Genomic DNA, 144,179 nt, shown 5'->3' with positions numbered 1-144,179 from the left:
CTGTTTTCATCGCGTGAAACGAAATTTTTTTGGGGGAAAAAATGTTCTATTTTTTGTAAGCGTGTTTATTATAAAATAACATACATGTATTTGTCCTATTGATTACGTATATCATCCATCAATTGATTATTATCATTGACTATTAGTACAAATCAACGACTGCTAGTGCTATTTCCAAACAGTACATTTCATACCAAATATATGAACCCTCTTAACTCGAACACTCGGATAACTCCCAAGTTTTCCTACGACCTTGTCGACTTCGAGATAACGAGGTTCGACTGTAATTCAATTTTTCAGCTACCAGAGCTTTCTGTCCTTATCTGGTGTTGTGCATTAGCTGTTCAGATTTTTTCCTTTTAAAGTATTCAACTACAAATTTGATAAATCTTGTATTTAATTGAAATTCAAGAATAATCAGCACGGTAAAGAGAACAAAACTTGACATGCCCTTGTTTTAGATAAGTGTTATTGGATGTACCAGACGTTAATCTGTCTTTATAGTCCAGGAGATACAGTTTTCTCAGTCCATTTGTTGTACACTTATGTTACGTGTGGTTGGGTTGCTTACCGACACATCATTGAAGTGTATTACGTACAAGTTGAAGGTTAATATGTACACATAGGTAAATATCTTAAGATTTTTATCTAGTATAAAATATTGCAAAATTTGATCAGTAAGCTAAGTAATAGAGTACAAGTTGTGACCCTAGTCCAAAAGCAACACTTAATAATTTTTTAACAACAGTAACTATAATGGAAGTACACCAGATAGATTACATTTTGTATGTGTATACTATAAACACGGTATTTCAGTTATTGTATTACTGTTTCATGGTAGCAGCACTTTAAAAAGATACTATGATTACAAAATGTGTACATTAAACCCTATTTAGAACTTTTCATACAAATGTTTTGGCGGTTAATCTTAGAATATGAGCAAACCAGTACTTGTATCCAGTATATTTTACCTTGTAGCCCGTTCAGATGCTTCTCTCTCCAAGACACCAACTGGTCCTCCCAGTAAAAAGAAAACAGCCAAGTCTACAGGCAGGAAGTCAAAAGCTCAACAGGCCATCTTAGCTGCTGCAGATGACAGGTACTTTAGTTTGGCTTCCTCATATCAAAATGAACCTGATATGATAATGATATTTGAACTGACACTTCTGTTGTGATTGGATCCTTTTTATACCCCACTAAGTGAGGAGGGTATATTTTACTATATAATAACTGCTGTCTGTCTGTATGTATGTATGATCCTTTTTATACCCCACTAAGTGAGGAGGGTGTATTTTACTATATAATAACTGCTGTCTGTCTGTATGTATGTATGATCCTTTTTATACCCCACTAAGTGAGGAGGGTGTATTTTACTATATAATAACTGCTGTCTGTCTGTATGTATGTATGATCCTTTTTATACCCCACTAAGTGAGGAGGGTGTATTTTACTATATAATAACTGCTGTCTGTCTGTATGTATGTATGATCCTTTTTATACCCCACTAAGTGAGGAGGGTGTATTTTACTATATAATAACTGCTGTCTGTCTGTATGTATGTATGATCCTTTTTATACCCCACTAAGTGAGGAGGGTGTATTTTACTATATAATAACTGCTGTCTGTCTGTATGTATGTATGATCCTTTTTATACCCCACTAAGTGAGGAGGGTGTATTTTACTATATAATAACTGCTGTCTGTCTGTATGTATGTATGATCCTTTTTATACCCCACTAAGTGAGGAGGGTGTATTTTACTATATAATAACTGCTGTCTGTCTGTATGTATGTATGATCCTTTTTATACCCCACTAAGTGAGGAGGGTGTATTTTACTATATAATAACTGCTGTCTGTCTGTATGTATGTATGATCCTTTTTATACCCCACTAAGTGAGGAGGGTGTATTTTACTATATAATAACTGCTGTCTGTCTGTATGTATGTATGATCCTTTTTATACCCCACTAAGTGAGGAGGGTGTATTTTACTATATAATAACTGCTGTCTGTCTGTATGTATGTATGATCCTTTTTATACCCCACTAAGTGAGGAGGGTGTATTTTACTATATAATAACTGCTGTCTGTCTGTATGTATGTATGATCCTTTTTATACCCCACTAAGTGAGGAGGGTGTATTTTACTATATAATAACTGCTGTCTGTCTGTATGTATGTATGATCCTTTTTATACCCCACTAAGTGAGGAGGGTGTATTTTACTATATAATAACTGCTGTCTGTCTGTATGTATGTATGATCCTTTTTATACCCCACTAAGTGAGGAGGGTGTATTTTACTATATAATAACTGCTGTCTGTCTGTATGTATGTATGATCCTTTTTATACCCCACTAAGTGAGGAGGGTGTATTTTACTATATAATAACTGCTGTCTGTCTGTATGTATGTATGATCCTTTTTATACCCCACTAAGTGAGGAGGGTGTATTTTACTATATAATAACTGCTGTCTGTCTGTATGTATGTATGATCCTTTTTATACCCCACTAAGTGAGGAGGGTGTATTTTACTATATAATAACTGCTGTCTGTCTGTATGTATGTATGATCCTTTTTATACCCCACTAAGTGAGGAGGGTGTATTTTACTATATAATAACTGCTGTCTGTCTGTATGTATGTATGATCCTTTTTATACCCCACTAAGTGAGGAGGGTGTATTTTACTATATAATAACTGCTGTCTGTCTGTATGTATGTATGATCCTTTTTATACCCCACTAAGTGAGGAGGGTGTATTTTACTATATAATAACTGCTGTCTGTCTGTATGTATGTATGATCCTTTTTATACCCCACTAAGTGAGGAGGGTGTATTTTACTATATAATAACTGCTGTCTGTCTGTATGTATGTATGATCCTTTTTATACCCCACTAAGTGAGGAGGGTGTATTTTACTATATAATAACTGCTGTCTGTCTGTATGTATGTATGATCCTTTTTATACCCCACTAAGTGAGGAGGGTGTATTTTACTATATAATAACTGCTGTCTGTCTGTATGTATGTATGATCCTTTTTATACCCCACTAAGTGAGGAGGGTGTATTTTACTATATAATAACTGCTGTCTGTCTGTATGTATGTATGATCCTTTTTATACCCCACTAAGTGAGGAGGGTGTATTTTACTATATAATAACTGCTGTCTGTCTGTATGTATGTATGATCCTTTTTATACCCCACTAAGTGAGGAGGGTGTATTTTACTATATAATAACTGCTGTCTGTCTGTATGTATGTATGATCCTTTTTATACCCCACTAAGTGAGGAGGGTGTATTTTACTATATAATAACTGCTGTCTGTCTGTATGTATGTATGATCCTTTTTATACCCCACTAAGTGAGGAGGGTGTATTTTACTATATAATAACTGCTGTCTGTCTGTATGTATGTATGATCCTTTTTATACCCCACTAAGTGAGGAGGGTGTATTTTACTATATAATAACTGCTGTCTGTCTGTATGTATGTATGATCCTTTTTATACCCCACTAAGTGAGGAGGGTGTATTTTACTATATAATAACTGCTGTCTGTCTGTATGTATGTATGATCCTTTTTATACCCCACTAAGTGAGGAGGGTGTATTTTACTATATAATAACTGCTGTCTGTCTGTATGTATGTATGATCCTTTTTATACCCCACTAAGTGAGGAGGGTGTATTTTACTATATAATAACTGCTGTCTGTCTGTATGTATGTATGATCCTTTTTATACCCCACTAAGTGAGGAGGGTGTATTTTACTATATAATAACTGCTGTCTGTCTGTATGTATGTATGATCCTTTTTATACCCCACTAAGTGAGGAGGGTGTATTTTACTATATAATAACTGCTGTCTGTCTGTATGTATGTATGATCCTTTTTATACCCCACTAAGTGAGGAGGGTGTATTTTACTATATAATAACTGCTGTCTGTCTGTATGTATGTATGATCCTTTTTATACCCCACTAAGTGAGGAGGGTGTATTTTACTATATAATAACTGCTGTCTGTCTGTATGTATGTATGATCCTTTTTATACCCCACTAAGTGAGGAGGGTGTATTTTACTATATAATAACTGCTGTCTGTCTGTATGTATGTATGATCCTTTTTATACCCCACTAAGTGAGGAGGGTGTATTTTACTATATAATAACTGCTGTCTGTCTGTATGTATGTATGATCCTTTTTATACCCCACTAAGTGAGGAGGGTGTATTTTACTATATAATAACTGCTGTCTGTCTGTATGTATGTATGATCCTTTTTATACCCCACTAAGTGAGGAGGGTGTATTTTACTATATAATAACTGCTGTCTGTCTGTATGTATGTATGATCCTTTTTATACCCCACTAAGTGAGGAGGGTGTATTTTACTATATAATAACTGCTGTCTGTCTGTATGTCTGTCTGTCCACACCGCCCTAATTAATAAGCATACTTCTACTTCTACTTCTAAATGGTACTGACCAACTTCAACAATTTGAAGATAAAATGTCAGACGAGGAGTGAAACATGGAAAGAGATTGTTTTTAAAAGATACGAGATGGTCTAATTTGCGTTTGAAAAGTGACGGTAGAGGGCTGATTTGAATAATTCCGTTGTGGGGCACAAAATAATGTCAGGTGGGAGTTTATTCCACTCAGGTATAGTTCGAGGGAAGAATGATGCCTTTCTGGTCTGGGTTTTTGAGTGGGGAATTTGATACGAAAACTGGTGGTTTGTTCGGGATTTTCTAACTGTAGGGATTAATCTGTCTGATTTTACTTTCTGGTTTACAATGTTATGAAGCATGGTAAGACGAACATCTTACTGTGCTATGATTAGTCAATTTCCAAACTTGAGTGTTTCTGCCAGTTAACTTTCTTAAATATTGTTTGATTTTGATGAAACTTGGCAGGTATGTCCATTATACAAAAACTGAGACTAAGTTCGAAGTGGAGCATACTGGGCTCTTATTGGTTGACGGTTTTTGCACAGTATTATCAGATTCTGATGAAACTTGGTCAATATTTATATTATACAATAAGAAAGGCTAAGCTTAAAGCCGGTGAGTAAAATTTGTGCATAATTTATTGTTGGTCAAGTACAGTATGCTTTCGCCTTTCACTACATTCAAGGAATTGCTCAACGTTACTGAGTACTGAGCAACGAATAATGTTTCCTCTCCTTACATTTCCATATTTTTATACATTTATATACAATAGTGGATTAGAAGGATTGGTGTGGGACAGGTCAGGTGTATATTCCTACGATACTTGTTTTATTCTTTAAGTTACTCAATGAATGTTTTATGAAGTTTTCAACTTTCAATCTTTTAAATACTATTATGAAACAAAAGAGCTCTGAGATGAAAAATAAGGTTTGATAGAGAGGTGCTAAAATGGCTTCAGATATGATGTCAACTAAAAGAGCATAGCATGGAAGCTAGAATTAAGCTATTGGTTTCAAGAAACTGTTGTAAAATCAATGTTTTAACTCTTCTATTTGTCATCACCAACTTTTTCTTACAGTGATTTAGAAAACCATGTGTTTGCCTCCCCTACACCAACCCGTGCCAGCACTAGGACAGCTACAAAGGGTGTCAGTGATGCTGAAAACAAGAAGGTTTCATCACCTGCTCCAGTCCGTACAAGTACACGAAGTGGCAAGGCTAAGGCCAATGGCAAAGACCCAATGCGCAAAAACCTCAGTGAGGTTATCACTGCCAGTGTGAGCTCAGAGGATGCAGGCCCTGGGACTCGTACAAGACGTAGAAGGTAGGTTCTTTGATACTCGGGCAATTTCTGGTCTTCACTGTTTGTCATCTCTGATAATATTGTAAAAGAGAAGTGTTTGATTTATTATTAAAATAGATCATGTTTCAGGAGACAGATTAAATCAAGTGACCATATCCTCAAATTTTATAAATTGCAATTCAAGTGTTGAATATATTCGACTGTCTTGTAAATAATAGATGTTCACAAATTAGCATCTGAAGCATGTCTAAACATGTGATTTCAAGCATTGTAAGTGTCAAATTTTCATAGCTGCCATTGCATATGTAAATGTTTTTCTAAGGGTGACTTTTGATAGAAAGACTGCTTGCCCTCATTCTAAGTTAAAAAAACAAACAAAGTAGAGGTACAATGTAGGCTTTGACATGTACTATTGAAGTTTATGCCATTTTGGTTTGATATTTGCTGATGTGTTGGGCATTAGGCATTCATATTTGGGAAATAAACATTGATTACCATTACCTTAAAGTGCTATTTAAGCCGCTCTTGGCAAGAGCCGAGCAGCTTATCGATCCTGTTCAGAGAACAAAATGACAGACCCACTTCCGTTCGGTGTGCGTGCCCATAATTCAGTCTTGCATGCTTCCGCTATAAAGTATCGTTATCGTAAATAGAAAGTAGAATCTCTGACACTCACCTGTGGGTTACATAAAGTCTTCTGATACTCTTCTCCAAATAAAAATTCATACTTTAAATAATTGCTGAAAACAAAATGTTTATCTCCGATGCATTCTACGAGTGTTGTGGTGGTGAAAACTGAATACAAATAGGAATGTTTCATTCGTGCACTGGGTTTGAGCGTTTTAGCAACTCGGATTGAGGTCTGAGGAGTGTTTGTTTCACACTCGTAAGGATTCAAGTGTTTTTCGTGACCTTGATTCGAGAAAGCACCTGTACGGTCTAGATTTTAATATTTTGTAAGTACATAAACCGTATGAGTGATGAAGTATAACCTTTATTTTGATGTTTCAAACGGGAACGTAATATGACATATCGTGCTTAGGTTGATAGCGGTAATAAACAATCGTTTCTACCACGTGGCTCCGAGACGATATGTGAACTGTGTATGCTTATCAAACATTTCTGAAACACAGCATGCTATTTCTGGTGTATTTATTTATGAAAAGGTAACAATTTAAGAACATGACACAACTGCCGCTGCTGTTTGACAAGAATTCGCGCTGTGTCAAAATATTTTCCAATCCAGTGTTGGGGAAATAACTCTTACGTTGGTTAAGTCGCATTAAGAAATATAATTCAAATATATTCCAAGAATATTTGTGAGATTTTGTGATGAATTGTATATTCAATGACAGTAAATAAAGACACTACATATATTAATAATTGTTATTAATATGAATAAAAAATAAATAAAAATAAAAGGAGTACAATGTCTCGTTTCTCCATGCATGTTTCCCACTACATGTACTGCTAATTATCCTTCATTTCACAAGCACACAATGCACCTATCTTTATAACCCATTCACCGATTGCCATTCTGCACATAAATGCTCATGTCACATCATTGGAGGATGCTAATTAATGAAAATTACAACCATGCGTCACAAAAGAGGGTGAAAAAAGAGGAGAGGGAGAAATGTTATCATTTAAGAGGTGATTGATTTTGGAAATTCCAAAGGCAACATCATCACATGACCTGATTTTCAATTAGAAAAATACAGAACACATATCTGAGGTATCATAGTAGATATTGATGTTGAACGTGTTACTGAAGCAATTAAATTTAAAAGTAGTGAGAGGCTTTAATGTCACACTGACATAATTCTATTTTTTTGTTTTTTTTCCAGCCAAAGAACACTTAGGAGTGTACAGTCTGGGGACCAGGATGGAGAATAGAAATAGTGTCCACTGTTCTACTCCGACTTAGGAATCAAAACAAACTATGGCCCAAAGCCAGCCTCAGAAGTCTATCAAATACTGAGTACTGTTCAGAATGAAAGCTTCATAGTATCTGTGGAAGTTCTGGTAGAACAATAGGATATACACCTTAAAAAAGAATGCGTATGACTTATTGAACACGCTGGAAGGTCAGTTCTTATTAAGAAGTCGCAAATACATCTGAACAACAATGTGCAATAACCTGATACTTCAAATACACAGGAGACACATACTGCTTGTTATTGTTTTGTTGCTATTAAGAAATGAATTTAAAGTATGGGCACATTTTGATGTGTGGATCTGAAACATTTTGAGTAGAAGTAGATCTCTCCTGTAACAGTTCTCTCTAATCTATAAAGCTCTTCACTGTTGTATCTTAATATATTTTTCTACACTTTCTATCATGAAATAAAATTTTATTCAAATTCTTATCATTTGTTGTTTTCTTATTTACTACGGGTAAAGCTGTAAGCTTGTAAACTGATTGAAAATGTTGTTCTGAATTGTTGGCCAATGTACCCCTAAATTTTTTATTTGTCCTTGCTATTCAGTATTGTCTGTCAACATTTTTGTATCTACTTTATATCACCTCCAAACTTACTGAGTTTGTAGATATTTTTATTACATACTTACTAATAAATACGGGTTTTTTGTATATGCTATACGACACAATTGCTCTAACCCATATCAGCCCTCGCCGTATCACACCCCAAAACCTGTATCAGCCCCCACCTTATCACACCCCAAAACCTGTATCAGCCCGCAAAACCCATATCACACCCCTTTTGGGGGAAAAAATCATTTTTCAATATTTCAAAAATAAAAATAAATCATAAGATGGTAGTTTTTATTAGTAAGTATGTAATAAACAGAATAAAACACGCCTTTTTCCATATCAATTATTTTTTTTAAATTCAATTTTAGTACATGTAAGTGTCTTGGGCTGATATTGCAGTCTCAGGTTGATACTGGGTGTGATATGGAAAAAGGCATGTATTATTCTCTATATACCAGACAGACACTTATACTTTTCAAGGTAACACACTTACATGTACTAAAATTGAATTTTAAAAAAGTTACTGATTTATAATACACTGTTTGTGGTACTACAGGTCTAAAGGACTTTTTGGCCCCATAAAAAGTAAAACTTTAACTTGAATATATTTACCAACTTCTGTTATAGTTGGTTAATTGGGGCTATCCTTCTTGGTGCTGATTTTTTCCAAAATGCATGCAGAAATGCAAGCCTATGCATGTGACATACAAATATTCCTTTCTGCGAATGAACACTGGTATGACAATGTTGAAGCATGTCAAATATTGATCGGTTTGGTGCATGTAGAGGCTTTCAAAATGGGTTTAATTAATTTCCTTCAAAATGACCAATTCACGCATTGTATTACAAAAATGTGAGTTTATGTCTGTCTTTGTACTGCCATATCTCCTAAACCAGTTGTAAAATTGATTTGAAATTTCATATTTGCGTAATTCATTTATCCCAGATTACGAATATAACCCTGAACGCCCCTAGTCCTTTAATGGGGTCATTTTCATTTAATGCTCGATAATTCCTTGTAAAACCTTTGGTTTTTTTTTCTCCATTTGAGTTAGATTGATTGCGAAACTCTAGAGATAATACATGAAGATCCAAATCTCTGATTATTTAATAGTGAATACTTGAACTAAACTAAAAAAAAATCACATCATCTATGAATATGATTTCAATCATCAGCTGTGATTTGGTCCTTATAACTGAAATGTTTGTAGCAGTTCACCTTGCTTTTGTCCAGAGATTTTTTTAAGTTATATGTGGGTAATGGAGCAAATTGCAAGATCACTGTCATTTTCAATCTTGAATATTTGTAAAAATATTGTAGTTATCTCCCTTACAACAGAAAAGTCTAGATGGATTTGTAATGTGAAAAGTTTTCATTGTGAGAAGGAGGGTGATTTTTTTATTTCTTCATATATAGTAGAAGATTCCATCATTTTCAATCTTGAATATTTGTAAAAATATTGTAGTTATCTTTCTTACAACAGAAAAGTCTAGATGGATTTGTAATGTGAAAAGTTTTCATTGTGAGAAGGAGTGTGATTTTTTTATTTCTTCATGAATAGTAGAAGATTCCATCACAACTCTTCTCATAAATCCTCTATAATAATTAGCTGTCAGATTTTCCATTAATGTTTTGCTAATCACCATCATTGATAAGTTTATGTGGGCCACATAATGCTTACTTTTTGAAAGCTTTGGCTCCAAGGGTAATAGTCATACAAGGTTTAGCTTGAATAACATACTGCTGAAGACTTAATACCTTGATGAATCTCATAGACCTTTTGTATTCCAAGCTTCTTAACACTTAGATTTTTTTTATCTAAGACTAAATAACGTCTTTTCTTTGAATGAAATGGGAGATTTATTGTATTAGCACAGGTCCAGGTTCTTCTCCTAATATTGTACAGGCCATAACTTTTATCTGTATGAGATTTTGTGACAAACCTCCACCCACAAAAGTTGTGTTTTGCACTGTGACTGGCCTTCACAGTTTTTTTTCCAGACAGTGTTGGATCATCACACTCAATATACAGTTGTCTATTATGAGTTTTAAGTCATTTATATCATGTGTAAGCAATGTGCTGGACCATATTTTCATATTTTAGGGGCCAAAAACAGATTAATTGGACTTAGTTAAATTTGAGGTTAAAGTTTTTGGGCAAGTTTTTTTGTGAAGTATTGGACTACCACCATCAATAGGCTGTTGTCTATTATAAAGTTGAAGTATTTATATGGAGTGTTAGCAATGTTCTGGACAATATTTTCATATTTTAGGGGCAAAAAACAGCTTCATTGGACTTGATTAAAAGCTTTGGGTAGTGTTGGGCAACCACTATCATTAGGCTGTTGTCTTTTTTTCCGTCTTTGCGTATTGCAGAGTTATCTTCTCTTGTGAGCAGGTATTGATTGTTGCGTCATTGGTTTGTGTGAGAAAATTACGTTGTTTTCTCAAAAATTGATGATGTTACTCTCACAAACCAATGACGTAACAATCAATACCTGCTCACAAGAGAAGATAACTCTGCAATACGCAAAGACGGAATAAGGTTGAAGTATTTGTATTGAGTGTAAGCAATGTGTTGAATCATATTTTCATATTTCAGGGGCCAAAAACAGCTCCATTGGTACTTTGTTAATTTATTTCTTAACAATCACTTCACATAGATGTTTCTACACAATGACAGTCCTTGAAATATGCTGGTGGTAAATGAGGTGGCAAATAAAATGACAGGCACTATATCAACGTTTTACTATACATGTGTTTCTATTGATAGTTGCAGTATTTTAATAACATACATAGGCCAGCTATGCTGTTCTCCAACAGCTCTTGTTTAATATTGCTCTGTTCTTTGGCAGTTTAGCAAACTAATTCTAAATTGTAGTTGTTATAATGTCTACCTAACCAAACAGACATTTAACAGCTGACACCAGCTATATCGGGCTTCGTTAGCACACACTAATAATTCTTTATCTTAAAAATATGCCCTGGAGCTGAACTATTTTCTAATGTCTGTCAATTGAGAGTTATTATTTCACATATAAGGACATTGTACTTTTAATATAAGGACATTGTACTTTTAGTTTTAATGAAATGGTAGCTATCACACATTCAACATTTACCATTGAGTTATTAAGCTGAGGAGACCCAATAACTAGACCGAGAGCCTTGATAATGCTAGTAGATTATTGTGAAACGCCATGAAGCAGCTGAAAATAGTGCTATTGATAAAGAATTACTCTGTGTGGTTCCAGTAAAAAGCATTTCTCATCACAAATATGCATGCTGTATTCTCAAAACAATCTATAAAACACCTCCTTTTCTTAACTCACAAAAGTATTCTAAAGTTAATTCAATTGTTTATTATTACCTCCAATACTGTGAGGAATATATGCATTTCTTATTTAAGAGAGGTTCTCTTTGTTTAGATTTTTCCATACAAGTTTTAAGGCTGTAAACACATATCTCTGTTTCAACATTTCCTGGTATCCATATCCAGTGCTATTTCTTTCTAGTTTACACACAAATGTCAAAAGACCATGATCTGATGTCCTTTTAAGCCATGTAAATGACATTAACATCAACAAGGGTTACAAAGAATCGTGACTAAAGGCGTCAGTGCTGAAGAGACATTTGTAGTTTGAGTTCACTTCACTACTGTTACCTTTGAAGAGGTCATGGTCACATGTTAGCACTCCACAACCAAGCTACAGCCCAAACATGACTAGCTCTATTGCTTCTGAAGAAGACATTGTTTAAAATGTTTAGCACATTTTGCCTTGCCCTTGTGAGCGTCACTGACCTTTCTTTGAATTTACTTGATACTGCACTCCATCTCAGCAAGAAACATGACAATATATCATGACTGCGCTTAATATTTTTGAAAAAGTTGTTTGCATTTTGAACATACTTGACATCTGCAACCTTGGAAGTTGTGAAAATAAATAGCTGTCACCCAACCAAATGTCATAAATAGAGAATTGGGTTAGACTGTATGTAGATCAGAAGAGCTTAAAGCTTTTTTACACATTTGACACACGACATTGAAAGCAAATTATTATTCATTTGAACAAACTTGATAGTCCTCTATCACATCAAGTTGAAGTCCAGGATAAATTTGGATTACTCAATGCCTTGTGATTCTGTGAAAGAAAGTTGTTTTCTTTATAAATCCACTGTTCTGATCTTGATTAAAATTACACAATTGCCTTTTCACTATATTGACTTGAAATGACCAAGTCTTATTTTCTTGACCTCGAGTGAGTGACCATTGTTATCTTGAACTTATATAAATAACCCCTATTGCTTTTTAGGTCACCTGAGACAAAGTCTCAAGTGACCTATTGCGCTCGCCTTTTGTCCGTCGTCGTCCGTCGTGCGTCCGTAAACAATTTACATTTTCGACTTCTTCTCCAAAACAAGTTTATTCAAATGAATGACCTTGACCAACTTTCGAAGTTACAGGGGTCAAATGTTGTAAAATCTTCAAGCGACTTCTTCTCAATGAGTAAAAGGGCCAGGGTACTGATATTGGGCCTGTAGCATGCTGGGATGAAGGATTACCAAGTTAGTTCAAATGAATGACCTTGACCAACTTTCAAAGGTCAAAGGGGTCAGATGTCATAAAATCTTTAAACGACTTCTTCTCAATAACCAAAAGGCCCAGGAGCATGCTGGGATGAAGGACTATCAAGTTTGTTCAACTGAATGACCTTGACCAACTTTCAAGCTCACAGGGGTAAAATGTCGAAAAATCTTCAAACGACTTCTTTTCAATAAGCAAAAGGGCCAGGGTACTGAAATTGGGCCTGTAGCATGCTGGGATGAAGGACTACCATGTAAGTTCAAATGAATGACCTTGATCCACTTTCAACCTAATGTCCTTGTTTGACAATCAAGGTCAGAGGCGTCATATGTTTAAATCTTTTAAAAGGTTCTTATGAAATCTTAAGATTACAAGTGTTAGATTAATAACAGGTGAGCGATGCAGGCCCATTGGGCCTCTTGTTGTTTAATTGCCATTGGAGGTAATTCAATTTAGGTTAGCATTATCAGTATTGGGTAGCAGTTTGATGGTATGCACAAATGAGCCCCGACTGACCCCCCGGAGCTATTGGGTGGGGCCAAAAAGGGTCGAATTGACTGAAATTTCAAAAATCTTCTCAAGACCAAGATATGGTAGAATCAAATACTCTTCATAGATGGAAGGGTCTTAAGGTGCTTTACCAAAATTGTGAATTTCATGGTCCTGAGGTCTCACGTTTACCCCTGGGGAGGGGTAAACTTTACTATAGTTTATATAGGGAAATCACATTTTGGACCAACATTTGTTTAATTGAAATGGGGGGGGGATCAAAATTTATTATGGTTTATAATGGCAAATGATACTTTGAATATAACATGTTAATAACTTGATTGGAATTATAACCCTGAGTTGACAGTTTGATACTTTGAAAATTTTGAGCCAGCCCTACCCCAAGGGCTGTAGGGTGGGGCCCAAAGGAGTCAGTGTGCTAAAATTTCTTCATTTTCCTTGTTTAGAATCAGAGGTGCTAGTTTCAAATACTTTTTAGTCTTAAATCTGTATGCTAGATATTGAATAAGGTGGTTTTATTGTTTTTTTTCACTGAATAATATTTCTGTTCGTGGTAAAAACAAAATCAACTCTATGTATAAATATATCAGGTGACCGTTAAGGCCCATGGGCCTCTTGTTTTGATTGATAGTGTTTCCATTACCTTGACCTTGGTTAAAAGACATCTTATTGACAATGACTGACCTTAGCATCTTGAGTTTAACTGAACAACCTCCATTAACTTGACTTTGGCTGAAGGACATCTCATTGACCACGACTGACTTTCATATCCTGTGCTTGGCAACCTCCATTACCTTGACCTTGGTTGAAGGACATCTTATTGATCATGACTGAATTATCTTTATCTGTATCTTGAGTTTAAATGGACAACCTCCAATATATATTGGTCTTGGTTAAACGACATTTTATTCACCACAACTGATCTTTGTATCCCACGACTGATCTTTGTATCCCGAGCTTGGCTGAAGGACATATTATTGACCATGACTGATCTTTGTATCTTGTATGACCTTAATTTATATCTAGTCTGGCTTGATGGCCTCTTATTACACTGATCTTAAACAAGTACATTTTAATGATTTTTAGTTTTTACATAAAAGTTCTAAAATGAATATTTACCCGACAGCTTTGAAGTCGTGTATGTGTGTACAGAATCACCTGTTAGCAGTATGGTAATTTCAGTGTAGGTTACCATGGTGACACCTAAAATTAATAATGAAGTAATGTAACAGATGTTGTGTGCACCACATGTTTTGATGTTTTTTTAAAACATCCATCTTTACATTGATTTCTGAAACGTTTCAAAGTCATGAAGCTTCACATTCCCATTACCGATTCATGAAACAAGGAGTAAACTGGTGTTATCCCTGATCTTCATTTTACTGTCACACGAGGCTTCCTGCCTTAACCATGCCAAGGAATTCTTCTCATGTACTACTACCCTTATACCATTACATCACATCATATGCAAATAGGACATTATTTCCTTCACAATTCACATGCAAGCTCTATAGAACTTGTGCCAATGTTAGTGGTTATACAAGATGAGGGAACTCCTTCAGATGAAAAGAAGCTGTCGCCTACCCTGCGGGTCGTTGAATAGCAGCAGGGCGGATAACACAGGGGTCCCTCCTCTGGTATATGGTAATTGCATTCTCTTGTAAATATAAGTTTAGGGAAACAAAGTATTTCAAATTGCGTAACTACAATACCAACATTATGTCAGATTCTCCATTGAAATTGGAAAGCGTTACAATGTATTCAGAACAGTAATTACCAGTGACATTTCTTCAGAGGGATATGAACAGTGGAAGCAACAATTTTCTACAAAGGTCAAAAGGATTGAGCAGCAGTTTCAGACCCCAGTACATTTAACACAATGAGAAACCAACAAAACCTTGGTTCTGAGAATCCTCTTGTTATCGGTCTGCTGTTGATTACCAGACACGTTAGGCTTAGAACTCTAGTAATACCTCACGTAGGAGAAAAAATGTACAGCTAATGAAAACCTTTCTCATCTATCGTTCTTTAAAGAGTTTGAAATTAACAGCAAAAGAAGTTACCATTTGCTGATAAAATGTCAGTGTATTCTGGTCTCTGTACTTTACAATGCAGAAAATTGACAGGAATTCTGGCACTTTGAAAGGAAAATGTTACAGTAATCAGCTGAAGACAGATCTTGCCGAGAGTATGCGAGGAGCATATCATCACAATTGATTACTAACCGTTACTAGCGACAATCCAGCAGTCACCATTAGACATTGTCATGCCTTGTGACATGGTTTAACAAACAGGATAAAACATGCCATGATGCTGCAATGATTAGTGCCAGACCGATCTCACTATATGTGTGTATTATGTATCACACTTGATGAGCATCTACTCATCTGAACTTTTACTACAAAATCATAACTTGACATGGAATATTGGAATAAGCACTTGCATATTTCCCAGGAGTATTTGGATTCCTTTCATTTTTTTCATTTTCTTTTTCAATGTTTTTTCACCCTTTAACCTAAATCGTGGTTTTAGAATCAATACATCTGAGTAATACACTGCAATGAAGACACATTCTCACAGTGAAGATATTGGCTTGACTTCACAAAGTTGTTTATGTCCTTTAATATACAGGCTTGGCTGTTTGTAAACCTCAACTTAGTTCTTTTATTTACAATAGTATGTTAGTTGTATAAAAGGATTAAAAATTTTACTCTGAAATACAGGTGCAAGCTTCCAAACCAAATCTGATCGTTTAGAATCTGAAAGAAGTGTTTGTTTTCAAAGCAAAACTGCAAATAGGCGATAACAGTTTTCTGGCAGTTTATTCTCAAAACAAACTAGTGAAAAATAAACAGACATATATGTTATGTGAATATGTGCATCTGTATTATATGATAAAATGTGAATCTGTATTATATGATAAAATAAGTACCTACAGTATTTCGGTTTGAAAATCAGTTCCCTGCTGCGATTCAAATGTCTTTATCAAGCTTTGTAAAAATGACTGGTTTTCATTAAAATATTTTTTTCAATGGGGCTACCCATATCTATAGTAGTTAAGTGAAAATGCCGACACATGCTAGTTCATTGTTCTGTTACAAGCCCGCCCACCTTTGACAAGGATTTTCTGATGTTATTCCCCTGGGATAATTGCAGGATAAATATTTATGTCCATCCTACAAGACCTCCTTTACAAGGATTTAATTACTACATGCAAGATATAACTAGGCTTTGTTGGTAAATGCATCGACTCCTGTTGCAAAATCAATAAAACACGCATCTAATAAAATTTTAAGAGATTTACATTAATTTGTTAGTTGTGAGTGTACCAGCTGTATATTCCAGACTTAATTGGACTAGGATTGACAGACCAGCCTCCTAACATTCTGGTATGGTTTGTTTATACACCATCCTCCAATATCTATTCTGTCCACAAATAATCCACGCAACTGTCGAGATATCGTTGTCATGACAACAATATGTCAGCTTTGTTTCATCATAATACCACACCGCAACAGATGGAAGAGGAGAGAAATTATATCAATAATTACCACTATAAATTTAATTCATTGCTTGTTCACAATTAGGTGTGAATTTTACCACCAAACACTTAAGACCTCCAATAATCTAGACTAAAGAATGATCATGTAACCATGTTTGCTGTCAAAAGTCTGCCAGAGAATTTAATTAATATCAGCTTGTACCGATGAATTAAAGGGGCTAGCATGTATATATGTCATTACATGCTTCTATATAAAAACAAGTCACACAAGGGAATAGTATTTGCTGGGATAAATTTAATTTGATGTTTCATCTTTCGCCTATACATTGGACCACTTTTCTGCATAATATACAATGTTATGCACATGAACCAAAATGCCACGAAAGCTTATAAAGGAAACACTGAACGTTATTTTTTTTCCATTTAATGACAATTCAATCAATTCCTGTCATACTGGTTTACAATATCAATATGACTGACTATGTTAGAACAGAAACAATGTTGCAAAAATGAACAAGCATCAATAAATTTTAACTCCAAATACAAAACAACTAATAATTCCAACTCCCTTATAATTACGTTAATTTGATTTCTAGAATAACTAACTGAACGTTTAATTAATTTACTCTTGATCTGGAAATATTGCATTGATCTGATGTGTGTACATGATCCTTTCTAGTTTACATAATACACACATATGCACTGCAACTTTAAAAGCACATTACTGACTTTTAAACACATTACATGATGAGTTCCAGGAAAACAGATATATATTTGGTTTAAAAGACACAAGGAATTAGAAACAAACACCAGCCTCAAGTGATGTCAATTTAATCTAACATGTAACTGAATGTGAAAATAGCTCAATTAGAAGACTATAAAAACCAATCCATCACATCTAAACCATGTCCATAGCCTCATCCTCCTGAAGGGCTGTAAAACTGATCACTTCTGGTCCATTAGCCAGGGTGAGAACACTCCCTTGACTGACTTGGGGCACAACCCGGTCAACACCAACACTTGTGCCACTGTCCAACACTGAGGGTAGAAGTCTGATAACTTTGGAGGGGGAGACACCCTCATCAACATTCACCTCAAGTCCATTTGGAGAGAGAGGCTCGTCCCCATCCGAATCTATTTGAAGGTTTTTCTGTTGGCTTTTGCGTGAAAAACTGTAGTTCTCAATAGGATATAGCTGTTTCTGTTTGCGTTTTCTAGCACTAATTCTGACATTGCCATTGCTAAGTGTCACAGGAGCCTGAATGGCAGGAACACTAGTGTGCCTTAGGCTGACCTTTGCCAATTTCTCACTAACCACTTTTTTTCTCTGTTCTACTTTTTTACTCGGCACAGATAATATTTCCTCCGGCGCTTTTTCCACACTTTCCACAGCACTGTTCTTAGAGCGATCACTGTTGTTAGAATGTAATCGTCGCCTCTTTTGGAAATTCTCCCAAAGTCTTTTCTGTGTTTCTGATGGGTAAGAGTCTCGAAGAGATATGACCTGGGGTTGACTGACTGACAACAGTTTACCACTGCCCCCAATCTCATGCAGATGTATGAGGAACATGTCAACAGACAGCAGCTTTTTACACGTGCAGCATCTGACACAGGTCGAGTCCTTTCTATTGTATTGGTCCAGGAACACATTGCCTGCCTGCAATCTATGTTTGTGTCCATTTTTTGGCACCATGTCTTTATGAATGACAGCAAGAATTTCTGATCTCAACTCAGTTTTGTTATTACCTTTATTGAACATAGCCCTTTTTGCACTATTTGACTTTCCAAAAATCTTCCATTTCACTTTTAAAGCGCCAGGTTTTCGATTTTTCATGATTTTTAATTTTTTTGCCATCTGTTCACGGTCATTATTTTTAGCTCCTCGTTCGCCCATGAAGAATGGGAGTTTATCACTGAGCCCTTCCACTACTTCCTCTTCTTCCTCCTCCTCCTCTGTACGGTTCTCGCACTCGCTTTCCCCCATGCTCTGTTCTTCGGCAGGCACAGGGTCCTTGCCCTTTTTTACCTTGACCCTGTCTCTATTGACAATCTTATCCTTTATCTTACCAGATGATGTTCTCACATTTTTCACATTAACGTTCCTTTTCACGAATTTTTCCTTGGATATACTGTCCTCGGGTGCTGTAGGCATACTGGGTATAGTATCCTCGCACACACTTTCCTCTGCAACAGGGACAGAGCCTTGGGGGGTTACGTTATCCACTAAACTAGTGTTATTATTGGCATCCCCTTTCAACATTTCCAGGAAATTTATTTTCTTATGCCTTGTCCTGTGTGATACACGTCCTGGTTGCGAAGTTGACTGTGACACTGAAACTGCTGTCGGAGATACTGGGGCAGAAACTGCAGTCCTGGTTACGGTGACATCCTGGAGGGGCAAAGGTCGAACAAGGATCTCGTCCTCCTCAGGCTGCGACACAGGGAGCACTGGAGGTACTTCTAGGATGGCTCTGTAATCATATAAATGACATTGAAATTTAGAAATGGGAACCTAGCTCAAAACAAATTCAATTTGCATCTTGTTTTTCTAAAATGTTAAATCTTTATATTACATTTATCGAAGCATTTAAGATTTTTCCCAAATAGATACGCTGGTACTTTTCCTATTTTCTTAATTAGACCTAACATCGAAAGACTTATAGCAATTTATTTTCATTATGGGAATGTTGTATTAATGAAAATGGACATTAATTAAGTATTGTCAGGCTGAGCATGCCCATATAATGTAACAGAGACCTACTTAACAGCATCCCATCAATGTCTGATACAAATAATGGGAGATAAAGAGACCATGAATATTCATATCCATCCTTTAGTCTGTCACAAGAAACCACACGATCCACAAATTATTCATAATGCAGACCTCTTTTCCTCAGGTCAGTATACATATATATAGTATACCAGACATTGCACAGCGAGCAAGTTCAGCATTCAAGTGACTGCTGCCTGATTGTGACAAATTAAATCTAGCTATCACAAACAAAAGGCTTACCCACGATATATACCTATGTGTTATCAATATGGTGCAAGCCTAGGTGTCTAATACAAACAAAACATCTCTCAATTTATGCTCTGAAGCAAACATAATTCTTCATCAACAAAATCTGGGCTCTGGGGAATGGACAAAATATACAAAAAAAAAGCAAACATCTGAAAGATTCCCAACATTACAAACTTAATCTACTGAACACCACAACAGGTTAAGCTTTTTTCAGTACATATCTTATAGTTAATTTGTGTTGGTACATAACTAAGTTGGTTTAAGGCCCTCCGCCCAAAATTTCAGTCTATTTTTTTTCCATTCTATGTATAGTTTGACATATCATGAGTGCCATAGTTATGCCTATAATTTACTAGTAAGCAGACATGACCCACTTTACACAAACCCCCTGCTATAATGAAGAATCTGTTCATGACACAGCCTTATTGAGTACAGGAAATTACAACATCCTGTTTGAATGAATATCAATTTCTTCTTTATTTAATTTATACGCAGCTTATTATTAGATGATCTGACAAACATGTCATGTAAATCTATTTGGATCTTAGCTGCAAGCGAGCACTAATATAAATGTCAGTTTCAATATCTTGTTGTGTAGAGCAGTTTGAACAATAGAATCGGAAAGTGAAGGAGTCACAAGCACTTAAGGACATCAACCACTTTCATCTCCAAAAATGCACAACACTTTCTTGAGACTTTCTGAAATTACTATGTAGTGAAAAACAAATGAATTTTCAATGTACTACTTCTTAGAATTTTGTCCAACCAAATCATTTGTTAGATGGGAATATTGCTGTTTAAGCTATATTAAGCGTCTGATATTTTTGTAATATGGGGAATCAGATAAGCGATACATATTCTATCATTTTTCTAAATCTATATACAGATCAAGGACTGAAGCAAATGTCTTTCACCTTAATCCCAAATCCATTATTAACCAATTACTAAAGGTATCAACTTCAATATTAGTTATGAAAAGTTACTCTAATCATTAACAACGAATGTAATAACTCCATGCTTTACTGAATTTAATTATATCACTTTTTGTTCACAGCCAGCCAACCGGTGCTTCCTTATAGAAAGTCTTGGTTATACACACATGCATACAGTGAATGTATACTGTGTCAGATTTCCACACATATATTAATCTGACTATATACAGTAGGAGTACTACATGACTGTATACAGTGAGTGTACAGTAGAGCTAGCCAGTGTTAGCCCCTGGGTAAAACAAGCTAACAGGAAATGTGTAGACACTCTGTACCTAAAGCTGACCCACTTTACGATCAGCCATATGGCACTACTATACCACTGTAATCGCCTCTCTTTTATCCAGCCAACGGATTCATTGATATTCCTAGAATATACACATCTTTATTCAACAATATTTTTCCAGTTGGAAATGGAAACACATTTAACAAAGTTTGATAAATCAAAAATTTCGTTGCTCACAAATTGTATATTTCAAAACACGTGCTTATGTAAATGTGAATGATAAATAAAGGTTCCTTAACAAATGGTGGTTCACCATTGGTTTATAATGTTTATTTAAACTTGAGTTTATTTCTAATTAGTATAACTTCACCAAGTGTAATTTGAAAATAAACCCTTTCACCACTGTAAATCATAATGGACTCATCCCTATCAATGCATGGTAGAGTCTACTAAAGTTACATAGGGGGGGGTTAACTAATGAAAGTAAGCTAAATAGGATAACCAGCCATCACAAGTCGGGAGACTTTCTTCTCCCACAACATTGATGCTCTTGTTTTCTTTTTGGAAATAAATTACCATGAAGTCACAACGGAAAATGCCAATGCAAAGTATTGTTTGTGACATCATAATTAAACTAACCAATGAAATAAAGTCCAGGGTGCTACGAAGTGAGTAAACAAAAATGTTTAGATATACCTATACCAATTCCTAGCAGGTATATCTAACGAGTCGGGAGTGAAAAAACTACTAGTGCTTGAGAAGGAATGTGTAAGGAGACCTATACAAGCTTAAAAAAGATCTACCTAGCCCCGGGCACAGATCAAGCAATTCTGACTCGTGTAAATTTTAGTTTGCAATAGTACATGTATCTTAGATGTCATCACTGTCAACTACCCAACTGATAGGCTAATACATTTAAAGTGTCTTCTATTCTAGACTAGTATACACAGTGTCTACTGTCCAGGGCAAGTACATCTATTGCTATCTATTAACAGTGGGCTAGTACATCCAACACACAGTTTATTGATATCTTGGATCGATTCTCAGATAACAAAAGTTTGAATGAGGTTCAATCTACACAGATTATAGAATTTACCCCCATACGAGTATCATATAAACATATTCTGCTGTTATCTACCGGAGCAAGTTAAGTAAGGGCATGCTGGTAAAATTGGACTGGCATTATAGGTTACCTTGGTTCTGTGTTGTGGTGTTTGACCTTGGCTCCTCCTCTGACCTTGGAGAACCTGGATGTCCCCACACGATGTTCCTCCAGACTACGGCCCACCAGTGATTCCTCTCCTCGAGCAGTTTTGGGAACTGGGTTAACATAGTATCCTATCAACATCTTGGCATCATTCTTCCCCACAATCAAGGTACTTTTGGAGTTAAAAGCCTTGCCGTACTGAACAAGGAAATAACGCTGCATTTCTGAGCAATTGCCTACATTAATTCCAAGTAACTGACATCTCTTTTTCAGAATTCCTGTATCTTTTGCTGGTAAGATTTGTTTATGAATATCTACCAGACGAACAAACGGTAAATTGTTGATCATGATTGCAGGTAAATCATTCCAAAACATACTAACGGTGACAATCCAGGGGGCACTGTAGTCTGTTGGAGGGGGTGCTCGGGACACTGTGGGAGGAATGGTAGCAGGACTAGAGCTTTCAGGGACTGTCGCATCTGGAAACAACTTGAGGTCATTTTCAAAGAGATCTAATGATGATTTTTCAAGGGAGGTAAAAGGGAGGTCCTGTGTTGAAGATTTATCCAAGGAGGTAAAAGGAAGGTCCTGAATACTACTGACAGCACTGGGACCTGGAATGTCTGATGTTAGGAGAGATTTGGACTGATCAGTTTTCAGCAGGGACTTTACAATGGTGGCTGGACCCACCACTCCATTTGTCAGAGCTGACTGTTGTCCCATTTGTACACCCGCCACAGTACTGCCTGGCTGTAGGAGAGATTTGGCAGCTCCATTTGCCTGCAGTAGTGACTTTACTGTAAGAGGCTTGTCCTCACATTTCATTAAATCCTGGTTTGATGGCTCACTTACAGGGCTTGGGAAAACTACTTTCTCTTTGCTTTCACTCAATGACTCCAGCGATTCTGGAAAGTAAAAAAAAAAATATAATAGTTAAACGATTAGAAAGTGACCTAATGTAATGTCTTTATATTCTTCTGTCAGAAAATATTGATGATGTGGTTTTAATTTCATGCTTCACTGTTTATGTAAAATACATCATTGTTTCAAGTGCACAGTGGGTATTGATTTTCTTAGTTGTGAATCCTTTAATTGCTGACAGATCAATTTTAATTTCAGTTTTCTGTTCAATTAAAGAACAACCGAAGTCTTCACAATAATATCATTTGCATGGATTTCCCTTGTAGATTTATAACTTGCCACATAAAAGCAAGTCCTTTTAGATAACATAATTTTTTCTTATTTCTGGAGTAACAGAAAAATGTGTGTGTAGTTGTATACAGGAGTAACAGTCGATATATAATCAAGCAAATGTCAAGTTGAATGTTTCCCTCCCTTTCTTTGCCTCAAAGAATAAACATAGGCTTCGATTTCAAGAAAAGATACGATTTTCATATGTAGCCAAATGAAGTGGGCCATTTACGAATATGTACATAGTCAATATCTTGGTACCTGTGAACTAAATATGGTGGAATGATAGGGAAGGCAGGCGACTGATACTGACGTAGAAATAGTAGAGGACATATCTGCTGACTACCACCAGTATCTTTAATTCTATTTTGTCAGGAAAGAGTTACAGTGATATATGCAGCCTTTATGAAAGCAAATGGTAGATTTTTCTTTTCTTGCTACAGGAGGTAATATTTTATGAGAAGGTAACTTATTTCACTTTTGTCTATTGATCTAAATTTAAGTAGGCTGAATGCAACCCATCTTCGGTAAGAAAAAGGATCACACTGATCACAAGTAAGAAACTACAAAAACAAAGCAGTTCTGATCAGGAGAGAATTTGAACACAAAGCGGGTTTTCTTTCCCTTCTCGGAAGTGGTGGCCTTTAGACAACCTCTAGCTGGCAATCAATGTCCTGTTACCACAAAGGATATAGGCTAGCCAGTACCACCAATACTGTGTATTGATTGCTTCAGCCTTTATTGCTCCTGTTTATATGTCTGTACCATCTTGATCACTCCCCATGCTGACAACTTCCACTACACATCCCTGATACAGCCACAATGGTACTTACACTGAAAACTTACATCTACTAACAATTTAACAGAATGGCTTCATAGGAGAGAAAAAAAAGCTGTTATCCAAGAAAACAACCTTTTTGATTATTTTTTTTAATGTTTTTGGAATTGGGAACCCACTGAAGTTTCCTTCACTTAACATGGAAATGTTACCGAACTCTTCAATCAAAACTCTAGCAACTAACAATGCAACTCATAAGATATTTGTTTCCATCTTTACTTTACCATAGAGGATTATACAAAGACTCTCTGTACAGCTTTAGCTACTATCACTGTCTCTATGGATTTCTACACAGAATATCACATTATTGAAGGCAAGATGCACTGGAAGCTTAAAGATTTTGGATCATGATGAATGTAGATTTTTTATTCATAAAACATTGTTTGAAGGTAATGTAATTATAAGAACTGTTGAAGGCTGATATAGTTCGATTGTATCCTGTCAGTGACTGAACCCATGTAAACACGAAGACCCTGTAGCCATGACAAATCATTGGAAATCTATAGCATAGCATAGCTATAGGACGGGCATAGTTATATTTAGAGCCAATTACAGTCACGAAATATACCTGGGAACGGGTAGAGACAGACTAATCATCACATTTTTAAAACCCTTTTTAGCCTGACCTTACCTTGTATCTAGGGTACTTGATTGAACGGCTATATTATATACCATCTAGTGTGCGATAATAGCCTAGCTTGTACTATGACGACCAATCCTGTATTGTGCATGCTAACAAGCTCTCATACTATTATTACATGTATATATCCCAATTATTCATCCTTGAGTTAATCTCTCTCATTCATTTTAAGTTGTTTTTTGTGTTTTCCTTATAGATATGTATCAGCTAATCAACATCTGTGAATTGATCAGATTGTCTTTATTCTCAGTTATTAACCTCATTATGATCTGCCTATATCTGATTCTTTGGTCAATCTTCATAAATATACATTTACCATATCAAAACATTTGAATCCCGTCTGGATAAGTATTGGGGACAACCTGATTGTTTCTATAACCATGAGATAGACAATAATGAACTTATTCATTGCCCCGACGTCAGCATAGTGTCTGACTATATTCCAGATCTGGATATATAGGCATATTGCCTGCGTCCAGTATTATTATTATTATTATTATTATATTCACTGTAATTAGCACCAAGGATGCCAAAAATTTTGGTGACGGAATCCAGACCATCTATTAGGTAAACAACACATAAGTTTTGGCAGATGCTGGGAAGACCACTGAACTGGCGGACACATTTCCAGCAAGAATTCAAAAATTAATCTTTTTCTTTTTTCTAAACACTGAAAAACTGTCTTGTCAGGTTGCTAGACTGTAGAATGATATCTGATATAAACTTGACAGGGCCAGAATGGCCAGAAAAAGGGACAGTTCTATCATTCAATAAGTGCTGAAAAATGGGAGGGTCACTTATAAAGGAAGGGGCACGTACTATTTATGGCAAATATGGTACCTTGAATCACTAGTTTTGTTTATTATGTTCCTGACAGCTGGTACTTTCTTAAATCTTGGTAGTACATTTTTATTTCAGTTTTTGTTTTGCCTCATTTACATTTTTATAAAACAACCTTTTATCAACGGAAGTAAGGGGATTTTTAATCAAGATTAAATTCTGGTTCATATGTATGTAGGACGAAACACCAGATTTGTATTACTTAGCCGGGACAACCAAATCCTTTGAAAACTATGTAAAGTATTGAAAACCATATTTATATATTCTAGAAAACATAAAAATCAAATCAAGTTTCTTTTTTTTAAGGTTTTCCCAAATTTGTTTTATACCAGACAGTCATCCAATATTTCGTTTCCTCACACGAGAACGTCTAGCATTACAAAAACAGCTTCAAAATGAAAATCTTGTAACCAAATTCCCCATATAGTGTACACGTATACAGATTTAATCCACCAGTCCACAAAGACTATTTCTATGAAATCTATACAATGTACATCAATATTCAGATGGTCTCTATAGCCAAAGGCATGCATATTGAAGTGTTAATGTGACCTCATGACTGGCTTGCACTTTATATACAGCGCTTCAATCCCTACTTCTCTCCCCTTGTTCACGGCCGACAGGCTAACACAATATACTGTCCCAGCACACTGTACTACATAATACAAAGGCTAGTGCTGTTACACTATATGTGCTTATTAAATTATTTTTTAAATACATCTATCAAAATTATTTAATTTTCCTATTCTTCACCCTTCAGATCCATACATACTTTTCAATATACCCTCCAAAAAATATTTTGTTAAAATTCTATTGATTGAAATGTTGGTGTTTACAAGTAACACATTAACATTATTTCAAATGTTAAATTTTACCAAAATTTCTGTCTGTGATAGGGAATCACTACCTGTACACCATGTGTGACCACCATATGTATCTCTAAGCACTGTATTTTTCTGACCACCTCTTCAGTGTACTATATATATATATAGATACCACTATCTGACCACTGTGTACAGTACTTATGATCAGTACTGCTATACCTGTACACATATACCTGTACCTATAATCACGCCACTAATAAATCACACCTGTGTTATACATCAACCTGACAGGGGATACACCAGCTAAACAACAATCCAGTCAGCATACAGCCACTCAACCGTTACAACTATCATCATAACAAAGCATTATTTGCCAACTTTAACAGTATATCTAGTCATAATCAAAAACAGTGACATTGCATTTTAATTTAGTGAATGAGATTTTGCTCAAAAGGGTTCAACTTTGTTGACATTATTCCTAATTTTTTCTTATTGGCTTATTTATTTTTATAAACCTGCATGAAATTACAAGGTAAATATATATATCCTGATTTTTTTTATCAACAACAGCTAGAGCGAATTAAACAGATTCACTGACAATTGAGCTCCAAAAAAAGCACAGAAATAAGATTAAAATCCTCTGAACTTTACTGTAGACCTGTCTGATTTGATTTATTCTATGCAGGTAGGCAATGCAAAGTGATTTTGATTGAAACATATAGCCAGAAATCAACTTCTCTTTTCCTAAGTGGTTAATGTAGATAGTTTATGTTGGTGCCAACGTTAGTCAAGGTCAATGGAATTTCATGTTTGTTTTCAGTGTTAATGTACACATATCTACTCGCATAATAAAATTGACTAAAATTGACAGTATTTGCCATAATTAGCACCCAGGGCACTTGAAAATGGGCAGATGCTATTGATGTGACAGTGATGTAACTGTCAAATTTCCAGCGATAATTCCAAAATTGTCTGTTCCTTTTCTAACACACAGAAAAACACTCCTGCTAGATAATGACAAGTGCATAGTACTATATTTTTTATAAGCACTGACAGCCAGAAACGGGGACGAATTTGCGAAATTGGGCACTCGAAGGGGAGGGGCATCAATTACAGCAAGTACAGTACTCTCTACATATCTGTAGTGTAGGACTCGGTCAACCTAGGATAACAGTGCAAACAAGTTTTATAAATTGGCAGAAAACCAGTTACGTATACAGTTCAACCCATCAAAATATACTGTAACTGCCCTCTCTTTCCTGTTAAGAAAGCAGAACAAAACTGTTTGTCATCTAGTTGTGACATGTAACTTGAGACTAGCTTTATCCCATCCTTCATACAAAACTACTGATTATCAACTTCCTTGAATAATATTAAATACGTCAAGATACACTTAGATAGGCTTGGTTTCAGTTAAAACAGATACTGTCCAGATTAAAATTGAAATGAACCAACAATGTTGGCTTGGTTACAAATTCCCCACCTTCAAAACTATTTGTAAGGGTATGTTTTGGTCAGTTGAGTTTCCACAGAAAGGAAATTAAAAATACTCTAAACTTTAGTCAATGAATCTTCTTGATTTGATTTTATCTATATATATGCGAGTATGTCCATAAAATGTTAGGTACCTCAGTAATTTTGTCTACAACACAAAGTTATACAGCAGATGGCAAGTTTCAGATTTACCGTACTTAATCTAATTAGTGGTTAAATAAGTTTGAACTCTTCTTTATTTTCGACAGAGAATATCATATACATCTATTCAGTGCTAAAATGGAATAATCATTTAAGTTAATAGGATAATGTTAAGGCAACATTAGACACTGAACATACTAATTTAACATAATGAACACTTAAAAATGAACAAAATAACAGATAGAACACATACACATGTACTCAGTGACAAACTATTGTCCAGCTTTCTTGACAACATTAGAGCTCAGCCACCTCAATTACAATATAATCTTGCCATCTTCCATCAAGATAAACAATATCTCTACAATATGATCTGTTTATATGAACTGTCTAGAATATGATGGTCATGAACCTGATTTTCAAATGCTCTCAACTTCATTAACTCATTCACCCCTAAAAAAACCTAAACTATACCAACCTTTGAATTGGAGGAGTTAAAACGTGAGTTAAAATACTGATGTGTAAGGTAACAGTAAATCTGTATTTATCAAAAGTATATCATTCGACAAACTGGATTAAGCAGACTTTTTACACGTGATTTAATGTCACAATGTATTTCTATGTATACCTACAGTTGTAACACACAAACTTGTCTAATCTGAATGGCTGTGTATAGATCATGGTGTTGTTTGGTTTAGACAGGTTTAAATGCTTGCCACTAAAATTATTTTGAATTCTTTCATTGCCATTTAAACTGAATCCTGTTTAAACTAAGCTAAATTGTAGGAGCTGATTTCCTTTTAAATAATGTTAAAATTAATGGGTTATTTCATTTTTTTAGGAAACAGATCCCAGACCCACAGCTAGGTTAGCTAGCAAATCAAACCTTTTTTAATTTATGTTTTATGTTAGTGAAAAGGTGTAGATGTGTATACGTATCAACAGAATTAAGTCAATATCATAAACCAGCCCTTAAAGTCCAACCTAACTGTAAATGTCCTATTTATTATAAACCTGGCTTAATTTGTTTCTGCTAAAAATGATAACACCAGTGTGTGACAGAACCTGACTAGAGAAAATTGAATAAATCTTCTGAAACCCCAGTATACACAGCCAATCACACAACATTGATCTGGAATACCATACTAAACTCAACAACAACACCTATGACCTAGTAACCACAGATCTGCATACACCAAATCAATTTCCAACAGCTGCAGGTGCCCCTTTCTCCACAGTCACAGGAGGCCATGGAATCTCATCATGCCACAACTATATTTGGGCCATTTCACATGGAAAAATTCTTTACAGATTTCTGAATTAAGTCTTATTAGCAATAGAACATGTTCGATATTTCTGATAAAAATGTATGAAATTTTGTCTTGAAACCAAACTTTTCTGATCAGGTCTTGCCTAGAAACTGCCATTTTAATTGAGGTAGCTAGCTATAAGGGTACTTAAAAGGTATGTTACAGTGTGTAATTACATGCTGTTATGTTCAGGCGTTATCATAGCAGCTTTAAATCATTCGACACATTGAACATCTTGGCTTCAGTTAAACTGGGATTATTTCTTTGCTTAACCGATTCTTTGTCATGAAATGTTTTGTCATTGATACTACACTGTACACATATAATACCTGTGTGCGAGTGAGTGAGTGAGTGAGTGTGTGTGTGTGTGTGTGTGTGTGATCAAGATTGAGGACAACTACAGCCCACCAGGACTTATCCAAACACAATGCTTCACCTTTTAAGTTTTACTTTCTAAACCTAACAGCTAATACCTAGAGTAATGGGCATAGTGTGTTTACACCAAGCTACTCCAGAGGAGCTTACACAGGGCTCAGGGCTAATCTTGTCTGCTTAGCACATGACCAACGTTTTATTTCCATCATGTGTATAGATAGATGACTACACGTGTTTCCAGATAAAAATAGCCTCCAGACACATAGATACATAAGTTCTGACTTGGCCAGCAAACATTTCAACCTGAATCAGAATTGATCGCACATAACCGAGTTTACCTAGCTCTTATTGAATTATTATTATCCTATATACTTGACATGTTCAATAATCTAGGCAACACATTTTATATAACATTTAATTGATCTACTCTGTCCTGCTGTCACCGTGGGACAGAGGCTCTGCATCAATTTATGAACTAATGGACACCATGGAAATCTAGCAAAGATAATTGCATGTCCACAATTCTTTTCAGGAGTACTTCACAAGAAGTTGAAATTATTAAATGCAGTTTACAGTATTGATAGGACAGGGTTACAGAAAGAAATTTGAATAGTAATTATGTTTGATAAAAAGTTACATGTATTTCTGTAAAATAAAATATGTATTGAACTCCTTGTTAACAATTTCAATAGTCTTTGTATTTTTTTTCTAGATTTTTTTTTATTTGTGATAAAACTTTACTGTTCAATTATCTTCTAAAAACATTTTCAGTAAACCTAAAATGTAGCCTGAAGCTGATAGAATACTGTGTCCTAAACCTCCAAATGATCTGCTGTCTGGGGGTGTTCAAAACATTGTATTCTATTTTGGTTAATTATAAACTTACCTGGTAGTGAAGTGGATGCGATGGGACTGTGAACTTTGAGAGAAGACTTGGTTGGAACTTCCTGTCTTTCCATAGACACTGTCGGCGTATCCAGTTTGGCCTGTAGTGGCTCTGTGGTAGTGGACAGAACCTCCCCAAGTCTGTCCTGTGGTCTCAAGGGTTCTGTGGGTGTGGTTGTGTCCTCAGACAGTTCAGAGTTGGAGGTTGGAGAGGAAGGCCCACAGTCCAGGTCTTCAAACCCTTGTACCTCATCCATAGCACTATACAGTATCTCATACTGCTCTGGAGTCAGGTTCATCTGCTCCGGTAGGAAGTTGAAAGTATCTGGAGTTGGGAGGGATAAGCTGGGTACCTCTGTTCCTATGTCTTGAGCTATACTTGAGGAAGTTGTAGTACTTGTATTATCACCTGTTTCCATACTCAGAATTGTATTGATGATCTTGCTTTCCTCATCCGACATGGAACTGGTCGGTACCACGCCAGACTTTGATGTCTCTATGATAGGAGAGGATGTCACCTGAATGGAAGAGGACGACTGTATCTGTTTAAAACTTGAAGATGAGGAGGCAGACACGGACAGACCTCCTAATCCAGATGATGAAGCTGCCGATTTTATTGAAGCATGTTTCCCGAGTCTAATTGCCTCAAGGTCTGCATCAGTTAAATGCGGTACCACAATATCACCAGGTTTAGGAGTTGGCACTATGATCCTATCCAGAGGTATTTGTGGTGGCAAATCCTGACTGTTTGTCCTTCGTCTACTACGCACTTTTGTGTTAAGAAAATAAATGTAATCATCCTGGAATTTACCTGTAATTTTTAATTTTGAGTCCGAGTTACCCATTTTGACATACTCTGCTGCCTTTTCTGCTTTAGCTCTTTGTCTTGCGGTCATATGAGGTTGTACAACTGGGAAGTCAATAGGAGAGCTTGACAGACTACTAGGGGAAGATAACTCAGTACTGCCATTGCGAGGTAAGTCTGGTCGGCCAGATAGACTAACTCTCCTTTGTCGTTTACCAGTACTGCCACTAGACTCATTAGATTCTGTTCGCTTATCCCTTCCACTGCATTTTATAACATTCTTCATGGATGTATCCTTCAACAATTTTGCCATGAGGTGTGGGCTGGAGGATTCTGCCTCGGGTGGAAGGCAGTAATCATGATCATGCTCCACATGGCCCCTCCAGGTATCCAGACTTTCCATAGAAACAGATGAATCCTTAATTGTCAGCTGTGGTCCATTATGTGCACTGGTCACTATACATGGCATCACAGTCCTCCCTGCTCCGTTTATTTTACCTAATAAAGATTTAGTACAGCTTCCTATGTCCATTGATGATTGTTTTGATGTGAACACCTGAGCTGTCGTTTTTTTCTTGGGAGACTCGAGACCCATAGCTGAATTACTCACAGATCCAAATGTTCCAATACGATACTTTCCCACTTTCGGAGACACATTTTTATTTGGAACCAACACTTTATTTGACTTGACAGGCGTCACTGGTACAGAATGCATGTTTGTCATTCCACTGTCTGAAGACGATTGCTGCATCAATGCAATGATAGCATCTCTTGTTTTGTTGACGTCACTGAGATCCTGGCTTAGAATACCTGCAGAACTTGATGTCACAAGGAAGTTTTTGATATTTCTTATTTCCAAATTTTCAGGACTTGAGTCTGAACTTCCAGTTTCCATTTTTTGGTCTACAGGTGTGTCACTTAGCCTGTTTGGAAACATTTTATTCCCATTCGGAGTACCCGGTGAAACCTCCACAAAACCACTGTCCTGAGATAGATCACTGACGAGGCTGTCAGCTGACTGTAACCTTATACTTTTTCTTACAGGTTTTGGTTCTGTCACATGTTCAGATATTCCAGCATAGCAATGGTCTGCTGAAGCAGGTGAGCTGGTTTCATCACTACGTCCAGATTGAACAAGTGGTTTTAAACACGAACTTATCTGATGGCCGTCCAAACAGGGTTGAGTTTTTAAGAAAATTTTGCTGCTAGAATTTGAAAAAGTTGAGTCATCAAAGACACTGTTGTCATTGCTTTCTTTGAACAGTTCTTCCTCCAAGAGTTTATCAGAAACACTTTCTGGAACATCAACAAACTCTGGGCTCTTTGCATATTCCAGTGATGATGTAGATGCTATAGATTTTTTACAACAAAGCTTGTCACTATCCATTTCTTGTAGTACTTTTCCACCAATTACATCATTTTCCCCATTTTCCTTTGTCACAGTAATACTGCTATAACTTGCAGCCATTTCTGATTCTGACACCTGATCTTGTTTCACAAAGGTAGACAGTTGAGGCGAGACTTCTTCAGCAGAAGGCTGAACTGATAAAGCACTAGTTGTCTGTAAATCAGCACTACATATGTGATCACTAAGTTTATCCGACACAGATTCTCCAGCACCATTGTCATCAGTTTCCATACACAGATCCTTAGAATTAGATAATGAGCTGGTCAGTTGTGAGTCCTCTGCCTTAGATGATAAGCCAATGTCTGATTGAACAGCCAGTTTGTTGTGGTTGATGTTTATCACCAGAGTCTGAGGTTGATGGAGTTTGGTCTCTGGGTTTGGCATGGTGTGAGAAACCATGCGAATGTGACTTTTCTTGTTTGAGGACCCAACGTTTACCATTGCATTAGCGGTGTAGCCCGATTCCAGCTGACAGGATGCAAGGTTTTCTGTGGTACTACTACCATCACACCGGCTGTCTGTATCACAGTTTGACACACCAGAGTCAACTACAGATGTTTGTTCAATTTGTTTATTGTCACATTCAGGTTGATTGTCTGTTCGGTCACATTTTCTTGGGGATTCTGGATCTGTTTCACTGTCAGATTTATCACACAAACACTCATTCCCAACTGTTGGTGTGGACACCGACACGCTTGAGGTATCATCACCTAGGCATGAACCAGTGTTGATGTGTATGTTTTTATTCACACATGAACACAGTGTTTTATCAGTACACATACACAAAGTGCTATCGGAGCTAGACTCTGTACTATCATTGATCTCTGTACTGACGGAGTGATCTCCACTTACTGGGCTTATCTCATGCGTCTCACTGCCCTCTGCCTCGTTATCTTGGCCGGCCTCTGGCAGGTTACCTGTATCACTTGTACGATTCACCTGGTCACCCTCATTGTCCATCTTCCTGTCACCTGCGGCCCCGTCCCCTGAAGGTCCCACACCGACAGAATCAATAGGTTTCACCATTGGATGATCACCTGTCCCGTTCACCACTGTAACAATTACTTTTCTGTCCTTAACACTTGTCTCGGGCCAAGAAGGCTTTCCATAAGTTTTACGCGAATTTCCATAGTTATGTTCGTCTAACATTTTTTCTATATCCGAGGTTATTTTCAGCACTCTGAACTTCCTAACATGAACACCGTTATTTCCATTTTTATTATTATCACTTGTTTTGGCATCTGTATTATTGTCTGTAAGGTTTTCCTGACTGTCGGATGGTGAAGATTGAGTCATGGTCTGTCCTTGACCTTTGTCTACATGACCTTTATCCCGTTGACCTTTATCCACTTGTTTGAGAGCAGCTGCTGTAGCGAGAATGTCGAGGGGGTTGAAGGCCTCTGGCTTGGGTTCCTGGGTAGACATGGCGTGCTGCACCACCTCACATGATGTGGGGACCCTGGCTCATGCAGGCTACTATCACTCAACCTGAAACACAAAACACCACTTACAGAATATATCTTAAGTATACATATATATCATGAAAAAGAGAAATTTCTGGAATGCAACTATTATGTTTCTTCAATAAAAAAATACTTATATATATCTGGTGAACAATTTTTTGGTGCACCTTAGCTACTTTCAAATATCAAATACCAGGTAAAAATGTATAATGTCTACTGTAGGTAGTGTTAAACTTACTAAATACTGTGTACTTGTGTGACCCTAATACAGATGTTCATATTGACATCATATGTAATAGTGGTTTAAGTTGCAATTGAGAAACAACCTTTCAGTTCATACAAATTTATATAAACCTTTCAATGGAAAACAAAATTTCTTCACACAGAGGCATAAATCACTCATGACTTTTAGTGTTAAATAAGGCCTCTAAACATATTCACCTCAGCCTCGTATCACATCTTCCTTAGATAATACAATATTATACACACACAGACTGTTATAGCCCTGACCTCTTGTTCAAAGGTGACTACAAACATCTTGTGTCTATTACTAGAACAGTGCCTTGTACATGCTATAATGTCATAAAGGCTCAAGTTGAAAGGGTCAATAATTACACACATACACAGATGATCAAGTTCTTTCTTCACATTACAATGGTAAATTATTATTCTAAATACAGCTTTACTTGTATTACATAGGATTAACATGCTTACTAGACTTTCCTAAATTCCAATGCTTGACTCTCAAAAATCAAGATGATATTCCATATCAAGTATAGTTATATCACAACAAGATAACCAATATCAATGATGAAGCTGATTCTTCTGCCTGAAATAATCGCTGTATTTTCTCACAAGCAAATACACACATAAACCAGTATATTATATATATATATCTTCTACATGGAGTAATTTTCCGAGACACATACTATTTATGTGTACAAGCAAGAAATCTATACACGCTCTAGTTGTACCTTATTTTCCCAAGCCTACTGGTATCATTACACATGTTTGCCTACTGAAATGATATACAAGTCTTTACCCAATATAATCTATATTTACTAGCATATGCCAAATCTTTATACATTCCTAATCTAGATCCAACAGGTTTTAAATTCTACCCACGAGTTGAGTGGTAGATGTGATTTCAAGAAGTCCGAATTGAATAATCAAATTATAATTATTTTAAGACATTAGCGCCCTAGTATTTTGCCCAGTGATCCTCTGTGAATTTTACAAAGCGAAACTATACACATATTGTAGAGTTTTACTGAAACAGCACGACACTCAATATTGTGTCTTGCACACAATCTGACAGTTATAAAACAGTTGAGGCAAACATTTTATATCTAACTCAAAAGGGAGCGTTCAGTGTTTTTACTGAACTGATGTGTTCTTTTAACAATAAATAACAGCTAATGGCTCCCCAAGACATGAAGCTGGAAAGCCATGGCATTTTGGAAGACATAAAAAATTCAACAAAATTCACAAGCTAGTGTCCATATATCAGCCAATTCAAACTAACAAGACATGACTAGTTCAAAGCCTAAGTCCATATCTTATAACTGATAAATTAAGCTTTATAGGTTTTCATCTGTGTGAGCCAATGAAATTCAATATCAGTTTTTACCAATAAAATCTTACTGGTCTGCCACAGCAAAGAACATTTAACTCATGTTAAATTTATAACAGGGTTCTATTTAAACTACTTATTCTAGGAAATAAAGTATGTGGTTTTTCCAGCAGGCATCTATACATATGTGCTTCTACATGTCAACTTACAGCTAGGGGCTACAAGGACTGTAGTGCTTCAGAACGCCTGGTGTTTTTCCTTTACCAGTTAGAGTAGTGTACTCTGTTTTATAATATACATATTCTCAAATAGGACATCATAGTTAAATGGAATTAGTACCGTTTACAAATGTATGTGAAGTTGATGTATATCACCTTGGTAGGGAATCGTTCTATATTCTGAACGTGTAGGGGTTAAAAGCAATCTAACTAGTTTTATCTCTAATGTATACACCATGTGCTCAGCCATTACACATGTTTAGGGATGAAATACATAGACTGTACCGGAAACCTCCACATGATCACATTCACAAAGATTTTTTTTTATCACGCTCATCAATTTGTTCATTCCCCCTTGCCCATTTAGTCATAAATCTTAAATAAGATACTGAGGTTATGTAAATATTGTATGTACAGAACATGCTTTGATATCTCCACAACAAACAGTCCCGATTTAAGTACGCCTTTAAACACCACGTGTACAGTATACTTGTCCATTACAACTATATATGCCCACATATACATATACTACTCAGAATTTGTAATAGCTAGGTCTCGTGTTTGAACAGGACCAGAAATCAATGGGATAGGCTAGCAAGTCATAGAAACTCTCCTCACAACCAGACAAAGCTTCTATTTCAGTAACACTAGTTTTCCTATAATACATGACTGGTATTGCACACATGCACAAAGGAGAAAGGAAGAAATTGGAAAATGATTAAAGTTAACTGGTCTGTTTAAAATAGAGCTGGATATTATAGGTATTCAAAATAAAATATCTGTCAATCAATACATTGTTATTGACACAAGAACTAGAGGGTATTTCAGGGCTTCATAAAATAATATGAGTACAACAATACAACTGTACTTCATTTTATTTTATTTTCCAAAAGATATTTATAACTGATTTTTAATATAGTAATTGATTAGTACTAACCAATTCAGATTTTTATAATATTCCTACAAATAAAAGATTTATATTTTTAACATACTGATTAGTAAAATTGACTTGCAAACTAAACAATGTTACAAGCATTTTTCCTACTTATAAATTGTTTACAAGAGTCTCTTAACATAAAAATTGTTCAATACAAAACAATGTTAGACACTCTTCTAATATTTTTATGAATTAAACATTTTCTTTTTTTATACAAGATTATGAAACACTGACACAAGTTAGACCTCAATACTCTATACTTACATAGACATGTTCAGAAGGATTTACCTGTGTACATACCTCAAAACATATGCATGGACTGTGACACAAATATTGCCCAAGGTGTTGGTAATACATGATGGTGATCACACAATGGAGTCTACACACTACTACCAAGTGCACATGCTTTATGTAGATATAAGCCTTGTTAGCTTAATATATCACAAATTTAAATGTTATTTATAACCATTGTCAATTATGAAATATATTCAAAACTACCATATCAAGCACACAGTCAAGATTTCAAACACATGTTTTCATACACATTATAGATTCAGATCATAAGTCATATTTCTCACAAAAGAGATATGATTGAAGCTTGCTAGGTTTTGCCAGAGTGTGGGGCTCCTAGCCAGCATCCTCTCACTACAGATGGTGCTGATAGTATGGGTCACAGCTGTTCCTATTAGGGCTAGTGCTAATACAACCATGTTAAATACTTTCCCACATTTGTGCCACAAACATGTATAGTTTAAAATGTAGCTCCTCAATTAACTCCAAATTTATATAAAAGTTCAACCTATGAACATATGTCTTCAATAAAAAAAATCTGGCAGTTTTTCAAACAAAGAACTAAATCCTCATTAGACACAAGCATATATTTGAGGATCATATCTTCACTGTTTTCAGTGAAATATGAGGCATATTTTCTGAAAGATAAAATGAATTGAAACAGATTTAAATACTTTACTGTCTAAATATATTTATCAGTTTTATATAGCCACAAATTATACTTCAAATATATATGCACCAACTACTAAACACTAAGCCAGCTTGCTGTATTATTAAGAAATAATACTGCCACTATACAAAGAAGTAGTATATGTGGATCACAAATGTGTATGACTAAACAGGCATATGTGACTTAACAGGCCGGACTTCAATATATACGGTATGGTTATATTTACCAGCACAGTCCTCGAAAGATGTGTCAGCAAAAATGCCACTAAATCATATAAAACAAAGGAATCTGTCCATTTCCTTTGTTCTCTTAATCACAAAAACTCCCTTCAAGCTGCATTGAGGACAAATATTAAAATCTCAATTAAGTGACTTAATTTCCAGTTACCTCCCTTACAACAACATTTTTGCTTGATCAAAATTCCTTTTTATATCACACTCAATATAGTAAGTACCATATCAGATATATATCAGAAGATGAGTCCTTAGCCAGTTGTTGCTATATGCAATACAGGATGTCCTAAGGCATAAAATGGTAATCCTACCATAGGCTAACCACTTTTTAGTAATTAGTCTACAAGTTTTTAGGCAAATTACTGTTAAATGCAGGAAACTCTGCTTTATATATTAAATCTATGTGATGTTATTAAAATATAATCAAAACCCTGAGAACTTTACCAAATTACCCATCCATTTCATTGCTTTTTACAGGAGAAACATATATTACTAGGCGTTTATTATGAATGTGTTTGACAGATACTCACATCTATCATAGAATATTTAAATCATAAACCATAACACCAAATATGTAATGTAATAACATCAGGTGGTCATCAACATTACAACATATCCATGTTTTGTATACAGGGAGTGTGTTAAATGACGTTGTTACCACCGACTAGACCTGTATGGACACACGTGCCTGTTGTACAGGGACCCACCCAGTCAAGGATCAGAGGAGACGTTCAACCTGGGTGCATATCAAGTGTGTAAACTACAGATAAGGACACATCCTCTTCTGTTTAGTTACTTACTGGTAGTAGCTATATAGAAGTACATTACTTTTAAGTCCATATATCCACCAATGGTTTTTTAAGTTCTTTCAAAGATATTCATTGTTATCAAATGTATTATTGAGGAAAATTAAAGAATAAATAAACTGTGACATCATCATTTTTAATTCAAGAATATAAAAGGATGAATATTGACTGATATATTGATTTAACTGTCAACATAATGTTTACCAGGAACACCATTACAATTATGTTAGTTAAAATAAGGAAAGGTCTGCTTACATCAATAAGATAAAATTGCGGGAGACATTTAAGCCCTTAAAGATGGTTTCCCATAGATTTTGGCAATATTTCACCATTGGAAAGAAAGCAAACATTTAACAGTTCTAGAATAAAGTTAATTCTTTCCATTCCTTCAACACACCTTTAAAAGATAAGAGTGCCCAAATAATTATTTTATGTACAGGTTAAGTGTACTAACTCTTTATTATGTATCCACTCAAAGAAATCCCATGGTCATAGTCCTGTTTGAATTTAAACATTGACTATCAAGATGTGATTTGAAGCTCTAAATTGCCCCCTATACTTTATCCTTTATTTTATACTAATTTTTAATAACTTGCACAAAAAGCATACTTAAAGACATATATAGGAATACTTAGATAAGCAGGAAGCTCCTATCTGGGTTGTGCAAACATGATGGTAGTTTATCCTGAATCTAGCTAGCTAGTTGTTGTTATGTGTCATCCTGATGCCTGACGCTAATATCTGTTTCATAAGCAGTCTTGCAGATCCTGTCTCCCTCTGTTTTGTCAAAGAGCAACAATGTGTACTGCATGCGAATTCTAGTGTAGATATATATTAATATAAAATATTCATTTATGCTTATGTATTAAATCTAGAATGTTTAATACAATATATGTAAAATTACATTAGGGCATTACATATATTGCATATTTATTTTTATTATTATTTTCATTTTAAAGATAACATGTTTCATACAGAAATAAAAATGTTTTACACATTCAGTTTAAATATCGCATATTTTGAAACTGGTTCAACAAGCACTTAAACTTACCATCCTAATATTTTTTTCTTAATACATAACACATGGGTACAATTTATTGATTTTCAATGATTTACAGATAGAAATATAAAGTGTTTACAACATTTTGAAATAGTCGTGTAATACAGATTTTTCCACCGACTAATGGAAAAGGAAATCACGACAATCTTACAGGATTTATCAAACGTAAGCTTGCTACATGCAAGGTCACACCCAAATCCAATAAAACAAACTGGTTGTATTCAACAACTGCAGGAAAGGAGCTGGATACTCTATATAAACTATATAGTCATGGAAGCATGAACTTGTATGCGTATATGTTATCAAGTAGCTGTACAAAAATATGTGCCAAGTCAAGCAGTACAAAATATACATAAATATATATCTACCATAACACCTGCCTGCTGCCATATATATATATATATGTTCAACCCTAAATAATGGATGTAAAATCTCCCGCCATTCTTATCTTATACACAGGGAGAGTCTATTTTCTATGAAAGGGGGATAAGCCATGAACTTGAGTAAGCCTATTAGCACCTGTACATGTCGAGTTCCTTACACACTAAACACCCTGCTAAACATTAACACAAAGCTACATCAGATGATTTATATTTAACTATAAACGGATCCTGTTGGTCTAATTAAACCCAGAAAATAATTAATATCCTTCAAGTTATACTCCCAGCTACATGTATATCAGCCTAAAGAGTCAAAACCATCACCATTCAACTGTAACTTTACTGAACTAATTAATGTGCAACAAACCATGTAAATGAACCATTAACTATCATTCAACTGACTGTTACTGAACCATAAATGACCACTGCTCATCAGTAATGATAATGAATGGTAAACAATAAATGTTCAACAGAAACCTTGTCAAACAATAAACCAACAATGTTCACCAGAAACCTTGTCAAACAATAAACCAACAATGTTCAACAGAAACCTTGTCAAACAATAAACCAACAATGTTCAACAGAAACCTTACTGAGCATTAGACTATAGATCTACTAGACTGAAATTAATATTGATGTCCTATACACGATACATAAATGTGGAAGCCAGCATGAAGTTTTATTGGAACCATTAAGCTGTTTCATAAAAATTCTCAGTTAAGTTTTATTTTTAATTTCCACATCAGAAACACTTTGTTTGTCAATGACAATCAGTGTTTTCCCAGTGATGGGTGTTCTACAAAACCTATTTCTTTTCAAAAGCTGCTAACTTTAACCCTACCAACGCCCACCTTTCTATGTAAAACCCTCAGGAAAACACTGAAATAAAAACAAACATGTTATGATATGGAAGTGAGTAATATTAAATGTTACATAAACTGAAAGAAACCGGTTTTCTATTCAAGCCCTGTATATCATTATTGCACTACAAAAATAACATGATATAGATTTTTGTGTAAGCTCATACTGCTGTGTGCCATTAGTGACAGTACATGTACTTAACCACAACTAACAGTTGTCACAGACATGTCACTAACGAGTACATTGTATCAGTACATTTTTCAGTTTGCAAATTCATGGCCTTTAAATTCACCTCTAAATTATAGTGATGGGCAACCAAGATATCTGAAAGACTATTTACCATAACAAGTGGTTCAGTCTGAATTAAACTGTACAACTAAATGCGTCTAACAGTAGTTGGTAAAATACCGCCCAAGTACAAATAGGCCTTACAATCTTAAACAAATGTCCACAGAAATTCCACATTATAAGTAGATTTTCTGGTTTCACATTTTAATTAAATTCACCAGACATTGCATCCTCACCATGGTACCAAATATATTTTGTATGTATTTATAGGCAACAGAATCATAAGAACCAAGCAACAAAATAACATTCAAACATATTAGCTTACTGAAATTGAGTATAGGTTCAGATTATATTAACTCACTCTACAACAATAACTCTTAGAATATTAATATCATTATATTGGTGACATTAGCATGTAGCAATTAACATTTTCTGATACCGTGTGAAGTAAATGTGCTGAAATAAATGCTCTCAAAAATGTTTTGAATAATATGAAAAAAAAAGTTACTGCAATAAAAAAATATCTTGTAAAACTCATTCTTAGATACCAGCATTACCTGTGAATTAAGTTAAAGGAACGTTGCATCCCTCCATTCCTGGTTCACTATCGCTAGTACTGCAAGTACACAAACACGTACACTTCTAAGCTCGTTTGATGTTAGCACAACATGGGATTGTGTGTATCCCTGACTGTGATGGTGCTTAAAAGAAAGGTGTTTTGTGTACAGCTAAACCTCCACCACACTTCAAGCAACTCCCACTAGTTAAGATTTCATAACCAGTTTTAAATTTCACATGTATTATAATGTACTTTTTATTGAAATATTTTGGGCGATAAAAAAAAACCTGCAAGTTTACCAAGCGTATCGATATAATGTCTATATCCTATGAGTAGTCCCTACAATCCTTCACCCCTACAAACCCCAGGAGTGTTTATAAAATCAATAGACAGGCCAGTCCATTGTTCAGGTCTGGGGGACTAACATCACCACACAGGATACCTGGCTGGAAGAAGCTTGCTAATGAGTCATACACGACTGGCTTTGTGTATGGGGACTGGTGTTTTCATCATCAATACATGTTGTATAGGATGCTTCTCAATAATTCACACGCTTGCCAACTATTGATTCTGGATTGGAATTTCTGACAAAAAAATGTCAACAAGATACCATATTATTAAGTGTACCGGTATATATAAATACCATCCATTAATATCGTGCATGTTCCCAAAGCCTTGTCTATCAGATAGTCATATTTCATTTTGATAATAGCTACATGTATAGTTATACACAAGGCCTTCAGTCCTGTTTCCTGGATATATCTATACCTCTAAAGCACACATTTACATATACTGCATGAACTCTTGAATTACCAGTACAGAGTTCATTATAAAGTTCATGCATGTTTGAGATAAGTCACAAACCATGTGTTATAAATATAACCTAAATATACTTTATAATGGGTTTCAGACGTAACACTATGACAATAATCATTACTTTTAGGGATCAATACAGTACTAGTGTATGCAAGCGCCTTCCCTCGATAAATTTTACATCACCTAACAGCAAAAAATATTGATGGTAAACATCACATTATTTTATGGATTGATCATCAAGCCAAAGGTTGAGTTGTTAGCATGTTATCTTTTAAAAGTGTAGAAATTTACCACACTGATTCTACAAGATCCCATTCAAACTGCAGTAGCTCCTTTTAATCTAAGAGATACACCCCTCTTTGGAATGCCCAGCACTAATGCTGTATTCAAATTCTGATACCTTTGACTGATGAACCTGTATTGAGAAACTTCAAGAATACTGCAAATTTAACTTCAGTGTAGTCATGATCACCATCTGAAATGTTTGTGTGAAGAGTTGTGAAGACTAAGAAATTTACAAATTTAACTTCAGTGTGTAGTCACCATCTGAAATGTTTGTGTGAAGATTAAGAAATGTACACTATGCACACAAACGACCACTGCCTTTACAATGAAGCCTTCACAAAGGACAGTACTTAAACCATGCGTAAAGGACATAATACAGGAATAATGAATAATAAAACATTGCTTTTCTGTATAAAATCAGCTGTTAGTACAGGTCATCTACATGTCCATGACCTTGAACGATTCCCCTTGACTGATATGCCCTTCCTTAGCTCATAATAAGTACATATATCCCATGGGCATGCTGTAAGATTGGACTAATGCATTCAGAATTTAATCAGCCTAGATTAAAATGATTTAAATGGTTTGAAGAAGAAGAAGAGTTTCATATCAGAATACCAAACACAGTCAGGAGGAGGAAGTACATAATGTACAAGCTTAGTCTTAAAAGCAAAGGGAATCATAAATCATTCTGGCCTACCATATTACCCTTACACATTGATCATCTGATATGTTTATGATGCACACACAGGTTAACATCATTAACTTCAACTGGGGAAGTATAAGACTTTGGCAACCTACAATATATATATCTCCCACCTTCCTATTGTAAAACAAAACACTTTTCACTTAAAAGAATCATTAAGTTCAAAGGAGCCTATCCATGTAAATTAACCATTTGAAAAAATCTTACACAGAGCTCGGGGAAACTGAGGATTTCAAAACACTTATAATAAAATCCTTACCTTACACAGGTGTATCTTAAGCATATATGTAGATGATTTATTTGTTTTCATTTTGTACGAGATTGAAGAAACAAGCTTTAGATATTTTTTTACTTTGCGAGCATTTGACAAGCTACAATTACAAATTGTGATGTTGTATTTATCTTATATGAAATGGAAACAAATGCAAGAAACCGTTTTTCACCCTAGAAAGTCTTTTTTTTTAAAACGTCACATTAGAAGTCTGTGATGCCTAATAGTAGCCCAAATTGTTTCGTCACAGTTGAAACAATTGGACCTACAGCCTGAACCAATCAAAGCTTGATCTGCTAGGTGTCATTAAATGTTACGCGTTCATAACATTAGCATGTAGGTATGGATGTTCGGACACTGATAACATAACAGGGTAGTATTGTGGTATTATAGATACATAGAGTCTTCAATCGACCATGGATTACATGTATCCCCTTCAGGACCCAGGCCCACATCAACCCAAATTCAGTTTACCACCGACCACAACATCAGGAGATTCAACAACCTCTCCCCTGTTTGCTTTTACAATCAGCTGTGATGACAGCAAAGTGTTACAACATCATCAAACAAAGCTCTTCTTCTCCTGTATCTAAACCAGCCTTAGATTCCTAGAACTACCAGAAATAGAAACATTCATTAATGTACTGGTATCTCGAGACATCATTCTTCTGTATTTTGTGTTTTTAGTCACCTAAATGTACCAGTTTCCTTCCAGATCTTACTGGCTGTAGGCTCTTGCTGTCCACCAAATTGAGAAACGCAAATGGTCGATACACAAATAGGTGTTGAGCCCCGGCAAGTGTAAACGAAGTATCAATATGGAATTCCATTACCATTATTATAAGTGCAAAAGTTTGTTCTTGACTCGCAAATTCTACACGTAACATACGTGGTCCCGCGGTAAAACTTACACAGCCAAACACATGTCACATAGGAAATGACTCATACTGGCATTATCAGCAAACACGGTGCATGTTCAGACTATTCTTAAATAATTTGAAAGGACTCCATGCAAACAACTACAATGACTGTAATTAAAAGGTAAACTAAATATTGTTAAATAAAATGAACCGAAAATATAGACTGACTGAAAAAATTGAAGAGACTTTAAATGTATGTCAGTTTTAACATGGCATAATTTTACAAAAATTCTTTCACACTTCCTTTCAAAATGTAAACATTTATGATTTTCAATAGTAATGAAAACCAACAAAAGTGTTATCTTTTCACAAAATAACTTGTTATTTACTAAATTTTAACAAAAGAAAACAAAAAATTACCATTCAGAAATGACATTTCAATTATATTAGTGCACACTACTATAGCAATACCACAGCAGAAGACGACGCCCAGGAATTGGACATGTTACATGCATATAATCGGCAAGTTAACAATTTTTATCAATTTATGCATACCAGCACACTACATGAAAAATAACCAATGACACTATAAAGTCAACACAGCCATTATTCTGTGATTAAATCTGTTTCACCTTGGTTAAGGTCGCCCCTTCGGGGCCTCCCCATGCCAGTGTGTATAGGGGCTCAGATAACATCAGACATGACTTAGTATACATATGTTATAAAGGAGTACTGTGAAAGCATTTTCAACATCATGTTTTTCTGGCATGGTTTCAATAGGTTAAATCAAACAGAATTGTTTAGTACATGACAAAATCTTTGATATACAATACACGAAAATGTAGCATGTAACCCAAAATCTCCAAAGTCCATGCATATTTTCTAGTTCATTTTTTACCCCAGAATAGATGAAGCACAAAAGTAACTTTTGGTCACCAATCATCTTGATTAAATATGATATGACTATTTTCAATGTACCATGAAAACATACACACAACAATTCCATATTTTATAATCTCCTGACTCTACTGAAAGTGATTTCGGGACAAAAATGCAATTGTACATAGCAATTGTAAGTCGGGTAAATCAAATGATAAAGAGAATCTCAAACTTGTTCCCACCCTATCTAGTGTGTGTAAACAGAATTAATACATGTAATATTGTAATGTGCAACAAAATTGTGAATACATATACATGTATATTGGAAATATATTGGAAATGCATATGAACTCCTTACAAATACAAGTATAAAAGCTTAACATTATACCTGTATTATAGTGTACCTGCATAGCAGCTATACCGTGGACTTTTTAAAGTCTCGAGTCCATACAACTTGCTAGATCACTTACCAAGAAGTATTCCGTGGGGGTTTGGTGTTTGTAATGTGGTTATACACAACGGCCACTGAACCGTGGCTACGTCAATAATGGGACTAACCCACATATTGTAAAACACCTGAATGACATTATCTGCTATTGAAACATGAAGGTATTTTTGTTAAACCCTACACCATCACTATAGGGTACAGTCAACACACACTAAATTTTGTTTGGAGTCTAGACATGTTTCTGTCTTTACATATATGTAATGTTGTGTGTCAGAGAATTTATGAAATATAGTATGAAGTAATTCATGAAGCACAATACAGTTCTTCCGTGATAGGTCATACAACATTGATCAATCCACTGTAAGCAATCATAAAAAGCTTGGTTTTTTATTTGTTCATAGGGTTAGAATATTTCAATATAAAATCATTGCATTTGTCAGTGTTTTCATTGATGCTATCCACAAGATCAAACAGAATGTATCCACATTTATGTGACAAGAAATATCATCAATAGTTTCCTGTTACAGACTTGATTTTAAAAGAATCAGCAGTAAATGTGATTTTAATGAAAATTATTTGTTCAGTTGCAAAATGTTGACGATCAGCTTGTGACAGCAGACAGAAAAGAAACTATGTTGAAAAAAAACAATGGTTATGTCACATGATCAAAAGAATATGTCATTCGTTTTCCTTCAGATTCAATTTATGATACAACTTTTTTTATCTATTTTATTTTTGCAAGCCTCATGACAGATCCCGAGTGTATAGATGTTTATGCATTGCCAAATTAAGAATAACAAGACAAGACTGTTGTGACTGAACTTTATGAAAGAATTAGTGGCATTGATGTACATGTATGTTAATATATACAGTACTTCACTAAACTAAGCCTTTAACAGACACAACTTTCAAGGTCCCTGTCCTATCCTATTTTAGCATGCAGCCATTTTTAACTTCTGTTTTAATTAATCTGACTTCTAGGTACACCATGCATGTTAAGCAGTAAGGGGGCCAAGGTGAGTTCCATACCCTTTTTATTAACAAAAATAAATATTTTTGATTCTTTCTCTCAACTACTAGTAATGATTAGAAAAATGGCCCATTTAGTTTTCAGTTTTAAGAATAATCGAAACAATATTTCCAATAAATGGTTACTACGGCGATACTGTCACTAGTATATTAATGACATGCCAGTAAACCATTTCTGTATTCCAATAAATCATTGGACGAACAAGAGACAGTTTTGCACCCTACTGATCTCTTCTGACCAATGCCAATATATTGTGTCTCACAGGGTGTCAGATTAGACAGGTTTCAATGAAATTCATATTTTACTGATTCAGCCAGCTGAAAGTGATTATCTCTAATTACCATGTTTTTATTTATTTCAAACATTGTTCTATTCTCTTTAGCAAATTACTTTTCCATCTGGGATGTATAAGAGCATTATAACCGCAGCTAAAAAACATTTTTTTCTAAATGCTAATGAAGTAAAGACCTTGTGACAAACATTAACAAGACATTCACCTGTCAACTTCTCTACAGAAATATTTCCTAGCTACAAACAACCATAAATCAATAATCCACCACACTGATGACATCACATCCTCAAAATGTGACAAGACACACCCTCCAGGTTGGCTTAGTCAACTTTTCCCATATGCTATTACACATTCTAGCATTGCATGTCATCAGTTAACATTAAAACAAGTATTTCGTTGTAATATTTTGTAAACATGACAACGTAAATATTGGAACTATATTTGTAAACCAATTATTATAAAATGTACATTTTTTTCATGCAACATACAAATCAATAAAACTGGTACATGTATTCCTAGTGACATATGTATGGTACATGCTTCAGTGAAATTTTGATATCACCGTTATGAGTGAAAATGTAAATACAGTGTATACCTTTTCTGTGAATCCCATGTTTTACTCGGTTTCATTTTCTTGACAATTGACTCGTCAAAATATGCTTAGTACAACAAACAAAATGATATAGAAAAGGAAATGTACTACCACGGCCTTAGATAACAATGATCTAATTCTGTGGTACTACAGAACAAATATACATTTGATACAGTACCATGAGTGAACAAGAACCTTAACTTAATTTTAATTATAAGAAAATACATGTGTGACCGTCGTAAGTACTGCTCATTTTAAAGCTTAATTCGATACTACATGTATCATTCATTATCTTCTAAATGACAGATCTTGCTTGCCTAAAGTCTCCCTTTTGTGAAGAAAACACCAATTTTTTACTTTCTTTCTTCACTTTTGCTCTTATTCCTCACATCTTAAACTTTATTCAATTAAAATCATTCACGGCACAAAACAGCTTAAAGTAAGACATTTTTAAATTATCACTTTTTTAATATGGGTCACTGTACAATGCAAGTACAAAATGTACATGTACGGTACCTTTAGACAATTGTGCATTGTCAGTTTTTCTCAAACATTAACATTTTGAAAGGTTGGTAATAAGCAATTAACCATTGAATTATTCCTTGGAACATTTGGTCTTTCAATCATCAATCAGTTTTCTCTAGCTTTAATAATTCATCATAAAAGAGTATATGTGAAAACTGAAAAGGTTGCAATTTACAGGCATTGTCTTCTATATAATAACTTCTACTATTAGTCAACATTGCCATATATCTGTACATGTACCATTACTATCATTTCTACAACATTCACCTCTTTTTACCAATTCTTCCCATTTCTGTCATGTACATACAACATATCTGTCATATCTACAGTATTCACAGATTCAAACCTATACACACCACCAGTCCTATACAGTATTCAGATTCATTTCCATAATCAACTTATCTGTTGTGTCTACAGTATTCAATATACATAACAAATACACCATAAAATAGTAAAAACACCCATTTCACACATGAAATCTAGCATGTTAAAAACATTGACAGGAAATGTAAAGTTTAAGATAGCCTATCACATTAAGTTTCCGAAGACTTGTTTAGTGTAATACTCTTGGTCAACATCAACTATGGCTCGATAACATAATTCCCTTAGTAACATTAATCAATAACGAACTAGAGGTTTGGGGCCATGTAAAGGGGAAATCAATAGTTACTCGATCGAAGCTACAGGCTTTGCTCGACCGAGTCAATTCTCACAATCGTCTTAGCGTCTTTGCTCGAGGTCCTTAGAATTTTTCATACACTATTATGTCAAAGAAACATGTGTATACGGACACGGAACAAGTAAAAGACTAAACCTGAAAAAAACTAGTCCTCACTCCAGGTAATCCAATATCCGGTGTTTACTTTCACAACAGGCAATATAAAATTCTTTTAATGTTTAAACTGGGTAAAAAAAAACTTCATCGCTTCCCCTACTTTGTTCAAACCCACTAATAATTTTGTGTCATTTAAGGCATGAGCATATTGCCATATTTGCATTAAAAATCAATGAATGCCAAATTAAAACACATAGGAAGTTTTTTTTTATTAAATTTCCTTCAAGGTATTTAATACATATTTTACATCAAACCCAAGTAGAACACCACTCCTATAAAACTTTGTACTAATTCCTACGCAAAATTGATCAGGAATTGAGATTGATACTGTACAGAAGCAACTCTGTCAAAAAAAACCACAACACATTACTGAAATCAATGTGTCTTTATATAATTAACCCTTTTACCACTGTAGACCATAATGGACTAATCTATATTGATGTATATACATGGTAGAGTCTACTCAAGTTACATAGAGATGAAAGGGTAAATGGAGTTCTAGCAACATATTTCTATTTTAATCTGTTATCTGACTGGAAAACTGGTATTGTTTTCTGTAGGTTTGAAAAAAAGGAAGGGGGGGGGGGCGCATTGAAGTGTTCTTGTTGTGAGCCAAACGGCACCAGACCACTAGGACATATGCAGTAAAAAATATGTCGGTCTGTTGAAGCAGTGTAATAGCACCAGTCTTAGAGTCCGAAAAATGTTACTGCTTTTAAGCTGTATAGAACATTTTCTACATCATAGCACCTGGACACATTTCATTCCCAGACAATCTAAGCTAGCAATGGCCAATGAAGAGACACTACTAAACATGTAATTTATTGACTGTTAATACTAAACTATTGACAAGGAACATAGTTTTGTACTGTTGATGTTACAAGACCCATATAGTTGATAAGCCTTGTGCACGTGTCAACTTAAAACACTTTGATACATGAATTGTATATATCCGAATGTAAGGCCAAACAAAAATACCTACCCTAAATTATTCCAGCATGTTACAGGAAACATATATTTTTTGTCTGGCCTTAGCAATGTAACAAGATTAACTGAAATTCAAAAGTACAATTTGCATAAAAAAAGCAGAAACAAAATCTTTTGTCTGTTAATCTTTCCTAGTGCAATTACAGTACCTGACCGTCTCATAAAGGTTTTGAGAGTTTAGCACACATTGTTATATAACTAAATATGTCAAAAACAGTGAGTACAGTTCCTCCCCACAGTCACCCCTCCCTCCCTAGAGGAAACCTAACTTAGCATTCTATAACCGCAATATAATCAGTATTCAATGTAATACTAACTGTTCTACAGAACTTAACAGGTGTGGTAATACTCCTCCCAGATGTTCTGTTGTTTGTATGCAACAATAAGACAGAGACACTACAAAACACCCAGGTACCTGTATAAAGTGATTCCATCCCTTCAGGGTGAAGTTTAATTCATGTGGCTAATATATAACAATTCAGGTAAATAACAAGGTTTAATCATAAACTCCATCTGCCACATACCTCAAAATGCAGTAAACAATTCTTAAAAAGAAGAATGCCTCCTCAAATAAAGCAGACCATGCCTGTAGGGTATGTGTATACATTAGTTCTGTATCTGATAATAGATCCTAGTTACCCACAGGTAAATACAGGACTTGTAGACCTGGCCAGACTCAATTACCTTGTCAACAGGTGATATAATGCCTTCACAGTCCAGGCTTACAGTTATGTAATACAAGAGAACGATAGGACATTCATGACCAATTATCATAATATTGTGGCCAAATGCCACAAGTAATCACAATAAGAATATCTAAATAATAAAGACTTTTATATAATGTACTTATTTTTTAAGGGCAATAGTACATATCAAACATTAATCTAAAATGAATTTAAATGGAAATTGAAATGAAATTCACAATTTTAGCAATATATAAAGGTTGAAAAGCAGACGATGTATGTTTACTATTTCACATGACTGGTATGTATCCTACATCGAATACATTAATTCTAACTGTTCCGTCAGTTGGTTTTATTTCAACTCCCAACTCGACAACAACAGCATGTCTACTACAGAAATAAAGACCGGATACTCTTCATTTCGAAACACTGTACGCAATTATAAACACACTTAAGAATACAGTAATCTTTTGATTAGGGATTTCATAAAGTTTCACAAACGAGAAATTTAAAATTAAATCAATGTCCAAAAGTACATTCATATTCACAAAATTAAAATGAAACTGTTAAAACCTAAGGCTATATTCAACGCACGGTCAAAATGGTAATTCAGAACACATGTCGAATGTCAGCATTCGAAAACATATGCATCGTCGCATGGTTTCTCAGCCTTGACAAAGGCAGGTTCTATTTATAGAACCAAACGTAAACACAAAAGGAAGAGGCACTCCAAGGGTTTATTGCATAGTTTATTAGCTTTTAAACGAATACGTCAAAACGGAATATGATCCGACGTTGTTGAATACTAAATTTAAATTTATTCTAATTTAAGAAATAAACTTTATTTCGACTTCATTCATAAGTTTGACATATCAAGCTGCCCGCTTAGCGCATAACATCGGTAACTGGAGTTTACCGCCATTTCCTTTTTATGTCGACAACGTGCCCAGCGCAGACGATGCATAGGTTATCGCAGCAAATTGCATCATTACAAGTACATGAACCGACACAATTGTTGGTTACTTACATTTGTATTCAGACAACGAAAGTATCCAGAACACAATCAGTTTGCAAATGTACGGTTTTATGCGGATTTTCGATCATTGTGTAACGAAGCGGATGCCACACTCCCTGTTCGTCTGAACACTGACCAAGGAATGTCGATTGACGAAATAGTCACGAGACGCGGGTGAATTAAAAATAGAAATAATGAAACGAACGAAACGCAACAGACTTGAGATTTATATTTTCGTCTGCATTCATGCTTCTCTGGTGTAATGCTTTTTCTTCGAATATATAGTTTGTCTGTTCTTTAATAAAATAAACCTTAAACTAATTAAATTTGAGAATTAAGACGTTGTCGTGGTCATAATTGTCGACGTGAGTCATTTGCTATCTTCCTTGATGACGTAGAGGAAGCTAGGAAACGTACGACACCCGTAAGTATAGACGACCACGTTTACACCGGAAAACGAAACTCGTACAAGTACACAACCACTCATCAAAAGTTACAACAAAAAATACTCGAAAAACACATTAACTCTTACGAAATAATAAATTATAAGCTTTATAGCAATAAAGACATGGCAATTGAAATAACGAATGTTATTCTGTCACATTAAACGATCAATTATCTGTGTAAGTTTACATATATTGTTCACTATTGCAGTTTCTTCGTATATTTGTTGTTTTGTTTTTTGCCTTCAAGTTACCCTGTAACTATAAATGAGCAATCAAATTTATTGAATTGTATACTGATATTTGATAAATTGTTAATTTAACAAATATATACGTTCAATATTGATTTAAAAGGAAATGTATATAAGGAATAAAACCCGACTAGAATTGGAATAAAATAAAAATAATCAAGTGCATTAGATCCTTAATTCATAATCACAATTTATAAGCCTATCTGTTTAATCACATCTAACATGTTTATTACTGTTCTGAAGCTCATAGGACTACGAGCCTAAATGTTCTTATTTAACATAGTCGACACCAAATAAACATGTTTGTGTATCTTGTATCTTCTTATTTCAAAAGTTTGAATAGACAATAATGCAAGCTTATTGTGTTTTTTAGATTTACATGGCTAAACAAATGTATTTTTCATCACAATTCAGAATCGTAAAAAATAGTTATTCTTATAAACAAAACACAATCCTGATAAAGAGATAAATGCCCTGTAAACTCGGCGAACTGTCATTTTTGATGTATATTACTTACTGTTGTTGTAGTCGTGAACACGAGTGAAAACACGCGACGATCGATATAACCACGGACTAAGACTCTCTTAGATAATCTAATTCCGTGATATAACTGTTAAAAAAATCTTCACTAAATCATTGAAAGTTAACTTCAGCGACCTACTACTATATATGTGTAGAAAATTAAGCATCAGGGATTGCCAACATTAATGTGAACTTATAAAATTTCCATAAAAAAATCTTAATGAAACGATGATATTAATTTCCTGAAATTTTGGAGCAGAAAGTGACCCGTATATCTTTTTATGTATATAGACTTCCTATGGGGCATATGTTGACGTGTCACAACTGATTTATTGTTGAGGAGTCTGAAGTGGTCATTCCACATTTAAACTAGCTATCCACTACATAACTTAACTCAGGTACCCACACAGGTACCCGGGTTGTCATCGTTATCAGCCAGAATGCCGTATCATGTTCTAACATTGATCAACTTAATCTCATTTAAAGTTAACCATAACGGGCATTTTTTTCTTCCATTTTTAGAATTTAGAAAACAGTGTCTAATCATGCGGTAACATTAATCTTTAAGACAAGAAAGGGTACAGAAGATTGGTGATTTTAAGACGTTGAAAACATGTCCTATAAGTTTTAACGGTTACTTTGGCGAATGATTAAGCTTACATGTCTTTCCTCCAGCGGCTCTGTTAGTGCGTCACAGATAACGCACCTGTCTCTATTGTCACATCCGGGTTATCGTCTCTACTCCAGACAGGTGTATCTAGTTTGACCAATGGTAAATCCTAACTCACAGACCTAGCATTTCTTATGATAAAAACAGCCGAAAATATACATTTAGTTGAACAGGGAGTTATCATGAAATAAGTCGCTAAATTTAAACATCCTCTTTGATAATTGGAACTTTATATTACCATATAGGGTTATTTGAGATATCCGGGTGTGCTTTTATCGACACCCCTCTTTATGGACACTCTTCAATATACGACATGGTTTTTGTGACCCACAAAGAGACTTTCTCTAACTAGTATTTAACCCAGATTTTACCGACGCACTGTAATCTACGACCAAATCATCCAGTTGTAGTAGATATCTACCGTAAAATTATTTTACATAGCAATAGTGATTTACCGTACTTATCATAAAGAATACGTGTGGATAAGAAAATCATATATACTGTTTTATTAAGTTAATACAAGTGTAAATCGACATTTACGTCGACATTTTGATAAATTTAACTTGTCAGAATAATTAAAATTAAGACGCATTTTAAAATAATTTCTGTGAAATGTTTTTAAAACACCATACAAATGACGGAATAGTACGTGTAGGTGTGATCTCTGAAATACGTGATACATGAAGTTTTGTCACGATAAATCCCCTAAAGCGGGCAACTACTGATATTGCAGGAGTATCATTAGAGAAAAGTATGGGTTGTATTTTATATTGTTATAAGTTGTGACTGATACATTTATATAATATCCTCTGGTGTTTTTACGTGTAGAGCGAACAATGGTATGTATTTTGTCCAACGAATTCCTGGAAAATGTCCATGTAAGTGCGTTCACCTACACCATTATGTATTCCCCCACCCTTAATAAATATCAAAAATATGACATTATATTTTCCTTGGATCTTAAAAATGCAGGACATTCAGTGAAAACAAATCTGCATTTCCTCGATCATTGAACACTCAATCAGATATGATATCATATCCTATCTTATAATATCTTCCTTTTTTAGTTTTGACCTGTGAGCGGATATCCTTATCTAGCCACGTTCCCCTTATATCGACTTTATTTTAACCAGCGACTCTCTATAGCTCAGCGGTTCGAGCTATATATTCTAGCTCATCAGAAGAGTATCATGCTTTGTTCGCCTTTACATGAAAAGTTTTATGTAAAACACAGTTGATTTTAACATAACGCATTTTTTTAGAAACACGTGAAGGCTGCTTATAGTTTCACCTGTCTTTCAGGGATAAATATATTGTTATGTAAAATTCTGAGAAAAATGGAAAACCCCGTAATCATCAAGATTAATTTATCACATTGTAAAAATGTCGTCTAAACTCAAACCGTATAGCTAAGTTGGAACTTCCCATATTTATTCACACACAGGCAAACGTCTTGAAATGTTAGTAGAAGTTCTACTCACATAATTCCTACAAATATTATCTACAGCTCTACAATTTCCGAACACTGGGGAGCGTGACATAACAGGTCCTATAATTCACTTGTATATAGCCGGATAAACTTATCCTAAATAACATGTGGGGACAGGTTTACAGGAGATTGTCGGGAATCATTTCTTAGTATACGTTTTAATATTTTTTATTGACTTAAAGAACATATGGTTTATATTTACGTTTTCAAGAAAATATTAGATGATATATGCAATACTGATATTAAAATTAGTGAATATCCAATGATCATTTATTTTTATTGTATTCGTATTATTCCGCGGGCTACTGTCACATTACTGTTATTTATTATGCACTTGATATTTATATTCTGTCTGTGTATGTTTTATAAATGCTTATGTTAATAAGTAATTTTTATGTGTATATTGTACATATGTGAGTGACATTTTCAAATTTAAACGTGTTCGGGAGTGAAATAATGTATGTACATTAAATTAAAAGTGTTGTTTCTAAAGAGAGTGAAAGTTGATCTCTTTATTATTTTCCGTCTTCAATTATTGCCATGAGATTAATTTATTCTGTTGTTCGTTATTGTTTAACAAAGCTTATTATTCTATGTCACATATTGCTTGCATCTAGTTCAAGCTTTCCTTGACATTGTAACCATTGGTAGATTATATTGTCGCTTTTTTACTAATATTACTAATATTTTACCTAATCACCAGTTAGCATGGTGTTCTAGTTGAGTAGATATCACAGATATACATAAGACATCGTCTACATACATAGGATAACACAAGATAGCATCAATATAATATGACATTACCTTTATAATTAAGCATTACCTGTATACATTAGACATTACCTGTGTACATAAGACATCACCTGTATACATTAGAGATCACCCGTATACATAAGACATCACCTGTATACATTAGAGATCACCAGTATACATAAGACATCACCTGTATACATTAGAGATCACCAGTATACATTAGAGATCACCTGTATACATTAGAGATCACCCGTATACATTAGAGATCACCCGTATACATTAGAGATCACCTGTATACATTAGAGATCACCAGTATACATAAGACATCACCTGTATACATTAGAGATCACCAGTATACATTAGAGATCACCTGTATACATTAGAGATCACCCGTATACATTAGAGATCACCCGTATACATTAGAGATCACCTGTATACATTAGAGATCACCAGTATACATAAGACATCACCTGTATACATTAGAGATCACCAGTATACATTAGAGATCACCTGTATACATTAGAGATCACCCGTATACATTAGAGATCACCCGTATACATAAGACATCACCTGTATACATTAGAGATCACCAGTATACATAAGACATCACCTGTATACATTAGAGATCACCAGTATACATTAGAGATCACCTGTATACATTAGAGATCACCCGTATACATTAGAGATCACCCGTATACATAAGACATCACCTGTATACATTAGACATCACCTGTATACATTAGACATTACCTGTGTACATAAGACATCACCTGTATACATTAGAGATAACCCGTATACATTAGACATTACCTGTGTACATAAGACATCACCTGTATACATTAGAGATCACTCGTATACATAAGACATCCCCTGTATACATTAGAGATCACCCGTATACATTAGAGATCACCAGTATACATCAGAGATCACCTTTATACATTAGAGATCACCAGTATACATTAGAGATCACCTTTATACATTAGAGATCACCAGTATACATAAGACATCCCCTGTATACATTAGAGATCACCCGTATACATAAGACATCACCTGCAACATTAGAGATCAGCAGTATACATTAGACATTACCTGTGTACATAAGACATCCCCTGTATACATTAGAGATCACCCGTATACATAAGACATCACCTGCAATATTAGAGATCACCTGTATACATTAGAGATCACCAGTATACATTAGAGATAACCTGTATACATTAGAGATCACCAGTATACATTAGAGATCACCTGTATACATTAGAGATCACCTGTATACATAACCTGTATACATAAGGCGTTACCCAAGGTATCCATAATTATAGACATTACATGTAAATGTGTTGATAAACTCTTGATTAACTCTTGTTTAAGGAAATAAGAGAAAACAGCAAAGAGTCAAATTGTAACATATAACATAGCAACTCTTTATGTCGCCTGGCTCAATCGAAATTGTAATAAAAAACATATTTTCTGCTGTAAGAAAACTTTTAAATTGATTGTTTTTCTGTTTGTTATATAATTAATTCAATCATTTTTTGTTTTACATTTCATTATTTATTTATTGTTTATTTGTTGCTTTTTATCAATGTATGAAAATGTGCGTTATGTACAAATCCGCGGTAATGTTAATTATCGGTATCTAACTAGTAAACTCTACGAAATGTTTTTTTTATATAGATGTCTGCCCGAGGTTAATTGTCTTCAGTATTATCTTTGTAAATCTTTTCCTGAATCTTGTATTTTAACCATTGCGAAATTTAGATTATCTTCACACGACCTTCGTATAGAAAGGGGCAGATATGAGAGAATACCTCGTAATGGAAGACTATATGTTTAAAGTGTAATTTAGGCGATATAGAGGACGATTGCATTTTATTCTTGTTTGTCCACTTTACAACGAAGTAAGAACACAATACATTGACAGATATTACAGAATTAGACCCTCTAAGTTTAAATTAATTAACTTACTTTCTGTTAGAAATAAGAAGAAATTGAATAATCTTTCCAAATTTTTAATTTCTGCTTCACAACTGAGATCAAATGAATAATTACATGTATATTGTCCATCCTCCATAACATGTCTGTATTGCTGTGTATCACTCACTCAATTTTGCAATATGTATTGTAATGTTTATGCTGATTAGCCGAAAGGCTAAAGGCCAATAAACTAAACTAAACAAAAGAACTAGCATGACCATTAAGTCTCAGACTATTCAGTCGGCCGATCAGTCTGTAAGTCTCTGGTAGGACGGTTAGCACGCTAGCTACTATTATTATCTAGTCAACCCCTGCAGATTAAACTATTGATTAGGGTTTATCGGATTGAAATTTCCTATGGCAGGAGACTTTAATCTCAAACTAGTGTAGTCCTGTACCCGTGTCAGGATCGATATATTGAAAACAAGAAATACATAAATAATTAGAATAAATCATGAAATCGATAAATGAACAATATAGCTACGATATTTTGTCATTCGGTATACAATCAGCAATGTTTCACAACGTTGTGAACCAGTTGTGTTCCTGCGCCATATGGTACTAGTTTTGTTGTTTGTGCCAACCTTTTATCATTTTTATACTTAGTTTTTACCATGTCTTGTGATACCATGCTTCTATGCTTTTACTTCCTTTCATATTTTGCTTAGTGCTCTTATTTACGCATTGTATGTCTTACTCAATGCTTGTCAAATCATCGTTTTAATTTATGCTATATTAGCGTACATATTGGCATTTATGTATATACTGAACCATTTTTTTTTTATATGTTTTTTTAGTTTTCGAACATGTGGCATTAATTTTTTGTGCAGCATCAATTTTAATATAGCTTTTTATATATAGTTTATACTGTACGTGCCAAGTTGTTGTTTTAATTACTGTGCTGTGATTCAATTTTTTCATGTTTTTGTGTGTATAAACCTTGTTATATGCCTGTTGTTTTCTGCATGTTGTCTTAAATATCCTTTTTTATACATTTGTTTGTCGTAATGATAGCGCTACAAAGCTAATATTTCCATTACAACATATATACGACTCTAAATAAAAATTCTTGTATCTTGTATCGTGTAACGTTCTTATATATAATAAAATCAAGATTGCAAACGCATTGAAATCTTCCATTAACACACGTGAACATCATCTAACCACTGGACTTAAAATAGAAGGTGTAAAAAAACACATTTAAGATCACGATTTAAAAAAGCTCACAATAAAGTTATTTTATATTACTAACATTACGTGGTGTATTTTGACAATACATCAGATAACCACCAAATAAACATGCCTATTTGCAAAAGGAGATTCTTTAAATTGCAGTGATTAGTAAGGATGTTGAGGTGAAAAATGCACGTACATGATAACGTATCAATACAGACCGCTTCGTACTTTGTTTCGTTCATAGTGTTATTGTGCCGTTTCCAATTTTATACTGACCTTTAATTTTTCAAATACAGAAATAACTATTCTATCGTTAACTTATTTATTTTGGAAATTGAAATACTATATTTCCTGATAGTTCTTACAACTAGTGTACAGTAACAAATTTTACCCACTTGTTATTTTATTTTTATTTTTTACTGTATCATGTGACTATTTTTGTGCGAACAAAATGGCGACACACCGATGGCTTCCTGTCAAAATGGAATTTACAAGTTTGGAGTAGTGGGAAGGGCTTCACCAATAGATGTAAGACACAAACACGTTACTGGGAGGCAGTCTTATCTTACTATTCTATAGGTTTGCATTTTATCTATCGGAAATATCCAGGAAGTACAATATGTTCTACAAAATGTAGTAAAATGTTCATGCCAATATTCTAACCCAAAATCTGAAAAATACCCCAAATTTGATTTATACACGGAAAGCGTCATTCAGTCGATCCTTTGTTGTCTTGTTTCTAATCTTTGAATGTATATTCATTAGATGACTTCAAATATCTTGATCGATTTGTTCATAAATTAAACACTAATATTTATTTGACTGTTGTCAGTGTTGATAACTTTCGCTAGCACCGATAAACAAGGAGAAATAAGTACACTTAAGAGGGATCTCACACAGCAATCCTAGCCTCATAATTAAGTTTGATAAAGTGTAATATCTGCTAGAATATGTCATTCTGGTTGCGTCTGAAAAAGTGATGCCTGCTTTTAATACAATTGTAACACTAACAGTAGAGGATTTTTTTAACATGGATTTTACAGCAGCCTGTTCCTTTTTGAATTGAGAAAATATAGCATTATTTTTACTGAAATTGTGAATTTATTCTTCATTTTTGTTCATTTTGGGAAAATAAGGCATTTTTAAGCTAGGAGAAACAGCTTGTATTGGCTGTAAAACTGAGCAAATAGGTCGCTGATAACTCTCCTTTTTCTCAATTAGTCTTTGTCCCTGTTGACAAAACTATTTGCAACACAGATTTTAATATCTCCTTGCCAAGCATTCACCTAGTTCTTGAAACAAGTGTTGGTCACAAGCCTCACTGTAACAGGAGAAAAGGACAGTGGCAGCCAGACCAGGATTCAAACATGGAACCCTCTGAGCTATAGACAGATGATGCACGCTCTACCAATTGAGCTACTTGGTTGCCAACAATTGACCTCATTCCATTTCTTCTCACCGTATTATCTCTCTTTTTGCGATCTTAATGCTGCTGTGGTTGATGATATCAAGCTTATTTGTTATGTGATATAATAATGCAATGCCATATATAATTTTTTAGAAGAGTTTATTTCTTACTAAAGTTACAAAAGTACTTGTTTGTTTATCCAGATAACAACAGAACATTTACTCTTGATGTACCTGTTGTGATATAAATGTTTGTGTCAATGATTTTGTTATCAGCTATCACACTGCTATGTAATACAATAGATTGTTACGTATGTTCTGCCTACATACAATGGGTGTTGAACTTTAAATAGCAGTGTATATATTTATATATCTACCGGTATGTAGTGTCGTGTTGTATATATGTGAATTGATAATCTGAAATAAAACTGTCATTTTGGTGTTTCACAACAAACATTCAGTGTAAAGAAAACATTGCATTTGTCAATGGTTTGATCTTTATAGATGAAATAGAGATTTAGATTCACCTGTATCACCATGGCTACTCCAAGGACTCCAGCCCCTCAGCTGCTGAAGCCTAGGCCTGTGTTACAACTGATAGCTGAGAGTGAGGAGCGGCTGTGGACACGCCTTGACCTGTCTGATAGTAACGAGTTCAACCTCCACACACCTGATACAGGTAGCCGTCTCCTCAGGTGAGTCAAATCATTAAAAACTATTTACAGAATTGGTCATGATTAAAGTAAATGGTAACGTCCAGAATCACTGTAACTATCTGTGAGTCATCAAATGTATATATAGGAAAAAAATGGGATCAACATTTGATGAATATTTGTTTTATTGAGGAATTATTACAGGAAAGGGTCAATGAATGTACTTGCACAAATTTTGAATGTGAATGTTTAGTATATTTATGATAAGCATAGTTTTTGTATGATATTGTACATCTTCTAAGTCCTGGGACATTGACAGGCAAATTATGTGTAATCTGCATTACATCGTTTCTGTCAATAATTTTATTTAATCATCGGTCAAAATTGCAATGACTATATACATGTATATATATATATATATATAACTAAATGTTACAGCAACACAGATAAACATATATATATATTTGTTGTTTGTCTGTTGATCATCATGAAGTGCACAATCAATACTGGTCCAAGGGAGATAACCATGTTAAATAGAATTCCCCTCAAACAATAAGGTCTACTACGTACAATTTTGTGCTAATAATTTAAAAGGACATCTTATTTCAATCAGATTGTTCCAGTGCTATGATTTCAATGTCTGTTCAATTAAAATTGAATGTCTGAGAAATGCTTATGGTAACTAAGTTGAACAGGATTGTTTTAATTTTCTCAGTCATACAAAATAAACATATATTACAGGCATGGAAAAACAATCAAGACTATCCACCGGTACTTTGGAGATCTGGAGTAAGTATGAACACTATTGTAAAAATGATTTGATGGGAAAATACATTTTTTGTGTGGGATCTTGACATTAAACTCGTTCACCCCTGAAATTTTATAATGGACTATTCAAACCTTGGAATTGGAAGAGTTGAAATGCGTCTTCAGGGGTGAATGAGTTAAGGACCTGTGGAATCTGGACTTTTGAATCCCTGTGATATTGGAACATTTCAAACCCAATGTGATCAGGACTTAAGAGGAATTATATGAAAAAACTCCAGTAATTTGAATCCGGCTTAAGTTGAGTTTGAGGTTAAGTTTGTGTCTTATGTCTATGGGAGATTAAGTTTGGGTTAAGTCTGATGCAGACTGCAACTGTTGGTGGGATTAGGTCCTTGACATTTGAGATCGTGTGGAAATGCATCCCAATCATGAAAATGTCTCCATATTTTAAATTTTGATAATATGAGTGCATCTACTTAGTACTTAGATGAAAGAATGCATTTTGATATAGTACTGAAAAGGCAGACATTAGTCTATTCTAGACCAGCCTAGATTGTTTCCTGACCCTAGTCCTCAATGTTTGACATTGTTTGGAAGTCTCGAGTGATGAGGATACCTTGACTTTTGTATGCCTTGAGGCACTATGAGGACCTGGACGTTTTAGAAGGACCCTAAAAAGGAGGCCTGGACTTTTGAATACATGTTGGGGTCTAAATTTTGGAACCCATTTGAGACTTGAACTTTATAAGACCTGTGGAGGTTGGGATTTGTTATCCCTGTGGTAGTCTGGACTTTGGAGGCCATCAGTTATAAACAATGGTGGTTGAGTAGTGGTAATTAGTATACCCACCTTTCAACAAGATGTCTACGGTTTGATTACTCAGTTGGAAAAGATATTGAATCACTTGTGGTTAATGTAAGTTGAATTTAGTTCGGAACTTGTTTCATGATTGTTGTAAAATAAATATATATACATGTAGTTTTTTCTCCTGAAAAGAAATTTAACTAAAACAGTACATTAGTTTTGAAAATAAAGGAGCATCATTTTATGATCAGGTAAATTTTCAGAAATAATGGGAAGCTGTTGTGACTATATTAGTATACTGTAAAGTCAGAAGAGTAATCATCCAAAATTTGTATTTTTTATTTTTATTATTTTTGCAGGCAAAGGAAATGCTGTCTGTCCTTGACTGGCTGTAAGACAAAATTCAACCAAGTCAGACTGGTAACATATCCTTCTTGTATAGTGTATAACATAGAGAATTTTCCACAGGAATATCTTTTGTGTAATACAAACATACCTATATTAAAACCGTCATATTTCCTCACTTGTGGATAATGTTTTAGTTGTACACAAAATGATTTAATACAATTATTTCGTATTTAGCGCTTAGCATGATTTAGAAAATTTTGATGAAATTGTGAAAAGTGCTAAAATATTATTACACTAAAATGAGATAAATCCACATATTTCACTGGTACATCTTGATTGTTTTATTGTTGTTTACCAAAAGAAAAACAAAGTTGCATGTATTATAAAACTTATAATTCAAATATATAATTGTCTTACTCATCTGAACAGTCCAAATTCCCCATATTGATCTGTATTGGTTCTGTTACAGGTAAGGAATGATGGCAGGGACTCGGGTATAGAGGAAGGTAAGGTGTTGCTGGATTCCACATTTACCTGACTTATAAACCATTTACAGTCTTCCTCTAGGTTTCAGGAGCATACCTAATGTTATACAGAAGCCCTCTTAATATAAATCATTTAAAGAAAAGGAGAGGAAAACTCCTGAACCCATGTTTCCGTAACCGTTTTGGTGCTGACTAGTTATAGTTATTCAAACGAGTTGGTAGAGGAAGGGAGATAATTCACTATAAAAACAACAACATTATTCAACTTGTTAGTTTCATGGTGATCACCTTCACTCCTGTGATATAACATCTTATCAGCATGAATGTAACAAAAATTATTGAATGTTTTTATTCTGCATCAGACATTGTAAGCCTGGAGCAATGTATGTTGTTAGAACTGTTGGTTATTCAGAAGGTGACTGTCTTATGTTACAGGTGCAATGATGAAGACAGCAACAGACAACAGTACACGGGTCAATGATCTGGATGACACAGTAAGAATTTTAATCTTTTAAGATCAAAATTTACTTTTTTCTTCACTGATGTTTTTTCCCCTTTTAGCCCAAGCATGTCTTTACCAACTTGATTATACACAGAAAGTATCATGTTAACTGCAGTTCTGTGTACCGGGTATCTGTCAATGACCAGTGTCACTGTATCATGTTAACTGCAGTTCTGTGTACCGGGTATCTGTCAATGACAAGTGTCACTGTATCATGTTAACAGCAGTTCTGTGTACCAAGTCTGTCAATGACAAGTGTCATTGTATCATGTTAACTGCAGTTCTGTGTACCGGGTATCTGTCAATGACAAGTGTCACTGTATCATGTTAACTGCAGTTCTGTGTACCGGGTATCTGTCAATGACAAGTGTCACTGTATCATGTTAACTGCAGTTCTGTGTACCGGGTATCTGTCAATGACAAGTGTCACTGTATCATGTTAACTGCAGTTCTGTGTACCGGGTATCTGTCAATGACAAGTGTCACTGTATCATGTTAACTGCAGTTCTGTGTACCGGGTATCTGTCAATGACAAGTGTCACTGTATCATGTTAACTGCAGTTCTGTGTACCGGGTATCTGTCAATGACAAGTGTCACTGTATCATGTTAACTGCAGTTCTGTGTACCGGGTATCTGTCAATGACAAGTGTCACTGTATCATGTTAACTGCAGTTCTGTGTACCGGGTATCTGTCAATGACAAGTGTCACTGTATCATGTTAACTGCAGTTCTGTGTACCGGGTATCTGTCAATGACAAGTGTCACTGTATCATGTTAACTGCAGTTCTGTGTACCGGGTATCTGTCAATGACAAGTGTCACTGTATCATGTTAACTGCAGTTCTGTGTACCGGGTATCTGTCAATGACAAGTGTCACTGTATCATGTTAACTGCAGTTCTGTGTACCGGGTATCTGTCAATGACAAGTGTCACTGTATCATGTTAACTGCAGTTCTGTGTACCGGGTATCTGTCAATGACAAGTGTCACTGTATCATGTTAACTGCAGTTCTGTGTACCGGGTATCTGTCAATGACAAGTGTCACTGTATCATGTTAACTGCAGTTCTGTGTACCGGGTATCTGTCAATGACAAGTGTCACTGTATCATGTTAACTGCAGTTCTGTGTACCGGGTATCTGTCAATGACAAGTGTCACTGTATCATGTTAACTGCAGTTCTGTGTACCGGGTATCTGTCAATGACAAGTGTCACTGTATCATGTTAACTGCAGTTCTGTGTACCGGGTATCTGTCAATGACAAGTGTCACTGTATCATGTTAACTGCAGTTCTGTGTACCGGGTATCTGTCAATGACAAGTGTCACTGTATCATGTTAACTGCAGTTCTGTGTACCGGGTATCTGTCAATGACAAGTGTCACTGTATCATGTTAACTGCAGTTCTGTGTACCGGGTATCTGTCAATGACAAGTGTCACTGTATCATGTTAACTGCAGTTCTGTGTACCGGGTATCTGTCAATGACAAGTGTCACTGTATCATGTTAACTGCAGTTCTGTGTACCGGGTATCTGTCAATGACAAGTGTCACTGTATCATGTTAACTGCAGTTCTGTGTACCGGGTATCTGTCAATGACAAGTGTCACTGTATCATGTTAACTGCAGTTCTGTGTACCGGGTATCTGTCAATGACAAGTGTCACTGTATCATGTTAACTGCAGTTCTGTGTACCGGGTATCTGTCAATGACAAGTGTCACTGTATCATGTTAACTGCAGTTCTGTGTACCGGGTATCTGTCAATGACAAGTGTCACTGTATCATGTTAACTGCAGTTCTGTGTACCGGGTATCTGTCAATGACAAGTGTCACTGTATCATGTTAACTGCAGTTCTGTGTACCGGGTATCTGTCAATGACAAGTGTCACTGTATCATGTTAACTGCAGTTCTGTGTACCGGGTATCTGTCAATGACAAGTGTCACTGTATCATGTTAACAGCAGTTCTGGTAAAGGTCTGGGATTGTATTTCAAATTTAAATAGATAAAGTGTGTAAGAAATATAAATTAATTCAGAACGTGTACATTTTGAATTTGGCTAAGTTGGATTGTTTTTATGCCTGTGTTATACAGGAGCTGAGAGTGTTCCGGTTTGCGTATGTGTGTGCCTCCCTGCCCGTCCTTGGTGCTCCTGAGCCTCCCTCAGCATTATCACCTTCCCCAGTCTTCACACCCATAGATACAAACAAAAAGTAAGTTCATTCACCCATTGACACCAATAAATGGGTCTCCACACCCATAGACACCAATAAATGGGTCTCCACATCCATAGACACCAATAAATGGGTCTCCACACCTATAGACACCAATAAACGGGTGTCCACACCCATAGACACCAAGAAATGGGTCTCCACACCAATAGACACCAATAAATGTGTCTCCACACCTATAGACACCAATAAACGGGTCTCCACACCTATAGACACCAATAAACGGGTGTCCACACCCATAGACACCACTAAATGGGTGTCCACACCCATGGACACCAATAAATGGGTTTACACCCCCATAGACACCAATAAACGGGTGTCCACACCCATAGACACCACTAAATGGGTCTCCACACCAATAGACACCAATAAATGTGTCTCCACACCTATAGACACCAATAAACGGGTCTCCACACCTATAGACACCAATAAATGAGTCTCCACACCCATAGAGACCAATAAATGGGTCTCCTCACCCATAGACACCAATAAACGGGTCTCCACACCTATAGACACCAATAAACGGGTCTCCACACCTATAGTCACCAATAAATGGGTGTCGACACCCATTTATTGGTGTCTATGGATGTGGAGTCCCATTTATTGGTGTCTTTGGGGGTGGAGACCCATTTATTGGGGTCTACTGGTGAGGAGACCCATTTATTGGGGTCTACTGGTGAGGAGACCCATTTATTGGTCTCTATGGGTGTGGAGACCTATTTATTGGTGTCTAAGGGTGTGGAGACCCATTTCTTGGTGTCTATGGGTGTGGACACCCATTTAGTGGTGTCTATAGGGGTGGAGACCCATTTATTGGGGTCTACTGGTGAGGAGACCCATTTATTGGTCTCTATGGGTTTGGAGACCCATTTATTGGTCTCTATGGGTTTGGAGACCCATTTATTGGTGGCTATGGGTGTGGAGACCCCTTTATTGGTGTCTATGGATGTGGAGTCCCATTTATTGGTGTCTACTGGTGAGGAGACCCATTTATTGGGGTCTACTGGTGAGGAGACCCATTTATTGGGGTCTATGGATGTGGAGAACCATTTATTGGTGTCTACTGGTGAGGAGACCCATTTATTGGTGTCTATAGGTGTGGAGAGCCATTTATTGGTGTCTATAGGTGTGGATACCCATTTATTGGTGTCTATGGGTTTCCACACCCATAGACACCAATAAATGGGTCCCCACACCCATAGACACCAATAAACAGCATGAAAAATAATAAGTACACCATAGACAAACAACTACAATGTCTTATTCTTATGTTTAAATAATTTATGGACTTTCTGTGCCAACTGATAACTAATCATAAAAAATCATGGCTTATGACCAGAGAAAGCATTAAGTAGAAATATACACTTAATACATAAATAAAATGTATTCTATAAATGTAAAATGGTAAAAAATCATAATAGCATGTGATGATTTTTCTTAGGACAAGATTTATTTCTGTACTCGGCAGTATGAATCTCATTTGGTTATTTTGCCCAGGTTCACATACAGTGGCAGAGTGCGAAGTCCGACCCCTCACGACAGCGGGGTGGACGAACAGGATGATACATCCATTGTCCCCGCTGAGACACTGCGGGAGCTTTTGATGAGGGCCTTTCGCCTGGTCCCTGAGAAATTCCATCAATATGAACAAAGAATTGCTCAAAACTATGGCAACAAACAGGCAGAAAAGGTATATGGAGACATAGTGTATACTGCTCCAGCTCCTCTGACATTACCATAAATTTCAATATTGTTAATCATATACTTAGTATATTTATCTTGATATCTTTTCAATTACTTAAGAATTCTTTTGAATGAAGAAGTGAAAATAGGTTTAGTTTCATGATTGAGGTGCTCTAAACGCTTTTGCACACCAAATGTAAAGTCATTAACACTATTTTATTTTTAGTGGTCATGTGATCTAAGTTGATGATAAACTACCTGTTATTACATGTGTTGATCTGAGTCTATACATACACTATGACTAGCATTGCCAGACATATGTGTAGTAACTTCTACAATTGTACATACAGATTATCAGTTTACACTAAAATGTATAAAAAAAATTAACATAAGATAACATTGTCTGGACATGCTTTTACACAGGTGGCAAGTACAATTCTGAAATGTAATTATAAATTTTGTCTGTGTGTAGATTCTGGCAGAAGAGTTAGTAGGACAGCTGGCAGCATTGCAAAAAAATAGCAATCCGTTTTACAGTCCAGACTCATTCATGGTAAGTAAGGTCATTACATATATCAGCATTCCTAGCGCAGGTGTCTACAGTGACACGAGACCGAACATGTTTGATTTTACACTATATAATACCATACTGATGTCTCGTTTCAGAATACTCAGGGCTATGATAAGTGGCAGAGGAGAGAATTTGCCCACATCGCAGATCTGATGAAGAAATTCTGGCACCTCACATATCCGCCACCTTCCACCAGTCACATCCACAGTCTACGAACGATCCACGATGACTACAGAGCTCTAATGGAGAGACTTATCAGGTAGGCATAGAACAACAGACTCATCATTAGATAGTATAAGTAGGGGTTATTCCAATAAAAAAATCTGACCCTGGGACTCCATTATAAATCACTTCTCTCCATGACTGGGTTTCCTGCCAATTACATCTGTTTAAATTATTAATTAAGTTCTATGGGTGGTACCTCTAAATAAAACCAGGAGTCCTGGGGTTAGATAGATGTCTTACTGGAATAGCCCTAAAGGGATCTACCTTTAACTTCCATCTTTTCAAAATTTGCTCTAAATTATTTTATAAAAAAGCATGATCAATTGTTTGGACCAATCAGATTCTTTTACCCTTTAAGGAAATTTAAGATTTTTGTTTATAATTTTGATTGAGTAACATTTCAAAAGCATGCTTTTTATGGTTCGATATGGAAACCATCAGTAAAGAGAACATAACTACCTGGAATGTCCTCATTAGAATTGGTCTTTATCACTGTGTACCGACTGACACTTGTTTACTTCTACCTTTAATCATTAGGTACGAGTCCCCGTATCGTCTTGAGGGAGAATTGCATGCCCCTGGACCTACCTCTCCATTGTCTTCAGCTTCTATCCGACTTCTGAAGGAATTCGGCCTCCGCTATGGAATAGTAAGTCTGAGGATGGAATACAAGTAAAAACAGACAAGTTCCTTTCAATAGCTTGTTATTTTGATAGCAGGGTCAATTACAGTTAGTCTTAAATATAGATTTTACAATGTAATAAAGTTGGGGGTTGGGTGGATAATATCATGGAATGTTGATGTCTGTGTAGACACAATTTTGTCCAACATACCACTGTCACCTTCTCAAATATTGTTCAGCTCACCTGTTGCAGATACCTGTGGTAAAGTTGTAGAAGGCATAACGTAGTCACAGGGTTACATGTTTTTGTAAAATGAGGGTGTGACGTCTCTGAGGAGCAGAGGAATGGGCCCAATAGGGCAATTTCTATTTAATATATCATAAGTATAATCAATAACTAAACATATTAATATGACTAGGGTGACTTATGTGTGTTTTAGCGAGAGCTGTACCGTAAGATTGTTTACCTGTTATACCTGTCGAAGAACTTTGACCCAACTGTCTGGTTTATGCAACACACCTGTGCTGTTCTCACCTGTTTAATGGACTCTATTCCCAAGAATGATGCTCAGCTGGTGCTAGTAAAGAAAGAGGTATGTTAGATGGTGTTCAACACACAAAATGTGCTGTCTGTACTTACGTATGTTAAGTTGTCTTACGTTTAAAAGCACAGAAGCAATTTTACAGTACTTGTTATATCAGTACGTCACCTTTGTGTGTTGTAGCATACCCTGCTTGTGGAATGTGTCAATGCGTTGGAGACCCAAGTGATCACCACACTTACCAAGATGAAGGTTCTGTTTCCCAACAATAGGCCTGCAGAAGCTCTAGGTACATAGCAAACCTTCAGTAAATCATTGATTTTCCAGAGAAGTGAGGGAAATATTTGCAACATACTGCCCAGAGGATAGAGATGGAAATATTTGTAGTAAATTGTCCACAGAGTACAGAGATTTTATATTTAACAAACTGTCTTGAGTAGAGAGGGGAACATTTGTAAAAACAACCTGTCAAGAGTAGTAGAGGGAACATATGTAGAAATTTCCAGTAACCTGTCCAGAGTAGAGAGGGAAATATTGGTAAACTGTCCAGAGTAGAGAGGAAAATATTGGTTAACTGTCCAGAGTAGAGAGGGAAATATTGGTAAACTGTCCAAGGTAGAGATGGAAATATTGGTAAACTGTCCAGAGTAGAGAGGGAAATATTGGTAAACTGTCCAGAGTAGAGAGGGAAATATTGGTAAACTGTCCAAGGTAGAGAGGGAAATATTGGTAAACTGTCCAAGGTAGAGAGGGAAATATTGGTAAACTGTCAATGGTAGAGAGGGAAATATTGGTAAACTGTCCAGAGTAGAGAAGGAAATATTGGTTAACTGTCCAGAGTAGAGAGGGAAATATTGGTAAACTGTCCAGAGTGAGAGGGAAATATTTGTAAACTGTCCAAGGTAGAGAGGGAAATATTGGTAAACTATCCAGAGTAAAGAGGGAAATATTGGTAAACTGTCCAGAGTAGAGATGGAAATATTGGTAAACTGTCCAGAGGAGAGAGGGAAATATTGGTAAACTGTCAAGAGTGAGAGGGAAATATTTGTAAGCTGTCCAAGGTAGAGAGGGAAATATTGGTAAACTATCCAGAGTAAAGAGGGAAATATTTGTAAACTGTCAATGGTAGAGAGGGAAATATTGGTAAACTGTCAAGAGTGAGAGGGAAATATTTGTAAGCTGTCCAAGGTAGAGAGGGAAATATTGGTAAACTAGCCAGAGTAAAGAGGGAAATATTGGAAAACTGTCCAGAGTAGAGAGGGAAATATTGGTAAACTGTCCAGAGTAGAGAGGAAAATATTGGTAAACTGTCCATAGTAGAGAGGGAAATATTGGTTAACTGTCCAGAGTAGAGAGGGAAATATTGGTAAACTGTCCAGAGTAGAGAGGGAAATATTGGTAAACTGTCCAGAGTAGAGAGGGAAATATTGGTAATCTGTCCAGAGTAGAGAGGGAAATATTGGTAAACTGTCCAGAGAAGAGAGGGAAATATTGTTTATTTTGCTCATCTTTTTTTCTGTGCGTAAATGGGGATATTTTGAGTAAAATTAATGTTTCTGAAGTAGCTCATCAGCAACTATCATAAACTATCATATTAATTTTCTGTTGTACGTCTTTTTTTCTGTACAGAAAGTCTGATAGAACTGATGACTGTTACCCTACAGGCCAAATCCAGCCTGACCAGACACAGGAGTGACACACTACAGAGCTTCCTACTCAAACAAGTTCAGGTCTGTTGGTGTGTTAGCAATATCTGTCCTGCTGTCAAAGAATGTTCACCAAGAAAGATAATGACAGTTTTCTTACATCTTGAGATCTAAAGTGAGATTTCTCTTATATCTAAACTATGGTGATAATTTTCAGCTGAAACTATACACAATTATGGTTATTGATTAATATTATAATATTATATTAATAGTAATTAACATTACTGAATAGAAACCGGTGGAAATGTACTACATATAACTTTTTGCATCTATATTTGTTAATGATATATTTTTCTAGGTATTTAGTGCTGTTCCTAAGAATCCTTTCACAAAAAAAAAGTTTTTTAAATGAAACAGAAAATTTGTACTTAAAATCATATTTGGCTTAAACTATTTTCCTTAGAAAGAAAATTATGCTCAAAGCTCTGATATTTTCTGTTTTGAGTTTGCTTAGAAAAAATTATGAATTTCAGAGATTTGGCATCAGAAAACCCCTTTACTGTTTTCAATTTTGTTTGTTTTCAGAAAATTTTTCCAACATGTTATAAGGAACACAAGATGGTGGTGGTTAGTGACCTTGGTTTGACCTCTCCAGAGCAGTTGTCACCAGTGTTGGTATGTCTGACAAAAACTAGATACAGCTTTCTCTGTCTACTGTAACCGATCCCTCCTTCAGGGTTGCCAAGTCTCTGAAATGTCCTAACTTACGCTGAAACGTCCTAACTTACGCTGAAATGTCCTAACTTACGCTGAAACGTCCTAACTCACGCTGAAACGTTCTAACTTGCGCTGAAAAGTGTCTCACCCCACATGAGCCATAAATCTCATGCATTAAAAAATGTTCATCCTTCCATGGTCATTTACCAGCTGTTTTGCTCTGCCTTTCTCTCCACTTTAAATGACCTTGATTTGACTTGTTTAGAATAATTGACCTTCCTATCTGAACTGTACATGACCTTGACTTAACTGCTAAGATTTTTTGTTGCCCTCTCCTTTTTCTGTACAGTAAATTACCCTGATTTGACCTCTTTAGAAATAACTCTCCTTCTTTTGGCCACTTTATAAATAACTGCACCTCTTCTCTGTTTACCTTAAATTACATTGGTTTGACCTTTGTAGAGGTCATATGCTGCTTCCTTTCTTTAGGAAACTGCCCCTCATTTATCTAAATAAATACTTTGGTTTGGCCTCTCTAGACCAGCTTTTATCCTATTGGTATGTCTCACAGATCACAGCATGTATAATATACCAGTTTACCTCTATTATTCTCAATTGTAAATGAACAAGACTGGAAATACTCAATATCATTAAAGTGATTCAAATTATATTAGGCACATGTATTACCATAAAAACACCAATAGAGGTTTAAACCAGCTGAAATGGTATGTTGACTTGTGTGATGATCTGGATTTGAGTATATCTTGTCTGAATTAATGGAAAATTTTCCACAATGTTTTCTTCTGTGAGAAATGATGAATATAAAACACACACTGTATAGCAAACATATTAAAACATATTGAACATTAATTTAAATAAAGGAATTTTGCTTGAAAATAACAATGGTAATGGTCCGATTATACACAGCATCATGACAAGTTATATTTATGACTAACATTCTGATACAAGTATGTCTTTTACTTTCAGTTGAACAGGATGATTGGACAGATCAGAGATGAAGTAAAAGAATACAAATTACATTACCAGAGTAGCTTTGAAAAGTAGGTATATTTCACCACTGTACCAAGATGTCTGTTTTGGCCATATGTTTCCCCGTGAAAAAGAGCTTGGTACTCTACCTATATATTTGAATTGGCAAGTTAATTTCCCATAGTGTAGTGTTTGTTACTGTACCAGTAAGTATATATTTTAAACAGATATTTTCCTCAGAATGTGAGAGGCTTGCACTTCCGGCAGTATGTATGATTCCCCGGGTATTATCACATGGTGTAAGAGGTTAATGCTGTACCAAGTTAATGTTTTAGACAGATATTTCCCCATATTATCAGAGGATTTGTTGATGAAATGTACACTAATGTGTTTGTTTTTCCTATAGAAAGCAAGGCTGATGCTGTTCTTATCTGTATGAAAATTATCTATGTACTTTCCCATAGTGTGTTTTACTGATACTGTGTATCTATATTTCCCCCAGGTATTTTCCCATTGTTCAGAAGACTGATACTGTGTCTCTATATTTTCTCAGGTATTTTCCCATAGTGCGGGAGGCTGCCCAGTCCTTGTATAGACTACTGATGGACGATGTCACGTGTCTCTGTCAGCTCAAACAAAAACAGTTTGTATGTTAACTGCAGCAGAGCAGGTGTCCATATTTCTCCCATGTTTTCTGTTTTAAGTGGCTTCTGCCTTTATTACCAGATACTAGAATTTTTGCTTTCTTTCCCTTGTTTAGAAAGTTCTTTTGATCCTCTATATATTTGATGAAAGTTAATATGGTATTTGTCATATTACCGGTAAGTCTTTCAAAAGCGCTAAATATGGAAAGTGTTTTCTGGTCATCAGGTTTGAAAAAGAAACATTTATATGGCTTTATAACTAAGGAGAAACAGTGCTAAATCAATCTTCTATTTTAGTTCTATTCTGAACAGTTCTTTCTTACACTCTTCCTCAACAAGTCAGTACTTTGCAAAGCATTGTTTTTTTGTTGTTGAATTGCTGTAAAGTTGACAAGCTATAAGATAATTCACATTTACATAGAAATGGCAAAATTGGAAACTGAAAAATATACACACAAGGTTTAAATTGAGCTGCTTATATTTACTGTAGTAAAGTATATTGCATTTTACAAACAATTATGTCTTGCATCATTGAAATCAGTACAGTGCAAGTTTTCTTTTTTCACAGTGAAAAGAGCCTTGTGGTATTGAAGATATTTTGAGATGAATCCAAAGAGTTTTATTTAAAACAATACATTTTTAACACTTTCTAGAACCGGACTATTTGTTTGACCTAGAATGATTTGTAAACAAAGAAAACATTGTGAAAAACACCCACTTCTGAGGGTCATGTTAACACTGTTATCCTTTCTCTCACAGACCACCTTAGAGATTGACAAATCAATGCTAGGTCTGGGGTACAGATTAAACCAGCTGGACCAGGACTGGTCATCGTATCTCACACCAGAGTAAGTACTTACATCAGTACAGACTGTACTGGACAAGGACTGGTCATCGCATCTCACACCAGAGTAAGGACTTACATCAGTACAGACTGTACTGGACCAGGACTTGTCATCGCATCTCACACCAGAGTAAAAACTTACATCAGTACAGACTGTACTGGACCAGGACTCGTCATCGCATCTCACACCAGAGTAAAAACTTACATCAGTACAGACTGTACTGTACCAGCACTGGTCATCGCATCTCCCACCAGAGTAAGTACTTACATCAGTCCAGACTGTACCAGCTGGACCAGGACTGGTCATCGCATCGCACACCAGAGTAAGTACTTACATCAGTCCAGACTGTACTGGACCAGGACTGGTCATCACATCTCACACCATAGTAAGTACTTACATCAGTACAGACTGTCCCAGCTGGACCAGGACTGGTCATCACATCTCACACCAGAGTAAGTTCTTACATTAGTACAGACTGTACTGGACCAGGACTTGTCATCGCATCTCACACCAGAGTAAGTACTTACATCAGTACAGACTGTACTTGACAAGGACTGGTCATCGCATCTCACACCAGAGTAAGTACTTACATCAGTACAGACTGTACCAGCTGGACCAGGACTGGTCATCACATCTCACACCAGAGTAAGTACTTACACCAGTACAGACTGTACTGGACCAGGACTGGTCAACGCATCTCACACCAGAGTAAGTACTTACATCAGAACATACTGTACCAGCTGGACCAGGACTGGTCATCGCATCTCACACCAGAGTAAGTACTTACATCAGAACATACTGTACCAGCTGGACCAGGACTGGTCATCGCATCTCACACCAGAGGAAGTACTTACATCAGTACAGACTGTACCAGCTGGACCCGGACTGGTCATCACATCTCACACCAGAGTAATTACTTACATCAGTACAGACTTTACAGGACCAGGACTGGGCATCGCATCTCACACCAGAGTAAGTACTTACATCAGAACATACTGTACCAGCTGGACCAGGACTGGTCATCGCATCTCACACCAGAGGAAGTACTTACATCAGTACAGACTGTACCAGCTGGACCAGGACTGGCCATCACATCTCACACCAGAGTAAGTACTTACACCAGTACAGACTGTACTGGACCAGGACTGGTCATAACATCTCACACCAGAGTAAGTACTTACATCAGTACAGACGGTACTGGACCAGGACTGGTCATCACATCTCACACCATAGTAAGTACTTACATCAGTACAGACTGTACTGTACCAGGACTGGTCATCTCATCTCACACCAGAGTAAGTACTTACATCAGTACAGACTGTACTGGACCAGGACTGGTCATCTCATCTCACACCAGAGTAAGTACTTATATCAGTACAGACAGAACCAGTTGGACCAGGCTTCTTAAATCTGATTAGTGGCTTGTAACTAGAAATTTGATTAAATGGAATTTTGAAGCTTACAATTATGGTCAGTTTTAGTGGACATCCTTTGCACCAGAGTAAGACATATGTTATACTTTGATCCTTCTTAATTCTAAAAGTATATACAAGCTCATTGATAGTAACATCTTTAAGACTTTGATCCTAATTAACACTGTTACTATGGTTACAGAATAATCCTAATTAACACTGTTACTATGGTTACAGAATGATCCTAATTAACACTGTTACTATGGTTACAAAATGATCCTAATTAACACTGTTACTATGGTTACAGAATGATTCTAATTAACACTGTTACTATGGTTACAGGATGATCCTAATTAACACTAACCACAGTTATAGAATGATCCTAATTGTGGTTACAGAATGATCCTAATTAACACTGTTACTATGGTTACCTAATAATCCTAATTAACACTTATTACAGTTACAGAAAGATCCTTATCAACACTGTTACTATGGTTACAGAATAATCATACTTAACACTAACCACAGTTACAGAATGATCCTAATTAAAACTGTTACTATGGTTACCGAATGATCATAATTGCCACTGTTAATATAGTTACAGAATGATCCTAATTAACACTGTTACTATGGTTACAGAATGGAGACATGGCGAGAGGTGTTTGTGAAGGAGGAACTGCATTGGACAGTTGTAATCAAGGTTACCCTGCAACACCTAGTGGTCCGATCAGTCTCGCTGGATCAGGTAATTAGTGTCCCAAGTGATACTGATTGATTGTAAAATAGATCAGTCTACATGTAAAATTTATACTCATGAATGGATAATTTTAAGTGTATAACCACACAAATCACTATTTATGAAAACCAGCTGTACATTTTTGTTCTTGCATTAATGAAAACTAAGTGGTTACTGTACGTTGTACTTTATATCAACCCTATCTACATCTAAACCTCAGAGTGTAACCTGGTAATAACAGAAATTTATGGTATTTTATCTTTCTTTGCCGTTGTGAGTCATCACTAACTGACCAATGTTGACCTCTGTTTTCAGTTTCGGATGGAGCAGTATGAAGATCTACAGAGCTGCTATAGCAGTTCTCTGAGCTCCTTCCCTTCATTTGACAACAGGCGACGAACGATTTCCACTAAGTCCATCACTCCATCTCTAAATAGTGCCTTTAGTGGACTGGTGTCGTCTGCTCAGTCTACACCAGTTCACAACAAACGTGTAGGTATTGTTTGATCAGTTCATACATGTTCAGAATCAACATGTACATGTCGTCTGCTCAATTCAACATGTTGCTGTCTTCTGTTCAGTACTTTGCTGTTCAGAATCAAAATTGATGTGTTGTCTGTTGAGTCCACAACTGTTCACAATAAGCATGTGTATGTTGTCAGTTCAGTTCACCGCTGCACACAATCATGAGATATGTGTCGTCTGCTCAGTCCAGCACTGTTCACAATAAAATAGGGTGTCGTGTCATTTGTTCTGGCACCTGTTCAGAGCCAGCATATATGTGTCATCTTCTTAATCCACATCTATTCAGAAGCAGCATGTATATGTGTACTCAGTCAACATAAATGTCGCCTGTTGATGGCTGATCAGTCCACTACTGTTCACATTGAATATGTAGACTTGTTGGGATATGTAGGGAGAATGTTTTTGACCTTATCTGCAGATATATTTAGATTATTGCAGAAATAATGATTATAGTCTGATAAATATTGAATACAGATGATATTGTGTATAACTGTTTGTTCTGCATCATTAGTTCCCCTGGGGACAGTATGAGCACAGTGTGGTGTTGAGTGTGTGCTCATTGTTGATTACATATGCTCCTTAAAACAAATGTCTGCCATTTTCAAACTTTGCACCTATCATCATGGAATTCATATTCATTCCAGACGGAAAGCTGAGTGTAAGGTAGCAATTTTGGGAAAATTTGGTAAAAGTTTATATTATATATTTTAATTTGATATTTTACATGTAATATTTAACACTGTACATGATTGTAGATTCAAGTTTGTTGAACATTATTCTAGTCAGGACATTGGGTTTTGGGCAAAAGTTCAACATTGATGATAAATAGTAGGTTTCGTTTTGTGCAAATTCATCAGTCAGATAAAGTGGAAATACATTATGTGAATGTTACTATACTGACCTCAGCATTTTCTAGTTTTCCCTTTGAAAGTATTTAGTTTTTGTTGAAAGGTATCAATATCGTTTTCAGACCTCACTTACATCAGAATGTGGGACACATTATCCGACAATTCATGAGTCCCCGCTGCCATTACCAGGACAGCCATCAGTGCTCAGCCAAGAACAACAACGAGCCAGAACAGAAGCTGTGAATATCCGTAAGTTTTCACAGATGGAGGACATGCGTGGGCTACATTCTGATTTTGGGCTGAACAAGACTGATGGGGACACAAAGTCCTTGGAAGATTTTGTGGATGAGTATGGAGACGCGATGGTGACCTTTAGTTATATCAGACATAGCAGTTCCCTCCCCGACATCCTCAGCAAAAGTTATGACCACAGTCTTAGTGTCTCACGAAGGCATATCAGTCAGAACCTTGGTGACAAGGACCTTCCAGAAATCAAACCAGTGTCATGTGACCATAATAAGAATCAATCACTTATTGACAAAGTTTTACCTGATGATTCTGAGGGCCAGTCAGAAAAGCAGAAAATGTCACATGATCTAGTTGTCAGTGCAGAAGTCCATCAGCAATCATTTGAAGACAGTGAATTGATGAAAGCAAAGGTTAGTAACCATGACGATGATAAGGACATCCATCAGCATTTACTGGAAGACGATGAATTGATGAAAGCAAAGGTTAGTAACCATGACGATGATAACGACATCCATCAGCAATTACTGGAAGACGATGAATTGATAAAAGCAAAGGTTGGTAACCATGACGATGATAAGGACTCTTTAGCTGAAGAGTTCCATAATGATAGTGACAATACATTTACAGAGTCAGATGATGACAACCTCACAGATCACACAGAGTCTGCTGATGAGGACTTTGCCTTTCCTCCAATAGAAATTGTATCCATGGTTAGTGAAAAATTAGATACTCAGGCCATTATGACCCCTGTGCCATCCACACAGAAGAAAGACCTTATAGCAGCCAGTTTCAAAGAGATGAATGGTAGTACGGGTCCGTCTCGCCCTACGATTGTATTAGACAGACACATATCATGTGATAGCGTGGAGGACTCTGTGACCCCCGCCAACTCTGTGAGCTCTCCCATCTCCCCCTCATCTCCGACTCCCAAAGTCATGTCCATGCTGCCATTGTCAAGTTCTGTGGTGGATCTGATTGTGATGCTGCAGCGTTTAGTGGAGTTCAGTTCTACGATCAGCCAGACTTTCTGTCACAGTACTGTTAAGGGCCAGACTTCTGTCAATGAAGACTCCATCTTGTCCTTGGAGTCTTGCTCAGATGAATTTTATCTCACCACCAAGATGAGTGATGCACGCCAGAAACTGTACGACAACATTTTTGAGGTCAGTCAGATAAACACATCTATTAAAATTTTGTTAAAGTTTTGCAATATTGTCTTTTCTTAAGTAAAAGGAAATTCTAAAATGTGCTGCACCCAAATTATTTTGTGTTAACACGAATCTGTGTATCAATGTTGATTAAATGTTATGTTTACCTTTGCAGATTTGTAACACACATTGTATTTATACAGTTACATGTATTATTTGCCTGTATAGTTTGTGTGACATACTGTGTGTCTACGCTGAAAACTGCAACACTCTGTGTGTCTTTATGCTGAAAACATGCTCCTTTTTCCTGTAGGGTTTATGTAACGCTCCGTGTGTCTTTATGCTGAAAACATGCTCCTTTTTCCTGTAAGATTTTTGTGTAACACTCTTGTGTATCTTTATGCTGAAAACATTCTCCTTTTCCTGTAGGGTTTTTGTAACACTCTGTGTATCTTTATGCTGAAAACATGCTCCTTTTTCCTGTAGGATTTTTGTTTTTGTATAACACTTTGTGTGTGTATGATGAAAAAATGCTCTTTTTTCCTGTAGGGTTTGTGGAACACTCAGTGTGTCTATGCTGATAAAATGCTCTTTTTGTGTCGCCTGCGAAAAGCTGGTGACACAAAGGTATTGCTTTGTAGGAGGTGGCGTCGGCGTCGTCGTCGTCGTCCGAACAGAGGTTTTCGTGCGATAACTTGAGTTTCCTTAGGCAGATCAAACTCAAACTTCATGCAGTGCTTCCTTACCAAAAGTGCTAGCTTTGGATTGCTTTTCAGGTCCGAAGGTCAAAGGTCAAGGTCACTGTTACTATAAATAGAAAATCTGTTTTCGTGCGATAACTAGAGATTTCTTGGGCCGAACAAACTCAAACTTCATGCAGTGCTTCCTTACCAAAAGAGCTTGCTTGGGATTGCTTTTCAGGTCCGAAGGTAAAAGGTCAAGGTCACTGTTACTATAAATAGAAAATCTCTTTTCGTGCGATAACTTGAGATTCCTAGGGCCGAACAAACTCAAACTTCATGCAGTTCTTCCTTACCAAAAGTGCTTGCTTGTGATTGCTTTTCAGGTCCGAAGGTCAAAGGTCAAGGTCACTGTTACTATAAATAGAAAATCTGTATTTATGCGATAACTAGAGATTCCTTGGGCCGAACAAACTCAAACTTCATGCAGTTCTTCCTTACCAAAAGTGCTTGCTTGGGCTTGCTTTTCAGGTCTGAAGGTCAAAGGTCAAGGTCACTGTTACTATAAATAGAAAATCTGTTTTCGTGCGATAACTTGATATTCCTTGGGCCGAACAAACTCAAACTTCATGCAGTGCTTCCTTACCAAAAGTGCTTGCTTGGGCTTGCTTTTCAGGTCTGAAGGTCAAAGGTCAAGGTCACTGTTACTATAATAGAAACTTCACTAAAACTGTATTATTTATGCGAAACCATCCGACAAATCATACAAATTAAACTTGGAATTGAGACAATGAGTATCCATGCAAGTTCCTTAAAACTCAGAGTATTCTTCCCAGAATAACAGATTATATAACAAAATGATGCCATCCAAAATCATAATCTATGATTATTGCTTACTTTTAACATTATTTCTTGAAATGAAAAGTGTATCTATTTCTTCGTAATCTCCCAGCTTCCTGCGCAGGCGACACATCCACTACCGTGGAATTCTTGTTTCCTGTAGGGTTTGTGTAACACTCTTTGTGTGTATGCTGAAAACATGCTCTTTTTTCCTGTAGGGTTTGTGTAACACTCTGTGTGTGTATGCTGATAACATGCTGTGTTTGGACCTTTGTGGGACCACGGTGTCCGTTGCCAGGAGACTGGTAGGACCTCAGGTAGGGCTTATAGCAATAGTTTACCTGTTTCACTTTTGATACATCCACAATATATTAGAAAGTTTCATTTCTTTTTTACCCTTAGAAGTATTTTCATTGTTTGGGTTTTACTGAAAAAAGCAAATGCAATATATAAAAGATACAAATAAGGTATCAAAATGTCAAAATAAATTTATTGAATTTGATAAGATTATGAAAAATGATTGAACAATTGTCTTAATAGATCTAGCAGATTATTTATTGTATTCCTTTGCTGTAAAATATATCATATATTGTATACTGTAACTGCAACATGTTTCATACAATACAATATTATCATTACACAATCTTTTTGCTGTATTATTTACATTGATGGAGTATTCTAGAAATTCTCACTATTAAAATGTCTTGTTCCTGTTCACAGCTGGTGTCCTACCTCCAGACTCAGCAGACGGGCGGCCTCATTTGGGGCTGTCGCCACGACACCAACAGGGTGAAGGACTGCTTCATGTATGTCAACAAGAAGGCAGAGCTACTCTGTGATCGTTATGAGCCCATTACCAAAGACGTACGTCAACAGATATGCACAAACAGACATTGAATACAAAAAATTACATAATTATTTTACAGTTAGAGTCGAGGTTAAATTTAATTGTCTTACCTGTTCATAACTTTAGGAAACTTGTATTTATAAGGGATAACAAGTGGATTAACTATGCACTTTATATTTTTAATCTTAAATTTAAAAAAATAAACTGTGATACTATAACAAATACAGGTCTAGGTATTGAGTGTGACAAGGGGGATTACTCTCACACAACTTGTGACAAATGTGAACATTTTTTTTTTTTTTTTTGCAGTATGCTCACATTTTTAACAACTAGAAATAAGTGCGAAAACATCTACACAGGAACATTTATTTATGGTATTATTGATATATGGAATATGTAGATTTCAAACCCTTTACCAATGAGAACGTTTGTACACTTTGATTAGTTGGAAGAGGCACAACACAAACATTACCACGCACGATAATTTCCACTTTTATAATAATGCACATTATGATGTCAGAATATACTAATTCTGCCCCTTTGCTGGTCTATATGGGAAACTTGTAACCAGATGTGTTCACTATGAATAAAGAATATAATTATGTGTACATGTACAAGTTGAGAAATCATCTTTAACTTGTGTCTTCAGTAAAGCTTTCCTTTTGAACATCCTAAGTTAAGGAAAGTTTGTAAACCTGGCCACAGAGCCAGCACATCTCAATATATACAAGAGACCTTTGAATTAAAGCACAGGTATCTGACATGTAGTTATATAATTATATAGTTACTAGTTCTAGTTTGTTTTTGTCATGTGTATTATAGGCTGCAGTTGATAAGTTTACATTCTGGTACCTGTGCAACCTAAAACTACATGGCATTGTAATCTTTTAGATGTGTACCCGGATCAACAACATGGCGGCAGTTTCCGACTACCTTGACAGTTACCATGGCAAGCTTGGAAAAGCCTTTGATGTCTACAACGATTGGCGGCTTAAACACAAGAGCTACACTCCTACAAGTGACCATAACAGCTATGACAAAACAGGTACACAAACACTTTAATATCCATATGTAATGAAAATAAATTATCTGTTTAAAATGCATTTCATTAAAAGTAATGCATAATAGGAAAATAACGAGGAAAATTAGTTTAGGAAAAGTCCTTTAAAATAAGTATCCATCATTTAATTAACTGTGAAATAACTGTAGTCTTACACTTATTTATTTCACCGCAGAGTATGAAGTTGTGACAGGATTTTCTTACAATCCTGAGTCTGACCGTCAGTTTGTCATGGAGACTGCATCTCAGATAACATCGACGACCACTTCATCACGGTCATGTCATTCTGTCATTGTGCAGAGTCTCACAAGGCCGTGCCATGATCACTTGATGGCTGTCCTGCGTGCCCTAAGTAGGATCATGGCCTACAGGGTAAGTGAGAGGGGTCAAGGCTATCGTCAGTATGTGTTTTACTCTTTCTTTGGTTAACTTGATACACTTTTTCATACTCTCAGTATGAAATAAGTTCTTATCCCATAGAGCAAATGTATTTGACATTCCCCATAGAGAAGTGCATGGACCCTTCTTCCATAGGGAAGTGTACAGTTCTCTGTCCATAGAGAAGTGAATGAATCCCTCCCCATAGAGAGGTGTATGGGCCCTTCCTCCAACAGCACAATGAATGAAGCCTTCTTCCATATAGCAGTATATGCATCTTTCCCACAGAGATGCATATTATGAATCCTTCCCCTTAGATCTATACTTGAGTCTTTCCCCTATATAGCAGTGTATGGGACTTTCCCCATAGAGTAATACATAAGTCTTTCCCCATAGAGTAGTGCATAAGTATTTCCCCATAGAGCAGTGTATATATCTTTCCACATTATAGAGCAGTGTATATGTCTTTCCCCATAGAGTAGTGTGTAAGTCTTTCAACCATAGAGTAGTGTATAAGTCTTTCCCCATAGAGCAGTGTATAAGTCTTTCCCCATTAGAGCTATATATGAGTTCTCCTCCCATAGAGCTATATATGAGTTCTCCTCCCATAGAGCTATATATGAGTTCTCCTCCCATAGAGCTATACCGTAGAACGATGCATGAGTCCATCCCCATAGAGTACTGAATGAGTCCCTGCACAGTCCACGTAGAACAGACACCTTTCACATTAGAGAAATTAGATGATGGTGTAACATATAACTGTATGACACTTCCCACAGATAAACCTGTTTGTGTGTGATGCCCTGCATGTGTTGCTTGGCTTGAAGCACCCAGATGACCCCATACATGTGTGCCTCCAGCCCCTCACACAGTTCCTGCAGAACTACTTTGACTCCCTACAGGCATGGCTGTACCCAGACTGCTTTAGGAGGGTCACAGAGTGCATCTGGATATTTATTGTACAAGTATGTAGAACTGGTTGTTTTGATCTATACAGAGTAAGCTTATTGATATTAAAATTTGTATAATAGCTATAAAAATGGGAATAGTAACAGATTTTGAATTGAGTTAATTCCCTTTTGCCCTGTAACGCAGACATTTCAGTTCTGTTTTGCTTTTCTACAGGATTTTGAGGAAGAGCTCAGCAGGTTAATGTTGGGAGATGGCAACGGAGAAACAAATGGTCGGACACTCATACAAGCTCTCTCAGTAAGTACCATTATTGCACCATATAAACAAATGGCCGGACACTGATTACAAACTCTCTTAGTAAGTACCATTATTACACGACTACCAACAAATGGCCGGACTTTCATACAAGCTCTCTTAGTAAGTACCATTATTACACCATACAAACAAATGGCCGGACACTCATACAAACTCTATCAGTAAGTAACATTATTACACCATACAAACAAATGGCCAGACACCCATACAAGCTCTCCCAGTACGGACCATTATTACCCCATACAAACAAATGGCAGGACACTCATTACAAACTCTCTCAGTAAGTACCATTTTTACACCATACAACCAAATGGCCGGACACTCATTACAAACTCTCTCAGTAAGTAACATTTTTACACCATACAAACAAATGGCCGAACACTCATACAATCTCTCTTAGTAAGTACCATTATTACACCATTCAAACAAATGGTCGGACACTCATACAAGCTCTCACAGTAAGTACCATTATTACACCACCACAAACAAATGGCCAGACACTCATACAAACTCTCACAGTAAGTACCATTATTACACCAAACAAACAAATGGCCGGACACTCATTACAAACTCTCTCAGTAAGTACCATTTTTACACCATACAAACAAATGGCCGGACACTCATACAAGCTCTCACAGTAAGTACCATTATTACACCATACAAACAAATGGCTGGACACTCATACAAGCTCTCACAGTAAGTACCATTATTAAACCATACAAACAAATGGCCAGACACTCATACAAGCTCTCACAGTAAGTACCATTATTAAACCATATAAACAAATGGCCAGACACTCATACAAGCTCTCACAGTAAGTACCATTATTAAACCATATAAACAAATGGCCAGACACTCATACAAGCTCTCACAGTAAGTACCATTATTACACCATACAAACAAATGGCCGGACACTCATTACAAACTCTCTCAGTAAGTACCATTATTACACCACTACCAAAAAATGGCCAGACACTCATACAAGCTCTCTCAGTAAGTACCATTATTACATCATACAAACAAATGGCCGGACACTCATACAAGCTCTCACAGTAAGAACCATTATTACACCATACAAACAAATGGCAAGACACTCATACAAGCTTTCACAGTAAGTACCATTATTACACCATACAAACAAATGACCGGACACTCATTACAAACTCTCTCAGTAAGTACCATTATTACACCACTCCCAAAAAATGGCCAGACACTCATACAAGCTCTCTCAGTAAGTACCATTATTACATCATACAAACAAACGGCCGGACACTCATACAAGCTCTCACAGTAAGTACCATTATTACATCATACAAACAAATGGCCGGACACTCATACAAGCTCTCACAGTAAGACCCATTATTACACCATACAAACAAATGGCCAGACGCCCATACAAGCTCTCAAAGTAAGTACCATTATTACACCATACAAACAAATGGCCGGACACTCATACAAGCTCTCACAGTAAGAACCATTATTACACCATACAAACAAATGGCCAGACACTCATACAAGCTTTCACAGTAAGTACCATTATTACACCATACAAACAAATGGCCGGACACTAATACAAGCTCTCACAGTAAGTAACATTATTACACCATACAAACAAATAGCAGGAGACTCATACAAGCTCTCACAGTAAGTAACATTATTACACCATACAAACAAATGGCAAGACACTCATACAAGCTTTCACAGTAAGTACCATTATTACGCCACCACAAACAAATGGCTGGAGACTCATCCAATCTCTCACAGTAAGTACCATTATTACCCCACCACAAACAAATGGCTGGAGACTCATCCAATCTCTCACAGTAAGTACCATTATTACACCATACAAACAAATGGCCGGACACTCATACAAGCTCTCACAGTAAGTACTATTATTACACCATACAAACAAATGGTCAGACACTCATACAAGCTCTCACAGTAAGTACCATTATTACACCATACAAACAAATGGCCGGAGACTCATACAAGCTCTCACAGTAAGTACCATTATTACACCACCACAAACAAATGGCTGGAGACTCATACAATCTCTCACAGTAAGTACCATTATTACACCATACAAACAAATGGCCAGAGACTCATACAATCTCTCTCAGTAAGTACCATTATTACACCATTCAAACAAATGGTCGGACACTCATACAAGCTCTCACAGTAAGAACCATTATTACACCATACAAACAAATGGCCAGAGACTCATACAATCTCTCTCAGTAAGTACCATTATTACACCATACAAACAAATGGCCAGAGACTCATACAATCTCTCTCAGTAAGTACCATTATTACACCACACCAAACAAATGGCCAGACACCCATACAAGCTCTCCCAGTAAGTACCATTATTACACCATTCAAACAAATGGTCGGACACTCATACAAGCTCTCTCAGTAAGTACCATTATTACACCATTCAAACAAATGGTCGGACACTCATACAAGCTCTCACAGTAAGAACCATTATTACACCACACCAAACAAATGGCCAGACACCCATACAAGCTCTCCCAGTAAGTACCATTATTACACCATTCAAACAAATGGCCGGACACTCATACAAGCTCTCTCAGTAAGTACCATTATTACACCATACAAACAAATGGCCGGACACTCATACAAACTCTATCAGTAAGTACCATTATTACACCATACAAACAAATGGCCAGACACCCATACAAGCTCTCACAGTAAGTACCATTTTTACACCATAAAAACAAATATAGGTTACATACACATGTACTTAAATATTTGTATGACCCTGCCATGAAATGAGGTGAGGGGGCATATATTGTTTAGTGTTGCCCATATATCCGTCCTGTCATGTCCTGTCCCATCACTTCCCGTCCCATCAAAAACTGAAACTGATTTCACATGGTGACAGGGACAATCATGTCTTACAGACATCTTCTAGTTTTTGCAAATCTTACTTAGCAGATTTAGTTTATATCGTCACTTTGATATAGTAACATTAAGTTCTATAATATGTAACAAGTATTTTGGTGGTATTTTGTCATGGTCAAAAGACACACTTTAACATTTTGAAATTTGTGTATTTTGGCATTAGCTATATATAGAATTATGTAATTATTTTGTTATCTTCATAACCTGTGTTACTTCATTCATTACCCACCAAGACAAAGTAGCATTAGCTATATAGAACTATGTAATTATTTTGTTATCTTCATAACCTGTGTTACTTTGACTGTTGTTGCAGCATCTGCTTACATTCATTACCCACCAAGACAAAGACATAAGGAAAGATCTACTGCTGTCACAGGCGGTAAGTGGTATCTCACACACAGATTATTTACCACTTGATTACAGGCAATAATAACATAACGTAGCGAGCTCACCAACAGTAAAATATTTGTATTGTATTATTTTGTATTAATATGTTACATAGCTATCCAGGCTTCCAGTACAAAAAATATCATGTTTCTCAATAGGACAACATACAAAAGGTACTTAAATTTCATGATGGAATTCTAAAAAATAAATAATCCTCAGACTGAAATATTTAAAATTTTATCTAAAAAGTGGATGAAGTGGTGATACATTTCAGTTAATGGGTAACTACAAGTATTGACCTTGACCTTTGACCTTTACAGGAGGATGTTATGTTTAAGCTACAGCTGTTTACAGAGTCTACACCACAGTTGATGAGGTTACACAATGCTCTCAAGGAACATGTAAGTTGATATCTTATAATACTTATACGTATATCACATTTGTTACTTTGTAGCATGTACATGTATGTCATCTTTGTTACATAAATGAAGTTTTATTTATGTCACTTGAGGTACTTAGTCATAGTTGTCACCTGATATGTGAGATACAAAGTGAGCATGCTACCTATGATGTTTTGTAGAATGTGTGGACAGATACCACCAGTACCTGTACAATAGACGGAGCTCTACAGGCCACACTACACAAGATGAGACGGGAACTCCAGATGTACTCAAAGTGTTTCAGTGGGAAACAGCTGACAGACTGGATCATGGCAAACCCTGGCCCTTTCTGTAACATGTGTAAGTAGCTCATCACTCATCAACAACTCAAGCAGGCAAATTAAGTTAAGAAGCTATATATAAGTCCTTCTTGACATCCTTTGAGTGAGTGGAATCCTGTGTGAGTTGCAGACAGTGTGTGAGTTGCAGTCTGTGTGTGAGTGGCATCTCCAAATGTAAAAAGAAGCCAGGGCATGAGTGACATACTGTATATGAGTAGGAAACAGCATGTATGGCATTCTGTGTATGAGTGGGAGACAGTCTGTGTGTGGCATCCTGTGTATGTGTTAGAGACAGTGTGTGTGGCATTATGTGTGTGAGTGGGGGACAGTATGTGTGGCATCCTGTGTATGTGTTAGAGACTGTGTGTGTGGCATCCTGTGTATAAGTGGGAGACAGTGTGTGTGGCATCCTGTGTATAAGTGAGTTACAGACAGTATGTATAGTATCCTGTGTATGAGTGGGAGACAGTATGTATAGTATCCTGTGTATGAGTGGGAGACAGTATGTATAGTATCCTGTGTATGAGTGGGAGACAGTATGTATAGTATCCTGTGTATGAGTGGGAGACAGTATGTATAGTATCCTGTGTATGAGTGGGAGACAGTATGTATAGTATCCTGTGTATGAGTGGGAGACAGTATGTATAGTATCCTGTGTATGAGTGGGAGACAGTATGTATAGTATCCTGTGTATGAGTGGGAGACAGTATGTATAGTATCCTGTGTATGAGTGGGAGACAGTATGTATAGTATCCTGTGTATGAGTGGGAGACAGTATGTATAGTATCCTGTGTATGAGTGGGAGACAGTATGTATAGTATCCTGTGTATGAGTGGGAGACAGTATGTATAGTATCCTGTGTATGAGTGGGAGACAGTATGTATAGTATCCTGTGTATGAGTGGGAGACAGTATGTATAGTATCCTGTGTATGAGTGGGAGACAGTATGTATAGTATCCTGTGTATGAGTGGGAGACAGTATGTATAGTATCCTGTGTATGAGTGGGAGACAGTATGTATAGTATCCTGTGTATGAGTGGGAGACAGTATGTATAGTATCCTGTGTATGAGTGGGAGACAGTATGTATAGTATCCTGTGTATGAGTGGGAGACAGTATGTATAGTATCCTGTGTATGAGTGGGAGACAGTATGTATAGTATCCTGTGTATGAGTGGGAGACAGTATGTATAGTATCCTGTGTATGAGTGGGAGACAGTATGTATAGTATCCTGTGTATGAGTGGGAGACAGTATGTATAGTATCCTGTGTATGAGTGGGAGACAGTATGTATAGTATCCTGTGTATGAGTGGGAGACAGTATGTATAGTATCCTGTGTATGAGTGGGAGACAGTATGTATAGTATCCTGTGTATGAGTGGGAGACAGTATGTATAGTATCCTGTGTATGAGTGGGAGACAGTATGTATAGTATCCTGTGTATGAGTGGGAGACAGTATGTATAGTATCCTGTGTATGAGTGGGAGACAGTATGTATAGTATCCTGTGTATGAGTGGGAGACAGTATGTATAGTATCCTGTGTATGAGTGGGAGACAGTATGTATAGTATCCTGTGTATGAGTGGGAGACAGTATGTATAGTATCCTGTGTATGAGTGGGAGACAGTATGTATAGTATCCTGTGTATGAGTGGGAGACAGTATGTATAGTATCCTGTGTATGAGTGGGAGACAGTATGTATAGTATCCTGTGTATGAGTGGGAGACAGTATGTATAGTATCCTGTGTATGAGTGGGAGACAGTATGTATAGTATCCTGTGTATGAGTGGGAGACAGTATGTATAGTATCCTGTGTATGAGTGGGAGACAGTATGTATAGTATCCTGTGTATGAGTGGGAGACAGTATGTATAGTATCCTGTGTATGAGTGGGAGACAGTATGTATAGTATCCTGTGTATGAGTGGGAGACAGTATGTATAGTATCCTGTGTATGAGTGGGAGACAGTATGTATAGTATCCTGTGTATGAGTGGGAGACAGTATGTATAGTATCCTGTGTATGAGTGGGAGACAGTATGTATAGTATCCTGTGTATGAGTGGGAGACAGTATGTATAGTATCCTGTGTATGAGTGGGAGACAGTATGTATAGTATCCTGTGTATGAGTGGGAGACAGTATGTATAGTATCCTGTGTATGAGTGGGAGACAGTATGTATAGTATCCTGTGTATGAGTGGGAGACAGTATGTATAGTATCCTGTGTATGAGTGGGAGACAGTATGTATAGTATCCTGTGTATGAGTGGGAGACAGTATGTATAGTATCCTGTGTATGAGTGGGAGACAGTATGTATAGTATCCTGTGTATGAGTGGGAGACAGTATGTATAGTATCCTGTGTATGAGTGGGAGACAGTATGTATAGTATCCTGTGTATGAGTGGGAGACAGTATGTATAGTATCCTGTGTATGAGTGGGAGACAGTATGTATAGTATCCTGTGTATGAGTGGGAGACAGTATGTATAGTATCCTGTGTATGAGTGGGAGACAGTATGTATAGTATCCTGTGTATGAGTGGGAGACAGTATGTATAGTATCCTGTGTATGAGTGGGAGACAGTATGTATAGTATCCTGTGTATGAGTGGGAGACAGTATGTATAGTATCCTGTGTATGAGTGGGAGACAGTATGTATAGTATCCTGTGTATGAGTGGGAGACAGTATGTATAGTATCCTGTGTATGTGTTAGAGACAGTGTGTGTGGCATTATGTGTGTGAGTGGGAGACAGTGTGTGTGGCACCATGTGTGAGTTGGAGGCAGTGTGTGTGGCACCATGTGTGTGTTGGAGGCAGTGTGTGTGTGAATAGGAGACAGTATGTATAGTAACCTGTGAATGTGTTGGAGACAGTGTGTATGGTATTCTGTGTATGAGTGGGGGACAGTCTGTGTGTGGCATCCTGTGTATGTGTTAGAGACAGTGTGTGTGGCATTATGTGTGTGAGTTGGGGACAGTATGTGTGGCATCCTGAGTATGAGTGGGAGACTGTGTGTGTGGCATCCTGTGTATAAGTGGGAGATAGTGTGTATGGCATTATGTGTGTGTGTGGAATTATGTATATGAGTTGGAGCCCGTATGTGTGGCCTCCTGTGTATGTGTGAGTTACAGACAGTGAGTGACATACTATATATGACTGTGAGACAATGTGTGTGGCACCATGTGTGAGTTGGAGACTGTGTGTGGCATCATGTGTGTGAGTCGGGGACAATGTGTGTGGCATTATGTATATGAGTTGGAGCCCGTATGTGTGGCCTCCTGTGTATGGGATGTATAGTATCCTGTGTATGAGTGGGAGACAGTATGTATAGTATCATGTGTGTGGCATTATGTATATGAGTTGGAGCCCGTATGTGTGGCCTCCTGTGTATGTGTGGCATCCTGTGTATGTGTGGGAGACTGTGTGTGGTATCCTATGTGGTAGTTAGTTTGTGGGAGACAGTCTGTGTGGTAGTTAGTGTGTGTGAGATAGTGTGTGTGGTATCCTGTGTGGTAGTTAGTGTGTGTGAGACAGTGTGTGGGGTATCCTGTGTGGGAGTTAGTGTGTGGGAGACAGTGTGTGTGGTATCCTGTGTGGTAGTTAGTGAGTGGGAGACAGTGTGTGTGAGACTGTGTGTGGTATCCTGTGTGGTAGTTAGTGTGTGGGAGACAGTCTGTGTGGTAGTTAGTGTGTGTGAGACAGTGTGTGTGGTATCCTGTGTGGTAGTAATTGTGTGTGAGACAGTGTGTGTGGTATCCTGTGTGGTAGTTAGGGTGTGGGAGACAGTGTGTGGAAGACAGTGTGTGTGGTAGTTAGTGAGTGGGAGACAGTGTGTGGTATCCTGTGTGTGGTATCCTGTGTGGTAGTTAGTGTGTGGGAGACAGTCTGTGTGGTTGTTAGTGTGTGTGAGACAGTGTGTGTGGTATCCTGTGTGGTAGTTAGTGTGTGTGAGACAGTGTGTGTGGTATCCTATGTGGTAGTTAGTTTGTGGGAGACAGTCTGTGTGGTAGTTAGTGTGTATGAGATAGTGTGTATGGTATCCTGTGTGGTAGTTAGTGTGTGGGAGACAGTGTGTGTGGTATCCTGTGTGGTAGTTAGTGAGTGGGAGACAGTGTGTGGGAGACTGTGTGTGGTATCCTGTGTGGTAGTTAGTGTGTGGGAGACAGTGTGTGTAGTATCCTGTGTGGTAGTTAGTGTGTGGGAGACAGCCTATTTTAGTGTGGCTTTCTGTGCTTACTTTGTGCTAGTGGCAGCTGAAGTTGTTTCATATGCCCATCTATGATTGGAGATATTATGGAGCAGTGATGTCTGGCTGGCTGGGCGTCCAAAATCTGTGACTGTATTTTAATTTCCATGCTTTTTCACTCACATTCATAAAAATTGCTATATAAATTTATCTTTAATGGGACGAAGTAAAGTTCTATGCCCAGCTTTATGCAGAGTAATTTCCCTTTGTTCATTTTCGGTACAAGAGCTTTTTCAGTAAGGTCATTAAGAGCTACATAGTGGAAAATAAAGAGTAAAAGTCCTTATATCAAGAGGGACAGGAGATTCTTTTATAGAATAGGCAGTTGCAAAATTTGATTTTTGTCATATTGTATAAGATTAACACCGGCTGTGTGTTATGTGCCATAGAAAGGGAGAGAATTACTCAATTCATAGGATACACAGGTGTACAGGATGCCACATACACAGTCTCCCACTCATACTCAGGATGCTACAAATACTGTCCCCCGCTCACAGTCACACATAATGCCACACACACTGTCTCCCACTCATACACAGGATGCCACACACAGACTGTCTCCCACTCATGGACTTCAGGACTTTCATTTAATTTTTAAACTGTTTTAAATATTGTTACCATTCCTTTCGAGTCAATAAAGAATTTATTATAGAGCAAACATGAATACATACTGTAACAATTTATAATGTAACTACATATAGGAGGTGGGAGGTAATTACATATACAAAAATACACGTTAACGCAGTTCTAGCTAATTTGTTAATAGATAATTATAAAACTTATAAATGTATTGCTGATTGGAAAGGAAGATAATGTCTAAATGAATTAACAAATGATTGGCCAAGGTGGCTTAAACTAGTCTAACTCTCCTAGGACCTGTTTATTATTTGTCTTTGTGTACATACATTGATCTTTTCTTCGCTCGGAAAGTCTTACCATGTCTGTTTGTCTCTTTGTTGGTCTGTCTTATTTATTTTTTATATATATCCTTTTTTTCCCCCTGCTGCTATTGTTAATATTTTTCTCTTTTTCCTCTCTTTTTCCACTCTCATCTCCTACTCAACATTGTAAGTGTAATGTATAAAAATTGAATTCCGTTTGATGAGTTTGTTTGTAAAAAAACATAATGCCAGGAAATTTATACACGTTTGTATGCATTCTGTATTTTGTAAGTAAAATAGAAGAAAAAGGAAGGATTATGTTGATTCGCCCATTCAAAATAGCGTGCAGCTTTGTTTTCATACGTGACATCGTTAGAATATGGCCCAATAATGCTGTGTCTTCTGACATATAAATAACATAAAAAATATTTGTCAAACGACCACAAAAAAATACTTTCCCAGCAGGTTATCTGCACAAGATTATGAATTGAGGTATTTGCATGTTTGAATGTACAATATTAGCCAAACACCAATTAAAAACACCAGGTTCACATGTACCATTTTGGTCTGCCCTCACCACATGTTATATCTCCAGTCAATATTTAAAAAGATCTTGTTTTGAAGTCAATTCACACTTCAATCGGTCATTGTCAGTAAACCAAACAGAAATTCAATCTGGTTTTTTTTTAAAGTATTTATCTGAATTCGAACATCATCAATATGGTATCCTGTGAATTTCAAACCTATAAAAATAAACAAACAAAAATGACAAAAGTCTCTAAAGAGTCTAAAAGTACATCTTACACATTATTTTGATACATCAACATGCAGTCTTCAATCTTCCCAAAATGCATTGCAACAACAGTGTGAGTTTTATTATTGGCAATACTCCTTCCAAAGTACTGCACCATCTGAGTGATACTTGGTACACAGAACCTATGCATCAATGGGGGGGTGTAAATAAAGTATTTTAGTTGGATTGCTGTAAATCTGATAAGATAGTTGGTTATTTCATTAGTACACTGTATCTACAGCAGGAATAATGTACGAGTATTCAGCAGCTTTTAGTGGTTCAAAAATTTAACTTAGCTATACAGCAGGATCTCAGTTGTTTAATGACTTTCTGGATATTTGAAGATGTGTGTTGTACACATACATGTAACGGCATGTGAAAGAAAGGAATTAATGAAAGAATACATACAAACAATATTTTGAGTTTCTCGAGCTATCCTAAAACTGAGTCAGATACCCTGGTTATCGGTCAATTTGTACATAACTACTACTTATTACGGAAGATTATTTGATAAAATTCATAGGTAAATGAACAAATGTACTATGAAAAGACTGTGTGCCACAATCACATACAGGATCATACCCAGAAGGTCAGAATCACAGTTAAGAAATCAACGCAATGCTTTTCAATACCCAAAACTTTGGTCTAGGATCTTTATAATATTGCTCTGATTTTGAAGAAATTTATCATTGTAAAATTTTCATATTTCAATAAATTACAACACTGTTGACATTTCCAGTGGTATAGATATTTTTGGTTGTTGCAGGGGAGGAGGTTTCAGCAGAGGACATCTCAAAGAAACGCACTAACTGTGTCGCCGTGGCACAGTGGCTCATGGACCAAGGACTTCTTGTGGATATAGAAACCGAGTTGTTTGGACAGTTTGGTGCGTGCAGAGTTATACTTCTGTTGTGAGGAATAAATCAAAAGCCAAAAATAATACCATTTAGACACAAGATTAGTTCAAAATAATACCATTAAGACTAAAATTTGCCTGAAGTAACTAATACAATTTGCACTAAAAGTTTACCTTTTTTCCCTGTAATTGCATGTTTGCCTTCATTTAAGGCATGAACTTTGGTCAAAAATTAAAAAAAAATGGATTAATGTTGAAATTTGTATATTAATCAATATTCAGCATTAAATTATCCCCCGGTAAGCTCAGGTTCACCTCGTCTTTTAAGAACAGTTACCCACTTTAGGAAAAAGGAATTGTGTAATTTGTTGGACCACATGTACATTTCTGTATGTTGTAGAAGGAAGCATGAACCATGCACCTGACCTATGCTCCTCAGACGAACCCTTGGATCTAAACTACCCGGCCCTCAGTATCCACAGCAGCATGCCCACATCTGGGCATGTATCGGACATCAGTTCCCCCGACGACACGCCCACAGGGTCACCTTCAGGACGTGCTGCTATGAACTTCACTCCAGCATTAGGGAGGCTTACCCGGTCAAGAGATAGTACTCCTGTGCCACGGTCACGACCTCAAAGCCACCTACTGTCTCAGAGTCGAAGCAGGAAGGGGACTCCATTACCACGGTTTGCAAACCTATCAGTGTATGATGATCAGATGAATTTCTTGAGTCTTACAGAAGACGATCCTAATGATATCAGTCGCTATGGCCTGGGAGTCAGTAACCCTGGTGATGACTCCTTACTCAGTGATAACTACGACTACGGCGAATCTTCTGCTGGAATGTTCTCACCGCGCCTCGATTCCATGCTCGCAAGTCGACTGTTCCAGGATGGTACAAATCACTTCTACCACATAACAAGTCTGATGGACTCCAGTATCCACCCTCAGACACAGTCTCGGAGTCCCAACGTACCCAGCGAGCTCAACACACTGGTAGAGCAGTGCTTTCAGAGGAAAATTGTGCCAGATTATATCATCACCATACTGTACAGCAGGAGGAAATATGATTATGTGGCTAAAATGTTCTCTCAGAGAACACTACAGGATCCAGACTGTGACCTTGTCATCGGACGGTCAGACTCTACCTGTGTCACCAGCTAATCTATAGCAAGTGTTTCAGCTGCAGAATTCCAATGGGCAGTACAGTTATAAGTATTAATGTCTACTTGCCTGTACAAACTTGTTAAACTACACTGGATCCAGGTGCTTTCATTATTATTATCATTTTTTTAATTATTGGAATTATGATACAAAACAAATATACTGTCTAATATCTTATACTCTTAAATTTATCCTAAATCGTCATATTGTGTCAAAGAGTTAATATTGAAACCTGTTGTGAGAAAACTATATACAATGAACACTGCTATTCTTAAACTGGTTTTCTAGATGATGGTGACAATCAAACCTACATAATTATCATGTATAAATTATTTACATTAGATGCTAATATATATACAGATTTTTTCAAAGTTTATATTTTAAACATATCAACATATCAATATATTTTTTCATCAACACTTAATATGAATTAGTTTTAGTGGTGATCATATGTAAGCATGTCATGCAAATTCCAGTACGCAATATTATGATAATTGCTAAATTAAATAAATGTTTCTTCCTAAATGCTATAAATAGCGATTCAGCACTAAATTATTAAGACTGTAGCTGAAAAAATTGTAACACACTTTAAATGCATGCAAAAGTTTAGCCAGTGTGATACTGAGTGTGACAATATTGTTTAAAAGGACTGTGTTTTTAATCCATTCACCCCTGAAGTCACTTTTGAGCCTCACCCAATCAAAGACTGGACAGGTCCAGTTTAGGTATGTAGGGTGAATGAATTAAGATATTATTAAGAGTAGGGACAAAAGAGGAAATGGTTTGTCAGACATTTTTATAGCATAATGAAAGTCGGCTATGTAGTACGTGTACCTATATACATTATGTCAGAGTTATCTAAATGACCTGCTGTGTGTGTATTACATGTTGAGGTACGATAACAGTATACTGGTAAACTTTCGCCGAGTCAAATATTCCCTTTTTTGATAAAATCAATGTTCACCCAGTGTTCATTTTGTCCTTCATATGTAATTATGGTACTATATATTGCATGTTGTCAACAAAAATTTGCTGTCGTTATAAATTAGCCCTCATTATATTGGGTAGCGGTAAATTAGCCCTCATTATATTGGGTAGCGGTAAATTAGCCCTCTTTATATTGGGGAGTGGGAAAAAGGCGAAAGTTAAACTGTGGCAAACATTTCCCGGCATACAATGCTGTTGAAATCACATTTTGATGAAATCACATTTATTCTAGGATTTTCGTCTTGGTTGATAATGTATAACAATTTCTTACAATGCCCACCTACATTTATATTTAATGTTGTATATTCATGCAGGGAATCCGTGCATTTCTTAGGTTTATACATTATGTAACTATTTATACACAATGTACATGTATAATAACTACAGTAATATGATATATGTTGTATACAGGATATTTCAAACCCACTTTGTATAATGTTAAAACATTTTTTTATCATTGTAACTTATGGGACTTCATATTCAGGCCCAGGGGTGTACAAGTTCATATCTATAGTATATGTACAAGTGCAGCTGATAGGCTGATTTTGAAAATCTATACAAGTCTAACGTATATTTTCATAGTACCTGGCAAATATTGAAAACCTTCTCTAGCCTTGACGTAACATCTACTAACTCAAGGTGTCAGGCAAGTCAGATCGTACTCCCCTGGCTTTACATTTTTTTTTTATATCTGCGGTAAGGCCAGCAGGACATTCAGGAATCACATGTATTTAGAATCAAATTATGCAATAAAACAGTTCATGTTGATATTTTTATGAAAAAGTATATTACACAATGTATTTCTATTTTTTTACATTCCATGGTTCAATACAAAATTGTTGTATTCCAGATTCTATATTCTGTCTAAACAAATATGCATGGAACTAGTGTTGAAAAGGGAGATAACTATAGCTATCCACTCAGCACATAAGTTGGGTCAAGGGTTGCTTTAAGAGCTTAGTCCCAAAGTAGGTTTTTCATGCTGTTTTTTTTTGTTTTTTTTTACAAGGAATTGTCAGTATGTCATGTGTTTTTATGATTTTGTAATTCCAGATAGGTTTGATGGGGTAGGTACATATGTATATGCTATTGAATGAAAATCAAATATTTGTGAGAAACTTTTTTTTTAGTTTTTCAGGCGCTTTATTCATTATCATGTTAACAATTTTTGAGGAAGATTTTTGAGTTGTTGCCTCATGGATTTTTCATCTCAGCCACATGTACACGTAGATGCTTTGTTACTACAAGGAAATGTGCCAATACACCGCTGTAACTTTGCACAAGGCTCCCTAGATTAACTTATCAGGTGCAATATTTTCAAATGTGATTCATATCATCATGTGCCAAACATATCATTGCTTGATGATGTTTCATTTCATTTATTCTTAAACATTCTAGAAGTGCTTCCATAAATAATAACACTAATGAATGGATTCCTATCATTATGATTATCAACTTGATAATGAATAGTGTTTTATTGTCTATTAAGGATAGTGATTAGGTAGTATTTAAGCAAACAGATGATCTCAATTTGTGAAAAATAGATATTTTTGTAATTCACATTAGTATTTTCAGAACACAGTTTTTTTTAGCTCACCTAGTCCGAAGGAGGGATTTAATGTAATATGAATAATTTCCCATGGTTGCTTTATTATCCAGGTGAGCGATACAGGTACTCTGGGCCTCTTGTTTCTCTATGTTTATATTTTAAACTACAAGATTTTGAACTACAAATGTATATGGATTAAAACTGGAATATGTCTGCACAAACGGTGTGCTTTATTAAAGCATAAATTCTAGCTTCAGTCCATATAAATCGTCACTACCAATTTTGTTTGTTATTTTGCATGATATGGTGTTTTCATTAGGTTATATAATGTATGAAAAGTAATGGATTATTATTCATCTTGTGCACATTGAAAATTGTATTTTTATAAATGATTACTTTATATAGGATTATTTTCATGGCTGTGATATTTTTAAACGCTGTATGTGTAGTGGTTTAGATATTGGTAAGAGTTCATCCATGTTGTAAGTAAAGGAGAACTAGAATGGGGATATGACAGATTTTTTTTTTTTTAATTACATTGTGAGATCTATTTTCTACTGTTTTATAATAGGTTCCCACAAGCAATGAAACTTTAAGTGTTGAGTATTTGCCAGTGCAACTACAAAATCTTTAAAGGTAAAGGAGGGACAGGTGAACATGTTCACAGGGAAAAATAAAATAAACATGAAATCTGAAGGTCAAAGGTAATTTTTACAAGGTCACTTTTGTCAACAAGCTGAAGGATCATGATCAATGCTTTATGAACCTTTTTTCCTAGTAAGTAAGAATGTTCAAACAGACAGTAGGCTCTATCCTTCTACAGTGCATGGTCATACGGGCTTGTGCAAGAAAACCATTACATTTAGTAACAAGTTAAAACTACGTTTTTGTATTGTATAACATTACACTATTGCATATATTTATCCTCACCCTAACATGGTGGAACATGTGTTGTCATTTCATTTTTTTTTTAAACAAATTGAATATTTTGATTTGTTCTCTTTTAGGAAGTACATGTACTTTAAAACAGGTTGACAAATTTTAAACATGACATAACTTCTCTGGAAGAGATTCGGAATACTCAGTTTATGTCGGAACAATTTTGAAGTGGGTAAATATGTTTATTTTTATTCCGTGACATGCAATACTTCTGAGAAAATATGTTTATCCAACTTTTGTTGTATTTTAGCCCACCTAGCTAGACTACACTTGAAAATGTGTGATCTTCATATTTCATGGCAATTTGTACCCTTCATACAATTAATATATTTAATAGCTTAAATAGCATAAAGAAAGGTAAAATACTAAGATGCATAGTCATGTTAACACCAGATTGTATGTTAAGATATGTTATTGTATAGGTATGCTTGCATTAATTGGTGTACCGGGATACCTGTTACTACAAATGAACCTGGAACATTCTTCATGTTTCCTGCCTCCTACATTCCAGTTTTTTACTCTAATTAAGTGTCATTTGTTATTGTTGTTAACTGTATTTGGAAAATTTTAACCACTTGTTACAGCGATTATCAAAATATTAAAATGAATTAAATGTTTTACTTTTTTTGTTATACTATCATCAAGTGTCTGGTAAGTGATTACCAGGTAAGGTTATCATTTAAATCCAGTTATTTGTCTTATTTAGGCATCATTTGTAGCCAGGCTTAGTTTTCTTCAAGGACATTCCAGTAATTATCTGAAGCCAGTCATATGGGCTGAATAAGAAATCATTTGAAGCTAGTCTGAAAGGGCCACGGTGGCCGAGTGGGTTAAGGCGTCTGACCATTCTGATCACTATAGCCCTCTAACACCTTTATTTACAGAACACCGAGTCCTTTTGGCCAAAGGATGCTCAAGGCTAAATTGGGTTAAAATCCCTCCATTTGTACAGAAAGAGAAGAATTTTATAGATGTTTCTTTATGGTATTTCCCTATTAGGGCCAGTCCTGTCCTTTAGTCCCCTTTACCAACTAATGCTCCAAACTAAATCAAGTCAAATCCACAGTTCAGGACTAGAAGTGTTCTAAAGGAAAAGGTTAACAGACAGGTGATGGATGCCGCATCATGGCATATGCTCACCTGTCGTTCCGATCAGCTAAAAAACCCACTAAAAATTCCATTTCAAAGTGCCATTGTTAAACCTCATAGTTCAAATATCAGAATCTTTGACAGCGAGATTAAAGCAGCATTCCTAATTAGTTGTCAGTGGCACTGTATTTCCCTTTCACCAATATATTGGGGGTGTAGATACTTTGTAATGCGGTACTTCTGTTTAATACATGTACTTCAATTTCTGAATGTTTGTAATGTGTTGCTTATAGTATCACTTTTATTGTCAGCTCTATCATTATACCAAAGAACTGAGAGTGATATGCTAGTTACTATTGATATCAAAACACCTTTCTGACCATAACAATGTCATGGGAATATTAAATATTATGAAACGAAGACAATTTCACGAATTTTCATTGCTACTGTTTTCATCTGCTTAAATGTTCCATTATGGTCATTGACCTAAATAGTGTTTTTTTTGACATGAAGCAATGAGGCTTATCCCCTGGGAGATTCATGTCATTGAATCATTCATTCATATTCAACTACATAATGAGCAGCACTACAAGGTACTTAAACACAGCAGGCACACAAAATTATCATCATTGATTGTTTGGTTTGTTCTTCTGCCCAGACAAAACAAACACTTCAAAATATATTTGCTAGTGTAAATGTCTGATGTTTACATTTTTGACATTTATGGTCATTCATTATATGATTGATAACCACTTTTTCGTCAGATATTTATGAAAATTTGAAAAAATATAAAAAGGTTTTGATATCAATATTATTTCATTTATTGAAAAACTATTTTAAAAATGTATTTCAACGATTTCAAATGATAATACAGTAAAAAAGTTGACGTTGAAAGCATAACATAATATTAAATACAGACAAAAACAGATAATATATGTTCTATAAATCTGACATTTCTATATGTTGAAATCGTATTTTGCTCATCACTTACAGAGATGTATGCAATAACCCCATGGCCAGCTGACCTAGCACTTAGAAAGTAATGGGGATAAAAAAGAGTCTTGTTTCCAAATTTCACCTATACATAGGCAGGAATATTATTAACTTCATCACTGGTAAATACTGTAATACTGATCAGCAACACTCTAGTCCATGTAAATTAATACATACTCAATGGTTGATGCAAGGTGCATCCATATACTTTAATCTGTGTAGTCTTTCTGAAGGTACAATGAACCCACAGGATCACTAATCCTAGTTGTCTTTATAAGTGATGATCGTTACTTCCTCGTTACCACTTCGATGTTTGGTTTGAGTACTCCATATTTCTCTAAGAGCTGTTTCTTCTCCTGAAACGGGAATCATTCTATAGTAATTACCTTTGTCATTTATCACTACAGCACTTATCTATCCAGCATATAATCATTTACTAGCAGTTGAGAAATTTACTCTTCCTCTCCTTATTGATAATTATAAGGGCTCTAGATATTAAATTGCCTTCGAGTGAAATGCCAGCATATCTGGGTAAGCTTCCAGTCACATATATATACAAGAAGTACAGTGTATACATACTTATAACTATAGTATACATTGTACACTATCGTCTACAGATTTCTCAAATGGTTTATTACACATTTATTCTCTTCTTTTTTTCTGGAGAGAAATGCTGACTTCTTCCCAAACATATACACTGACACTTAAACTTTCTATCAAACAAATTTACTTCACTTTACAAAGATATAGACTACAACTTGATTAATAACAAATAAAACTACAATTTAAAAAGTACATTTATGTAATGACTTTTCCCACATTCAGGATATATACAATAAAGAATCACTGCTAAAAAAAAAAAGAAGAAGTAATGATAATGCAAACATACAAAAATATTCAGATACACAATGCATTTGATAGATGAAAATCATATTATTTCACCGATTGTACAAGATGGTTTCCTCAACCTAATTGTCGATTATTGGTTCATCAGTTTACATTATACTGATATTAATGGCCACAATTAGCACCAAGCATCCACCTACAGATAACCTTGGTTATATTAGCATCTGGATCAAGATCAACATGCACTCATGAGATTCCCATTTGTAGTCATTATGAATAATGCATTTCCCTAGTATACTGTATAATACTTGTCAGAGCTGAGACAAATATTAATATAAATGTAGAGATTTGCCACTCTAAATATACCTCATTTGACACCAGAGACCTGCTTGAGAGATCAGTAACAATTACTGACAGTGTATCAATGTTAAGTGGCAAATCAAGATTTCATACATCATTTATCAGAGTTGATAGTTAACCTACTGTTCTTGGTCAACTACATCACCGTATAATAGATAAAATATTGATCATTTTTGAAATTTTTATCATTTTGTTGTGAAGCCTGTTTTTGCTATATGAAGATCAATCTGCTGGCAATTTGGGGAAAAGAAATTTCATCCAAATGCATATGCAGCCAAGCAAATAATGTGAGACAAAACTTACAAAAGATACCAAAATACTTTACAAATAATTTTTGTTTCCCTATACAAGTACTAAATATTAAAATAATTCATTCAATTAGTGTAGAATATGGTTTAATTTGGAGAAAATAAATAGTGTGCGCTGGCGCTGACATGTAAAGGTTAATAAAATTCATGTATAGTACAGTTGTTGGATTTGGAAAAACTGAACACAGGCACTTTCATGTATGAAGGTTTTTCAAAACAAGAATTTTATGGAGTTTTGCTGTTGGTTTGGCCAAAATCCATTATCTCCTCTTTATGGAGAAATTGTGTATACCATTAAGAAGCATGTTACGTTTAATCACTGTGAACATTAAATTATCATAAAAACAACTTCAGTGTCAAATTCTATGAATAATGGCATACAATTAAGCAAATAATTTCCAACTACGCCAAATGGAGCCCAATTAACGCTGAGATGAGTTTGAGCACATAAAAAGAGTTATTGTTCTTTTCTTTCCATCAATGTGGTACTTCTATCTAGATCTTACCTTATAGAATCTGTCTTTTTCCTTCATGTGCCGCCTTCTTTTGGTTGCCTATAGCATCAGTAAATGTATCAGTTATATCCATTATATGGATTATAAAAAAAAAAAAGTAAAGAGGTTGATTTTTATTGCTAAACATGCTTTACTCCATACAATTTTCACCAGTTCTCCAACAAGAAACAATTTATACTTGCTTGTTGCATATATGTATGCATCTTAAATTTCATATTTTCAAAAGAAACAATTGGAATATTCCATGTTTTCATTTCTTAATCATAAGTTGTCGTGATCTTTATAATTACCAGTATAGCAGTGACCCAGGACAAAGTAACAAGCATACCAATACTATGTGGTCATCAGAAATTTCCGAAAACTGAAATTTATGACAGCAAGATTACAAAATGATATACGAACCACAGAAACTTCCGATTAAGCTAGAGATATAAAACAGTAATTCTTTTTTAATCATTTTCCCCATAATCTGTATTCTCTATCTGGATACTGGGAGATTCATGCAGCTAATTTGGCAGTGATGTGTTTTGACTGAGACTTACTGTTAAGTGCAGGTAGATGCCAAAGATGATGTGAAACATCACAAAGATAACACAGAGGGAGATCATTGAATAGGTATCGTAGACTATCACTTTGTCAGCAGTGCTGAATCTGGTCAGAGCCTTGATGCTGGCATTCTGTGCAGCATGAAGGGTGAGGAACATCTGGGCGCTCAAAACATAAATATCCTGTTCAACAAACATACAAAAAAATACTGGACAAGAACTTTTATTTTCCGTTACACATTGGTGTTTATATATAATAATGATATAGAATCAATATTTAAGTTTTCGGTTTTTAATCTAAATCAATATTTGTTTGCGGTTTTTAATCTAAATCAATAATTATTGCTGTTTTGAATTTATCTTCGTAATTAAGTCTGCAAATTTGACCCAATTCTGTGACCTTCACCTTTGGGTTGCAGATAATGCAATGGTATATATAACAAACTGTCCTATGAATCATGATACACTCATCGATCAGGCCTGTAGAAGTTATTTCCCAGATAATACTTACAATAATTTGACCTTTGCTGTGACCTTGAAGTTTGAGTACAGACAAGAGAATGATGTGTGGCACACCTTCATATCATAATACTGGTACATCTAACATATGTTTCAAAAATATAAAGTTCAGCCCTTCAAATGTTACGGACTTGACAAAAAGACAACTATTGACCCCTTTGTGACCTTTAGAGTTTATACTTAAAGTAGCATGTAATGTACCATGTAGGCTTGATATAAACCATCTACTAGGATCATAAACAAATATGAACCCTTCAGGAGCCATGGTCAGGATAATCACTAAAATTTGACCCTAGAAATTGGAGGCAAGGACATGAGCTGATCAGTATAAAGTATTACAATTATTTCACCTTTGACCCCTTACTGTTACTGCGACCTGGGGGTAATTAAAAGGACCATGACCGATACTTGCATTTGACATACCATCTCCAGTTGTGATGTGGTTGGTTTTAATTGTACATAGATCACTGTCTACTTCTAGCATCATGCTTGATGGAGTGGTTAGATGGGAAGCAGGGAGTTACTGCTCTGGCACATTACCTGGTGAAAGTGGTATTCAAGCTACACTTATCTTTAACTACTGTTGTTCTCTTATGAAACGTTGCTTGTGACCCTCCCTATGGTGACAGGAAGTAAGAACATATCTTTGGTTGATATGGTTTAAAGCTGTTTGGGGGTGAAACTATTTAAAAGGTGGGGTGGGGTGGGGATAGTGTGGCAGGTTGTAATTGAACATGGGATCACAGTCATCTTCTAGCTTTGCACATGATGGAAAACTGGACTGGGAAGTTTCTATCTTCTCTTGTACATTTATACTACTTTATTTAACAAACATCTTTCCTACATATTATCTTAAATCATTCACATACAGACAAGTTCGCAATGTACAATATATAGATGAAAGTAACATGCAGAATAGAAATAATCAAAGATGCAGCTGTCTACTTTATCTAGAGTGGCAATCTGATAGTGTCCCAATGGTTGCAAGTTTTATAGCTATAATGTGCTTTTTCAATGTTTTTGCACAGGTCTGAGGTGCTTTGATTATGAAGCATTCTGAGGAATTATTTTACATTGTGGAGGTCTTAACATGCATTGTCATCTTCCGAAGCAGGATTTCACTTACGAGATTGGTAAGATAAGATATGGTTGGGAGACTCTGCTTCACCACAAACTTGAAAGCAACTGCTGTGAGGAAGAGGGTGATTGTTACTGCCAGTCTATCAGCTGCTTCAGGCTCAATAGCAAAATTTGTAAATGTCAAACTGGCAATCAGCAGCTGTAATATTTTTTAACACAATAGAATTTATTTTAATTACTTTTCACAAAGTAGCCCGAGAGAAATTAATAATAAACAAACTGAACATTCTTTCTGTACAAAACTTTGCCAACAGCACACAAGCTTTGATAAGGATCCACCGATACTAAAGTCACACAGCACTAGACCATAGTATTATACTTCAAATAATTAGGGATCCACACGTCTGTCAAATCAATAGAACATAGACTTTTTTTGGACAATTGTCTTGAAAAGCACACAGCCATTTTCAAGGGTTTAAATGTTGTAAAAGTATTTTTTGTGTTAATTTCCAGAGGAAATTGATTGTTATACTTTGTTAAAACCAGATAATTGGACTCGCAAATGTAAGTCTTTGCAACATAACTGTCGAGTGTTGATAACTCAGATTTGGCTCAATATTTATTTTCATATAAATTAACATTAAACATTGATGGGGTATTAAAGTTTCAACTACACAATTGCTGATATAATATTAAGATGTAAGACACAAAAGCTGAAAGTAAATTAATGTTGAATCACGAATACTACATGATTTAGAAAAGTAGAAAGGTCAGTTCACAATATTTAGTCTGTCCAAATGGAAGCGATCTACAATTAATAGCAAATTAGTTTTAAGGCCTGTAACATTAAGGGAAGTGTCATTTATCACTGACACATCATTTCATTTAAGTCATTGTTATATATGGTGCCGTATCAAATAAAATATTTAAGTTTAAATGGAAATGCACAATGTCACTTTTATATTGGTCAAGATAATTTAGTTGGGTATAAATCTTGATAGACCATCAACCCAAGAAGCTAATGACGCTAGGCCTAGAAGATCTTGAAGTCCCTTGAAGCTGATCTACCTGTCCAGTGAATGCGAAAATAAAAGGATAATTCTACTGCATTTATCAAATTCAGTGATACATACAAGCAATATTTCTGGGGTACATGTGAGTTTACCACACTGAAGTTTATTCTAGTTACCTTTCATACTGGGAAATATGTATTAAGATTACAAATGTAGGGAATGAGAAAACTCAAAGAGTAATTCTATCATACAAAGGATCAACCATTTGGCACCCAAACCGTAATATATGCTCTGGACACCAGTGATATTTTCTGTCCAGGATATGAAAATATACCGCAGGTAAAGGAGTTTTTTTCATAGAAACTTACAACAATGAAGATGATGTTCCATACAAAATAGCCGACCTTTCTGGCGACGCGACACTGGACATGGAGTATGGGGTGGACAGTGGAGCTGGCATACTCAATGGTTGTTTTGTCCCGATATGTCTCCACATGTTTGTACACATTCCACTCTGCTGCATCCAGAAAGGTTTTGGTGTCGATGGAACTGAGGGCATACTGATCCTCTATCAAGTTTACTTCTTCTGCTGATCGTTCAGTCGACACTGATATTGTCAGGTCCTATACATTATGGAGAAAAAAGAACTATTATTCAACTGTTTGTATAGACTTAGCCTTACAACCAAGTTACAGGGAAAACAGAGGTTTATATTGAGACATCAAAACCAATCTATAGGTAAAACAGAGGTGTATATGGAGACATTATAACCAATCTACAGGTAACACAGAGGTGTATATGGAGACATCATAACCAATCTACAGGTAACACAGAGGTGTATATGGAGACATCATAACCAATCTACAGGTAACACACATGTGTATATGGAGACATCATAATCAATCTACAGAAAAAACAGGTGTACATGTATATGGAGACAGAATAACCAATCTACAGGTAACACAGAGGTGTATATGGAGACATCATAACCAATCTACAGGTAACACAGAGGTGTATATGGAGACATCATAACCAATCTACAGGTAACACACATGTGTATATGGAGACATCATAATCAATCTACAGAAAAAACAGGTGTACATGTATATGGAGACAGAATAACCAATCTACAGGTAACACAGAGGTGTATATGGAGACATCATAACCAATCTACAGGTAACACAGAGGTGTATATGGAGACATCATTACTAATCTACAGGTAAAACAGGTGAATATGGAGACAACAAAACCAATCTACAGGTAAAACAGAGGTGTATATGGAGACATCATAACCAATCTACAGGTAACACAGAGCTGTATATGGAGACGTCATAACCAATCTACAGGTAACACAGAGGTGTATATGGAGACGTCTTAACCAATCTACAGGTAACACACAGGTGTATATGGAGACATCATAACCAATCTACAGGTAGCAGAGCTGTATATGGAGACATCATAACCAATCTACAGGTAACATACAGGTGTATATAGAGACATCATAACCAATCTACAGGTAACAGAGATGTATATGGAGACATCATAACCAATCTTCAGGTAACACAGAGGTGTATATGGAGACATCATAACCAATCTACAGGTAGCAGAGCTGTATATGGAGACATCATAACCAATCTACAGGTATCACACAGGTGTATATGGAGACGTCATAACCAATCTACAGGTAATAGAGCTGTATATGGAGACATCATAACCAATCTACAGGTAGCAGAGCTGTATATGGAGACATCATAACCAATCTTCAGGTAACACATAGGTGTATATGGAGACATTATAACCAATCTACAGGTAACATACAGGTGTATATGGAGACATCATAACCAATCTACAGGTAACAGAGCTGTATATGGAGACATCATAACCAATCTTCAGGTAACACATAGGTGTATATGGAGACATCATAACCAATCTACAGGTATCACACAGGTGTATATGGAGACGTCATAACCAATCTACAGGTAACAGAGCTGTATATGGACACATCATAACCAATCTACAGGTAACACATAGGTGTATATGGAGACATCATAACCAATCTACAGGTAACACATAGGTGTATATGGAGACATCATAACCAATCTACAGGTAACACAGAGGTGTATATGGAGACATCATAACCAATCTACAGGTAACACAGAGGTGTATATGGAGACATCATAACCAATCTACAGGTAACACAGAGGTGTATATGGAGACATCATAACCAATCTACAGGTAACACAGAGGTGTATATGGAGACATCATAACCAATCTACAGGTAACACAGAGGTGTATATGGAGACATCATAACCAATCTACAGGTAACACAGAGGTGTATATGGAGACATCATAACCAATCTACAGGTAACACAGAGGTGTATATGGAGACATCATAACCAATCTACAGGTAACACAGAGGTGTATATGGAGACATCATAACCAATCTACAGGTAACACAGAGGTGTATATGGAGACATCATAACCAATCTACAGGTAACACAGAGGTGTATATGGAGACATCATAACCAATCTACAGGTAACACAGAGGTGTATATGGAGACATCATAACCAATCTACAGGTAACACAGAGGTGTATATGGAGACATCATAACCAATCTACAGGTAACACAGAGGTGTATATGGAGACATCATAACCAATCTACAGGTAACACAGAGGTGTATATGGAGACATCATAACCAATCTACAGGTAACACAGAGGTGTATATGGAGACATCATAACCAATCTACAGGTAACACAGAGGTGTATATGGAGACATCATAACCAATCTACAGGTAACACAGAGGTGTATATGGAGACATCATAACCAATCTACAGGTAACACAGAGGTGTATATGGAGACATCATAACCAATCTACAGGTAACACAGAGGTGTATATGGAGACATCATAACCAATCTACAGGTAACACAGAGGTGTATATGGAGACATCATAACCAATCTACAGGTAACACAGAGGTGTATATGGAGACATCATAACCAATCTACAGGTAACACAGAGGTGTATATGGAGACATCATAACCAATCTACAGGTAACACAGAGGTGTATATGGAGACATCATAACCAATCTACAGGTAACACAGAGGTGTATATGGAGACATCATAACCAATCTACAGGTAACACAGAGGTGTATATGGAGACATCATAACCAATCTACAGGTAACACAGAGGTGTATATGGAGACATCATAACCAATCTACAGGTAACACAGAGGTGTATATGGAGACATCATAACCAATCTACAGGTAACACAGAGGTGTATATGGAGACATCATAACCAATCTACAGGTAACACAGAGGTGTATATGGAGACATCATAACCAATCTACAGGTAACACAGAGGTGTATATGGAGACATCATAACCAATCTACAGGTAACACAGAGGTGTATATGGAGACATCATAACCAATCTACAGGTAACACAGAGGTGTATATGGAGACATCATAACCAATCTACAGGTAACACAGAGGTGTATATGGAGACATCATAACCAATCTACAGGTAACACAGAGGTGTATATGGAGACATCATAACCAATCTACAGGTAACACAGAGGTGTATATGGAGACATCATAACCAATCTACAGGTAACACAGAGGTGTATATGGAGACATCATAACCAATCTACAGGTAACACAGAGGTGTATATGGAGACATCATAACCAATCTACAGGTAACACAGAGGTGTATATGGAGACATCATAACCAATCTACAGGTAACACAGAGGTGTATATGGAGACATCATAACCAATCTACAGGTAACACAGAGGTGTATATGGAGACATCATAACCAATCTACAGGTAACACAGAGGTGTATATGGAGACATCATAACCAATCTACAGGTAACACAGAGGTGTATATGGAGACATCATAACCAATCTACAGGTAACACAGAGGTGTATATGGAGACATCATAACCAATCTACAGGTAACACAGAGGTGTATATGGAGACATTATAACCAATCTACAGGTAACACAGAGGTGTATATGGAGACATTATAACCAATCTACAGGTAACACAGAGGTGTATATGGAGACATTATAACCAATCTACAGGTAACACAGAGGTGTATATGGAGACATTATAACCAATCTACAGGTAACACAGAGGTGTATATGGAGACATTATAACCAATCTACAGGTAACACAGAGGTGTATATGGAGACATTATAACCAATCTACAGGTAACACAGAGGTGTATATGGAGACATTATAACCAATCTACAGGTAACACAGAGCTGTATATGGAGACATTATAACCAATCTACAGGTAACACAGAGGTGTATATGGAGACATTATAACCAATCTACAGGTAACACAGAGGTGTATATGGAGACATTATAACCAATCTACAGGTAACACAGAGGTGTATATGGAGACATTATAACCAATCTACAGGTAACACAGAGGTGTATATGGAGACATTATAACCAATCTACAGGTAACACACAGGTGTATATGGAGACATTATAACCAATCTACAGGTAACAGAGGTGTATTTGGAGACATTATAACCAATCTACAGGTAACACAGAGGTGTATTTGGAGACATTATAACCAATCTACAGGTAACAGAGGTGTATATGGAGACATCATAACCAATCTACAGGTAACAGAGGTGTATATGGAGACATTATAACCAATCTACAGGTAACAGAGGTGTATATGAAGACATCATAACCAATCTACAGGTTACACACAGGTGTATATGGAGACATCATAACCAATCTACAGGTAACAGAGCTGTATATGGAGACATCATAACCAATCTCCAGGTAACACAGAGGTGTATATGGAGACATAATAACCAATCTACAGTTAACAGAGGTGTATATGGAGACATCATAACAAATCTACAGTTAACAGAGGTGTATATGGAGACATTATAACCAATCTACAGGTAACACAGAAGTGTATATGGAGACATCATTACCAATATACAGGTAACAGAAAGGTGTATATGGAGACATCATAACCAATCTACAGGTAAAACAGAGGTGTATATGGAGACATCATAACCAATCTATAGGTAACACCGAGGTGTATATGGAGACATCATAACCAATCTACAGGTATAATTTTTAAGGATAGAGTACCTCGCTTATGCATATCAGTATCTTTAAGCTATGCCAGAAAACGGTTATTCATCACAACTCAAGATACATGAAAAGTACTCAAGATTTGAAAATAAAACCTGACAGGTTATCACTTTCATGCTTTTTACTGTCAATCTTGACATACAATCAAACAAAAAATATGAGGTGTAACCCATCAATCTTGAAATAGTACCAAAAAGTTAAATTATGACTCCTCAATGTTGTCTCTGTCATAAATCGTAAAGTGGGAGCATAAAAAGACAATCTCACTATGCTATTTAAACAATAAGAGTACAAGCCACATGGTAATAAACACTCTCTGGATGCAGGACACATTAAGCCTTTTGTGATATACTAATAAAACAGCAGCTTTGTTCTACCACAGGGGTATATAAATGGTAAGGAAATTCCTAGATTGTTGGAGTAGAATACTCATTAAAATTGACATTTAATTCAGGTTTATGAAGCCTATCTAGTCAATGGCGAATTACAACATAGAAGGTTAGCCAAATGATATAAAATTTCCCAGTTCATGTAAGAAACAGGTTCCTCTGAGACTCATAAAACACAAACCTTATAAAAACCCTCTTTCCATTATAGCTTCCAAATTATTGATATGGACTATCTATGACAATAATATTGTGTGACACATTTCTCTGGGGAGATAACATGGAAACATCGTTCTTATCATGATCTTAGTTGAGTAAATCCATCACATATCTAAGATGATAATTTAAGAGCTAATGTTGCCATAAATAAAATTGGCAAAAAGGCACTTAAAATAGGTGGGTCCATACTTTTGGGATAAGTTGTCTGATTTTATATCCAAGTTAGTTGAGAGACCAAATATAACAATGCAAAGTGTTGCATCACATAAACATTGACAATTCTTTACTAATCAGTACACATTAATGTACCTGAACATCAACAGGGAAGTGTTCCAGCTCCAAATTCTCCTTGAAGAATCCCCTACACCTCCACAGCTGTAGGACCAGTGTGTGCTGATATGGATGGACATCGTAGTGGATGTTGAATGTACTCCTACTGAAAGAGAATTCCCCATCAAGGTTCATAATGAGGAGTTTAGGTGTCCACATCACCATAGGGTCAAACTCCTGAAATAATTTTAAAAGAAACAAAAAATATGATGCAGCAATTATTATATAATACCACTTTCAGAAAAATAATGTAAAGCAATTACAATAATATATTGTATAACTCTTTTAAAAGATATAGAAAAAAGGTTCACTTTTTTTTTTTTCAAAGACAATTAGTTGATGAAAAATGTTCGAAATTTCATGTCTTCTTTGATAACAAAAGCTACAGACACCATGTTTTAGCAGATAAGTAGAAAAAGACATGATGGCCATCTTGGATTTCAAGAGACCACCCATAGTAAGTCCAAAAAAGAGGCCTCGTTTGTTTGTTTGTGGTTTGTTTGAGAGGTTTTTCGTCCGCTTCACTACTGAGTATTTTATGCAGCAGACAAGAGAGACAGTGGTCTCTTAAAACAGGTGGTCTCTTAATACAGGTTAACTTCAGGATGAAAGCATTACTTGGGGAACATTAAAAGTGGTATCTAACACTATTGTTCTCTTAATGTCTAAATATAGTTGACCCCCAAATTCAAAAATCACAAAATGGCTGATGAATGAAGGAGAGCTCATGGTGAAGGGAAAAGTTGAGTGAAATAAGGAGGCTTTAAAGTCTTGTTTTAGTTAAAGTGACAGCATTCTTGAGTCTTATAAGGTAATGTAGAATATGTTTTCTTCTATGTTTTTTATAATCAATGGTCACAAAACATGTAAAATCTTAACTGAAATACTGTTGTGCATTTTCATACAACAATATAAAGTTTAAATTGTGTCATACACAATTCTACTACATGCATTCAGCAGTGTAGTACATCATATCAATATCTTGCTTTAGGTCTTGCTGTAATATTTTTACAGAAGTTCATGTTGCTTCTATACAGAATGGTTTCTTATAAAACTGTTCATACGTATACATTATATTAACATTATTGATAACTATAAGTCTCTGGCACACTATTGCTGCGATAGCGCCGCATGTTCAGAGTTCGTATGCAAATAAGTTTCACGGCGATATCGTCAGAATATTGCCAGAAAGTTCTGGCGCACTTTCGGCGATATAGCCAGAATGTTCTGGTGCACTTGTGGCGATATAGCCAGAATTTTTTGGTGCAGTTGCGGTGATATCACCCCAGGCTTAAGGGTTCTGGTGATATTGTGACTCACACACTCTGCATGGCAAGCAAGATTGGGATTCCCGCAATCAAATATATGACAATATTGCAACCGGGTTGTGGAGTACATATAGTTTAGATGATAATTCATAGCTTTTATTGATCAGAGATTGGTTACAAAGTTCAACACATAGTAAATAGTAGTTAATAGTAGTTATCAATAATGTTAATATAATGTATATATTAAAGTTAACATCTTCACCAGTTCTGAAGCTTAAAATGCTCATCATTCAGATCTCCAGAGAAGAACAAGTCAGAAGTATTTCGGATCAATACAACAATGATCATATATAGCTGCCCTGAAAGGTTGCTGTAATTGTATGAAATTCTGCATAACCTATGAGAGTACATCTACATCTTGTGTTTTACAAGCTAATTCAATAATACACATATCAAGCCTTCTCTTTCAATGGCCCTTCTTCAAGTTAAAAAATTAACTTAAGTGCTTAAATTTTGTTGGGAAGTTATAAAGTTTGTCTTGATCCCAAAAGAGATGTTCGTACACAGTAAATATATTGAATAGTGTACTCTGTAATGCTCTTGATTCTTATTTTAGGAACTTAATCTAATAATCTGCTAAATTTTCCATTGAATTCTCATCACTTGGCAAAGTCTATGTGTGAAAAAAAGAATTTCTGTTCAAGTTGTAGCCAAATTTTTAAAATATGTTCACAACATTGTTTATAAAGAAAATAGCAAGGGAATTCGAATCAATGTTACTTATAGAAAATATTTGGAATAACAGGTTCACGAGACTCTTTTTCTTCAACAAAATGTATTAAATGCAAATTTATATTGCCAATTTAAGGATCCTTGTCCTATTGTAACTTTTCATTTATACAGTAAACCTTCCCTTAATGTTGTTTAGGACACAACAGTAATACAGTTGGTCCAGAACACTTCTGTTGACTAGATAGCTCAGTTGGTCAGAGCAATAGCTAGTACATTGTATAACAATTTGGACTCAGGTTTCAAATCCTGGTCTAGCCCACAAAAGCTAGCTAAAAATGCCGCCCCCAATGATTATATATACGAGTATATAATAACATATAATCACTGGGGGTGACATTTTTACTGAAGGTCGAACTTAACCCCTAAAACATGTAAAATTACTCTGAATACCTTAGTTTTCTCAGGTCCCTGTGGTCTGGCCACGCTGAATATTTATATAACACAGTATTCTATTGTTTATTTTGACTCTATTTTTTTATAAGATTCTTCAAGATATGTTTTCCTTTTCAGAAATGATTTGTCAAAGCCATGCTGAAAAAATAATGTTTGAATGCATAGCTTCAATCTTTGACAGTGTTACAGGGATCTTTAAAAGTTATACTACAACCACAATAGTTGATAGAGCAACACATTATTCATGCATAGGAGTAAAATAAAACACAGTAATACTATTATGAAACTGACTTCATTTATGGCTACTGTATTGCAACATCACGAAAACATACAACATCAATTTATTTGGGTGGTCAAGTTGCGCAGCATATAGCTCACTTGCCTTTCACCAAGGCGACAGCGTTTCTATTCCCTGATCAGGTGTGAAATGGTATGAGGTCACCTGGCCAACCATGTGGGTTTGCTAGGGGTACCACATTAAGACAGCCCCCACCCCCCTCCCGCACTAATATCCGGGCCAACAAGAGTGATCAATATAAATTGAAATAACTTGTTTAATAATTGTTCTAAAATAAATTCAGTTTACATAACAATTTATTGTTAAGGAATATCTAAATATTGTTTAAAGTGTGTCAGAAATATAATTACTTACATACACTTCTGGAAGAAAGTTGATGTTCGTATTTGATAAATTACATTTCATTATTTATAGCTTATTTATTACAACCCGACACACAACTTCTTTTGGGCCCAGAATAAATTGCAATTCACAATGCCATTTTCTTGATTGATATAATGCAATCTTTTACAAACTGCAAAAATGTAGTTTTTTTAATTATGTGGTTGGGCCAAATAAGAAATCACATATGTTCTTTTTCCACAATTACAATCAACTTTAAAACATTAAAAGGATGTTTTATACTCAGATACCGTGACATGAGTTTCATCCAGCAATGGTTCTTCCCACTTCGCCTGTATGAAGATGTCTGCCTCGAACTGTTGATTAACTGTGTCAATGTCAGAAATTTTCATAAATGCTACTTTTAACTCCACGGTCACCTGAAAACAAAATCATGGAATGTTTGTGGCCTATCTAATTATGTAACAACATAAAAAGTGGTTTTTAATACAGAAAACAAAAACCGAAAAGTTACGGAAATTAATTTGTATATTAGGCATGGATTGCACAATTACTTAATAAACTTACAGTAACCAATTTTCGTGACATAGAGCTATATGTAATTATTGTTCAGAGTATAAAATTGTGCTTTACTTGTTTAAAACCTTACTAGATCCTTAGCTACTTTTATGTTCTCTAGCATCTACACAGTTATATACTGCATCCTAAAATATCTTCAGCAATTAATACTGAAAAAGCACTTAATCTTTAACTATCATCTAATTTAGATCTCATTGTGGTTCATTAATAAAATGTCAGATTGAAACACCAAATTTGTTACTGATGAAATTAAATGTTCCTCAAATCAAGAGAAAAACAAAGTATAAAAGAAACCATCAAAACAAATGATAAATAAGTGTTAGAAGATAGAAAAAACCCAAGTCAAAGGCAATTTTGCTTATTATTAATACTACAACACACTCTGAGAAACCCTAGTGATATTGGTCTGGAACAAAGCATTAATACACCCTCAATAGTTTGAACAACAAAATATATATAAAAAAAAATCCATTTGAAACCCTGATAAATAGGTAAAACAAACTGATGCATAAAATGTATATAGAACTATCTTGCACCACATATTGAATCCTGATAATACAGTCATTCTCTGATTCAACAAAATATGATGACCATGGGCTGCAAAACTTGAAGATGAAGAGGAAAAGGGAGGAGTGTTCAGTTGAATCAGAATGCCATAAGACTTTGATTACAAACCTCATTTTTATTTTTTAGAAATAATTGACATAACTTTTGAATGTGTATTTTTCTCACAGCAAACAGCAAGCCCTCATACTCCTCAAATCCCATCTTTGTAACTCTCAATGATAAATCTAATCATTTCTTCAATCCTTTTTAAGATCAACCTTAAGATAGACTAGGAGAACATATCCTCTTAACCCTGCTTGATGGGCTAAAAAGCCAAGATCAAGTACTCCCCCACTCCTCCTTTCAGTTTTGAAAAACAGACATTGTAACCTATCTCATTCCTCAGGACTTCAAAAAGCAGTCAAAGAAAGAATGTTGACAGTATGATGCTTAAAACTATGTAGAAACCTGTTTCTTTGCCATAAGGGCATGATATGTAAGTAACAGCACTCAACAGAGGAAATGTTCCTTGAGCACTAACATCGAGAAAACAATTGCTAGAACATATGTAACAGGAGAGGAAAAATGCACGGCCAGACAGGGGTTTTAACCCGGGACCCTACAAACTCAAGACGGATGCTCTACCAATTGAGCTATCTGGTCTCTGACGATCGACCCATTCCAATTCAGCTACATTCCTCCCTCCTTTAACTAAGTCTTCGACCCCGAAGACACACGAGACCCTATACCACTTTGTGTGGGTATATTTCGTTGGGCGCTAAATGTAACAGGAGAGGAAAAATGAACGGCCAGACTGGGGTTCGAACCAGGGACCCTCCGAACTCTAGACAGATGCTCTACCAATTGAGCTTTCTGGTCGCCGACGATCGACCCAGTCCAGTTCCGCTTCACATATATATATGTTAATTTGGAACCCTGCATCCATAATACTCCAGGGGTTTCACTTACTAATACTCTCTGTTTCCTTGAATATGGCATAAAAACTCTGAAGTCTATATATGTATCACTATGTGCACACCTTGTGGATGATACAGAAGACTAATTTGATCCATTGATGTACAGAATGTAAAGAATAGTGTGACAGTGGTAGCTTTGAAGTCAGAAGTCACTCCTCTATAATCTTAGGAGGTATGAGCCTTGCGATTTTTTTGATTTTTTTGACCAGATACCTTGATCAAATAGTCATCTTTGTGCCTTCAATTTTGTCATGACATATTCCAGGGTGACAGTGAGCTAATTAAGTTAGCGTAACCCCTGGAGTATTGATGATGGGAACTCCAGAGTTATCTAGCGTAACCCCTGGAGTATTGATGAATGGAACTCCAGAGTTATCTGTCTTTTTTTTGTGTATTGATTTCTTTAAAGCACCTTTTCCCCTCGTTTGATGACTGCTGCCTTGCTGCAACTGGCTGTGGATATACAACTTCCTGACTTTTGGACTTTTCTGTCTCCCTGACCCAGCTGCTCTATGACCTGTTCCATGACAACATTGTTTCTCTCCAAAGTATGAACAAGCTGTCTGAACACCTGGGCCAAATATCCCTCCTTCTGGCTTGGCTCATTAGCTTCTGCTCCATTCATTTGGCTCATTTTGTTTTAACAATCCAGGGAGCAGGACATCACCTTGCTTTAAAATGTAATTACAATAACATTTAAGGTAATATTTTAAAAGTAATTATCAATTTATGTATGGTTTGTCCACATTTTTTTCTCTCTCTATTTTACCAGAACAGATACAGAAGTTTTATTGATATGTCAAACAAAAACAAGTGGTTTATGAGACACTGTCACTGTGTGGCCATGCCCTTTCGGACCAAATCCATAAAACTTACATTTTGTCCGATGGCAGAAGCAGAAAATTTGGCTACTTTTCACAGTTTAACAGAAGTTTCAGATACTAAATTCACATGAAGTATGTAATAGAACAGTTCATTTGATTTCGAATAAGCGTCTTTAGCAGACGACTTTGGCCGGAATTGGTTTCGAATACACTAATAATGAAACCAGGAACTGATGCAATATCCGGATCAGTAGCATCTGCCCTTTTTAACACAACCCGTACTTTTTTGCCATTGATACAAATTTTATAGCATTTACATGGATATCAACCGTACAAAAATATCTCAATGTTGACACTTGATATACAGTAGATCTACATGTATATTAAATAAACAGTTTTGCTTCTCTGAATCATTTTGACAAGTGTGACTGTCGAATATACTGATGTAATATGTTTACAAACGTCTTCACATGGTGGTTAGCATTGTCTTTTGTAAATATCAATTTCGGATAGGTTCGGCCAATGATACAGCGGCAAGGTCGACCCATGCAATACATAAAAAGTTGTGAAGTTGGCGGGAAAATCTGACGCTGCATGCTTTATGACGTCATAATTATGCTTTTTCCAACGTAGACCAAAATTACCCCAGACTGTCTGTCCGAACTTGCCCTAAGGCGGGGCACATTCGGCCATACAATCTTCTGACAGAATAAAAGAATCTTCTCCTACCCCGAGGGTGTGACAGAGAAATATCTAACCCGAGGGGTGATGCTTTTTGGTTGTCAAAAAAAGTCTAACCCGAGGCTCTGCCGATCTCCTCGGTATAAACCGGGATAACAACACTATTAAAGGACGAATAAATAGCTATGAATTTAACTTGAATATGTTGTGACCCTTCGAGACTGTTTCCTACAAAAGCACATCAGGACTCCTACAAGAGGAAGGGCACAGAATACACCAAACGTATTGGACTTAGTTCTGTCCAATGAGGAAGGAATGGTCAGCGATATTGACAATCAGGCACCAATAGGTAAAAGTGACCACTCGCTAATGCAGTTGAAACTCAATGTCTATACAACAACAGAAAAGAACAAAACCAGATATATGTACGACAAAGGAAAATATAACCACGCGAAAGAACTATAGTCTATTAAATGGTTAGAGGAACTTGAATCATTCAAAGGTGCCTCAAATTTACAATGGACATATTTTAGAGATAAGCTCCAAAACGCCACTGATAGGTGTATCCTAATACGGAGGTCAAGCACAGTTCTACAAATGACACGTCATGTGGTACCACTGGACAAATCAAGTCCATACTTGCCAACTTTTTGAAATTTCCATGGGGGTGATAACGAGTGTTCGGAATTAAACTACACTAGCTAAAAATAAGGGGAAACAGCGTCTATGGACAATATTTCTAAATACAAGGAGCGATAAAACGTAACGCGACAACAAATCCGAAAACATTCTGGAATTATGTTTAGTCTAAAACCAAAAGAAGGACAAATGTATCGGACTTGTACATAGGTCACGAGGACCATGTCACCTAAAGTGACAAAGAAAAGGCAGAGGTGCCCTTCACTTCCGTATTTACAAAGAATCAGAGGACGACATGCCACGTTTAGACCGTATTACGGAGAATATGTAGTAATAGGTCCCAACGTTGTCGTTAAAACCGCTGGGGAGCTTAAAGCGTCGAAACCCCCAGTCCCAGATAATATTCATCCTCGCGTATTAAAATAAATAAGTTCTGTCATAAGCCAACCGTTATCACATATAATACTTCTATATCAATAATAAATCACATGCAAAATAACAAACTCTTCAGTAATGAACAATTTGGATTCCTCCAAGGAAGATCCACCGTACTTCAACTTATACAAGTGATTGATGAATGGATGTAAAGTCATGACGAGGGAAGATGTATTGATGTGCTTTATTGCGATTTCATGAAGGCTTTTGATAAAGTCCCCAATCGCAGACATGTCCATACAATGAGTATGTATGGATTCACGGGACATATTTTAAAACAGCTGAAACAACGGTCAATGGAAATAGTGACATTCCACAGGGATCTGTTCTTGAACCATTCCTATTTGTGTCATACGTTGTATATCAACGACCTACTGAAAATAACAATCATAATAAAAAGAACATACCTATTCGCTGACGATACGAAATTGTACTGGTCAGTATCGAACAATCAGGACTGCGAGGCTATACAGGGAGGCCCAGGAATGGGATAACAAGTGGCTATTCTACTCACATCCGGACAAATGCAAAGCCATGAGAAAAGAAAAAAACCCGATAGCATTAACTTCACGTATAACCTAGAAGATGGTAAGGAACTTCCGTTAACCGCGAACGAGAAAGATAAAGGGTATATATAGGGGTATATATAGGGTATATATAGGGGTATATATAGGGTATATATAGGGGTATATATAGGGGTATATATAGGGTATATATAGTGTATGATTGACCTGTCCTAACCAGAGAGACTTGAGCTATTGCAGCTCCCAACATTGACTAACAGACGCGTCAGGGGAGACATGATAGAACTTTTAAAAATTAATGACAGGAAAATATAATCCCGAAGTGTCCCAGTTCATGTCACAAAAGCAGAACAATACTGTTACAAGGGGCCATGAGTATAAACTATGCAAGGATAGAACGTTTCACTGGATGAAACAACCGATACTCTATAAATTCACCCGTAGTTTAATATATGAACTGAATATGCTTTCTGGTAATTTATAATCAAATCAATGTTGTGAACACATGAAGTTATTACTCTAATTAGGAAAATATGCATTAACGTTTCACCTCATAATACATTGTATACGTTTTATATGGCAAGCCAAGTTGTCATTTATTCATGGAGCAATGTTGATCCAGTACTTAACCAAATTATATAAGATATCTCATATATTATATAAGATATCTTATATATTATATAAGATATCTTATAAACATATGAGATATCTTATAAACATATAAGATATCTTATTTTAAGTTTATGAGATATCTTATATCTTTTATAAGATATCTTATATACTTTATAAGATATCTTGTAAAAGATATAAGATATCTTATAAAAGATATAAGATATCTCATAAACTTTTCTTTATAAGATATCTTATATCTTTTATAAGATATCTTATATAATATATAAGATATCTTATATCTTTTATAAGATATCTCAATTAATTTTCTTTATAAGATATCTTATATATTATATAAGATATCTCATAAAAGATATAAGATATCTTATAAAGAAAAGTTTATGAGATATCTTATAAAGAACGAGACTCTCGCGAGACCGACAAAGAAGAAATGTTTGAAAATGACTGCTCCCGTTGTACTTAGATCACGAGTCCGATAAACGGGAGCTGTGTAAAACTAGCTTATTTTTCAACAGGAAGTATAACTAACACCAATATAGAATTTTAGTTGATATATTCAAATATTAATTATTATATTTACGCATACATTTTAAAATATTAGTGTTAGGAATCACACATTAATATATTCTAAAATGGCTGGAATAATCCAGAGTTATAAACTTTTCCGAAAGAAACTCGAGTGTTCTAAAGAGCCATTGAGAACTTAGAAAATGTCTGTGAAGTTGCTACATGTTTATTTATTCAAATGACAATTTAGTTTCGTTGGCCTAAAATCCAAAGGTTTAGATATAGTTCTTATTAGTGAGAATCACTGTCATTTATTAATCTGTTGTACGTCATTTTCAACCAGAATGAGACAAATGAAAGTAGTTTGCTGAGGATTTATATTGTGAAGGTGTAATGATGCCAAACTCGGTAAGAGCGCAGAAATATTGTCATAATCAGTCACCACATACTCAAATATAAAGTGAGATTTTAAAATTCATCTTGATTTATGTTATTTTTCGTACACAGCCTCGTTGAAGAATTCTAGTTTGGTTTGATTTGGGGAGGGGGGAGGGGTTTGGTTTATATTATTAATGAGGTCTTGTCTTATAGTTGATGTCAGAAAGCTAAGCTGAGTTAGTTGATTCAACATTTATCATTCACATCACTTGTCTTCTTTGTTGTAAGCAAAATTTATTGATTTCTGCTGATTTTCCTGTGTTATAAATTCATGGTTTAAAGTTTGTGTTCATGTATTTTGTGAGTTAACAGGTAAAGGACATGTACATCTGTTCAGTGTTCTTCCAAACCAATCAAATTAGTTAACCTACCCTCAGTGAGTCGCCCACCCCAAGTAGCTTGTTTAGATTTTGTCCCATTTTTCAAAGACTGTCCTATATGTTAATTTAGACCTGGTGGTATAGAATCTTGCAATCTACCAGATATAAGCAAATCTAAAATACACGAAGAATATTTATAATGAAATACAATTTATTATACCCAGGACATTAACTGCTTATTTTTACATTTGATCTAACTTGACCTCTCTAGGTTAATTTTAAGTCCAAGAAAAAATTCATAATAAAATATATTTATACTATATATGTGTACATATCACTATAGCAAGGTTATTTTATTATATTAAATTAATCTCATCATCTTTATTTATGAAAAGTGACTGGCACTAGATCATAAACTTAGGGAACTTAGATATAATTTCAAAAATGAAGAATGTCTTGTATTTCAGTTCCTTTTCCAAATTAATTTTATCACTCAGGGGAGCATATGGTACAAATAGGACTTTTCCCCCAAAGTTTGAAGCAGATTCCAAGAGAAATATTCAGTTTACTGATACATGTGCTTAACATTTGGGTTCAAGACTCAAAAACTTGTGGATAAGTATTGTATAACTCTTTTTAATAATAACATCTAGGATAGATATTTCAGCCCAAAAACATTTTTTTTTTTGATACAGAACAAATTCTGTTTGAGAATCAACTGTTTTGAACAGTTTTTTTTTTAAATATATAGCACCGACACTCAATCCATATTGATATGAAATATTTGAAATTTGAATATTTCTATAGTGCATAATTCCATAACCTTAAGTCTATAGGGACATGTCAAATACTACCAGGTACTCGTTTATATATACAATGGAAGATATTATATATAATGAATGGGCATCACAGTATATATATATATTTTGCAGCACACTTAATAAGCATGTGACATGTCCCTGTAACCCACATCTAATTATAGGTAAGTAGTGGGATTATTAGTGGAAGCCAATATCAACACATCCAACTAATACAGTACTTTAAAACAAGAGCCCCATGGGCCTAACAGGTCACCTGAGTTGTAATGCAATTGTTATTTGTTGTTGTGATATGTCAAAAATAAAAATTACATATATATATATGTATAGCAGGGAATTTTGCCCCTCACCAGGGAGGAATTAGTACCCAAGGGGTTGTGAAATTCACATTTTGATTAAGCACATCAGGATATTTCCATCCATGAGAAGGTTTTTTAACATATCTGGATCTGGAAGTAGACAATTATTGTTTGAGCTATTTTGGCCCCTTTTGGCTCCGCCCCTCAGGCCCTTAGCGTCCACATGATCACATCATGTAAATGTATCCCCTCCCCAAGAGTAAAAGGGCGACAATTGAAAAAAAAAACCTTAAGATATACACCTCATATACATCAGATATACACCTTCTAAACATCAGGTATATACCTTCTATACATCATGTATACACCTCCTATAGGTCAGGTATACACCTTCCATGCATCAGGTATATATACCTTCTATACATCATGTATACACCTCCTATAGGTCAGGTATACACCTTCCATGCATCAGGTATATATACCTTCTATACATCAGGTATACACCTCCTATAGGTCAGGTATATATATACACCTTCCATGCATCAGGTATATATATACCTTCTATACATCAGATTACACCTATACATCAAGTACATCTTGTATGCATGCACATATACATGAGGTATATGTAAGGTCCATATTCTCTGTAGGTAAGGTACCTCATCTTTATAATAGTTGTCTGATATTGGTTCATATTGATTGCATGCACAGGAAATATAACATGTTTGCTTGTGCTGGAGTTTCCCATTTATGTTCCCTTATTGTGGCCTCTCAAGAACAAGAAGCACAGGCACATTATTAATAGCTCACCTGGAATAATATTTTTCATTAAAAGTTGTTGATTACCTCTTACCATACAGGAAATATCAGCTTGGGGATCTCAACAATTTCCATGTTATGACTGAAGGAGTAAGTCCTCAGGGATGGGGTGGGCTCCATTAGGGACTATCTTGGTATCATGAGTGTTTTTCCTCTGCATGCCCAGCAGCATTTGGATGGGATCTTTACTGATTTCATGTAAAATTTGGGGACTATAAGCCCCTTGTGGCAGGGCAGGACCCTGGCGCCAATCATGTAAGCATGGATGTATTCAGATGGTTACATGGTGGGGGATCTTAATTATCTTTACACCCAAACTTCCTCTATTGGCACCCAAATGCTCTGGCCCAGTGACTGATTTGCCTCTGTTTTTTTCAGACCTGAGATATGCTACAATTACAGGTTTTTGAAGATGAAATGTCTTATTTTCCTCTTTACCGGAAATATACCATGTATATACTTTGTATCATGTACATTGTATCTTCTGGAAAATGAGTCAATACACTATATATAATAGAGATGATAAATACAGGTACCTTATGCAATGAGGCTGTATTATAGAGGATACCCTTACTAAATAAATAAGGACTTTTTATGTACCCTGTATACCACTCTCTATATACCATTCTTTATATACTCTGTAAACCACTTCTTATTTACCCTGTTTACTAGTTTGTATAATCTGTATACAAATCATTATATAACCTTCTCAATATTTCTTTATAAAGATATCTTTGTTGTGTTTTATAATAAACAAGAGGCACTGAGTTAGGACAAGTCTTTCTAACAAAAGTGTATCCAAGTTTTGATGCTCAGCAATATATTATATATATATATATTACTACATCCAGGTATAACACATGTAGTTACTACTACTGACAGGTATTACACATGTATATATTATCACAGATAGGTATTACACATGTAGTTACTACTACAGACAGGTATTACACATGTATATATTATCACAGATAGGTATTACACATGTAATTACAACTACAGACAGGTACTACACATGCATATACTATCACAGATAGGTATTACACATAAATACTACTACAGACAGGTATTAAACATGTACTACTACATACATGTATTACACATGAATATACTATCACAGACAGGTATTGCACATGTATTTACTACCACAGACAGATCATACACATGCATTTACTATCACAGACAGGTATTACACATGTATATACTATCACAGACAGGTAATACACATGTAATTACTACTATAGACAGTTATTACACATGCATATATTATCACAGACAGGTATTACACATGTATATACTATCACAGACAGGTATTACACATGTAATTACTACTACAGACATGCTGTAAGTGTTACCATGTATCTGGCTTGTGTGAAATGCCTTTTAGGTCACAAAATACAATTGTATCTCTACAAAATATATCTTATAAGTGATCAATATCTCAAAGACTTTAAAGAACATGCACCTGATGATGAAATATCACTTATCTGTATACATATGTATCAAATAATGAAATATTACTTCTTGTCTGTAATAGTATAAGTAAATACAAGTTTATAACCAGTTTGAAACAATGAATTAATGTTCCTTACATTACAGTATATTGATAGAACATAGAATTACAAATACATAAGTATGTTCTTTAATGTCTGTGATAGTTAAAACAATTTTATCTGAAACAATATAATTAAAGATACATAGCCTGTCTGTGATAATAAATACAGGTGTATGACCAGTCTGAAACAGTAAATAAAAAAAAATGTCCCCATGTCTATCTATATGTTATACTCCACAGAGACCAAAATGGCTTTAATGCGGTCTGTGATAAGCAGCCGAAACAATTAATAAATGTTCCTAATATGTTTAATGTCAATTACCTGTCTGTGAATTTGTACGGGTAATATTACAATTTTATCAAATTTCTTTAAAAACATTTAGAGGAAATCCGTGAAGAAAATCAAGATAAAACATTTTAATGAATAAATTGTAAGTAATACATGCAGTAGGATCGTTTTCCTTCAGTTATGAAATACATAGGAACATCCATTTCTCCACCACTTACCCCCCATCTACTTTATAAAGCTTAACCTTTTAAAATAATGTTAATACCGCTATAACCAGACCTATTTGGTGGCATTAAACTCCTACTTTCACTTTCACATACTTCATTTCCGGTTAAGAGATACGTACGAAACTAAGGCTTTCGATTTAATGCTTTACCGAGCGCTGTGGAGGAGGGTTTATTATCTCAAATTCAAATCTCGTTCTTTATAAGATATCTTATAACCGAATTATATAAGATATCTCATTTAATTTTGTTTATAAGATATCTTATATATTATATAAGATATCTTCTAAAAGATATAAGATATCTCATTTAATTTTCTTTATAAGATATCTTATATCTTTTATGAGATATCTTATATAATATATAAGATATCTTATATCTTTTATGAGATATCTTATAAAGAAAGGTATATAAGATATCTTATAAAATATATAAGATATCTCATTTATTATATAAGATATCTTATAAAGTATATAAGATATCTCATAAAGTATATAAGATATCTTATATAATTAAATAAGATATCTTATATAATTTGGTTAAGTACTGGATCAACATTGCTCCATGCATAAATGACAACTTGGCTTGCCATAGTTTTATGTCCATGCTCTTGTCAGAATATGTCGAGACCGTATTGAACTGACAGCAGAGGATTTTGTAAGTTCTACAGTCAGAATAAAACCTGTGTATCTGTGTATAATGTATACATACAAATCACATTTCAATCAACTGTACATTTGGATACAAATATAGTTTTGGTAAAGCCAATCAACTTACATGTTTGAAATAACCGTTTGTAAATATGCATAAGGCTTTTGTATTTATATAGACCTGACATGAAAGTGACGCCAACGGGTAAATAGAACCATTCTAACGATTTATGAATAATGAAGCACACGTAGAGGAAGTAAAATCGCTTCATCATAATTAGATACTTAGTTTAAACATATATCGGAAAATGTCCGCTATATTGGAAGGCTCAAATCGAAATCAAGGTGTCATGCAAAAATAATGCGTGTGTCTTTCATTTTTTGGTAGTTTAGTTCCCAGAATACTGAAAGTATGAAACAAGAAAACACGAGTCATTTTTAACACCAAATAATTTAATCTTGCTTGTAACAAATTTATGTTATCAGCCTATAACCTAAACAATTGACGTCGCTGTTTGTAACGTCGTTTTTGATTGGCTGATACAGCGGCGTAATAATTTCTAAGAGAAAAGAGTCCATCAATAAAAGTGGATTTCCACAAGGATTGTGTATAGAATATTTAACTATAAGGATTGACTTAATATATTTTTAGGTTATGTAGCTATATCACAAAAAACCGGAGTGAACTCTCATAATAAACCGCTTCGCGGTTTATTTAGAGTACACTCCGGTTTTTTGGTGTTATAATCTCCATAACATAAAAAATATATTCAAGTTAATCCTTAAATAAGACCAGGTAAAACTGCGACACACAGCGTTTCTGATTGTCTCGGAAACGTTCAGTTCTTAATATTTCAATAAGTGTCTGTATATGTTGTACACGGTGACAGTTAATTTGCAGAATGATTTTAATTTATCTCAACTATGACCAAAAGTATACTGGCTGTAGTCTTATAACATACCCTCCTCCCCCTCATTTATTTACATGTTAATGACAATATCACATCATATATACTCCTTAACCCGCACATGGCAACCAACAAAAAGCCGCTGTGTCCGTATGGGACCGGTCCGTATGGGCGGAATCGCGACCGTCCAATGATATCTTCGAAATCCAAGGTTTCCGCTTTCGATAAACATATATTTTCTACACCCTTGGAATATGTCATAAGAAATCGAAGGCCCACGGTTAGCCATTTTATTGGTTTCAGACATGAAGAAACCTGCCAATCCCTAGGCTGACATGCACCAGAATCCAAAGCGATCACTTTTACAGTTATGCTGCATCATCATTCCTTTTATCTTGTATCACACAGATCAAGGTATGCAGGAATTCGTTTAAGTTTCCAGACTAATCAACTGATATCGCGTGGCGCGTAAAGAGCCTTCGATTTTGCTATAAAATATCCCAAAGGTGGAAAACGGAGCCACTGGGTTTCTATGATGTCCCAGTGATTTTTCTTCTGCCGATACAAGAAAACAAAAACGACTTTGAAGTAACTTCTTATCAATAGCAAACAAGGACACATCAATCTAAAAGACATAAATTACAATGACCTACTGACATTAACAGATACATAAGTCTAAGCATCAGTGTGCTCCTCTATTCTGTGATCTTTGAGTGATGGATTCAAATGAAGCAAATATCCATGGGAATTGATTACGACGGTAACATGCATGGAATGTGTAGACAGTGACCACCTACGCAACACCACATGCCCTACATCAAATGCAGGAACCAAAAGGCTTCAGGCATTGCATCAATGACGCAAAGCGCAGTATTGAAGTGACCACCTACGCAACACCACATGCCCTACATCAAATGCAGGAACCAAAAGGCTTCAGGCATTGCATCAATGACGCAAAGCGCAGTATTGAAGTGACCACCTACGCAACACCACATGCCCTACATCAAATGCAGGAACCAAAAGGCTTCAGGCATTGCATCAATGACGCAAAGCGCAGTATTGCAGTGACCACCTACGCAACACCACATGCCCTACATCAAATGCAGGAACCAAAAGGCTTCAGGCATTGCATCAATGACGCAAAGCGCAGTATTGCAGTGACCACCTACGCAACACCACATGCCCTACATCAAATGCAGGAACCAAAAGGCTTCAGGCATTGCATCAATGACGCAAAGCGCAGTATTGCAGTGACCACCTACGCAACACCACATGCCCTACATCAAATGCAGGAACCAAAAGGCTTCAGGCATTGCATCAATGACGCAAAGCGCAGTATTGCAGTGACCACCTACGCAACACCACATGCCCTACATCAAATGCAGGAACCAAAAGGCTTCAGGCATTGCATCAATGACGCAAAGCGCAGTATTTCTTTAAAGTAACAAAACGACCAATTTAAAAATTCTTAATCAAATTTTTTAGTCGGTATATCTGAGCCAGATAGGATAACGGAAGAGTTCCTATCAAAAGCCTCAACTCACACCCAGCTATGTGTGTTCTTGTCAATGTATGAAGTACTTTTTAGATCTTAACCTTTCAAAGTGTCTTTCAGAGAGGACGACAATCCAGCCCAAGCCTTATTCCGTCTTTTCGTATTGCAGAGTTATCTTCTCTTGTAAGCAGGTATGTATTGTTACGTCATTGGTTTGTGTGAGAAAATTACGTCGTTTTCTCAAAAATTGATGACGTTACTCTCACAAACAAATGACATAACAAGCAATACCTGCTCACAAGAGAGGATAACTCTGCAATACGCAAAGACGGAATACTCGAAGATACAACAGACAGTAGCTAGATAGTCATACCGGAAAAGATGATCATTTAGTCACTAACTGCAAGACAGGTGAATAACACTATCCACCTATCCAACCGCCCTGTTCGTCTCCTCAACATGGTGGAAAATATCTTTAACAGCATTGCCATGGAGGAGAAAGCTTGTGATACAGACAAGGGAATTCGGGTATAGTTTACTATTGAACCTCCCAAAGGCATTTGATCAGTGTCTTACAAACGCATTCTTCACAAAAAAACATGTGTTTTCCATTTTGTGAACAAGAAGGGTACACCTACGACCCCCTTGATATCATCTCGGCATACACGAAGAGAACAGTGTTAGGATGTCTGCTGTTTCTGAGGTTGCCTTTATCAACGACCTTAAGGAGTCGAATGCGACAGAATCAGTACTGTCTGCTGACGATGATGTGCTCTGCTGCCAAATAAGACCAGCTAGTGTATATCCCCTGCAGCATAATATATGGAAGCCCCTATGACACTGGAAGTTTACGTAATAATCTGGGTACGTGCACCACACACACGTAAAAGCCAACGACTACTGCACCATCATTCTCCCAACAATCTAGTTACGCTTCTTCAGTGAGAAACCTTCACGACTCTGACCAGTGACCTTGTCTGGCTGTGTCACGGATCAAGCAATCAAGACACCGTCAGAGACAATCAATCCAGGGACTGCACATCAAGTGAGTCACAAATCCAACTAACAAAGGGATTCGAGGGACGTCATACTATCAGTCCCTCTTCTCATTATCTATTTGGGAATGGAAACAGCTGTCAGAGGGGACATGTCGCCCTAGAGGTGCTCATGGCCAAGCTTGACATCATCAACCTGCCCCAGTTTCATCCTACTTAGTAACTACCTCCAAAACAGCATGATTGTAATTTAATGTAAACTATACCAAAATTACGAAACAACTTATTTCAACTTACAATAATCACTCTTTTTTTGGCCCGGATGTTAGTGCACAGGGGTCTTAATGTGGGCGGAAAACGGAGTATCCGGAGAAAACTAACGTGGTCGGGCAGATGACGCCATATTAGTTAACGTCCGATCGGGGAGACGAATTATGATTTTAATTCTTCTGTTGAGGAAGCTTCCTTTTTATAACCATGCTGTGATAGGGTTAATTAAACTCATTCTAGAGACTAACTTTTTAAACGAAAGATTGATAATGTAAATATTAACTGTTAATAGTAAATATATACTGTGTACTGTATCATTACAGGTAGTGAAACAGGAACGCCGTTTTACCTGACCTGAAAACATACTGTATCGCAATAGTAAGATTCACCAGGTATATGAGAAAAAACTTTTATTATCCATACATGTCGGCAATATTATTAGTGAAGGCGCTGCTGTGGTAATCAAAGTCTTGAAAAATCCTCTGGCTCTGGGAATATTTAATCGTTGAATAATCTTTGTGAAAAATTGACAGGAATGTCGTGGCCGAACTACACATAACCATCAGAGGATTTAAAATGTAGTTGCCAGCACGTTCTTGATAGCATATCAACTCATCTGCCTGAGCAGCACTTTGTAGAAATCGAGAATTTGAGATATTGATTGTAAAGTGTCATCTCTGACAAATTGTCACAAGCTTTAAGGAGTTATATGGTAAAACAAGGTAAACTAATCATCAAAATCGTTTGAAGTTTTCTTTAAGGATGTACTCTTCTGAGGTTTCAATCACGTTCAAGTCTCGTTTTGATCTGCTGTAATGGTTTTTTGTAATATTTAACAACTTATGATCAAGTTTATTAGCAAACACGCGTCTGAAAAATATGTCAAAAAACTAGATGCCTGTTGTTTGTAGAACTTTTTTTTACAAGAATTTAAAAAAATTACCAGATCGCCGGCCATTTTGAAAATGTGTATTAATGTGTATTTTTTGTGCTTCAAAAAAGGCCAAAATTTCACCTTTTTTGGCACTAGATTGATCACTTAAATTGTCATTGTGTCGCCATTTTTAACTTTATAATGTTCAATATGATAAAAACAATATGCAACAAACTGGAAAATTATACATTATTGATATTTCTTTTCCGTATTTAGTGTAATTGAAGCACTTTTGATTTTTGACCCCGAAAAAAGTAAAAAATAACACAAATGATAATGGGACAAAAAAAGAAGCACACTGACCCCTCATTTTTGTAGATGTTTTAGAAAGAGAAACACGTTTTCATATAATTCATTAAATATTAAAAAAAGTTAAATACCAGAACTTTTTATATCAAGCGTTTAATCTGTAAAAAATGGTGAAAAATTAGTATTTTTTCATTAAAAAATAGGGGGTAGGGGTAACTAATCTCGGCTTTTTGAGTAAAAACAATTAGACTAAGAAATTTTCCTTCCATAATTTAAAAGAAAATAATATTTTCAACAATTCTACAAACATGTATACATATCTGATAACACACTTGGAAGAAATTGTATGAATTTGTTCTGCAAGTGGTCAAAACCCAAAAAATCACCTAAAACCACATGTTGTGGTAAATTGGTATCTTTGACCGATCATAGCACAAAAACGAGCATTTTCTACTATGCCATTTACTCCTTTTTCCAAAAATCCATATAAGAAGAAAGTTAAATATATCAACAATTTATAAAATTGAGATTATAAATTGCCGTCATATCATGAGAATGCCTGGGGTTGGAACCCATGCTGCAGATCGCAATACAAAGATAATATCTATTCACCTAATTCTAAGCATCAATACGTATACTTATCATTTAATCTCTCCTTTACCCGCTCTGTCCATGCACCATTGTAGAGTGAATTTCTATATATATATGTCATGTTAAAGGATGAAATGAAACAGCGATACGACTACATTTGGAATTTGTTAACAAAATTAATCCCACACTACCGCATGTTGTGCGTGGCATACACAAAGAAACGCCATCGGTCAGAACCACATCAGACTGTTCGTTTGGACTCCTATACTGGAACGTTGTGCAGGTGGTATGTCGAGAAGGACTGCTCAGATTACACTCTGTCTGTGAATAACTTTCATTAACAGTCGAATCTCTTTTACTGTATCTAGCCGTAGTGGTAAAGAGTTACTATGATTGTCTTTCACAAGGCTTGCATTTTTCTTTTTCTCTTTCTTTTTTCCCTCTCCTCTGCTATGCGTCTCTTCTACTTTCATATCAATTCCCCCATAACCATTGCACTCCCTTCCAATGGAAATAAAGAAAGATATCTAATTTGTCTGCATAATGTTTCTAAAATTTAGCCTACTTTATAGACCATCCTCATTTCACAGTCCTGTCTCCAACCAGACTCCATCAATGAAACAGTCTCCCCACACTTGCCCCTATTTCACAAAGCGTATATAAACTCGTCCTTTGGGTGTCCTCAGAGTAAGAACACCTATCACACGTGGATATACGTTTCAGAAATAGAGCAGATGTAAGCTTTATTGATTTTACAACAAGTATATCAGCATATAATAATCACTCTTGTTGGTCTGTATGTTAGGCAGAAAGTTGTCTTAATGTGAAAGGAAACCGGCGTACCGGAACAAGATTCCACAGGTGGTCGGGCAGGTAACTCAATATCTGTTCACGTCCGGTCGGGGAATTTAACCCTGGCCATCCTTGTAAGGCGAGTGCACTATCCTCTGCCCTACCCCGATCATCCGAGCAATCGATCTATTGACGTTTAATGGTGATGGTATCAGGTCGTAGATAGATCTTAGAATAATTTCTTTTGCTTTCTTATCGTACTTCCTGATGTTTCCGTCACCTTAGTTTTCTTGACCTCTTTCTTAATTTTACTTGTGCGAACTACGTCACATTATCTTTGCAATTACTCTGACTGGTCATCTTCACTCTCCAAAGGCCATTTTCTTACAGACAATTTGCTCGAATTCACATTCTTCTAGTATTTGAAGTCTTGACGCCACCTTAAGCAACCTTGAATTCCAATGACGATGTCTCAAATCCATTTAGAATGGGTGCGTTTCTATAAGAGGACACGATATAAAAATAGCGTTAACGATGTTTCATCATCGAAATTCAAAGTAGAAATTTGTTAAAATATGCAAGATATCTGTGATACTTTCACATTTTCCTTTCGACACCCTCTGACACAGATATCGGAACATGTCGGTAAATATCACTCAAATGCAATTTGTACACATCGAAAATTGTTAGCAAGGACGTTACTATCAAGAAAGGGAAATTTAACGATCGCAAAATCAAAATCAGATCATGGCGATTATCATGCAGCGTATGATCATGTAGAGTCTGTTTTGTCCATGTGTTAAGCTCAGAAGGATATAAACCAATCATTATATTTCTTGTGATGTAAAGACACAACATCATTAACGGATATTAAAATGAAACTGAAGGTCTTTATATATGCCCGATTACATGTCTTGAAAAAAGCATTTCAAGAAATTCAGCCTTATTGAAAAACAAACAAAGATATTGCAAAACAAACAGGAATTCTATCATTTTAACGATTTCATCCTAAGTATAATCATCTTGTCCTTTGTCGTGTTTTTCTCAAATAATGCTCCGAAATGATTTACAAGTAAACATATATATATGTGTTTCTTCAAAATGTACAATCCTTCTATTTCATTTCCGGAGTATACAGTGTCACAATACGACTGTAACCCTGTTTTACTAGTAATAAGACTAGTAATAAAATGTTTTACTAGTAATAAGACTAGTAATAAAATGTTTTACTAGTAATAAGACTAGTAATAAAATGTTTTACTAGTAATAAGACTAGTAATAAAATGTTTTACTAGTAATAAGACTAGTAATAAAATGTTTTACTAGTAATAAGACTAGTAATAAAATGTTTTACTAGTAATAAGACTAGTAATAAAATGTTTGCACCTGGTTCAGTAGTTAGCAGAACCAGCGATAAAACGTTATCTATGAATATAATTGTGCAATACAAAAGAGACAGGCATGTATCCTAATCGTTAATCGGTACTCGTAAAGACTGTAATACAGCTACAAACACCTATCTATTACTTTTTCTTGCTTAATTTGAAATTGTTTATAATTAGGGTTTCTGTTTGTCGCAAGCAAAACGCCTAGATCTTTTTGCAAGCGATGTGTATAATACAAGTTGGGATCACGTTATTATATTCTTTGTCTGCCGACACAACCACACACAAATCATGGGGTAAATATACCGACCTGTTGTTTACTAGTCTAATTTTATCAAGATGTTAATTCCAATGATAATGTTGGAATTGGTAGATTTAACCACTTTGAAAGTAACTTGATGTCGCCATGCTCTCATTTCGCCTAATGTGGGACGTAGTCTTCAGGAAATCAAATAGTATAATGAAATTCATATTTCAAATTAATGTTGGGGGGTCTTGCGATATTTTGAACCCTCAATATAATTCTCGTAGTTTTATATTTTGGGTAATATCAAGATCGCCCATTAATAAGTGCCTGGCTGGATATAATCAGCTATTTCAATTATTCTGAACTACGACGGTATGTTGGCTGCTGAGGTCTTGTGGTGTAGGATAGTTCTAATGAATTTCTACATATGTTTCGAAACACCTTTTAAATCAATTTTCATTCTTTTGACATAAGAACCGATAAGTGGTCCTTAATGTACGAAAGTGTGCAGTGAACATTTCTTTGTTTGGCTTGCTGCATTAATAAACGATTTTTTTAAAATAGGTGCTTCAATATTTTCAATTTCTTGTGATTTCTTTGAATGTTGCGTCAGGATATTTTGGAATTCCACAAACGCTATATATCAATGTGTATGACCCTTGTGACTTGGAGGCCTCCATATGTTGGAATATTTCTTTCTAATTGCAAAAAGTGTACTTTAGGTAGCGATCTACTTAAAGTGGACATCATTAACACTTCTAATAGGAAATACTTCATTTCCAATACATTTACACATTTAAACTTTCCTGTCGGAGATATGGTCGAACGCTGGTTGTTTAATTTGTAAAAGAGTGTAAACACATGTCCACTCAAAGCTAAACTATCAGGGCAATTAACGGAAAACCCGTTCCCCTCTCTTAGATAGTGCAGGATTGTCAGTAAGGAAAGTCTGGTTACCTAAGAGAGATGAGCAATATATGTGGTAATCAACTGCTGCGTCCGCATACATCGTCAAGTTTATATTCTTTCAACAAATCATTTATTTAATAACTGTGAAAGAACGTTTAGAACTATTGGGATACTTACCTAACTATAATTAAGTATTCTTTGTAATTCACAAAGCTTAACATATTACATAGGAAACTATACAGTGACATTAAAAAGGAGGCTCATAAATAATGATTGTACATCCAGTTCCTTCCGTTAAAGATCTATCTGTCAATCACATACAATAACTATTTCAGCCACATTAGCCTGTCTGTTTTTACATGAATGTTTTATAACTATTTTTCATGTTAAGCGAAAAAACGAATTACAATTAAATTTCCTGTTCTCTTCTACATGTTTTGCTATCTGATGTTCCACATTATTTTCGAATTCTACAATGTGACGAAGTGTATATAAACACTCTCGTTTATCCACTGACAGTCCCTGTATGGCTGGACCACGATATATTGGACTTAATATCTATATCACCTTTATATATTGGAGAAGATTTAACGAAACAGATTGGCATTTATTTGCATGTTTTTAGATACTTAACATCCCTTTCTTATGTTGCCAATTTATTTTCAGCAATACATTTTACATTATCACTCTACATCTACAAGTTTAATACTACGGAAAAAAAGAAGATAATTCTGTGTAGGATGATATCTTAATGTACCAATTAAGCAGAGCACACGCGCGGATTTCACAGAGCGTCAAAGCTTTTTGCTTCACGCTCATCAAGTGACATGCTACATGATGTACTAATGCAGTTTAAGCTCTATCTACAGAAACAAGAGTACTTGTGTATCTACATATAATCTCTCTATATAAAATGCCCTTGGGAAATTTCTTCATTGACAAATGAACTTTATGTACAGGTTAAAAAAAAGTAGAGTGCAGCTACTTGAGAATGTTTAAATCGGTAGATATATAGAATGTGAATGTGTAATAAATACGTTTTTTTTTGTATATGCGATACGAAACAATTGCTCTTACCCATATCACCCCTCGCCGTATCACACCCCAAAAGTCGTATCAGCCCCCGCCGTATCACACCCCAAAACCCGTATCAGCCCGCAAAACCCGTATCACACCCTTTTAGGATTTTCGTTTTGCAATATTTCAAAAGAAAAAATTATCATAAGATAGTAGCCTTTATTAGTAAGTATGTAATAAACAGAATAAAACCTTCGGCCCTTGGGCTGATATTGCAGTCTCGGGTTGATACTGGGTGTGATATGGAAAAAGGCATGTATTATTCTCTCTCTCTACTATAAACACCAGTAACACCATACACCACTGGTCCGTAGAAGCTAGCATACCTCTATACTTCAGACCAAAAAAAGTACAATTATCATATTGCTTCCGAGCTTTTCAACTACAAAAAATGTAACCACAGTTGAATTTAGATGACAAGGAACTAAATCCTCCTATAGCAGGTTCCTGTCCTGTATCTCACTATAACTATAAGACTGCGCCCGACAATAGGCGAAACGAGAGCTGGATTTGAAACGTTCAGTGGGAGCTTAATCTATCGGGATTATCATTCTAGTAAGAAATAGCAGCTTGAAATCCTTAACAAAAACAAAGCACAAGTCTGTATGTCTTGACCTTCTAATCCAAACCGTACTCAACGATCTGAATGGTTAACATGAGTTTGTGGTGCCGTAGACAATGTATTTAATTGCTTCATTATTGTCTGCAACATTGCTAACAGGATAAACTGGATTTAGAAATACTTTGAAGATTGTATAGAACCATGTGCTTGAATTGACAATAAAAGCACAATCTGGATATCAAGTAAACGTAATTACCATGTGAACTGAATTAAATGACCAAGCGTTTTAATGGTTCGTGAGTATCTACATAATCTACTATGTTCATACCGTTTGACTTGCTATGTACATGACTGGTAAATGATATAGCCTTTGTAGTTTTTTTTATTTTATTTCATTTCTATTTAAAATATAGCTACTCAAGCATCTGTGTTAGTTTCCCCAAACCGGATAATAACAGTAATACGGACCTACCTCGTTTGTATATGATTTTTATCATCGGCTCTGCTAGTTTAGAAAATATTTTCATCTATCGTTCACTTCCTTGTATTAGAAATGTTCTTTTATTTGAACAGTTAACTTTTCCACTTTGTACAATATCATTCCTCATACCAAGCTAAAGAAACAGAATCGTTTTTCTATTTTGGAGATTTCTTTTATATTTAGAACCGATAAAATCTGTGACATTGTGTTGTCTTTAAATACCAATAAAATTATTGATCATGTCGATTATATACACTCTCATGATCTTGACATACATGACAATTCTTCCCCTTCTACACTAACCGCTTATTTTTTTATCTTTTCTTCAAACATGACCAACGTGAATGGCTTATTACTAACATGTATGGTGACCGATCTTGAACTTTCACTTTCTTGATAGCAACTGCATTGCTTTCCCTGTATTCGATACTAAATGAATTACTTTTACCCCAGGTAGTTTTCCATAGGGAAAGTCGCCCACGAGTCATAGAAATCTTATTTTAGGGGTGTATATGAAATTAAATTCTTTTGGTCATATCCTTCTATAGGTTAATTTACCTATATGATTACATTTAGGTGTTATTTGTTTCAAGAATGGCGAACGCGCGTTATAAATTAAAGATTTTTACCATTTTGTGACAAACACGACAAAGATCAAAACAAAATAAACTGAGGATAGAATTGTGAGAATCATTGTAGACATGGTTGCGATTATTTTGTTGAATGTGGTGGCCCCTTTTTTAGCACACTGCAGATATAGCCATATAAACTAACAGGATACCTATTTTGGCCAACTTGTTATTGTTTTAAAAAGGCTTTCCAATTCCCTTCAGGTGAACGAATGATGCATTTTTAATGAAACAACGAACCATTTATTGACTTCGGCGATAGTTAACATACTAAAAAACTTAAAATCATTCACACAACATACTGTTCAATTCTTGTCGCTTATAACACTTTCGCAGAATACTGCTTTATTCAGTAAACAGTGTAATTGGTTGCAAGCTTATAACATACACATAACAAATGTTTCTATCGACACGTTAGATTTGATTGTCAGTAAGTTGCATCAAAGCTCAGATATTTCTTCTTGATACTCTCAGAATATGGCTCCCTACGGGGTTCTATGATTCTGGTTGAACGTGTCATCCGGTTTCCAGAATTCTTTTGAAATCCAATGCAGTCGTCCTACGCGTTGTAATGAGAGATTTGTTGTTAACGTGCTATCGTTATTATTCTAGACATTTAAATTAAATGCAACTCATGCCTTCACATACTGTCTTAAACATTCAACATCTCCATTAACGTTAACTTTCTCGTTGTCGGAACTGTTCCCCGGAGATGCCTGCGGTCTCGGTTTTCTCACAGCAAACCATGCTATTGTGGTTTGGAAACAGAAATAGAAAGGCTGCGTAATCTGTCTCGGGTCATGAACTAGTCATGCCAGTAAAGTCACCAGTAAAGCTTTCATTGTCCATTGTGGATCAGAGATCTTGACTAGTCCGGAAGCAAACGTGGTATTGATGAAGAAAATCGAACATACGCATTCTTTCCGTTTACACCGTAGTACAACTGACATGCGTTTAATTAAAATATATGTCTTTGATAGTTTTAACAGGGCATAACGCATCCGTATCCGATCAACCAATAATTGTGTTGGGAGGATTGATTATAACACAATTTTTAACTATGTCCAGGAAGGGAAAGACCACACGTAGATTTGGATCATTTACACAACTTCGACTCAGTAAGGTCAGACTATTTCAATTGATATAAAGTTACTATAAACGAACATTCTTAAAGCGCCGAAAATGTAAGAAAAAAAACAACAACAAAAAACAAGTCAACTATTGAATGGCATTAGAGCATTTGGCAATGGTAGTAATGACGATGTATTTGAATGATCTTCAGCAGTATCATGGTAAACACCTTCATTAAAAAGGATTTTTTTTATTTAAATCAAATTGGTTAAAACGTAACAATGGATGAAATATAGTGTGCTTAGCGAAATTTATTCGTACTACCATTGGCATGATGAAATGATAATTTCCCTATTTAAATAACACAAACATACCATATGTAAGGGAACTATATCACACAAATCCACAAAAAAACGGAGGTAGAAACTAATCTGGTAACCAGCTGTGGTGAAGGAATACGCAATTTCCTCGAGCTTTTTTTTTTATTTGCTAACAGACTACACACCATAGTTAATACACCGGTAATATTGTTGGTAATGCTATTCGTGTAATGCCAGAAAAACAGTTAAGACAACCGCATAATTGTGATAAAAAGTCATTGTATTTATTTGCTAGTCTGATTGATTCAGAAATTGACGACAGGAATCTTTTATGAGAGTATTTCACAGAACAATCTCATCAACACAAGGCCATAGGGTCTGTTCATATCTATACTATCTTTTACTTATAGTCCTGCGCTCTTCTATTGGTATGCTATGCCATATAATCATACCCGTTAACGTGGCACTACTACCAAAAATACTTTACCATCTGCACATTACGTCAGAAACATACACCTCTTTATTTTATAGGATTTCCTGTGTATGTAATAATGTGCTGTCTGATGGCTTATGCTGATATCTAACTTTATCACATTTACTGGTGATGAAGAGCCTCTGGTAATTTATATCATGCCATCATGTCTGTTATATAGTTTGATTTAAACATTTTTTATTTGTCATTCAACAAAAAGGATTAGGCACAAGTTATCTCAACTTAGTTTGTCCCAATATAGTTTGGTATTGATTAGCTCAATTATTTCACACTTTGTCTTAAATAGTGTTACATAATGAACTTTTTTTCACTTTATGTCTTGCATAGTGTTGTCGATTATGTTATATAGCGTGGTGTCGAATATGTTATATAGCGTGATGTCGATTATGTTATATAGCGTGGTGTCGAATATGTTATATAGTGTGGTGTTGTTTATGTTATATAGCGTTGTGTCGTTTATGTTTGATAGCGTGTTGTCGTTTATGTTATATAGCGTGGTGTCGTTTATGTTTGATAGCGTGTTGTCGTTTATGTTATATAGCGTGGTGTCGTTTATGTTATATAGTGTGGTGTTGTTTATGTTATATAGCGTGGTGTCGTTTATGTTTGATAGCGTGTTGTCGTTTATGTTAAATAGCGTGGTGTCGTTTATGCTATATATCGTGTTGTCGTTTATATATACCGTGTCGTTTATGTTATATAGCATGGTGTCGTTTATGTGATATAGCGTGATGTCGTTTATGTTATATAGCGTGGTTTCGTTTATGTTATATAGCGTGGTGTCGTTTATTTTATGTAGCGTGGTGTCGTTTATGTTATATAGTGTGGTGTTGTTTATGTTATATAGCGTGGTGTCGTTTATATATACCGTGTCGTTTATGTTATATAGCATGGTGTCGTTTATGTGATATAGCGTGATGTCGTTTATGATATATAGCGTGATGTCGTTTATGTTATATAGCGTTGTGTCGTTTATGTTTGATAGCGTGTTGTCGTTTATGTTATATAGCGTGGTGTCGTTATGTTATATAGCGTGGTGTCGTTTATGTTATTTAGCGTGTTGTCGTTATGTTATATAGCGTGGTGTCGTTTATGTTCTATAGTGTGGTGTTGTTTATGTTATATAGCGTTGTGTCGTTTATGTTATATAGTGTGGTGTTGTTTATGTTATCTAGCGTGGTGTCGTTTATGTTATATAGCGTGGTGTCGAATATGTTATATAGCGTGGTGTCGTTTATGTTATATAGTGTGGTGTCGTTTATGTTATATAGTGTGGTGTCGAATATGTCATTTAGCGTGGTATCGTTCATGTTATATAGCGTGGTGTCGTTTATGTTATTTAGCGTGTTGTCGTTATGTTATATAGCGTGGTGTCGTTTATGTTATATGGCGTGGTGTCGTTTATGTTATATAGCGTGGCGGCGTTTATGTTATATAGTGTGGTGTTGTTTATTTTATATAGCGTGGTGTCGTTTATGTTATATAGTGTGGTGTCGTTTATGTTATATAGTGTGGTGTTGTTTATTTTATATAGCGTGGTGTCGAATATGTCATATAGCGTGGTATCGTTCATGTTATATAGCATGGTGTCGTTTATGTTATCTAGAGTGGTGTCGTTTATGTTATATAGCGTGGTGTCGTTTAGGTTATA

General features: G+C 35.8%; 4 protein-coding genes across 7 annotated transcripts in view; 2 read left to right on the top strand and 2 right to left on the bottom strand.

The window, feature by feature from the left end:
- LOC110465022 (condensin complex subunit 3-like) overlaps window positions 1-8,032 on the top strand; it is a 24,960-nt gene extending 16,928 nt beyond the window's left edge. Inside the window, exons 19-21 of the mRNA XM_021520587.1 lie at window positions 979-1,099; window positions 5,514-5,759; window positions 7,586-8,032. Of these exons, the coding sequence (XP_021376262.1) occupies window positions 979-1,099; window positions 5,514-5,759; window positions 7,586-7,634 (416 nt within the window). The 3' untranslated portion in view covers window positions 7,635-8,032. The remainder of the gene's footprint in view (window positions 1-978; window positions 1,100-5,513; window positions 5,760-7,585) is intronic.
- Window positions 8,033-16,129: 8,097 nt separating this feature from the next.
- LOC110465012 (mucin-17-like) lies at window positions 16,130-52,729 on the bottom strand. Of its 2 annotated transcripts, none has more exons than XM_021520566.1 (4): window positions 52,598-52,729; window positions 30,811-34,510; window positions 22,258-23,176; window positions 16,130-19,298 (listed from the first exon to the last, which is right to left on the bottom strand). In XM_021520566.1, exons 2-4 carry the CDS (start codon window positions 34,445-34,447, stop codon window positions 17,726-17,728), a joined length of 6,129 nt encoding a protein of 2,042 aa, XP_021376241.1. In that variant the 5' UTR covers window positions 34,448-34,510; window positions 52,598-52,729; the 3' UTR covers window positions 16,130-17,725. The 2 variants fall into 2 exon arrangements, with proteins under 2 accessions (XP_021376241.1, XP_021376251.1); XM_021520576.1 differs by lacking the exon at window positions 52,598-52,729 and adding an exon at window positions 42,360-42,570.
- Window positions 52,730-60,308: 7,579 nt separating this feature from the next.
- On the top strand, window positions 60,309-100,112 carry LOC110465006. Its single transcript, XM_021520551.1, has 32 exons — window positions 60,309-60,394; window positions 61,778-61,968; window positions 62,668-62,715; window positions 63,859-63,919; window positions 64,317-64,353; window positions 64,768-64,826; window positions 66,925-67,043; window positions 68,559-68,751; window positions 69,217-69,297; window positions 69,411-69,574; window positions 70,078-70,189; window positions 70,603-70,755; window positions 70,888-70,993; window positions 72,334-72,434; window positions 72,936-73,025; window positions 74,055-74,128; window positions 74,611-74,704; window positions 75,461-75,549; window positions 77,598-77,703; window positions 78,010-78,186; window positions 79,190-80,479; window positions 82,203-82,301; window positions 82,705-82,848; window positions 83,723-83,876; window positions 84,067-84,263; window positions 85,049-85,234; window positions 85,395-85,478; window positions 88,735-88,800; window positions 89,129-89,209; window positions 89,389-89,548; window positions 96,210-96,329; window positions 96,700-100,112. The coding sequence occupies exons 2-32, from the start codon at window positions 61,811-61,813 to the stop codon at window positions 97,464-97,466; spliced, it is 5,370 nt and encodes a 1,789-aa protein (XP_021376226.1). The 5' UTR covers window positions 60,309-60,394; window positions 61,778-61,810; the 3' UTR covers window positions 97,467-100,112.
- A 2,799-nt stretch (window positions 100,113-102,911) lies between these two features.
- On the bottom strand, window positions 102,912-120,839 carry LOC110464987 (gamma-aminobutyric acid receptor subunit beta-1-like). Of its 3 annotated transcripts, none has more exons than XM_021520536.1 (9): window positions 120,755-120,839; window positions 119,881-120,139; window positions 117,657-117,785; window positions 114,253-114,450; window positions 108,578-108,832; window positions 107,243-107,395; window positions 105,595-105,780; window positions 105,044-105,091; window positions 102,912-103,379 (listed from the first exon to the last, which is right to left on the bottom strand). In XM_021520536.1, exons 2-9 carry the CDS (start codon window positions 120,100-120,102, stop codon window positions 103,311-103,313), a joined length of 1,260 nt encoding a protein of 419 aa, XP_021376211.1. In that variant the 5' UTR covers window positions 120,103-120,139; window positions 120,755-120,839; the 3' UTR covers window positions 102,912-103,310. The 3 variants fall into 3 exon arrangements, with proteins under 3 accessions (XP_021376211.1, XP_021376202.1, XP_021376218.1); XM_021520527.1 differs by lacking the exon at window positions 120,755-120,839 and adding an exon at window positions 120,345-120,492; XM_021520543.1 differs by lacking the exon at window positions 120,755-120,839 and adding an exon at window positions 120,345-120,492 and having other exon boundaries at window positions 108,614-108,832.
- Window positions 120,840-144,179: the final 23,340 nt, after the last annotated feature.

Source organism: Mizuhopecten yessoensis, unplaced genomic scaffold (genome assembly GCF_002113885.1).
Source record: "Mizuhopecten yessoensis strain PY_sf001 unplaced genomic scaffold, ASM211388v2 scaffold1539, whole genome shotgun sequence".
NCBI lineage: Eukaryota > Metazoa > Mollusca > Bivalvia > Pectinida > Pectinidae > Mizuhopecten > Mizuhopecten yessoensis.
Note: the sequence above shows the minus strand (reverse complement) of the source record. Positions and strands in the feature narration are given on the sequence as shown.

Coding starts and splice junctions, on each gene's coding strand:
- LOC110465012 (XM_021520566.1), bottom strand. CDS start 34,447: ATGTCTACCCAGGAACCCAAGCCAGAGGCCTTCAACCCCCTCGACATT. Junction 23,177..30,810: donor CGCATCCACTTCACTACCAG/GTAAGTTTATAA, acceptor TTTACTTTCCAG/AATCGCTGGAGTCATTGAGT. Junction 19,299..22,257: donor CACCACAACACAGAACCAAG/GTAACCTATAAT, acceptor ATATGATTACAG/AGCCATCCTAGAAGTACCTC.
- LOC110465006 (XM_021520551.1), top strand. CDS start 61,811: ATGGCTACTCCAAGGACTCCAGCCCCTCAGCTGCTGAAGCCTAGGCCT. Junction 67,044..68,558: donor CCCATAGATACAAACAAAAA/GTAAGTTCATTC, acceptor TATTTTGCCCAG/GTTCACATACAGTGGCAGAG. Junction 70,190..70,602: donor TCGGCCTCCGCTATGGAATA/GTAAGTCTGAGG, acceptor TGTGTGTTTTAG/CGAGAGCTGTACCGTAAGAT.
- LOC110464987 (XM_021520536.1), bottom strand. CDS start 120,102: ATGAGCCAAATGAATGGAGCAGAAGCTAATGAGCCAAGCCAGAAGGAG. Junction 114,451..117,656: donor TGGATGAAACTCATGTCACG/GTATCTGAGTAT, acceptor AAATTATTTCAG/GAGTTTGACCCTATGGTGAT. Junction 105,781..107,242: donor TATCTTATCTTACCAATCTC/GTAAGTGAAATC, acceptor TTTGTTGAACAG/GATATTTATGTTTTGAGCGC.